Here is a 144,179-nt window from a genome sequence, read left to right as displayed (position 1 = left end):
GTAATACCATAAATACCGGGGTAGGCAGTCGTTGTTCTTAAACTGACTTGCCTAGTTAAAGAAAAAAGGTTAAATACATTCAAAGTAAAATAACCTTTGAGTAGCAGACTTCCTGTGAGATCATAGCTAGTTTAACCCCTTCCTGCCCTGGGCCTAACCTACCTACAACCCCCCCAACCTTGACCCCAGACCCAACCTGTAACCTAGGCCGGCCCTTCAGACCAACCACTGAGGGGGAGTCAGGGAGGCACAGACGGACAGGCAGGCACCATTCAACAGTATGTGTCGATACAACCAGGGTGAGTAGTACAGACAACATGGTTGAGTTATTATGGGGTGTTACTGCAACAACCAGGCTCATGGGGGTTGTAGTGTGGTATGGATAGAGGGGCATGGGGAGGGGTTAGTAGTGGACTACAGGGTGAGATGAGATGCAACAAAGACAGTCAGATGATTATGACTGGGATGTGGGCACACACAAACACACACACAACCTACCTCATCAGGAATCAGCCGTTTGAGTTTCTGTACAGAGAGGGGAGGGGGAGGAGTGGAGGGGGTTGAGAGAACGAGTGAAAGAAAGAAATGGGGAGATTGAACAGGGGAAGAGGGAGACAATGAGGGATACGGGGAGATCGAGGGAGGAATTAAGGGACAGACAGAAGGAGAGAAAGAGAGGGAGTGGGGGAGAGAGGAAAGGATCAATTAGGATCAGACAGGGAACGTCTCTACAAAGGTCATCATTAATCATTGCGGACAGAGGGGAATAGGCTACAGGTAGATCAATATCACAATAACAGACTACTTCATTAAACACAGTTACACATTACACACTGGATCAATCAAGAACATACACACTTAGATTAGCTCACTAATTCTTCTTGTACGACGTTATGGATCATCTGAACAATTCCACATGTAGGGATTGATCCATTTTATTTTGCGATTAGGTGATTTCAGATTTTTTTTGACAGGTAGAATGACAGTACAATTGCACTAGCAAATCCTTGGCACAAGGTGTCAGGCTACACCAATGAATAGCTTAGTGAAGGCAGGGTCTCAATTGATAATTGGCCAACACCAGGTGGCGCTGAAGATCACACACAAATCGAAACAACTATGGAAAGCTTATGGGGCAAGTTCCTCACTTCCTATGTTTGCATTCTACATAACTGCAAAAGATAAGCCAGAAATAAGATGCATGATCTCTGTAACGGTGCTTCCAAAAATGGCCTATAATGACTGTCCCACATGCCAGCATCTGGAGCCAATCAGCAGCCACCCAGAGGGTCACAGGCCACAGAACACACACTGAACAACAACCTAGGCTCAACATGTTCAACGGCTTTATAAAGTCAACCTTCAGGGGAAGACAAACAGAGGAACACACACCTCTCATCTCTCTCTGAGCCAGCCTTCCTAGGTTTTATGTCGGATATAGGCTATAAATATTAGGTAAGAAGTCTAATTAGAAGGCTCTTTATCAAAGTGATTTGATTTGTCAACTGTGCCTTTTCTCACTGTAAAAAAAAAAAAAGGTAAAAAAATTATTTGATCCAAATGTTGAATAGGCAGATAAAGACATGTTTATGCAGGGGGGGGATAATAGCCTACTACGTTGGAGATCATAAAAACAAATTAAATAAATGACGTTACTTGGCTGGTCACTGATCGGCTCTCTTTAGCAATTCATTCTATGCAGGTGGGTCGGGTTGAAGAGAAAAATCTGTCCATACGCCGGATATCGGACGGGGCTCAGAATATAAGTGGCCGGCGAGGAGCAGGTTCGGCTCCAAATACACATTTTAAAAAAGACCAGTGCAGGACTCTACTTGAGTGATCAGCTTTCTCGACAACAGAGAAAGGTTCAATTGGCCTATGCTGACTTGCATTCTCCCGCTCTCTCGCCTCCCTCCTCTCTCAAAAAGGCATGCGGACAAAGGCGGACTGACACGCATACGCGTGCGTACACACAGCTACATGGAAAACAGTGCAAACAAGGGACTGGTGTAAGGGGCTGTTGGGACTATAATATGGATTCTACACAAATTCAATTTAAGAGAGCTGCTAATTAGCCATTAGCTAATAACACAAAGAAAAACAATTTGCTAAGTCACAGCATGGAGATCGTCATTACTGCACACCATCTCCACACTTCTCTCTCTCCATCTCTTGTTCTCTTTCCATCCCTCCTCTCTCTCCATCCCTCCTGAGGTAGCCAGCTGATTGGATCTGGGCCTGAGAGAATGACAGAGGGTGTTAGGTCCCTAGTGCCATTTGCTTCTATTTGATTACTCTATCTCAAATTTCATCTCTCGTTACCTTCTAGAGGTATCCAGATTATCAAACCGACCTTGTGCCATACCGGGATATTAAGTAATACCGGCACTGAACACAAGGGGCACTGTTTTCACACCCCACAGATACTCTGTAATCCGAAGGTTAGCAAATGCTAACAAGTACATGTAAAATCCAATAGAGAATGCGAACTAAATTCACTTTTTAGATGACCAATATATACAGTCAATATATATACTGCACGCACAAAACAAGTAATTAGCCAGCAATGCTCTTGATCCAAGAGGGGATTCTCTGCTGATACTAAGCGAATGCTTGATTTTGAAAGAAGCTAACCACACTTAGCTAGATAGCTAACTAGCTACTAAATTAGCAGACCAAATTCACAACTGCAGAGCATTTAGCACATTTTAGACAGTTAACTAAATAGTTACAAGATATCTAGCTGTCAAACATTTAGTTGTAAATTCCATACTGTAATTTCCATACGGTGACTCACAAGGCTCCGGTCTCTTGTCATTGTGTGCTTGTAAACAATCACCACGTGACTGGGGACAACCAGTAAGCTTCATAATGAAAAATGATGTGACAGGTGAAATAAAGTACACAGTCTTCTTTATCGCCTAACGTATTGCACACGTTGACTACAAGTATTTACTTAAAAAGTAGCTACAAATATTCACATTTAAAAAACAAAACAAATTCAACTTCAAATAAATAGTTTCAACGGTATTGAAAAAAACCATCCCGTGACTTTTTCCAAATACCCGGTATACGGTATACCGCCCAAGCCTATATTACCTTCTGGTAACTTTCACACAAGTACTTTGGGAACACATTCAGATTGATGTCTGCCATCCCAGTCCCAGCCATTATGACCCTCATCAAAGAACTATTAGGTCTGCAGCTAGACTGAATAGGAGTCGTGATGTGTTGGCCGTCTGCTCCATTCTATTTCTATGGTTTTGGGCTGACATTAACTGCTACCCTTTAAGAAATACCAGACATGGTATGAGGAACTTGTGGCTCACAAATGTCAGAGGAATGGAGCGGGAGACAACCTACCTCCCTCAAAACACACACACACACTTTGTTATGTTTTAATATGCAGCACCCCAGTTATCCAACCTCTATAGGTTAACAATACGCGTGATCTCACGAGGGCTCAACCGTTAAACTGATGTGTATTCAAACACACTCATGGGCACATACACAAACAAAAAGGCAGACACTGCACATTGTTGTTAACATGATAGATGTTATCACACGGGGTGCTATTTGGGAAGCAGCCAAAGAGCTGGTAATGGAGACTAGCTGTGTGGTGCTGTTCTTCTATAGTACACGATGTGAATATCCTCTAATGACGGAAACAAACATTATGTGGCCACATAAATGCATTTTCAAAGCTACAGCACACAAGGGACCAAAGCATATGGTCTGTTTCGTGCTTTCATTTTTGGCAAGGAATAAAAAAAATACTGCGATACTGGTATCGACCTGGGCCTAATTCTGATACAGGTCAGTGTGATGACCAACTGGTGTCTCCTACAGTGAACACGGATCCTGATCCCCTCTACAGGGAGGTTTCCGCTTAGGCTACATGGACGACAACAAGTGCGGGTGCAAACACGCAGCTCAGCGTTTCCGTCAGAAATGGAGCCAGACAGCGTAACCGGAACGATATGAATTTACCGGACATCCATATGCATTGGGTGCGTAACGTAATAGGGCGTCCACCCACGGTGCTCAAAATCCCCTCTATAGATGATCGTAATTCATTTGAACAGAATAGAAAACAGCCTGTAAAGTTGTCAGAAAATAAAGTAGTACGATGTTCTTATACCAACATGAAAGGTTTTATTGAAAAGCAAAACATTACTCTAGGTGGCCACAAAAATGAAGAAATTGTAAAAGTGATGTTGGACAATGAAATTCGATATGTAAATTAACATGTGTTAATGCTGGGTCGTTAAGAGAAAGCTTATTTTACACTGCTCTTGTGAAACGAGACCCGAGCCATGCATTTATGAAAGCACTTGTTACCCTGACGCAGCCATTCTAAAAACAGCCGATGCCATGATGGTGCCATTTAACCCACAAGGCCTGAACGTGAGAATACAGACACAAAGAACTCTGGGTAATCACACAGGAAACAGAGTGTGTATATGAGAGAGAGATAGGAGAAAATGTCCAAAGTTATATTCCCCCCCCCCCACCACACATAGCCTTCACCACTGTCAGGTCAGGCCACCAGCTTAACTCGGAGTAATTAGAAAGAGATGAGAACAGGCTGCTTTCCTTGTGAGAATTTCACAATGAGGATCACCACACACACACACACACACACACACACACACAGTGTAATTATCCTTCTAAAAAGTACCCTGGTTTACAGGCACTTGCCGGGAAAACCACAGAGAGTTCCCAAAGGACCATCATTAAACAAAGACAAAAAGAAGCACAGAACCAAAAGAGCAGAAGAAATGTATTTGGTTCTTGTGGTTCCTAGGAAACGTAGTGGAAGTCAGCATTTAAGCGCTTGGCTTGTGACAAGAACATAATGAGCCAGTCAGCCTCTCTTCACAGCACTGTCACTACTAATGTACAGCTCCCACCCAGAACCATAAGACAGCGCTCTGTGTGTGTGTGTGTGTGTGTGTGTGTGTGTGTGAGAGAGAGAGAGAAAGAGACAGCTATGCTGAGCGAGAGGGACAAAGAAAGCAGGTTGAGAAATCGAAGAGAAAGAAAGAGCCAGAGTTGAGATGTGTTATTACACACACTTGAACCATTACTCACTTCCCTTTAGAGTCAAGCAGAGGTCAGAGTAATGTCACAGTAACTTAACTGACCAACTGAATGATTAAGGAATAACCCCTTTATTGCACCTGTGATCTCTCACACACACACACACAGTGTTTCTTTCTGAAAAACAAAGTCCACTATAGACCAGTGATGTCACAGTTTAAACTACTGCTAGTTACATACCTATTAAGGAGAAAATGACTATTTTGGAGAGGGATGGATAGAGGGAGATTGTGCATGTTGTTATCTCCACTGTGGCTGTTGATGTGAGTGTTTGCAGCATTGCCATGGCTCCCTGGTAGCGGCTGTGCTCCGCTGAGCAGTGAGGGATGTCGTCACCGGGAGGGGTTCTCTAGCAGGCGACACGCCCGTACACAAGTGACACAACACTTCCTGTTCACAGGAAGTCAGTAACATAGTGAAACCTGACTCACTATCAGTCCCGAGGGGAGATCTAGGAAATCACATCCTCCTTTATTCCAACATGGTGTATTGGTCTTGTCACGATACCAGGTTTAGTATCACGATACGCGATACCGTCATGACACTCGATTCCAAAACGACACCAACACAATACAGCGAGACAACAGCAAAAAGTCAGAATGGCACTTTATCCAGAAAAACTCAGCTACTGCTCTGTTCATTGTTGAGCATCTTGAATTCAATTATCATTCATTATATTTTAACATTTATGTGAACTAAATTTAAAAAACACTGTTTGGTGACAAACAGCATATTTTGCTTTTACGGTTTGCATATTATCACAAACAACAAAGTACCAGGGTAGAGTGAACTGATGTTGTTGCTTCAGCTGGAAGCTGGCAGGGAAATGTATCCTGCAATTAAAAAGGTGGAAGCTACCGGTGTCTTGCTTTGTAAAAGTGTTCTAGCCTGTATGGACATTGTTCTGCGACAACAGTAATGAACAGTTTCAACACTTCTACATACCGTCGTTCCATTATTCCAGTGTGTTAACGTCCGCGCAGCATCAGTGGGGAGATAACAACGCAACCCAGAAAGCTCTAGCGATGATTGAACAAGTGGAGTGGGCACTTTTCTCTACAAAGGGGCTGCACGGATAGACCGACTTGAGCCTCTCATTCACCTTAGACATTTGACAGAAGTACTGAACGTAAAAAAATTAGAGTATCGAGCAGTTTCATTCTTTAACTTTTTAAATTTATTTTAAATACAGAGGTTTCGATACGCCGTGCAACACTAGTGCGCGTGTTACATGCTGAACACACCGCTTGCGTTACTTGCGTTTGCGTTGCGAAATAAATGTACACATGCATGTTATTCAACCATTCCATCCAAACTGGTCGTGCGCAGACTCACGCGTGTCCGGTGTCGTCAGGATGCTGCTGTGTGCCTTAAGGCAGGCAGTCACTGGTTAGGCCTAGGTGTGTTACACATTGCGTACTTTGTCCCTGAGGAACACTTGACTGTTTACACATGATCAAACACTCATTGAGAGATAAACAACTTGACAGAGAGAGAGAAGAGAGACAAGCATACACACAACTAACACATGACGAACACAGAATGGTAATGATCATTCACAACAACAGAAGAACAGAAGAAGAAAAGAAGAGGCAAAAACAAAACACTGAACAAACACAAAAATCACAATCAACACCACCTGGGTGGACGACTGGTTTGGTTGCTACAACCCATCACATTGTTCTCAGCACTTTACTCATCAGCTTTACTTCCCCTTGCAATGGCGTGGCACTAATCCTGGTAAATCAACTGAGACATTAACATAACACCAGCAGTCACTTTTACATGACATGGAATGGTTTGCTTTCCTTAAAACCACCAAAGCTAACATACTCAGTCAACACAGAAACACAACAAAACTCACGACCAACAAGCCACGCACCAGCAGCACACTCTAAGCCAGGGATCTAGATTAAGCCACGGGCTGTTTTTTTCCCCTCTTGAGCAGACGGTCATGTGACCAAACAGAAGCCCAAAACATAATAATTTCCAACCTTGCTTACATTCGTATGAGACCACATTATCCCTCGATTACACGTGGGAATACTTTGGAACAGATTTCACAAATTAAAACCATTTGTATCGAATTCGCTTTTTTTCAGTTAGGTCTATATTTGACAAAAATCTGTGACAGCTTCATCATACCCCTTTTCCACCCATGCCACCCCCGTCAGTGTGTATATAAAGTAACCAGGAAGTCCTTGGTTATATTAGGCTCCTTCCTTTTTTATTATTTCACATCAGACTGTCTCCCTGGTTCACTGTGGCTGGCCCTGTTCACTTACGCCTGACCGACCCCTGCTCCCTGTGTGTGTGTGTGTGTGTGTGTGTGTGGTGCATAGCCTCCATGCAAGTCTTCATGAGTGTGTCCAAGTGGGGCATTTTTTTCCGCATGACTGCGCCATCCTTGAAGGGCCGTCCCTAATGATAGAACAAAAAAAACTAGCCCAGAACAACAAGAGAGGCTAACGTGATCCGGCCATGTCTGTACTGCTGCATGACGGCCTGTAAGTATTTCCGCTGGCAGATAAGTGAGAGAGTCATTAAAGAATGTAGAGCGCATTCCCACTGAAACCATGTCTGTCTGGTGGTATTACACACAGGCTGGCGGACATATTATGTAGGATCATTTAGAAATGTTAGGGGAATCGTCAACAACCTGCTTAATGTTGCATGCCCCACCTGAATAGAATACTAATGAGGCTATGTACGAAATGTGTGATTTGCATGTACTGTAAAAGCAACATGCCAAAATGAGTTCAACTCTGAACAGAAAAGGTTTCCATTCATAACGTGCAGGCATCAAAAGACGCTGCTGAATGTAAAATCAAATCAAATTTTGATTTGTCACATGCGGCAAATACAACAGATTTAGACATTACCGGGAAATGCTTACTTACGAGCCCTTAACCAACATGCTGAGTTAAAAAGAAAAGTTAAATAACGAGGATATAAACAGTGCCTTCGGAAAGTATTCAGACCCCTCAACTCTTTCCACATTTTGTTACATTACAGCCTTATTCTAAAAACGGATTCAATGAAAAAATGCTCAGCAATCTACACACAATCCCCATAATGACCAAGTGAACACAGGTTTAGACATTGTTGCAAATATGAAACAAAGATTGAACTCTTTGGCCTGAATGCCAAGCTTCACGTCTGGAGGAAACCTGGCACCATCCCTACGGTGAAGCATGGTGGGGATATTTTTCAGCAGAAGGGACTTTGGGACGAGTCAGGATCGAGGCAAAGATGAACGGCGCAAAGTACAAAGAGATCCTTGATAAAAATATGCCTCAGAGCTCTCAGGTCCTCAAAATAGGGCGACGGTTCCCCTTCCAACAAGACAACAACCCTAAGCACACAGCCAAGACAAAGCAGGAGTGGCTTCGGGACAAGTCTCTGAATGTCTTTGGGTGGCCCAGTCAGAGCCCGGACTTAATCCTGATTGAACATCTCTGGAGAGACCTAAAAATAGCCTTGCAGCAACGCTCCCAATCCAACCTGACAGAGCTTGAGAGGATCTACAGAGAAGAATGGGAGAAACTCCTCAAATACAGGTGTCAAACTTGTAGTGTAATACCCAAGAAGACTGTAATCATTGCCAAAGGTGCTACAACAAAGTACTGAGTAAAGGGTCTGAATACTTAAGTAAATGTAATAAGATTTTTCATAAAATTAACAAAAGTTAATAAATAAATAAACAGTTTCTGCTTTGTCATTGTGGAGTAGTGTGTGTAGATTGATGAGGGGGGAAAACAATTTAATACATTGTAGAATAAAGCTGTAACATAATAAAATGTGGAAAAGGTACAGGGGTCTGAATACTTTCAGAAGGCACTGTACAAGGGGTACAGGATAAAGTGACTATGCATAGATATTAAACAGAGTAGCAGCAGAGTGTGTGGTGTGTGCAGTATGTGAGTGTGTGGTTAGAGTCCAGTGAATGTACAGTACCAGTCAAAAGTTGACACACCTACTCCTTCAAGGGTTTTTCTTTATTTTTACTATTTTCTACATTGTCAAACAATAGTGAAGACATCAAAACTATGAAATAACACATATGGAATAATGTAGTAACCAAGTGTTAAAGAAACCAAAATATATTGTAGATTCTTCAGTGTAGCCATCCTTTGCTTTGATGACAGCTTTGATCACTCTTGGCATTCTCTCAACCAGCTTCACCTGGAATGCTTTTCCAATAGTATTCAAGTAATTCCCAAATACGCTGAGCACTTGTTGGCTGCTTTTTCTTCATTCTGCAGAGTCCTTAGTGATGTGGACACCAAGGAACTTGAAGCTCTCGACCCGCTATGGTGGCAAGGTGGAACACACAACTCATTTAGAACAGCAGTGTTGGCCTACAAGAGGGAGCGGTTAAGAACGGACAGCTTATTGGGGATTGTTGCCGATGCAGATGTCCAAGGCACTGCATCTCAATGCAAGAGGCATCACTACAGTCCCTGGTTTGAATACAGGCTGTTTCACATCTGGCCGTGACTAGGGCGCCGCACAATTGGCACAGCGTTGTCCGGGTTTGGCGGGGGAAGGTCGTCATTGTAAATAATAATTTGTTCTTAACTGACTTGCCTAATTAAATTTAAATAATATATATATATATATATATTTTCACGAATTAAGTATATATATGTGCCATTGCTAAAGCAACTACAATTGTCTTAATTTTCCTCTCTTTGTAGCTGTTTTTATTTGTCAAGCCACAACTGATTGAGCCAAATAAAACATTTTGGTTGTACTAGACCCTCTTTTTTCTTTTTGTGCCATTTTAAAGGAATGATTTTGACCACATATGGCTAATTAGGGGGCATTTCTAAATGCAAATAGACAAGGTTGTGCATGAGTACTGAGGCTGAGAACTTATTTATCACTGGTTCTATCTTACCGGTGTGTGTATGATGCTAGCAGAATTATTTGATAAATGACACCTTTTTCTATGCGTAGGAACAGTCGTGTTTTAGAATAGTTTCTACACAATATTGATAAATGAGGCCCCTGGAGAAGCTATGCCTTTTCCTACCTTATGTGCCCACAAACTAGAGGTCGACCGATTAATCGGAATGGCCGATTTCAAGTTTTCATAACAAATCGGAAATCAGGATTTTTTTTTTTTTTTTTTTACACCTTTATTGAATCTTTATTTAACTAGACAAGTCAGTTAAGAACACATTCTTATTTTCAATGACCGCCTAGGAACGGTGGGTTAACTGCCTCGTTCAGGGGCAGAACGACAAATTTTCACCTTGTCAGCTCGGGGATTCAATCTTGCAACCCTACCGTTAACTAGTCCAACGCTATAACGACCTGCCACTCTCTCGTTGCACTCCACAAGGAGACTGCCTGTTACGTGAATGCAGTAAGCCAAGGTAAGTTGCTAGCTAGCATTAAACTTATCTTATAAAAACAATCAATCATAATCACTAGTTAACTACACATGGTTGATGTTTTACTAGATATTATCTAGCGTGTCCTGCGTTGCATATAATCTGACTGAGCATACAAGTATACAAGTATCTAAGTATCTGACTGAGCGGTGGTAGGCAGAAGCAGGCGAGTAAATATTAATTCAAACAGCACTTTCTTTGCGTTTTGCCAGCAGCTCTTCGTTGTGCGTCAAGCATTGCGCTGTTTATGACTTCAAGCCTATCAACTCCCGAGATGATGCTGGTGTAACCGAAGTGAAATGGCTGGCTAGTTAGCGCACGCTAATGGCATTTCAAACGTCACTCGCTGAGCCTTGGAGTGGTTGTTTCCCTTGCTCTGCATGGGTAACGCTGCTTCGAGGGTGGCTGTTGTCATTGTGTTCCTGGTTCGAGCCCAGGGAGGAGTGAGGAGAGGGACGGAAGCCATACCGTTACACTGGCAATACTAAAGTGCCTATAAGAACATCCAATAGTCAAAGGTTGATGAAATACAAATGGTATAGAGGGAAATAGTCCTATAATAACTACAACCTAAAACTTCTTACCTGGGAATATTGAAGACTCATGTTAAAAGGAAATACCAGCTTTCATATGTTCTCATGTTCTCAGCAAGGAACTTAAACGTTAGCTTTCTTACATGGCACATATTGCATTTTTACTTTCTTCTCCAACACTTTGTTTTTGTATTATTTCAACCAAATTGAACATGTTTCATTATTTATTTGAGGCTAAATTGATTTTATTGATGTATTATATTAAGTTAAAATAAGTGTTCATTCAGTATTGTTGTAATTGTCATTATCACAAATAAAATAATAAAAATCAGCCGATTAAATCGGCACCAGTTTTTTGGGTCCTCCAATAATCGGTATCGGCGTTGAAAAATCATAATCGGTCGACCTCTACCACAAACGTTTGGATATACTGGTAAATTTACCACGTTGTTAGCTAGCAAGCTAATGGAGGTAACAAACATGCCTGAACATTGTGCAAAACAAATGGGTAACGGTCCAAGTGGAGTTTTAGAATGGCCCGTGACATGAATGTAAAATATGGCCCCCCCAATATGTGACAGGAAGAAAGAAACATTGCACTGGTATTGTGGATTAGATCTTTTGAACTGTTTGGGCTAGAATCAATCCGTGTTCGCTGTAGTAATGTTGCAAGAATAACACTTACAAATCTGCACTCGTGAAACAATGCAACAGTGAAGCCTTATCATTATAATAATTATTCGATCTTTTTAAAAAAAAATTATCTAAAATGAAATATTGGACATTTTTTCTAGCACTGGTGCTCCCAATTTAAAAATGTCAGGACACACAGAAAAATATTTTGAAGCACTTTAGAGCTCTGGTTAAGGGCTCTTTCTGCCCCCTGGGTGAGAGCCCTTTATGGAGCAGGAAGCTGTGACGAAGGCCTCACAGCCTGGAGCAATTATGGCACTGTGAGTCCTGAGAAGCAAGATCTGCTGAAACAGACGCACTGAATTGATTACAGACAGAGGCAGCCTGTGGGATAAATGTTACAGAGCCGGCAAATCGATCACTCACTGTCAGTCACTCACAGCACCTCGGACAGAAGACCTCGAACCGATGCTCACACACAGAGACACGCAGTGGTAAAAACAGTGTCTTACACACATGTATTCTTTAAAAAACACACACAGGAATAGAATCAGACATAGGGAGGAATCCCCAGACAGCAGCTTAGAATAACTATCTCCATCTCAATCTCCCTGCCTTCAACAAGTCCATTCACTGTTCCTCCTTCACTTACCCAGTACACACACAGTCCCTATAGCCCCCACCAACACACAAACACGGCCCTTATGCCAACAAGCAGCACAGCACCCAGCATTCCTGTCGCAACATCAGCTCTGCGGTGAAGTCCTCTCTCAGCAAGATTCACCATATGTCCCCTTGTAAGCCTAGGCCTTTGCCCTTGGCAGATGCTCCGATATACTATCAAACACTTATTCTGAGCATGTATATAGTTACTGAACCCACAGCCTTGGTGTACTCAGGAGCATGCTCTGACTGTCAGACCCCTGATCCACACATCCCACAAAGTATTGCTCAGTACGGACTCTCCAGGAGCTGCTCAGATGTATACCAAGCACCTGCTGGGTACTTGCACTGGGAGACAGCCTTTCACAGCTGTTCCAGGAGAATGAGGAGATAGTGTAGAGGGGTGCAGGGAGGAAGTGCACATTTCAATAACGTGTCAAACACAAAGCCCGTGTCTCAGTAATGATGAGGCTGCAGAGAGCAGTTTTTCACACTGCGTACCCACACCCAGGGCATGCATCACCAGACTGTCAAACAGTCACAGTTAATATTTGATAACGCCTTCTCTATAGAAACAGACAGTGTGTCAGTGTTCCTAGAGGCACACATACAAAAGCTTGTTATTTTGCCTACTTGATATAATACAGCACTGGTCATTCATAATTTTAGACTTCAGAGCGAGAGAGACAGAGAGCGAAAGAGAGAGCACTAGCGAAACTCAGACCCCTGAATATTCAGAGGTCAACAGCGACTCCATCACAGACTTCAGTGCAGCTTTTGACATTATCAATCATAGTCTACTGCTGGAAAAACTTGTGTGTTGGCTTTACACCCCCTGCTATAATGTGGATAAAGAGTTAGACAAGTAACAGAACACAGAGGGTGTTCTTTAAATGGAAGCCTCTCAAATGTAATCCAGTTAGAATCAGGAATTCCCCAGGTAACTGTTTAGGCCCTTTGCTTTTTTCAATTTTGACTAACGACATGCCACTGACTGAGTAAAGCCAGAGTGTCTATGTATGCGAATGACTCACCGCTATACACGTCAGCTACTACAGCGACTGAAATGACTGCAGCGCTCAACAAAGAGCTGCAGTTAGTTTCAGAGAGGGTGGCAAGGAATAAGTTAGACCTTGATATTTCTAAAACTAAAAGCATTGTATTTGGAACAAAACTTCAACTAAATATTGTAATAAATAATGTGGAAATTGAGCAGGTTGAACTGCTAAACTGCTTGGAGTATCCCTAGATTGTAAACTGTGATGGTCAAAACATATTGATGCAGTAGTAGCTAAGATGGGGAGAGGTCTGTCTATAATAAAGTGATGCTCTGCCTTAACATCACTATAAACCAGGCAGGTCCTACAGGCCCTAGTTTTGTTTCACCTTGACTACTGATGCAAGCAGTAAAATTAGAATTAAAAATATATATTAAAAAACACCTTATGGAACAGCGGGGACTTTGAAGCAACAAACATTGCGACACACGCACGCACACACTTAGTACTGTAGAGGAGGTCGCCCGATTATTATTTTTCAACGCCGATACAGATTATTGGAGGACCAAAAAAAGCAGATTTATATTTATATATGTAATGATGACAATTACAACAATACTGCTCTATCAAATCATAAACTTAATTATAATAAACACAGAAATACAAGCCTTTGGTCATTAATATGGTTAAATCCGGAAACTATTATTTCGAAAACAAAACGTTTATTCTTTCGGTGAAATAGGGAACCGTTACGTATTTTATCGAATGGGTGGCGACCCTAAGTCTAAATATTGCTGTTATATTGCACAACCTTCAATGTTATATCATAATTATGTAAAAATTCTGGCAAATTAGTTCGCAACGAGCCAGGCTGCCCAAACTGTTGCATATACCGACTCTGCTTGCTTAACGCAAGAGAAGTAACACAATTTCCCTAGTTAATATTGCCTGCAAACATGCATTTATTTTAACTAAATATGCAGGTTTAAAAATATATACTTCCGTGTATTGATTTTAAGAAAGGCATTGATGTTTATGGTTAGGTACATTTGTGCAAATGCGCTTATGTTAAATCGTCACCCCTTCGGCGAAGTTGAAGTAGACTGTGATTCAATAAATTAACAGCCACCGCATTGATTATATGCAATGCAGGACAAGCTAGTAAACCTAGTAATATCGTCAACCATGTGTGGTTAACTAGTGATTATGTTAAGATTGATTGTTTTTTATAAGATAAGTTTAATGCTAACTTACCTCTTTGCTGCACTCGTGTAACAGGTGGTCAGCCTGCCAAGCAGTTTCCTCGTGGAGTGCAATGTAACCGGCATCCAAAAATGCAGATTACCGATTGTTATGAAAACTTGAAATTGGTTCTAAATAAAAATTGGTCATGCCGATTAATTGGTTGACATCTACTGTAGATATGTGGTACTGGTGGAGTAGGGGAGCACACAGTGTGTTCTGAAATGTAAATGTTTTGTAATGTTTTTAAAATTGTATAAACTGCCTTAATTTTGCTGGACCCCAGGAAGAGTATGGGAATCCATAATAAATACAAATACGGCATGCGGGCAAGTTCATTCAATCCAATTTGTGGGGGAGATAATTATTTGGGATTTTTTTTTAAACTCAATTATTCATTCCCCTCTAATTTTTGTAAAATTTTTAAAGTTACAACCTTATTCTAAAATGTATTGAATTATTTTTTTCAATCAATCTACACACAATACCCCATCATGACACACCGAAAACATGTTTAGACATTTTTGCCACTTAGACAAAAACAGAAATACCTTATTTACATAAGCATTCAGACCATTTGGTGAGACTCGAAATTGAGCTCATGTTTCCATTGATCATCCTTGAGATGTTTCTACAACTTGGAGTCCCACCTGTGGTAAATTCAATTGATTGGATATGATTTAGAAAGGCACACACCTGTCTATATAAGGTCCCACAGTTGAGAGTGCATGTCAGATTTAAAACAAAGCCCTGAGGTCAAAGGAACTCCAAGACAGGATTGTGCCGAGGCACAGATCTGGGGAAGGGTATCAAAAAATGTCTGCAGCATTTAAGGTCCCCAAGAACACAGTGGACTCCATCATTCTTAAATGGAAGAAGTGTGGAACCACCAACACTCTTAATGAGCTGGCTGCCCAGCCAAACTGAGCAGAGTCTTGGTCAGGGAGTTGAAGAAGAACCATAGGATCACCCTGACAGAGTTTCAGAGATCCTCTGTGGAGATGGGAGAACCTTCCAGAAGTACAACCATCTCTGCCAAATCGGGCTTTTATGGTAGAGTGGCCAGACGGAAGCCACTCCTCAGTAAAAGGTACATGACAACCCGCTTGGAGTTTGTCAAAAGGACTCTCAGACCATGAGAAACAAGATTCTCTGGCCTGAAAGCCAAGTGTCACATCTGGAGAAAACCTGGCACCATCCCTACGGTTAAGCATGACCGTGGCAGAATCATGCTATGGGGATGTTTTTCAGCGGCAGGGACTGGGAGACCAGTCAGGATCGAGGAAAAGATGAATGAAACAAAGTACAGAGAGATCCTTGATAACCTACTACAGAGCGCTCAGTACCTCAGACTGGGGCAACGACCCTAAGCACACAGCCAAGACAACGCAGGAGTGGCTTTGGGACGAGTCTCTAAATGTCCTCGAGTGGCCCAGCCAGAGCCCGGACATGAACATATCTGATGAGACCTGAAAATAGCTGTGCAGCGACGCTTCCCATCCAACCTGAGAGCTTGAGAGGATCTGCAGAAAAGAATGGGAGAAACTCCCCAAATACAGGTATATCAAGCTTGTAGCTTCATACCCAAGAAGACTTGAGGCTGCAATAGCTGCCAAAGGTGCTTCAACAAAGTCCTGAGTAAAGGGTCTGAATACCTGCGCAAAAGTCTAAAAAACAGTTTTTGCTTTGTCATTATGGGGTTATTGTGTGTAGATTGATGAGGGGGAAAAACTATTTAATACTTATTAGAATAAGGCTGTAATGTAATAAAATGTGGAAAAGGTTAAGGGGTCTGAATACTTTCCAAAGGCAATTTATTTGAAAATACAGTACATTTTTCTGGCCTGCAAATGAATTTTGACAAAAATTGCTCCCCAAAAATGTTTGCGGCCCTCCGTTGAATTTAGAAATGCCAAAGCGGCCCTCAAGCCAAAACGTTTGCCTACCGCTGCACTAGTAGGTACTAGCTAGATAACTAAGGCATGGAACAGACAAATGAGTTCAAAGCAGTTTCTTGGTTTCTGAATCGGCTATTTTGGTTTATGGCCTTGGTGGCCTGGCAAATTGGGCCCCACCTTAAGGCCAAGTGGCCTTACCCCTAAAATCACAATTATAGGTCTGCCCAGCATACCTCGTTGGTGGTGATAAAACAGTGTCAAAGTTCAAATAGTAACATTAATTTTCAAAAGGTTTTCAGCTAAGTGTACGCATGAAACATGCCTCCAGTCCACTCCACTGAAGAGTGATATTTCTCAGGTTCCCACTTCCTGCCTACCTCGCTACTAGCTCTGTCTCTCTTCACCCACCCTCCCCATCTCTTCCTTTCATACTTATATGACACCTGATCAGCAGAAAGCCCGACCTACATCCCATCCTGTCACATCAGATTAGAGTGATTAATGTGTTAATGACGGATTGCAGGTTAAGCTCTGTTTCCTACACTCACTGCCAACACCAGCCTCTCTTCACTTTTGCGTGCGCCATGCATGACCATTCATCTCACTGGTATAAATGATGTGTTGGCTGTGTGTGTGTATGAGGTATCGGAGCTGGGACTGTCATTCCCGTGTCTCCAACATTTTAAACACATCTTAATAGAGAAATAGAGGGAGAGCGAGAGAGTGTGCGAGTGAAAAAGTCCAAACCCTTCCAAAGGCACAGATTCTTTCAGTGTGCTTATTCAAACTGACAGGGACAATTTACTCCAACACCCCACACACACTGACAAAAAAAAACTCACTTACTCTATGAATGACACAAGGTTCCACTGTGCTGTGTGCTTGTTTACCTGTGCTGTCTAGGGTGTAACAGGACAGCCTCAGACTAGCAGTAATCTGTCAGTTAGAATGGGAGTCGCACTCCAATCCCTACTAATCCCACACAGAACACCGATAACGACATCATCATACACAAAGACAATGTTTATCGGACTGTTTATCTACATGGTCATCGGAGTCTGTCTGTCTATCTGTGTACTGCAGAAGCACGTAGCGACAGGCAAGAGAGAAAATCAGCAGCAGTTTTCAATGAAAATAGAAATGGACTAGGCTTGGGCGATATACCGTTTATTTATCTGTTATTTTACCAGGTAAGTACCGTATACTGGGGTGTGTTTCGAAATACCGACAAAATGATTTTCAATACCGTTTAAAAATATATTTATTTTCAGTTGGGGGGAGGGGGCAGTGTGCTATGGCACAGCTTATAAATTACCACTGGCTGAATCTATTCCATCTGACTGCGCAATCCACTGTCTCATCAACCCAGCCAGGCAATTGATCTCCACTATAAAAAGACTAACATTTAGTTTCCAACAGCAGAGATTTGTACATTTGAAGTCAGAAGTTGACATACACCTTAGCCAAATACATTCAAACTCAGCTTCAAAATTCCTGACATTTAATCCTAGTAAAAATTCAGTTAGGATCACCACTTTAAGAATGTGAAATATCAGAATAATAGTAGAGATAATTACTTATTTCAGCTTTTATTTCATTCACATTCCCAGTGGGTTAGAAGTAAACATACATTTAATTAATATTTGGTAGCATTGCCTTTAAAATTGTTTAACTTGGGTCAAAGGTTTTAGGTAGCCTTCCACAAGCTGGGTGAATTTTTGCCCATTCCTCCTGACAGAGCTGGTGTAACTGAGTCACGTTTGTAGGCCTCCTTTCTCGCAAACGCTTTTTCAGTTCTGCCCACAAATTTTCTATGGGATTGAGGTCAGGGCTTTGCGATGGCCACTCCAATACCTTGACTTTGTTGTCCTTAAGCCATTTTGCCACAACTTTGGAAGTATGCTTGGTGTCATTGATCATTTGGAAAGACCCATTTGCGACCAAGCTTTAACTTCCTAACGGATGTCTTGAGATGTTGCTTCAATATATCCACATTATTTTCCTCCTCATGATATCTATTTTGTGATGTGAACCAGTCACCCCGGCAGCAAAGCACCCCCACAACATGCTTCTGCCACCCCCTTGCTTCACGGTTGGGATGGTGTTCTTCAGCTTGCAAGCCTCCCCCTTTTTCCTCAAAACATAACGATGGTCATTATTTCCAAACAGTTCTATTTTTGTCTCATCAGACCAGATGACATTTCTCCAAAAAGTATCATCTTTGTCCCCATGTGCAGTTGCAAACCGTAGTCTGGCTTTTTATGTCGGTTTTGGGGCAGTGGCTTCTTCCTTGCTGAGCGGCCTTTCAGGTTATGTAGAAATAGGACATGTTTTACTGTGGATAAAGATACTTTTGTACCAGTTTCCTCCAGCATCTTCACAAGGTCCGTTGCTGTTGTTCTGTGATATATTTGTACTTTTCACACCAAAGTACGTTCATCTCTAGGAGACAGAACGAGTCTCCTTCCTGAGCGGTATGACGGCTGCGTGTTCCCATGGTGTTTATACTTGCGTACGACGTGGTACCTTCAGGCGTTTGGAAATTGCTCCCAAGGATGAACCAGACTTAGTGTATGTAAACTTCGGACCCGCTGGAATTGCGATACAGTGAATTATAAGTGTAATAATCTGTCTGTAAACAATTGTTGGAAAAATTACTTGTGTCATGCACAAAGTAGATGTCCTAAGCGACTTGCCAAAACGATAGTTTGTTAACAAGAAATTTGAGGAGTGGTCGAAAAACGAGTTAATGACTCCAACCTAAGTGTATGTGAACTTCTGACTTCAGCTGTATAAACCTTGCTCTCGGTCTCTCCAACATTTGCAACATTGTTTCAATATTCAAATTTGATCTCCAGCTGTCCCATAGAAATGAACGTGTCGGGATGAAACACACAGTCAGCGCTTCTCAGCCAGTCGAAATCATGAATCAGCTGTCATAATTTTATGGATATATACAACATTTAAAAAAAATACATTTAAAAAAAAAAAAAGGTCAAACAAAACGTCTGGCAATCGAACCGATAGAACGACCGACCAGCTGGCTTGGGAGGCAACCCTAGATGTGTGTCGGGGCTATATCTTGCGGAAGGATGAAATAATATTTAGAAATTCATCAAAATAATGTTAGAAAATGTAAATCATTATTTGAATATGTTGGTAACCCGTTGTATAAAAAAAAAGGATAATGCCCTTGAAGCCAGTGTTCTGGAGGATATATTAGCACGGTTTCCCGGCCCTCAACTTTGTCTCGGCCCTAACACCCGTACGAATATATCCTCCAAACACCGGCTTCTCGGCATTATCACTTAAATGGAACTATCCCTTTTTTTCTCCACAGAACTTGTTGGTATCTGGTTGCTAAGCAACAATTTTTCGTTTGACAGACTGGTTACCTCTGGACAAAGGTTGCTAGCTCATAACTAAATTCTCAAACTAGCTACATACTGCAATTCCAACCACAACCTCTTTGCTTTGATTTTAAGCCTGAAAATACAACTTGCCTAGCTAAGAGCTCAATATTTGTTTTTGACTTTATAATTCTATTTGAGGCTCCGCATGTCATGGAAAATATTATTTCCAACAACTAATGAGAAACTCCTCCATAATTGCATAACTCCAGCTGCATATTGAACACTGAGATTGCCGAAAGGTCGTCATTGTCTCTTTGGCAATGACAATGAGTGGAACGTTAGCTAAAGACTGGTACACAGACTAGAGACATTCAATCCTTTCCTGGATCAAGATCCCTGTTGCCTAAATAGTTTTGTGCACCCCAATGTTTTAAAACAAAAATAGCACACCTTGTGTGTACTTCCAGTAATACCGTATTCCCCGTTATGGTACAGTATGAAAAACAGGATACCGCCCAAACCTAACACAGACATAATGAATAGAGAAAAGAGAGAGTGACTTCAGTGAGAAAGCCAGAGGCAGAACAGATGTGACAGAATGACCCTGAATGACCCCTTTCTTCTTTATCCCAAAGACAGAGCTCTACCTTCCTGAACTGTAACTAAGGGGAGAAGGGGCTTACTGAATCTGTTACTTGGCTCAGGCTCCTTAATGCATTGTGCAGGTTAAGTGTCATGAGGCTATAGGGCGTTCACTCACCGCTCTAGAATGTAGTGAAATACAGGTCAAATACAAGCAAATTCAAATTGCTACTAAATTAAATGTCAAAATGTAGTTCTTTGCCAAATGTCACTATTACTCACACACAATTAATCATTATTGTTCTCTACAATATTTTAACATTCATATGCTTGTACTTAAGTGTTGATTAAGTAAGAATGTTTGTTGTGACCGTTGCTAGTTTAGACCACCTCGCTCTTAGTTTATTCTCTTCCAATTGTCGGCATTGGGGATGGTAAACACGCGTTGGACCAATCAATTGATACCCTCGCCATTTTCATTACCAGACCTGTGGCTTTCTATTCCTCTAACCCCGTTGAGGGGCCATTTCTATGGTTTTAAAGGGAACGACTCAGAAATATACCAGGAAGCCTGGAACGTATTGTTTTCAGGGAGGGTAGATTCAAATTCAGTCTGTTAGCTTTGTAAATTAATATACAGTCAGGTCCATAATTATTGCCAACCTTGATAAAGATAGGCAAAAAAAAAGAAGAGTAAAATAAACAAATACTAAGTTATATTGTATGCTCAAACAAAATGGGGAAATTATATGCTATACTAATACAACTGCTCAGAGAAAGAGATTTGGTTTAACAAGAAATCAAATAAATGTCAAAAAGATAGGGGTCAGATTACATAAAAATAGAGCTATTTGGCAATGCACAACAGTGGTGGATTTGGGATTGAAAAACAGAAGAATATGCCTTTTACCGACGCTAAAATCTGGCGGTGCATCTTTGATGTATTGGGGCTATTTTGCTTCCACTAGTCCTGTGGCCCTTGTTAAAGGTCAACGGCATCATGAACTATCAGGTACCAGGGCATTTCAACCAAAAACATGCTTGCCTCTGCCAGGAGGCTGACACTTGGTCAAAAGTGGATCTTCCAGCAAGACAATAACCCCAAGCACACATCAAAGAAACAGTTCATTGACCACAAAAAAAAATCTACATTTAGCAATGGCCATCTCAGTCTCTATAATTGAACCCCATTGAAAACCTGTGGTTTGAGTTGAAAGGGCAGTCCATTATGCACAGACGAAGGATATCAAGGATCTGGAAAGATTCTGTATGGAGGACTGGTCTAAGACCCCCCCCCAATCTCATAAAACATTTTAGGATAAGGCTCAGTGTCGTTATCCTCGACACGGGAGGGTGCTGGAGTACTGAAAACAAGGGGTACCAATAATTTAGATTTTTTTTAATTTGCATTATAAAATATAATTTCCCCCCCAAAATTGCATGCAATATAGCTCAGTATTTGTATTATTTATTTTATATAAACCCATTTTTCCCCCCATATTCCACTGATTTAGAAAAAGCCCATGTTATCACACACAAACCTGCAGCCATAAGCTCTCTCTCTCTCTGTGTGTGTGTGTGTGTGTGTGTACGTACATAAGAAAGTGTCTGAGTGAGCATGTAGACACAGGTAGGTAAGTCACTGGTCCTCTGTAATCCTCCTGTGAGTCACTGTAAGAAGCAGATCCTCATCGTGCAACGTCCCTGGCCGTCAGTTACACATGCACACACACACACACACACACAACTCCCCGCTCCAGGGCTAAACAGTGGCAACGATTATCAATAACACGATTCGCAAACTTCACCGTGACTTAATAAAAGGAAAGGTTCCCCCATTTTGAATGTCACATTGTTTTTGTGCATCTCTGGGTGATGCTCTATCAATTCCCTGGGTCATTTCATATTTTCATGGGAGTTATTGGCGTTCAAGCAGGCAGAAATCCGTCCGGTACGACGTAACACCATGATAAAGTCGCTCACTACACTGGAAATTAATAGGAATGAGACTTTTAAAATTGCGAAAACATCCATCATACATGTCCGATTTCAATACTGGCCGATGTCAGAAGTCGAGTGGATGTCTTTGGTCATATTATAGCGATATTCCTACCTGGAGAAATGTGTAATTTAACGAAGGGTCTAGCACATTTGTCCTATTTGTCTGCCTCCTCAGCCCGGGGTGCATTGCATGGTGCCATTGCCAGAGATATTACAGAAAGTAGATGGGAATCCAATTAATAAAGGAACGCGTAACACCCCACCCAGCAGACTGTCGACCAATCGATTACATTGTCATGCTGCATCACGCGGTTGCTAAGCTAATCGCCACGCGATCCCTTCTCAAAGTAAGTGTATATGTCGAGAAACGTGACTATTTTCATCAAAAGTACGTGATGTCACAATTCCAACACTATACACCATACTACGTATAGCAAGTTAATTACAATGCAGTTGGAAAGTGTTTACACCACTTGACTTATCCCACATTTTAACGTTACAACCGTATTCTAAAATGGATTAGATTGTTTCCTCAATCTACACATAATAACAAAGCAAAAACAAGTTCAGATTTTTTTTGCAAATGTATTGAACATTAAACTGAAATATCAAATTTACATAAGTATTCAGACCCTTTACTCACTACTTTGCTGAAGCACCTTTGGCAGCGATTACAGCCTCAAGTCTTCTTGGGTATGACACTACAAGCTTGGCACACCTGTATTTAGGGAGTTTCATTCTTCGCTGCAGATCCTCTTAAGCTCTCAGGTTGGATAGGGAGCTTCGCTGCACAGCTATTTTCAGGTCTCTCCAGCGATGTTTGATCGGGTTGAAATCCGGGACATTCAGAGACTTGTCCGGAAGCCACTCCCGCGCATGGTGGCTGTGTGCCTAGGGTCGTTGTCCTGTTGGAAGGTGAACCTTGACCCCAGTCTGAGGTCCTGAGCGCTCATCATAAAGGATATCGCTATACTTTGCTCCATTCATCTTTGCCTCAATCCTGACTAGTCTCCCAGTCTCTGCCGCTGAAAAACACCCCCACAGCATGATGATGCCTTCACCGTATTTTAAAAAATTTAACCAGACAAGTCAGTTAAGAACAAATTATTATTTACAATGCCAAACCAGAACCAAGATGACACTGGGCCAATTGTGCACCGCCCTATTGGACTCCCAATCACGTCCGGTTGTGAAACCGCCTGGAATTGAACCAGGGTCTATAGTGACGGCTCTAGCAGTGCCTTAGACCGCTGCGCCACTTGGGGGCCTGGCACCACCGTAGAGATGGAGCCAGATTTCCTCCAGACATGACGATTGGCATTCAGGCCAAAGAGTTCAATCTTAGTTTCATCAGACCAGAGAATCTTGTTTCTCATGGCCTGAGCGTCCTTTAGGTGCCTTTTGGCAAACCCCAAGTGGGCTGTCATGTGCCTTTTACTGAGGAGTGGCTTCCATCTGGCCACTCTACAATAAAGGCCTGATAGGTGGCGTGGTGCAGAGATGGTTGTCCTTCTGGAAGGTTCTCCCATCTCCACAGAGGATCTCTGGAGCTCTGTTAGAGTTACCATTGGATTCTTGGTTTCCTCCCTGACCAAGGCCCATCTCCCCGGATTGCTCAATTTGGCCGAACGGCCAGCTCTAGGAGTCTTGGTGGTTCCAAACAAGAATGATGGAGAGCACTGTGTTCTTGGGGAACTTCAATGCTGCAGAAAGTTTTTCGTACCCTTCCCCAGATCTGTGCCTTCACACAGTCCTGTCTCTGAGCTCTACGGACAACTCCTTCGACCTCATGCCTTGGTTTTTACTCTGTCATGCACTGTTAACTGAGGGACCTTTATATAGACAGGTGTGTGCCTTTCCAATTATGTCCAATCAATTGAATTTACCACAGGTGAACTCCAATCAAGTTGTAGAAACATCCAGGAAAAGCAATGGGAAACAGGATGCACCTGAGCTCAATTGAGTCTCATAGCAAATGGTCTGAATACTTATGTAAATAAGGTATTTCTAAAAAAAACAGTTTTTCACTTTGTCATTATGGGGCATTGTGTGTAGATTGATGAGGGAAAAAAACAATTTAATCAATTTTAGAATAAGGCTGTAACGTAACAAAATGTGTTAAAAGTCAAGGGGTCTGAATACTTTCCAAGTGCACTGTATCTCACATCTCGGAAAAGATTTGTAATGTTGTACTTCTTGTTGACAAAATTCATGCCAATGTTTTTTTTTGTTAGCGCCCAATAGACTTATTCACTCCTTAAGGAGAGCACTCCTTGTCCGAGAATCGCCCAAAATGCACTGCACGGCCCATTGAGGTAGCATTGGGCAATTTTTCCCATCTCCTCAAAAGTATAGCTGTCGTTGCGAATGATATACTCCACTGAGGCATATCAATCTGCAGGTTGAACATGGTAAGATTGTCTACTCCTAAATTGATAGCTGTAAAATCACCTCAACAAACTGCACTAAACTAGCTTACATTACATGCGGAAATTGTCATTGGTATTATTGTGTGTAGCTACATTTGCATTGTGGATTTTGTAGCAACAGATTTCCACAACGATTTTTCATGTTTCCACCAACTTTATTATAACGCCAAAATGAAACATGTTCACAAAAAATATTGTTCTCACAGTGTTATTGAACACCGTAATTTAAAATGAATGAGCAGCTTTTTTTCCTTTCATTGATACCAGTATGGTCCCTCACTCAATTGATACAATTCAATATTACAAGCTGTGCACAATACTTTAAAATGGGCAATTTCAAGTTAATTTGCAGAAGCCAAAATGGATTTGACCCTACGATATCCTCATGTTTAGTGTGGCTGAAGTAATGTGGATTAGTTTGGCTGAGGAGAGACACCTCAGTAAGTTGTGCAGCACTCTGATTGGACCGCTCAAAAATCAGGAAGTGTGTTACTATGGTGATATAAAGTGCTGCAGAACCTACAGGCTGCAAAGCCACAGCAGGAAATATGTGACAAAAAAATAATAATAAAAAGGTTGGAATGGATAATGGCTGTCAGTGATCAGTCAAACATTCACGCCTCCATAGAGATCCTGTCAGTATTCTAATACGATGAACTCCTCCCTGGCTTTTTCCATTCGCTGTCATGTCAAATACTGTATTCAAAGTGCCCACTATTACATTCTAGAATTAGAATAATCATTCTACTTCCATGATACCAACAGTAAGCCCAAATGTTTTGACTTGTGCTCTTAAATTAATTGCAATATTTGGTTAAAAAAAACAAGGCCTAGATGCCCATATCGTGCAGTCCTATGTGGCAGTGTGGAAATTCTCAAACGAGATCAACTTTTGATGGAAGTTGGACTTTGAACAGTATAAAACAAAATCAGAATGGAGAAAGCTCCGTTGAAATAAATCACGTTGAGTGTTTGTGTTGCCACCCTAGGGTAATGCACCACTCAAAGCAAATGTAGAGTTTTTATTATTCAAAAACCTCAAAAATGGCCATATCGCCCAGCCCAAGTGAGTGTGTATGTAAGATAAACAGGGCAGGTTAAACAGGTTGCCAGTTGAGTTATGCCTTTCCCCGATTCATCTCCCTGTGTATTTACTACCCATTTGTCCATTAGCGCTCACTAATAAGAGTAAGGCCCTGCATGCTTTAACCATGAGGTAGCCTAGTACTCCTCCTCAGAGTGAGAGTATGGTTAAAAATGTAAATAGTGAATTTGAGTTGTGTGAACGTATTTACTACCCACGCTGGTGCCTTTGAGTCCTGCAACAATGGATGGAGAGGAGGGGTGTAGTGTTATAATGGGCAATGGTGAAGAAAAAGATAACTTCCTGTTTTGGATTTTTGCACAACTTCCTGCAACAATATAGGCCAAAGAGTCAAAACTCTTGTGTCTATGTACACGCACAATTACGAACTCAAATTGGCATCGTAACAACTTGAAACTTAGTAATGGAACATTGATAGTAAAATCAGGTAAATACTGTAACCCAACTGCTTCCTAAAATGAAGGGGGAAACGAAAACGAAGAAAAACAAAAAGGGTGTGGGAAAACAAAAAGCAGAAATGACTCACACTCTTTCAATACAACTGAAGAGTTGAAAGGTTAGCCTACTTCTCAGCTAGGGCTGTGAACATCATGGAATTTTGGATGGGTAACACCTTACTTGACAGGCAGCGTCATGTACCAGCCATAAAACAACAGGTCTAAATATATGTGTCATGACAGTGTTATTACCATATTACGGTATGACATGTTATATGTCATGACAGTGTTATTACCATATTACGGTATGACATGTTATATGTCATGACAGTGTTATTACCATATTACGGTATGACATGTTATGTCATAACACTTACTACCATATTACAGTATGACATAAGTGTCATGACAGTGTTATTACCATATTACAGTATGACATGTTATGTGTCATGACACTGTTACTACCATATTACGGTATGACATGTTATGTGTCATGGCAGTGTTATTACCATATTACAGTATGACATGTTATGTGTCATGACACTGTTACTACCATATTACGGTATGACATGTTATGTGTCATGGCAGTGTTATTACCATATTACAGTATGACATGTTATGTGTCATGACACTGTTACTACCATATTACGGTATGACATGTTATGTGTCATGGCAGTGTTATTACCATATTACAGTATGACATGTTATGTGTCATGACACTGTTAATACCATATTACGGTATGACATGTCATGTGTCATAACGTGTTATGACGCTGGGTGTCAGGTACAGGGTTACCTTTGGATGATGGTTAATGATCAGTCAAATGACCAGTCACCGTAATAACCCTTCGAATAGTCTTTTTTTGTTGTTGTGAAGATGCACATTTTCTCCTCTCTTCCGAGCCTGACTGCATGTGCTGCGGGGATGGGGGGCGTTGCCTAGGCAACCGAAGGCTCGTTTGCTACACTGCCTTGCTTGTTTCAGCAAGGAGCAAACAAGGTTTCATAACGTTGTGGAGGCCCATGTTACAGCAGATGCTGACTCAACCGCATGAATGCCCAGCCGTCCCGTCCCGTCTTCAGCCAGATGTTCGTTTCACACCAAAAATAAATACAAAATGTAAAACGGTTATTTTATTGCCATGACTGTCTTCATCCATAACTGTCGGTTAGGCCTACAAGGTTACAGTGTAATTGTGCCAGCTCTAGTCTCAAGAGCAGCTCAGCGACAAAACACAGCAGAGAGTGGCCTAATTCAATATTGGGATTAAATGTCTTATTCCCCCTATGGCTATGAGCCCTGCGAGGCAATGAAGGGAAGAGGCATGAGTTTGTAGAATGTGTCAAAAAGGAATTGGCAGAATTTACCAGTGATAAAACCGAGAGGAGAAATATCCAGAATAAAGCATATGCATAGCCTAGCTGTTGGTTCACTCAAGCCAACCGTGCAAAAGAGCAACCTGTCACCATCAAAGCAGGTGGAACCAACAGCAGCACAGCTGAATGTGTGGAATATTCAATAAAACCATGCAGTGGGCCCCATGCACACACACAGGCACTTGTTCAAAGTCCTTGAGAGAAGAATGGGAAAATTTACTAACGTAAGTTCATTCTCTAACAAGTGAATGAAGTCAGCAGTGTTCTGTTCTATGCCGCCCTCTCACACACATTCCTCAACAAATAAGCACGCACAATTATAAAGGCAGAATGCACACCAACACACACTGCCACGGTTCTAGACACAGCTCTTTAGCCCTGACGTTTGAAGAGTAGAGGTTGTCACAGCACCTGTGTCCCTTCTGGCTGTGTCCAGTTCTGTTAGTGCCGTGTCGGTGGCGCTCATCTGACTGACTTGACACTGGGAGAAATACCACAGCAGTCACCCATTTCAATGACTCAACACATAGTCAACACATGCAATCATCTAGTGCTGGGAGACCACATCAGTAGTAGGGCTAGGATTTTTAAATGTATTTATTTAACAAGGCAAGTCAGTTAAGAACAAATTCTTACTTACAATGACGGCCTATACCTGCCAAACCCGGACGACGCTGGGCCAATTGTGCGCCTCCCTATGGGACTCCCAATCACGGCCGGATGTGACGCATCCTGGATTCGAACCAGGGACTGCAGTGATGCCTCTTGTACTGAGATGCAGTGCATTGGACCGCTACCGCCCTCGGGATCCCCAGGAATTGCCAGGGACATCACGATACTCAGGTGGCAATATGTATCGCGAACCAGCAATTCTATATGTATTCCCATTTTATACTGAGATTTTATTGCAATGTTCCAAAAATATTGCTAACTACACACTTGTATTAGGTACACCACCCCTTCAAGAAAATGGTTAGATCCTACAGACAGTGAGTCACGTGGCCGTGGCCTGCTATATAAAGCAGGCAGACAAGGCATGGAGTTACTGTTCGATTGAAAGTTAGAAAGGGGAAAAACCAGTGACCTAAGCGACTTTGAGCATGGTATGGTCATCGATGCCAGGCGCACTGGTTCTAGTATCTCAGAAATGGCCGGCCTCCTGGCCTTTTCACGCACAACAGTGTCTAGGGTTTACAGAGAAGGGTGAGACAAACAAAAAAACATCCAGTCAGCGCCATTCCTGTGGGGAAAACTGCTCGTTGAGAGGTCAAAGGAGAATGGCAAGAATCATGCTAACTGACGGGCCACAAACAGGCAGATAAAGACACAGTACAACAGTGGTGTGCAGAACCGTATCTCCGAACGCACAAGTCGTCGGTCCTCGTCAAGGATGGGCTATTGCAGCCGACGACCACACACGGTTCCACTACTATTCAGCTAAAAACAAGAAGAAGTGGCTCCAGTGATCACCAGCACTGGACAACTGAGAAGTGGAAAATTCAGGCTGTTGTGGCAAAGCTGGGTCCAACCCAGTACTAGGTGGGTGTACCTAATAAAAACTGTCTGCTGCAGAGTGACAGAGATCATGAGAAAATGTATTTTAAAATCAGTCATGGAAATAAGTGCTGAAAACATGCTGGCTCACTATTTTTAAAAGAGATTATGTAGATGTAATTCCTGCTGTGAGCGAGCACATTCATCTGCCTGCTTTTCCTGAAAAATGTGAAGACTTTTTACACAACTCACTTATTCAGAACAAGGACAGATGGAGCACACTCTTTAGGCTACAGACTCTGGACCTGTAGGGTTTACCCTCCCCCTCAGAACAGCCTCAATTCGTTGGGGCATGGACTCCACACTGTATCAAAAGCGTTCCACAGGGATGCTGGCCCATGTTGACTCCAATGCTTCTCACAGTTGTGTCAAGTTGGCTGGATGTCCCTTGCGTGGTGGAAAAGTCTTGATTCACAGGGAAAAATATTTAGTGTGAAAAACCCAGCAGTGTTGCAGTTCTTGACACAAACCAGTGCGCCTGGCACCACCTACTACCATACCCCATTCAAAGAAACGTATATATTTTGTCTTACCCATTTACCCTCTGAATAGCAAAACATACACATTCCATTTCTCAATTGTCTCAAGGATTAACAATCAATAAGGGATCATAGCTTTCCCCAGGAATCACCTGGTCAGCCTATGCCATGGAATGAGCAGGTGTTCTTAATGTTTTGTACACTTTGTATATGGTGTAGTAAGGCATATATAGTTAGGCCTATATGTCTGTTTATGTGGTAATGCTCTGTCTCAGACTATCAGCTAAATGTGTCAAGCATACTCAACAATACGCTCTCAGTTCAGAGAGGGGTGTACAACTCCAGTTGTCAAGGGCCACAGTGTAGGTCTATAGGCTTGCTATAATAATAATAAATATATAGAATGCTTTTCCTACTTGTCAGCAGGACGGTGCCCCTTAGGAACTAGAGTAGTGCACCCTTGGATTGGAGAGTGCACTTGACCAAGGATCCCATTCAAAGAGAATACATAGAGCTGAGGTAGCCTATAGCCTAAGCCATTTTATTATCTTCGAGACATTTTACCCCCCTTTCTGAGCAAAAAAATACATAAGACTAAAAACACCATTAAATCAGATCCAAGTAATTTTAATGTTGCAATGTCATCTCTGACTAATACCCCTCTGCTTAATCCACAGTGGAATCTCTACTAGGCTCATTTCCATCCCATTGCATGCTCCTACCTCCCCCAGTGCTCCCTACACCTCTCACCCTGTGTCTCCTTCCCTCCGCCTCACTCACATTCACCTCAGAGCTAAGAGGCTCCTTCGGTGCTCCCTACACCTCTCACCCTGTGTCCCCTTCCCTCCGCCTCACTCACATTCACCTCAGAGCTAAGAGGCTCCTCCGGTGCTCCCTACACCTCTCACCCTGTGTTCCCTTCCCTCCGCCTCACTCACATTCACCTCAGAGCTAAGAGGCTCCTCCGGTGCTCCCTACACCTCTCACCCTGTGTTCCCTTCCCTCCGCCTCACTCACATTCACCTCAGAGCTAAGAGTGCATTAACCACTCCAGTGTCACATGAGCTCTCATTGTCTGAGCTACAATATGCTCTTATCCAGAGCGCGAAAGAAAGAGAGAGAGAGCAGGGCTGCACAGTCAGGTGCACTTTTCTGCACAGCTAATGAGAGACTGAACAACTCTACTGATAGATATTAAGGGAATGGTAAATCCTGTTGAATTCAATCCCTTTTTTGACAGCACCCCTTTTTGATTTGAACGAAACCTTCCACACATATTGCTCAGAGAGTGACTTTTGGACCTGAATGCCAAAACATTCAAGAGATAAAAGGTGTTCAAAGTTGACCTGTTTTGCAGTATTTCAAAATCAAATTCAATGGTGTACCAGCTAAAATTGCACAGGGCTCTCAGCTGACATTTTTTACAAAGAGCACATAAGTTGAAATATTTAGAAGCACACAATGAAATTCAGGAGCACAATGATAAGAAATGACTAAAAGTTTGTGAATAAAACATTGTTTGAGTGTTCCATGCTAAATCAAGCACAATGAACCCTAAAATATGAGTCACTTAGGTGAGACTAAAATATTCAGCTGCCCTTTAAGGTGGGGGCCGTTAAAGTTGTGGGACTCACATGTCTGAGATCTGAGATTCTCCGACATCTCTTCCCTAGCAGTTGAGCCAGCTCAAACTAACATTAAAAAAAACAACCTAGCGTGTGAAAATGTAAATAGCCAAAAAAAAAAAAAGGTGAGGACAATGTTACATTTAGTAGATTTTAGTGTAAATTCTACCAACTTCTATGCCTGTGCGCTTCTAAAAATGTATCTTTCAGCCCCTTACTCTCAGTGCACATAGCACCCCAGGCACTGTTACTGCACAAAGGTGGTATATATATATATATATATATATATATATGGGACTAGTTCTTTGTGTGACTAGCTACCAGCTATGAAACAAAACAGAAATACTTTGAAAATAGCTACGGCAGCATTTTGTTTTGCTTTGAATCACAACTCGCACACGCGCTCATACTTTACTTTTTCAGTTGGCGCACATCTATTCTTTGGCGCAATGTTTTTGGAGCATTGTAGAGCCATGTTGCAGTGCTTTGAAGACATAGATGCATTCTATGAGTTCAATTTCTTTGACTGAAATGATAACTACCCTGTATTTAAGAGCATATAGGGGACACAACACAAAGACCTCAGATGTAAAGCAGGGTCTAAGCTACAACATATGGAAATATGAAAAAATGTCCAAATAGTCACTTTCTGACCACTTCTTCCATGGGCAAACATGTATAGAAATGTGTTGAAAAATCGAAAGGAACGCTGTCAGAGGATTCAGGATTAATGTCAGAGGGTTCATCAGCCAAAATCAGTGGCATCCGTCTGGTGGGGTGGGCAGCAGGTGGGAGGCAGTGGTGCATGCTGGAAAAGGCTATTTCTGCTGGAGGAGTGTCTAGGCAGGGTTGATCTAATGACCTCTGTGCCCAAGGCTGTCCCATCAGAGACCACACAGCACAGCAAAGTGCAGAGCGGTGTGGAGTAAAGGTCTAAGAGCCGAGGCAGCGTGATTGCATCGTCCTTAAGCTAATTGCTGCATGCTAAAGGAGAGCAATACCCCAGTCTCTTTTCAACTACACTAAAACAAATCTCTATAACCTGGTTTCTACTCAAAAATAACGCAGTGACACTCCGAACAGCCAGCAAGCGCTCTCGTCACGCAAGTCTGAGAAAAGGAAAGGGGAAACCTAGTCAGTTGCACAAATGAACACATTCCACCAAATTGTGTCTTCCGCATTTAACCCAACCCCTCTGAATCAGAGGTGCAGGGGTGCTGCCTTAAAAAACAAAAATGGACGTCCACGTCGTCGGTGCCCGGGGAGCAGTTGCTGTTAGGGGTTAACTGCCTTTCTCAAGTTAGCTGTAACAGTGGGTCATAACATAAATATAGGTCTGTTACACTCAAAACACAATGACTGACTGAAGAACAGCAATAATAAGCAAAAGAAGTCGAATTGGGGGCTTAGATCAGCAGTTGGAGGGTTGACGTCATTGCCCAATCAGACAGTGTTTTCACGTAAGCTTGATATGGGGTCACAATGCAAAACACTACCCATCCAAGATAGTGTAGGGACAAAGTGTGTCATCATTGTCAACAACACCATCATGTCTGAGAATGAAACACAGGTAGAACGATCATTGGGAGCAATTACGTAACAGATAAGGGACACCTGATATGGCGGATCCACCCAACAGAGCTTTATCATCACATCTCTCTGAACTCTGACCTCAAATTTCCTGTGACAACAAAAGGCAACGTAATTGCAATGACGTCAACCCTCCAACTGCTGATCTAAGCCCCCAATTCGACTTATTTTGCTTATTATTGCTGTTCTTCACACATTGTGTGTGTGTGTGTGTGTGTGTGTGTGTGTGTGAGAGAGGGATGTGCACAGTTATTCGAATACTTGTGTGAGTATTCATTTTAGCGAGAGAGAAAAAAGTACAGCCTAATATAGGCCTATTTTAACCAGATTTTCACACAGAAAGGCTTTTTCTAAATTAAATAAAAAATATCCACGTAACATTGCAACACAGGGTTCACGTTAATTTAGGATTCCGCGGTTTTTATGCAGAGAAATACTATAAAACACATAAGAAATATCTTGCTGCGTCTTGTAAAAATAGATCTAAAATGCTTCTGTCATTTCTGCTCGGCATCAGACTCATTTTGTGCTTCAGTTGCACTTCTCCACTTGGATGAGAATTCACAAACAGGTATTCTATCAGCAGACAGAGCTGACTGATGTGCAGCTACTTTTCTCCTGTAAAATGCAAGATTAACTTCAAGGAAAACGTCAGAAAATGTAGATGGCTACATTCCTATCAAAAACATTAGAAATACGCTTTTTCATTGTAAGCTCGATTTACTTGTGTGGCTGCTAGCAAAACAGCATTGCACTTCTGAAAATGTAGCCATTTTCAGCCAAATGTGTTGCACTAATGTATTTTCTGTGAAGGAAAAAAAAACCTGATCACTCTATTGAAGCAAAATAACACTTAGCTTTCAATATAAAAAAAACAGGTGAAATGGTTTAAAAATTCTGATTGATGTTCAGACTTTTCAATGTAGTTATGACATGCACAGTGCACCCCATGAAAAAGGTTGGTAAGCCAAGTTCCATGAAAGATAACATTGTGGCTGCTACAAGTAAGCTAATCCTGGCTGTAGCAGAGTTTCCTTGGTGTCTCTCTCCCCCTCAGTCTACCCACTACCCCATATAACCTCCGCGGGCCGCTGCAGCAATAGAGCCAGCCTCTCCCTCGCACAGCAGTACGCGGGTTAAAAACATACATACATAAATGTTACATACACACACAAAAAACACATGTATTTCAAGTATCTGACAAAAATGAATGATACTATTTGAATAGTGAAATCATTTCAAACCCCCATCCCTACTGTGTGTGTTTGTTTTGCATAATACAAATTCTGTTGGGGTGAGTTCAAATCCCAGATCATTCCAGCCAAAGCCAAATCACTGATACTCACACATAAACACACTGTGCAGACTGCAGTACGCATGTACCGTACTTCATTAAAGCCCAATGTTGACCTATTCTTGAACTGTGTGCATCTCTCTCCCACATATATGAACAATTCTGGAATTTATTAAAAACTTTTTTACATTTTTTTTAATTAGGTAAACAGCCTAAATTCTTTTTTTTTAACTATTTAAAAAAGGTTACATTTCAAATCAAGTGCAAAAATGGGTCTAAACAGACCTGATGCTCAATTAAGTTCTGGGTCCATACACATTAAGGATAAGAGCGAGAACAATATTAGTTAAATTATTGAAATACTTTCAACAAGTGTTTGCACCTTTGTGGATTTCAGTGTCATTTATAAAAAATAAAACACTTGATTAACAATGGACCCACAGATTTATTTGTAAAGAATCTTGTAAGAGTCTGGCTGACTTAAAAGAGGCTTCAAGATTCCTTTTAAGAGGCATTTTCTCAGCTATCTGCAATACAAGTATGACTGAAGAATGAAGCTGGTGTTAATCATGGGCTTTGCTAAACACAGAAAGCAGCAGTTGACTATTTTATGCAGTTGACTACTCCATTGTCAACACTAATTAAACCACTAGACCTACAGAGCTCGACATTAACACTTGTCCGGGGCAAGTAAAGTCCTCCGGATGCAATGTGTTACGCAGTTACCTCCTAATCTCTGCATTTCAATCATGCAGTCGCTAGACACGTTTTTGAGATCAAATTGATCTTAGCTGCGTGTGTATATTTTGTATATTTAGTGAGTTACAGTGCAATCTGAAAGTATTCAGACCCCTTGACTATAAAAAAAATATATTTACATTAAAACCTTGAGCGTATTAAAACATATTAAATATTTTTCCCCCTTCAATCTACACAAAATACCACACAACGAGAAAGCGAAACCAGGTTTTTCGAAATTTTGGCAAATTTGTTTAAAAAAAAATTAAAACAGAAATAACTTATTTACATAAGCATTCAGACCCTATGCTATGAGACTCGAAATTGAGCTCAGGTGCATCCAGTTTCCATTAATCATCATTGACATGTATCTACAACTTGATTGGAGTCCACCTGTGATAAACTCATTTGATTGGACAGGATTTGGAAAGGCACACACACCTGTCTATATAAAAAGCTCCTGCAGTTGACAGTGCATGTCAGAGCAAAAACCAAGCCATGAGGTCAAAAAAACATTGTCTGTAGAGGCCCGAAACGGGATTGTGTCGAGGCACAGATCTGGGGAAGGGTACCAAAACATTTCTGCAGCATTGAAGGTTGCCAAGAACACAGTGGCCTCCATCATTCTTAAATGGAAGAAGTTTGGAACCACCAAGAATCTTCCTAGAGCTGGTCGCCGGGCCAAAGTGAGCAATCTGGGGAGAAGGGTCTTGGTCAGGGAGATAACCAAGAACCCGATGGTCACTGACAGAGCTCCAGAGTTCCTTTGTATTTATTATGGATACCCATTAGCTGCAGCCAAAGTAGCAGCTTCTCTTCCTGGAGCTCTGCAAAATTAAGGCAGTTTATACAATTTTACAAACATTACAATACATTCACAACACACTGTGTGCCCTCAGGCCCCTACTCCACCACATCTCTACAGTACTAAATCCATCTGTATGTATGTATAGTGTGTATGTATAGTGTGTATGCTATCGAGAGTGTGTGTATATGCATGTTTGTGTTTCCAATGTTTGTGTTGCTTCACAGTCCCCGCTGTTCCATAAGGTGTTTTTAGATCTGTTTTTTCAATCTAATTTTACTGCTGGTATGAGTTACTTGATGTGGAATAGAGTTCCATGCAGTCATAGCTCTATGTAGTACTAACGGAGTACTGTGTGCCTCCCATAGTCTGTTCTGGACTTGGGGACTGTGAAGAGACCTCGTGGCATGTCTTGTCGGGTATGCATGGTTGCCCGAGCTGTGTGCCAATAGTTTAGACAGACAGCTCGGTGCATTCAACATGTCGATACCTCTCACAAACAAATGTAGTGATGAAGGCAATCTCCCCTCCACTTTCAGCCAGGAGAGATTGACATACAGTGGGGCAAAAAAGTATTTAGTCAGCTGTTGCTGGGCAACACAGACTTTCAACTCCCTCCAAAGATTTTCTATGGGGTTGAGATCTGGAGACTGGCTAGGCCACACCAGGACCTTGAAATGCTTCTTACAAAACCACTCCTTCGATGCCCGGGAGGTGTGTTTGGGATCATTGTCATGCTGAAAGACCCAGCCACGTTTCATCTTCAATGCCTTTGCTGATGGAAGGAGGTTTTCACTCAAAATCTCACGATACATGGCCCCATTCATTCTTTTCTTTACACGGATTAGTCGTCCTGGTCCCTTTGCAGAAAAACAGCCCCAAAAGCATGATGTTTCCACCCCCATGCTTCACAGTAGGTATGGTGTTCTTTGGATGCAACTCAGTATTCTTTGCCCTCCAAACACGACGAGTTGAGTTTTTACCAAAACGTTCTATTTTGGTTTCATCTGACCATATGACATTCTCCCAATCTTCTTCTGGATCATCCAAATGCTCTCTAGCAAATTTCAGACGGGCCTGGACATGTACTGGCTTAAGCAGGGGGACATGTCTGGCACTGAAGGATTTGAGTCCCTGGCGGCGTAGTGTGTTACTGATGGTAGGCTTTGTTACTTTGGTCCCAGCTCTCTGCAGGTCATTCACTAGGTCCCCCCGTGTGGTTCTAGGATTTTTGCTCACCGTTCTTGTGATCATTTTGACCCCACGGGGTGAGATCTTGCGTGGGAGCCCCAGATCGAGGGAGATTATCAGTGGTCTTGTATGTCTTCCATTTCCTAATAATTGCTCCCACAGTTGATTTCTTCCCAGCCTGGTGCAGGTCTACAATTTTGTTTCTGGTGTCCTTTGATAGCTCTTTGGTCTTGGCCATAGTGGAGTTTGGAGTGTGACTGTTTGAGGTTGTGGACAGGTATCTTTTATACTGATAAGTTCAAACAGGTGCCATTAATACAGGTAACGAGTGGAGGACAGAGGAACCTCTTAAAGAAGAAGTTACAGGTCTGTGAGAGCCAGAAATCTTGCTTGTTTGTAGGTGACCAAATACTTATTTTCCACCATAATTTGCAAATAAATTCATTAAAAAATCCTACAATGAGATTTTCTGGATTTTTTTCTCTCATTTTGTCTGTCATAGTTGAAGTGTACCTATGATGAAAATTACAGGCCTTTCTCATCTTTTTAAGTTGGAGAACTTGCACAATTGGTGGCTGACTAAATACTTTTTTGCACCACTGTACATGTTATTAATATTAGCTCTCTGTGTACATCCAAGGGTCAGCCATGCTGCCTTGTTCTGAGCCAATTGCAACTTTCCTAAGTCCTTTTTTGTGGCACACAACCGAACAGTAGTCAAGGTGAAACAAATCTAGGGCCTGTATTATTAGACATACCTCTCCCCATCTTAGCTACTACTGCATCAATATGTTTTGACCATCACAGTTTACAATCTAGGGTTACTCCAAGCAGTTTAGTCATCTCAACTTGCTCAATTTCCACATTATTTATTACAATATTTAGTTGAAGTTTTGTTCCAAATACAATGCTTTTAGTTTTAGAAATATCAAGGTCTAACTTATTCCTTGCCACCCTCTCTGAAACTAACTGCAGCTCTTTGTTGAGCGCTGCAGTCATTTCAGTCGCTGTAGTAGCTGACGTGTATAGCGTTGAGTCATTCGCATACATAGACACTCTGGCTTTACTCAGTCAGTGGCATGTCGTTAGTCAAAATTGAAAAAAGCAAAGGGCCTAAACAGTTACCTGGGGAATTCCTGATTCTAACTGGATTACATTTGAGAGGCTTCCATTAAAGAACACCCTCTGTGTTCTGTTACTTGTCTAACTCTTTATCCACATTATAGCAGGGGGTGTAAAACCATAACACACAAGTTTTTCCAGCAGCAGACTATGATCGATAATGTCAAAAGCTACACTGAAGTCTAACAAGACAGCCCTCACAAATCATTTTATCAATTTCTCTCAGCCAATCATCAGTCATTTGTGTAAGTGCTGTGCTTGTTGAGTGTCCTTCACTATAAGCATGCTGAAATTCTGTTGTCAATTTGTTCCCTGTGAAATAGCATTGTATCTGGTCAAACAACATTTTTTCCAAAAGTTTACTAAGGGTAACAGGCTGTTTGGTTGGCTATTTGAGCCAGTAAAAGGGGCTTTACTATTCTTGGGTAGCGGAATGACTTTAGCTTCCCTCCAGGCCTGAGGGCACACATTCTCTAGTAGGCTTAAATTGAAGATGTGGCAAATAGGAGTGGCAATATCATCTGCTATTATCCTCAGTAATTGTCCATCCAGATTGTCAGACACCGGTGGCTTGTAATTGTTGATAGACAATCCTTTTTACACCTCTTCCATGCTGACTTTACGGAATACAAAAGTACAATTGTTGTCTTTCATAATTTGGTCCAATACACTTGGATGTGGTGTCAGCATTTGTTGCTGGCATGTCATCCCTAAGTTTGCTTATCTTGCCAATGAAAAAGTCATTAAAGTAGTTTGCAATATCAGTGGGCTTTGTGATGGATGAGCCATCTGACTCAATTTTTTTCCAAAAATTTAATTGAAGGTGCCTCAAAGCTTTTTACTGTCATTCTTTATATAATTTATCTTTGTTTCATAGTGTAGTTTTTTTTTCTTTAGTTTAGTCACATGATTTCTTCATTTGTGGTATGTTTGCCAATCAGTTCGGCTGCCAGACTTAATTGCCATACCTTTCGCCTCATCCCTCTCAACCATACAATTTTTAAATTCCTCATCAATTTAAGTCTTTATAATAATGTTCTTAAAATCGGTGCGTGCTTATTAGTAACTGGAATAAGTAGTTTCATAAATGCGTCAAGTGCAGCATATGGTTGCTCCTCATTACACACCATAGACCAGCAAATATTCGTTACATCACCAACATACGAATCACACAACAAAAAAAAACGTATTGTATGACCTCTTATACACTATATTAGGCCCAGCCTTCGGAACTTTGGTTTTCCTAGATATGGTTATTATATTGTGATCACTACATCCTATGGATTTGGACACTGTTTTAAAGCAAATATCTGCAGCGTTAGTAAAGATGTGATCAATACATGTTGAGTATTTAATTCCTGTGCTGTTTGTAACTACCTTAGTAGGTTGACTGACAACCTGATCCAGGTTGCAGCCACTGGTTACAGTTTGAAGTTTTTTCCTGAGTGGGCAGCTTGATGATAGCCAGCCAATATTTAAAATCACCCGGAAAATATACTTCTCTGTTGATATCACATACATTATCAAGCATTTCACACATATTAGCCAGATACTGCCTATTAGCACTTGGTAGTCTATAGCAGCTTCCCACAAGAATGGGCTTTAGGTGAGGCAGATGAACCTGTAGCCATATTACTTCAACAGTATTTAACATTAGATCGTCTCTAACCTTTACAGGAATGTGGTTCTGAATATAGACTGCAACACCGCCTCCGTTGGCATTTCTGTCTTTTCGGTAGATGTTATAACCATGTATTAATGCTAAAATCAGTTCTTTAAAATCAAATTTTAAATGTTCTGAGCTAGCCCTCATTTGACCCCACATGGACTACGACAGTGTTAGCTCCCAGCATCTGTGGTAGAACAGTCGGAAGCAGCCTTGTTATGTCCTGTACTCGTGCTCCTTGGTAGCACAGGGTTTTTGCCTTGGGGATCAAGATGTTTCTCATCATAGAGCTGCCTATGATGACAGCTGATGATGTTGAATGGGCCGGTCTCTCAGGCTCAGGCAGCCTCACAGTCTGGTGAGGCTGGGAGCTCAGAGGATTTTAACCCGAGGTAGAAGCCACCGGAGCGGGAGACAGAGCCGAGGACGAAGACGCAGGTACCTCCGGATCCGATCTTGATTGGGAAGCCACCAAGGACAAAGGTGCCGGAACCTCTGGATCCAGGGCGGCAAAGCTGTTTCTGGTCTGTGTCAGCTCTGGGCTCAACATCTCCATGGAGACCCCCGACACGGCAGCAAAACTTCCACCAGACCAGAGCGCCATCCGGCTACTGGGGTGGAAGAAAAATAAAACAAAGGTGGGCGTGGGTTCCTTTGTGGAGATGAGAGAACCTTCCAGAAGGACAACCATCTCTGTAGCACTCCACCAATCAGGCACTTATGGTAGAGTGGCCAGATGGAAGCCACTCCTCAATAAAAAGGCATGACAGCCCTTTTGGAGTTTGCCAAAAGGCACCTAAAGGACTCTCAGACCATGAGAAACTAGATTCCTTGGTCTGATGAAACTATGATTTTACTCATTGTCCTGAATGCCTTAGTGTAACATTTGGAGGAAACCTGGCACCATCCCTACGATGAAGCATGGTGGTGGAACATCATGCTGTGGGATGTTTTTCAGAGGCATGGACTGGGAAACTAGTCAGGATCGAAGGAAAGATGAACGAAACAAAGTACAAAGAGATCCTTGATCAAAACCTGCTCCAGAGTGCTCAGGACCTCAGACTGGGGCGAAGGTTCACCTTTCAATAGGACAACAACGCTAAGCACACAGCCAACATGTCCCAAAGCCACTTTTGGTTAAGTCTAAAAATGTCCTTCAGTGGCCAAGCCAGAGTCCGAACTTGAACCCGCTCGAACATCTCTGGAGAGACCTGAAAATAGCTGTGCAGCAACGCTCCCCATCCAACCTGACAGAGCTTAAGAGGATCTGCAGAGAAGAATGGGAGAAACTCCCCAAATACAGGTGTGCCAAGCTAGTAGCGTCATACCCAAGAAGACGAAGCTGTAATCGCTGCCAAATGTGCTTCAAAAGTACTGGGTAAAGGGTCTGAATAGGTATGTAAATGTAATTTTTTTTAAATTCAGATATGCATAAACATTTTTAAAAACTGTTTCTTTGTCATTGAGTATTGTGTGTAGATTGAGGCAAAAAAAAAAGTTATCAATTTCAGAAAACACTAATGTAAAGAAATGTGGAAAAAGTCAAGGGGTCTGAATAATTTCTGAACGCACTCTATTTGCCCAGTTATAGCTCATTTTTGGTCAGCAATGAAAATCCTGGAAAAGTCATGGTGTGTGCCATTGTGCCGTTGCCAGAAGAGAGAGAGCTAGAGACATTGTATAATGTATAACATTATATAATAATGATATAGCATAAAACAGACGAAATAGAGAACCATCCTCAGCCCTGACAGAACCTCACATTGTAAAAAAAAAAGAAAGAAAAAAAGAATCTGACTTGTGTGTTTGGGCAGGGTTGGATCAAAAGCCTGCACACCAAGTAGCTCTCCAGATGGGAGAGGTTGACAGACCAGGTGACCGTCCTATCAATAGATAGTTACTTCCTCCTTTTTTCTGAATTGAGAATGGTAAAAAATTTAATTAAATAAAAAGTAGCCTAGTTAATTCAAGTGGAAAAAGTACCTGGCTGAAAGGGTAGTGTGTAACCAGCTCTATAGCTGACGCTAGTGGAAAACACTAATCGCCAATGGTGATATAGCCTAGGCCTAAATCGCCAATGGTGATATAGCCTAGACCTATATCAAGATAATGCAAACCAGATCACATAGCCTACACATAGAACTTGGCCAAATCATTCAAGTTGCAAACATCTGCTCTAGCGAGCATGGCAGGACGCCTGGGCTGAGCACATCTGTCACTGGCACCTTCAGAACGGGGACAGTGAAAGGCTTTCTAGAGAGGGTGGAGGGGGGTTGGGGTCTTACAAAAGCATGTGATAGGGTGGGGAGCTGTGCTCGTTGACCAGGTGTGTATTTGGCCCTCTATGGTTACCATTTGTCTGTCGAATATCAGTTTCCAACTGTTGCTAGACTAGCCAGGGGTTAAATGACACGTTACTCTCCATGATGACCAACAATTACGGGTGACTCCCCGTGCTCTCTCTTCTAGATATCACACTGAATCACCCATTCTTGCCATGGGTACTAAATGCTATGACGTCATTATCGCCATCCACGCGACTACTTCAAATCAGTGTGATGTACCACATGTCAGTGTTTTACTCTACGATGCAAAGTTGCATATTATTTAAATCCATTTCCCATTCATATAAGTTTATTTCGACATTGATGTGTAAATGACATTTCTGAATACTAGCCCGCAAGGTAAGATCATGCAAATTGTTTGCCTACGTGGGAAAGTGGAGAAAGGCATGTATTCCATGTGTACTGTACTTCAAACTATAACTTTACCCAAGTTCAATCCTAAAACAACAACCTGTGAAAAAGCCGAATCATCTCCAAAAGTAGCTTGCTAACTTGCTACAGTTACTGTTTCCAAACCGCGAGTCAAGCCGTTTGCTACATTGTCAAGCTCGTTGCAACACTTCAGAGTTTTAACATGAGGATAGCTAATGTTAGCTAGTTACTTCCTCATTTTTTCACAAACCACGTAACGTTAACACGATTGACATTAGCCTTGCCGATTTCAGAGTAGTCCGAAAACACACTGAATGTTGTGAAATAACTGGCTGCAAATGAAATAAACGAACAGGGTTGTTAGGTAGAGATCTAAGTGGTAACGTTCTGACAACTTCTGCCACTTGTTCTACCAAAAACAGTAGCAACTCAAGAGTTCCTAAGTAACATTGAACAGGAGTGCATTATTAGTTAACTCACAATCAGTGAAATATGTAATAAATACGTACAAATTTCTTTTTGCCGTCTCCATCTTCATAGTTTTTCTTTTCTTTCTTGTCCTTCTTGCTTTTGGGAGCAGAGGCAGAGGCAGAATTCCCAGAATTAGGATCCATTTGTGTAGAGATAGTTTCCTCAAAGGGAGAACAAAAATAAATCCACAAACACACCCGGTGATTTCCCGACTTTGCCTCGATACAAAGTTATCAAAAGTTGTCCTTTCCGAAGGGAAGAACAAAAAGTATAGCTAAGTACCCTTGAGAACTGACTACAACTATTAGCAAATGGCTAGTTAACTGGTGCTAGACAACAACCCCAAACCCCTTTTCATCTGCCTGGGATTGAAAAAGGAGGGAAATTCAAAGTACCCCCAAACAGTGGAAAGAAAACGTATTGTAGCTACTCTTGACGACTCTGTTGATGGAACAAACAAAACTTTACGATTACAACAAATGTTGTGCAATTTTAGTCGCAAGGAGAGTCGTCCGTAATCCCCTCCCCAAAAAACATTGAGTGCCTCCCTGAGTGTCTGTGCGGTAGTGACTGATGGCTAATGTAATGCTAGCTAGCTAGGCTAAAACTCGGTAAAAAAAAAGATACGGTTCTTCCTACTTCCAAAATATTTTTCTATACAACAAGTTGTTCTTTGTTATATCGCTGTAGACTCCAATATTGCAGTCATCTCAAATTCGTTTCCATTACTGGAACAAGTTAACTTTCCCGACTGACAACGTTCAAACCCTTCCACGGTAGGCTTCTTCCTGCCATAACAAGTTGGAACGGGTGGGGGAGGACCATGCGCACTAGAACTATTACCTGAGAGATATGACAGATGGATGGGTAGAAGGGCCTTAAGTCATTCTTGTAAATTTGATAAATGTGAACCACAATCACGTGTGAAGTAGAATGATGCAAAGTAAATGAATAATCTCTTGCTTAAAAAAAAGAGAAAAACATGAAGTGATTGATATGAAGACTTGAGAAAAGTAGCCTATAATTTCAGAATACCCCCTCCGCTATATTTTTGGGGTCATATTTTACTCGATCCAGCACAACTCCAGCTCAGCTCCAAAATCATTCACTATGACAAGATCCCTTTAGAACCCAACTAGACACAACCACAGAACAAATCTACAAATTAATTTCACTGTGAGATGGTAAATACATTTCTCCTTATAAACTTGCTGATTTGATTCAGGTTATAATTATTTTCACATTTTACTTAGATTTCAAGGAGAAAGACTGATCACCGGTGTTAGGCTACCCCTTAGTGGTTAATAAACGAATAACAGACTCGGGGGAGGATGAGAACAATCCACACCTTTGTTGAATGTTGGTTGAATCTTTTATTTCATTTTTTAAATTCGGATTTCAATCTTTAATAGCTGATGGAACGCTTGGTTTAAGAGCTTTTGAAGAATCAATGGTGAAATAATTGTTAAATCCCCTTCAATCAGTGTATATGAAGTGGAGGAGACAAGTTAAATAAGGATTGCTAAGCATTGAGACAATTGAGACATGGATTGTGTATGTGTGCCATTCAGAGGGTGAAATGGGCAGGACAGAATATTTAAGTTCCTTTGAACAGGGTATGGTAGTAGGTGTCAGGCGCACCAGTTTGTCTGTCAAGAACTGCAACGCTGCTGTATTTATTTATGCTAAACATTTTCCCCGGGTGTATCCCGGTTGAATCTTAATTCGCCCCTACGAATTGAGGCTGTTCTGAGGGCAAAAGGGGGGTGTAACTCAATACTAGGAAGGTGTTCTTAATGTTTCATATACTCAGTGTATCTTTTTTATAGTGATGGAACGTTTGGCTTAAGAGCTATTAAATAAGATATGAATTTTCTCATAAATTGAAAAATGTTAAGATGTGGATTGTTCTCCATCCTCCCCTGATTGAGAATATATCCTTTCCATAGTGGTGGTAGGCTTAGTTTATGAGTTATTGAAATCAGAATAATAAAAAATAAAAATAAAGGTGTAGATTCAGAATATATCATGTTCATGGCATTGCTTTGAATAAGAGATATTGAAGATTGAAATCCGAATCTATTTTTCTTTTCTCACAAATTCCAGACCAAAAAGGTCTCCCCTGATTTAAAATCTACAATTGTCAGTCCAGTTCCATGCTTGGAAAACCAAATATCCAATATAAAACACATTTTACCTCGGTGTAAAACCAAAAGATAACCAATTTGGCTTGGGCGATTTATATCAGCGTTAAACCATTCATTCCGCGAGAAATTACGCTGGTGTATTGTGAGTGAAGGCTAAATTACAAAAAACCCAAAGGAAGCACGTGATCCGCAAGGATTGCAGTCATGAAACCTCGCTTTGTCTCTGGGACATTCAACTATCAATCCGTTTCATCCCATCACATTATCATCATCACCATATGTTGTTCATATATTTATCATATAGATTTAATCATGGTTTTACACAGGACAAGGAATGAAACTTTAAGCGGCAGAATTACACAACAGGCCTACATAATAGCGCAAATTCATTACAGTGCAGTTATACAAAATGTTGTATATACACAAACAAACAAACATTTATATGCACATAATGACATTAGTCCAGTTTGGAACATGGTGCGTAATAGGCCTCTATCTCATTGTGCCAAATTAACACTTAACGGTTACGCACAGCGTTTGGACCATGCAGTTGGCAAAAATCGTAAATTCCTCCATGACTACATTCGATAACACAAGTTACCCAGTCCTGGTACAAACGTTACCACCCGATGGGGTAACGGGTTCTACTTGTAGGATGTCCGGGCCTCTCTGAGAGACCTATCGTAGGGCATGGAGGCGAAAAAGGAGGTCCTCAGCTGACAGTTGATGAAGAAGACGATGAGCAGCACGAGCAGAAACAGAACCAGACAGATCACCACGTAGGTTGCCAGGTCTGGTTTGTTCAGCTCTCCGCCCTCCCGCAGTCCTCCCCTGTTATCCGTGGGCCTGAGCAGGCCCGCCATGCTCACCGAGCCGTTAGATGCGTTCACGGACCCAGACGCGTGCGTCTGATGGGCCAACCCTAAGTCGAAGTCCGGTGCGTTGGTGGAATTCAGCAGGATTTGCCTCAACATGACCGCTTGCGTCACCCGGTCAACGTTCAACTGGGAGGGGGAGTAAAATACCAGATTTTAATCACAGACCAATGTAACGATAGGCTACCATAACGTTCAATCATGCAAATGTAGACTAAGTGAACGGTTCGCAAACGATCATGAGAACAACGCAATTTAGCTACAGACCCGTGTGAAAGACAATGACGCACAAGGAAGACATGGAGTGTGTCAAGAAGGCAAAGATAAAAGTGAGTGTTGAGTCAATAATACCCATACGAGTCCGCTACTTACTTTGGTGTGTGCAGCGGAGAGTCTCCGCAGGTGAGGTGGAGATCCAGGGAAACAGTGCCCGCATTCCTCAGACTCTGACCGCTCTATCCAATCTCTCCCGGGGAGAACGCGCTCTGGAGAGGCAGTGTTGTTTTGGCACTAAATCCCCTGCGCCTACAGACCATATGTCCTTGAGTCACTAATTTAGCCGCAGAACTGAATTCGTATATCCTGATATGTCGAAGTCACTAAAAATCACCAGAGGTTGTCTAGACTCGTTACCAGTGACGTAAACCGCCAGGAGCTTTCTCCGGCTGTATAATGTCGAGATCATGAGGACGGAACTAGCGATTTGAATACTCGGATTTCTTCGTTGAGATTTCTTACCGTAAACACCTGGCCTATCTGGACTGTAAAGTTCACGTAATGTCGCTAAATGGTGCTACTTGGTATAGCCTAGATGGTAAAGTTTCATAAGACTATCCTTACAAGCACGCAATTTATCTCGTCTGGCTGGTCCAAGTGGGTTCTTAAAGCGCGCTGTAACAAGTGGATTTATCGGGTAGAGCGCGGGCCGAGAAAGGGTAGCCAAGGGTACACTGGTTCACCGCCGGTTCCTCCTCGCGCACGTTCTTATATCCAGGAAAGGTCGACAAGTATCGGTTTTGAGTGCCTTCAACTCCAACCGATCCCCCGACGGGAATATCGATCCAGACCCGAAGCGTGGGGTGGGAGAGAGAGAAAATTGATAAAAGGTTCAGAGATCCGTCTCCTCTCCGGTAGCGCTATCTCTTTCTCTCCAGGTCGTAGGCTATACAGCTTCCTCCCTGCCTCGGTTTGTGTTTTGTGGGGAGAGGATAGATTGGTTACCAAGAGAGGGAGAGGGCGAACGCTGGACGGGCTCGGGGTTGGTTAAGAGATGCCATTGGACAGGGACGAGTTAAAGTCAAGCGTGTCATGTGACGTCTTGTTCCCCTCACTCTTTCCTTCTCTCGTGTTTTTCTCCCAACATGTCCTTCTTCATTTGTGAGAAGGTGAGTGAAACAATTGTTATGTCAGTGCGGAATCTCTCAGGGTGATTAAAACTAAGCAGGTTGTGAGGAGGTGAGTGGTGGGTGGGAGGGGGTGAACATTTGAAGGAACAGCCCCAAACCAGATGGTGAGACTTTATGGATCATAATAGCTGAATGCATGTACAAGCACCCCTATATAAGCCTACAAATCTGAAAGCTTCTTGCCAAAAGTGAGTGGATTGACACATGGTTTCTGAATTCCCAAAGTGCAAATAGAGCTCAGTATGTATTAAAATTGCTACATTGTCATAATAGCCTTGTGTGCCACGCTCATAGTTGTCACGCAGCTGGTAAATTACACCAGTATGATATTATTGTGTTTGGCTGCAGAGAATAACCATTCTCTATAACAACTGTGACAGCCTCCATCACTAACCCTCCCTAATACAAGGAGACTAATGGTTCTCTCTGTCTCTGTCTCTGTCTCTGTCTCTGTCTCTGTCTCTCTCTGTCTTGTCTCTGCCTGACTGTCACAATGGAAATCACACTCACCTGCTGTCAGTTTGGAGAATATGACAGAATGGGCATGAATACAGCACAGCCCCTGAAGAGAAACCACAAAGACCACAGCAAAACATTAGGCATCAGTCTATTCTCTATTTTAGAATGAAAGGATATGATGACATTTGTCATGAATATTCAGGTGAAGGTGACCATTGGGCCCATCATTATTATTATTATAGTAGGAATTTGGGTATGATTAATACACCACTGCCTTAAAAGGTTGGCTGGCTGGTTCATATTCATGAGCACCTGTCGTGGTCGCAACAGGACGTGTTGGCAAGGCAAGGACAGACTGACATGGTCCACTGATGGACACATGCACACACGCACCTCATAAATATCTGCCAAGCGAGGAAAGATTAAAAAACATTCACCATTGCAGAACAGGAGTTTGATTTCATGTGCAATATCAAATATGATATCTTACAGTACTATCATAACAATATGATACAACAGAATCTAAACAACTAGAAAATAGTACAAATAAAAACACTGTAATGAGTAGGTGTATCAACTTTTGACTAGTACTGTATGTATGTATGTATGTATGTATGTATGTATGTATGTATGTATGTATGTATGTATGTATGTACAGTGCCTTGCGAAAGTATTCGGCCCCCTTGAACTTTGCGACCTTTTGCCACATTTCAGGCTTCAAACAAAAAGATATAAAACTGTATTTTTTTGTGAAGAATCAACAACAAGTGGGACACAATCATGAAGTGGAACGACATTTATTGGATATTTCAAACTTTTTTAACAAATCAAAAACTGAAAAATTGGGCGTGCAAAATTATTCAGACCCTTTACTTTCAGTGCAGCAAACTCTCTCCAGAAGTTCAGTGAGGATCTCTGAATGATCCAATGTTGACCTAAATGACTAATGATGATAAATACAATCCACCTGTGTGTAATCAAGTCTCCGTATAAATGCACCTGCACTGTGACGTTAAAAGCGCAGAGAGCATCATGAAGAGCAAGGAACACACCAGGCAGGGCCGAGATACTGTTGTGAAGAAGTTGAAAGCCGGATTTGGATACAAAAAGATTTCCCAAGCTTTAAACATCCTAAGGAGCACTATGCAAGCAATAATATTGAAATGGAAGGAGTATCAGACCACTGCAAATCTACCAAGACCTGGCCGTCCCTCTAAACTTTCAGCTCATACAAGGAGAAGACTGATCAGAGATGCAGCCAAGAGGCCCATGATCACTCTGGATGAACTGCAGAGATCTACAGCTGAGGTGGGAGACTCTGTCCATAGGACAACAATCAGTCGTATATTGCACAAATCTGGCCTTTATGGAAGAGTGGCAAGAAGAAAGCCATTTCTTAAAGATATCCATAAAAAGTGTCGTTTAAAGTTTGCCACAAGCCACCTGGGAGACACACCAAACATGTGGAAGAAGGTGCTCTGGTCAGATGAAACCAAAATTGAACTTTTTGGCAACAATGCAAAACATTATGTTTGGCGTAAAAGCAACACAGCTCATCACTCTGAACACACCATCCCCACTGTCAAACATGGTGGTGGCAGCATCATGGTTTGGGCCTGCTTTTCTTCAGCAGGGACAGGGAAGATGGTTAACATTGATGGGAAGATGGATGGAGCCAAATACAGGACCATTCTGGAAGAAAACCTGATGGAGTCTGCAAAAGACCTGAGACTGGGGCGGAGATTTGTCTTCCAACAAGACAATGATCCAAAACATAAAGCAAAATCTACAATGGAATGGTTCAAAAATAAACATATCCAGGTGTTAGAATGGCCAAGTCAAAGTCCAGACCTGAATCCAATCGAGAATCTGTGGAAAGAACTGAAAACTGCTGCTCACAAATGCTCTCCATCCAACCTCACTGAGCTCGAGCTGTTTTGCAAGGAGGAATGGGAAAAAAATTCAGTCTCTCGATGTGCAAAACTGATAGAGACATACCCCAAGCGACTTACAGCTGTAATCGCAGCAAAAGGTGGCGCTACAAAGTATTAACTTAAGGGGGCTGAATAATTTTGCACGCCCAATTTTTCAGTTTTTGATTTGTTAAAAAAGTTTGAAATATCCAATAAATGTCGTTCCACTTCATGATTGTGTCCCACTTGTTGTTGATTCTTCACAAAAAAAATACAGTTTTATATCTTTATGTTTGAAGCCTGAAATGTGGCAAAAGGTCGCAAAGTTCAAGGGGGCCGAATACTTTCGCAAGGCACTGTATGTACAGTTGAAGTCAGAAGTTTACATACACTTAGATTGAAGTCATTGAAGCTAATTTTTCAACCACTCCACACATTCCACACTCCACCCTGTCTGCGCATTATGCCCTGAATATATTCTACCATGCCCAGAAACCTGCTCCTCTTATTCTCTGTCCCCAACGCTCTAGGCGACCAGTTTTGATAGCCTTTAGCCGCACCCTCATACTACTCCTTCTCTGTTCCGCGGGTGATGTGGAGGTAAACCCAGGCCCTGCATGTCCCCAGGCTCCCACATTTGTTGACTTCTGTGATCGTAAAAGCCTTGGTTTCATGCATGTCAACATCAGAAGCCTCCTCCCTAAGTTTGTTTTACTCACTGCTCTAGCACACTCTGCTAACCCTGATGTCCTTGCTGTGTCTGAATCCTGGCTCAGGAAGGCCACCAAAAATTCAGAGATTTCCATACCCAACTATAACATCTTCCGTCAAGATAGATCTGCCAAAGGGGGAGGAGTTGCAGTCTACTGCAGAGATAGCCTGCAAAGTAATGTCATACTTTCCAGGTCCATACCCAAACAGTTCGAACTACTAATTTTGAAAATTACTCTCTCCAGAAATAAGTCTCTCACTGTTGCCGCCTGCTACCGACCCCCTCAGCTCCCAGCTGTGCCCTGGACACCATTTGTGAATTGATCGCCCCCATCTAGCCTCAGAGTTTGTTCTGTTAGGTGACCTAAACTGGGATATGCTTAACACCCCGCCAGTCCTACAATCTAAGCTAGATGCCCTCAATCTCACACAAATCATCAAGGAACCCACCAGGTACAACCCTAACTCTGTAAACAAGGGCACCCTCATAGACGTCATCCTGACCAACTGGCCCTCCAAATACACCTCTGCTGTCTTCAACCAGGATCTCAGCGATCACTGCCTCATTGCCTGTATCCACTACGGAGCCGCAGTCAAACGACCACCCCTCATCACGGTCAAACGCTCCCTAAAACACTTCTGTGAGCAGGCCTTTCTAATCGACCTGGCCCGGGTATCCTGGAAGGACATCGACCTCATCCCGTCAGTTGAGGATGCCTGGTCATTCTTTAAAAGTAACTTCCTCACCATTTTAGATAAGCATGCTCCGTTCAAAAAATGCAGAACTAAGAACAGATACAGTCCTTGGTTCACCCCAGACCTGACTGCCCTCGACCAGCACAAAAACATCCTGTGGCGGACTGCAATAGCATCGAATAGTCCCTGTGATATGCAACTGTTCAGGGAAGTCCGGAACCAATACACGCAGTCAGTCAGGAAAGCTAAGGCCAGCTTCTTCAGGCAGAAGTTTGCATCCTGTAGCTCCAACTCCAAAAAGTTCTGGGACACTGTGAAGTCCATGGAGAACAAGAGCACCTCCTCCCAGCTGCCCACTGCACTGAGGCTAGGTAACACGGTCACCACCGATAAATCCATGATTATCGAAAACTTCAATAAGCATTTCTCAACGGCTGGCCATGCCTTCCGCCTGGCTACTCCAACCTCGGCCAACAGCTCCTCCCCCGGCAGCTCCTCGCCCAAGCCTCTCCAAGTTCTCCTTTACCCAAATCCAGATAGCAGATGTTCTGAAAGAGCTGCAAAACCTGGACCCGTACAAATCAGCTGGGCTTGACAATCTGGACCCCTATTTCTGAAACTGTCCGCCGCCATTGTCGCAACCCCTGTTACCAGCCTGTTCAACCTCTCTTTCATATCGTCTGAGATCCCCAAGGATTGGAAAGCTGCCGCAGTCATCCCCCTCTTCAAAGGGGGAGACACCCTGGACCCAAACTGTTACAGACCTATATCCATCCTGCCCTGCCTATCTAAGGTCTTCGAAAGCCAAGTCAACAAACAGGTCACTGACCATCTCGAATCCCACCGTACCTTCTCCGCTGTGCAATCTCGGTCTTCCGACCCGGTCACGGGTGCACCTCAGCCACACTCAAGGTACTAAACGATATCATAACCGCCATCGATAAAAGACAGTACTGTGCAGCCGTCTTCATCGACCTTGCCAAGGCTTTCGACTCTGTCAATCACCATATTCTCATCGGCAGACTCAGTAGCCTCGGTTTTTCGGATGACTGCCTTGCCTGGTTCACCAATTACTTTGCAGACAGAGTTCAGTGTGTCAAATCGGAGGGCATGCTGTCCGGTCCTCTGGCAGTCTCTATGGGGGTACCACAGGGTTCAATTCTCGGGCCGACTCTTTTCTCTGTGTATATCAATGATGTTGCTCTTGCTGCGGGCGATTCCCTGATCCACCTCTACGCAGACGACACCATTCTATATACTTTCGGCCCGTCATTGGACACTGTGCTATCTAACCTCCAAACAAGCTTCAATGCCATACAACACTCCTTCCGTGGCCTCCAACTGCTCTTAAACGCTAGTAAAACCAAATGCATGCTTTTCAACCGATCGCTGCCTGCACCCGCATGCCCGACTAGCATCACCACCCTGGATGGTTCCGACCTTGAATATGTGGACATCTATAAGTACCTAGGTGTCTGGCTAGACTGCAAACTCTCCTTCCAGACTCATATCAAACATCTCCAATCAAAAATCAAATCAAGAGTCGGCTTTCTATTCCGCAACAAAGCCTCCTTCACTCACGCCGCCAAGCTTACCCTAGTAAAACTGACTATCCTACCAATCCTCGACTTCGGCGATGTCATCTACAAAATGGCTTCCAACACTCTACTCAGCAAACTGGATGCAGTATATCACAGTGCCATCCGTTTTGTCACTAAAGCACCTTATACCACCCACCACTGCGACTTGTATGCTCTAGTCGGCTGGCCCTCGCTACATATTCGTCGCCAGACCCACTGGCTCCAGGTCATCTACAAGTCCATGCTAGGTAAAGCTCTGCCTTATCTCAGTTCACTGGTCACGATGGCAACACCCATCCGTAGCACGCGCTCCAGCAGGTGTATCTCACTGATCATCCCTAAAGCCAACACCTCATTTGGCCGCCTTTCGTTCCAGTACTCTGCTGCCTGTGACTGGAACGAATTGCAAAAATCGCTGAAGTTGGAGACTTTCATCTCCCTCACCAACTTCAAACATCAGCTATCTGAGCAGCTAACCGATCGCTGCAGCTGTACATAGTCTATTGGTAAATAGCCCACCCATTTTCACCTACCTCATCCCCATACTGTTTTTATTTATTTACTTTTCTGCTCTTTTGCACACCAATATCTCTACCTGTACATGACCATCTGATCATATATCACTCCAGTGTTAATCTGCAAAATTGTAACTATTCGTCTACCTCCTCATGCCTTTTGCACACATTGTACATTGTATATAGACTCCCCCTTTGTTTTCTACTGTGTTATTGACTTGTTAATTTGTTTATTCCATGTGTAACTCTGTGTTGTCTGCTCACACTGCTATGCTTTATCTTGGCCAGGTCGCAGTTGTAAATGAGAACTTGTTCTCAACTAGCCTACCTGGTTAAATAAAGGTGAAATAAAAAATAAAAATAAATTTTTTTTCTTGTTAACACACTATAGTTTTGGCAAGTCTGTTAGGAAATCTACTTTGTGCATGACACAAGTATTTTTTCCAACAATTGTTTCCAGACAGATTATTTCACTTATAATTCACTGTATCACAATTCCAGTGGGTGAGAAGTTTACATACACTAAATTGACTGTGCTTTTAAACACCTTGGAAAATTCCAGAAAATTATGTCATGGCTTTAAATGCTTCTGATAGGCTAATTGGCATCATTTGAGTCAATTGAAGGTGTACCTGTGGATGTATTTCAAGGCCTACCTTCAAACTGACATCATGGGGAAATCAGAAGAAAGCCAAGTCCTCAGAAAAAAAATTGTAGACCTCCACAAGTCTGGTTAATCCTTGGGAGCAATTTCCAAACCCCTGAAGGTAAAAACAATAGTACGCAAGTATAAAAAACATGGGACCACGCAGCCGTCATTCAGCCCAGGAAGGAGACGCGTTCTGTCTCCTAGAGATTAACGTACATTGGTGCGAAAAGTGCAAATAAATCTCAGAACAACCGCAAAGGACCTTGTGAAGATGCTGGAGGAAATAGGTACAAATATATCTATATCCACAGTAAAATTAGTCGTATTTCGACATAACCTGAAAGGCCGCTCAGCAAGGGAGAAGCCACTGCTCCAAAACCGCCATAAAAAAGCCAGACTATGATTTGCAACTGCACATGGGGACAAAGATCATACTTTTTGGAGAATTGTCCTCTGGTCTGATGAAACAAAAATAGAACTGTTTGGCCATAATGACCATTGTTATGTTTGAAGGAAAAAGGGGGAGGCTTGCAAGCTGAAAAACACCATCCCAACTGTGAAGCACGGGGGTGGCAGCATCATGTTGTGGGGGTGCTTTTCTGCAGGAGGGACTGGTGCACTTCACAAACTAGATGGCATCACAAGGTAGGGAAAATTATGTGGATATATTGAAGCAATGTCTCAAGATATCAGTTAGGAAGTTTTTTTTGTTTGTTTTTTTATTTTACCAGGCAAGTCAGTTAAGAACAAATTCTTATTTTCAATGATGGCCTAGGAACAGTGGGTTAACTGCCTGTTCAGGGGCAGAACAACAGATTTGTACCTTGTCAGCTCGGGGATTTGAACTTGCAACCTTCTGGCTACTAGCCCAACGCTCTAACCACTAGGCTACACTGCCGCCCCATTTGCTTGGTCGCAAATGGGTCTTCCAAATGAACATTGACCCCAAGCATACCAAAATTGTGGCAAAATGGCTTAAGGACAACAAAGTAAAGGTATTGGCCATCACAAAGCCCTGACCTCAAGCCTATAGAAAATGTGTGGGCAGAACTGACAAAGCGTATGCGAGCAAGGAGGCCTACAAACCTGACTCAGTTACACCAGCTCTGTCAGGAGGAATTGGCCAAAAATTCACCCAACTTATTTTGGGAAGCTTGTGGAAGGCTACCCCGAAATGTTTGACCCAAGTTACACTCAATTAGTATGTGGTTAAATTGTTTATGTAAACTTCTGACCCACTGGGAATGTGATGAAATAAATAAAACCTGAAATAAATCCTTCTCTCTACTATTATTCTGACATTTCACATTCTTAAAATAAAGTGGTGATCCTACCTGACCTAAGACCGGGATTTTTTACTCGGATTAACTGTCAGGAATTGTGAAAAACTGAGTTTAAATTTATTTGGTTAAGGTGCATGTAAACGTCCAAGTTCAACTGTAGATGTATTATATGTATGTATATACAGTACCAGTCAAAAGTTTGGACACACCTACTCATTCAAGGGTTTTCTTTATTTTTACTATTTTCTACATCGTAGAATTAGACATCAAAACTATGAATTAGCAAATTTGGAATCATGCAGTAACCAAAAAAGTGTTAAAACCTCTACAGCACCGATGGGAAATTCCAGTCCTCCAGGGCCTAGTTGATGTCACTGATTTTGCCCCAGCTAACACACCTGACTCCAATCACCTAATCATGATCTTCAGTTTATAATGCAATTTGATTAATGAGCTGTGTCTGCTAGGGATGGAGAAACAGTGTGACACCAATCAGACCCTCGAGGACTGGAGTTGCCCACCCCTGCTCTATGGGATCGGTGGGTCCCCCGCGGGACGGTTGAGCGAACGTAGGCTAATGTTATTAGCACGAGGTTGTAAGCTACAAGAAAATTTCCCAGGATATAGACATATCTGATATTGGCAGAAAGCTTAAATTCTTGTTAATCTAACTGCACTGTCCAATTTACAGTAGCTATTACAATGAAATAATACCATGATATTGTTTAAGGAGAGTGTACAGTCATGAACCAATTAGACACATTTGGGCAGTCTTGATACATAATTTTGAACAGAAATGCAATGATTAATTTGATCAGTGTTTTTTCTTTGTATTATCTTTTGACATATCTAATTCTCCTACATTAATTAACATTTCCACAAACTTCAAAGTGTTTCTTTTCAAATGGTATGAAGAATATGCATATCCTTAGCTACAGGCAGTAAGATTTGGGTATGTCATTTATGCAAACACTGAAGAAAAGGGGATGATCCTTTTTAAACAAATCAAAACATATTTTAGATTCTTCAAAGTAGCCACCCTTTGCTTTGATGACAGCTTTGCACACTCTTGGCATTCTCTTAACTAGCTTCATGAAGAATGCTTTTCCAACAGTCTTGAAGGAGTTTCCACATATGCTGAGCACTCGTTGGCTGCCTTTCCTTCAATCTGCAGTCCAACTCATCCCAAACCATCTCAGTTGGGTTGAACTATGTGAAACATGATCACCTTGTTATGCACTGCACTGCTATGCAACAGAAACCAACACATATGAAATGCTAAGAGGCGTTAAGACCCCAGTACTTGGTAAAATCTCCTCGTCGCAGCTGTACACAAATATAGCCGTGAGTCATGTTTACATATAGGGAAGGGAAAACATCCAAGTAATTGTGACGAGTAAAGAGATTATAATAGCTTTTCTTGAGTGACACTCTTTCTCTGTAGGCCAACTCTGCTACAGACTCACCACACAGTCTTCCACCCCCCCTCTCCTCAGCACCCAATGAGAATGACCCACTTTCCCAGTGCTCCGCTGCCCAACTCAATCTCTTTACATTCTGCTGGGTGACAGTCTCACCCGTATTTGCGAAATTCCGATCCCGTCTCCTGACATGAGGGCGACAAGCGGCTTGCGTGGACACAGAGAGGGGCTACCTACTCTGGCGGAGAGGGGCAACCATGAGAGAACTAAATATATATATAAATATATAGGTGTTCAAAGATTCCTTGCTCCGTAGATAATTGTGTTCATTATACAGCTCTGCTCATTAGCTGGTAACCTCTGACAATGCAATTTTGAATCAACACTGCATTAGAATTCTCACCCAGCAGTACTGAAGTAGGCTTCATTAGGGACCGTGCCAATCTGAGTGATTCTCTCTCTTTCTTCTCTCTCTCTCTCTCTCTCTCTCTCTCTCTGACACACTCGGCTCTCTCATTGTCTCTCTCTCTTTCTATGGCTTTTTCTTATTAACACACACATCCAAGAAAGAAAGAAAGCAAGACAAACGTCAATTGATGGATCAGCAAGGGATCATGTTCACAATAAATATGAAAAATGTTTTTGTATTTGTCTTGTGAAATATTTTACAAGGGAAAAGAGAGGTTATTGAGACAGTCCTGAGAGAGAGAGAGAGAGAGAGAGAGGCCAGTGCGATTGTTCAGGAGTGCTTTTTGCGATGAGACATAATCGTCCCCAGCGGGGGCTGAGGACGAGTCGACAGGGATTACGTACGCAGCACACACATCCACCCCCTTCCCGTCGCTGGGTGCCGCTCACTGGAGCGCTGCAGTGCCATGCAGTGTGTTTGGAAGGAAGGTCGACTTTGACTCTGTGATATAATCCCTCATGTGCCTCATTCAATGTTTTGACTTTCCTCAAATACTGTAACGTTCTCCCACCAAAACTGGATTCGGGCGTTTTTGTGTCGCAGTAGATACACTTCTCCTAAATGTGTGTGATCTCAACCTAAATATCACACTACTTTCAATAGCAATTTCCCCCAAATGAAATAATACCACTGGAGCCAGAGGATATGTCTGAGAGATATGAGTGCCTCTGTATGTTTCTATAATTGGATGGGTATTACATCTTGGGAGGGCAGCAACATCATTTCAAGACCCACATTCAGCTCACTACAGTCATTTAATAGAGGCGAGAGGGAATGTCTTCTCATAGCCCTATTACTGTGCTACAGACAGGCCAGAGACAAAGCTGACAGGCCAGGGACAGAGGTGCGTGTGTGGGGGACATGCTGTAAAGCAATGGTTCCCAAACTGTGGGTCGCGGCATGGGTCCAGGTGGATTGCGGGATGACATTTTTATCTATTTAAATTTGGAATGGAAAAAACTCTTTCAATGTAAACTTCAACAACTTAAACCAAATTAAAAGTATTTTAAAAAGATAATGGACCTACATATATTTTTTAAATAATAGCGTAAAGTCTTTGAGAACTTACAATCAACTAAATTAAAGCTAGACAATCAGGCCCCCAATGATTTTGTTAGAATGTTTAGAGTATAAGCATTAGCCATGTCAATATGCATAGAATTGCAGAAAATTTGCTTAAAAACGGAACATTCTTCTCTCAGCTCCATGGCAAAATGTATTGAATTGCAGAAAAAAGTGCAACATTTATTTGAGCTCCATGACAAAATGTATAGAATTAGCTTGAAAGGGGCAATCTGTAGTAGCTACATACAATGTTTGGACTTATAAAGTAATGATGTGCACCCATTGATTCTTAAAGAATAACACCTAGAAATGCATCATGAGCTAAGTTCAACTGATGTACCCCGATGTTTGTAAACAATGTCAATCTAAACAAACACTATATAGATGAAAAAAGTTTCAGTCCTTGCCTTCATTGCGCTGTATGTGAAATTGAGAGTGGTTACATTTCTCCAGCCCCATCCCTCAGCTTTTTACATAAACAGGTAGCAGAGAAAACACTTAGTTATTGTTTCAACTGCTGACTGTCGCTTTAAAATGGAAAAATTCTCTCTCCACTGCCAAGATTCGATATTTTACTTATGCTTTGGTCTGTGTACGTTTTTTTCACCGTTCAACCCTTATCGTGGGTCGTGACGCAAAAGACACCTCAATTGATGTAGAGGTGATGTAGAGTATGCATGATCAGGCCTCTCTCAATGTGTGCTGTATACACAAAGCCCTTACTTCCCTTCAGCCGCAATACAGCTTACCTCCATCAGAACTGAGTGTCCCTGCTGCCAACCTAGAGCACACAGACCAGACCCAAAACACAACGGCTGATAACAGCCAGATACAGACAGACACTGCTGCTTTGATAAAATACTTGACACACACATGACCCTCATTCTTCATTTGCTGAGTTTTAATAGATTCACACACTTAACATTGTTTCATTGGCAACCTAAGTTCAAACTCACCTTTTCCCATTAAAAGATGGATGTTAGTGTTGACTTGCTCTGTCTGTAATATCTGGGAACTGATTTTGAATGCCTAGTCTGATAGCAGGGGTAATGTAGGGTAATATGGCAGGTCCTCTGTTAGTGGTTACATGGCTTCAAACATGCTGCATTTGGGCTCCTATTCTTCTCTGATGATTCTTGTCTGACTGCAGTCAAGATACACGCAAACAACGATTACGGTATCCCCCTCTCAATTTTCATCATTATCTTCCTTTCTTTCCTCTGCCTCCTCTTTTCACCTCTGCTGGAAATGACTGGGCAAATGATGATTTTCCTTCAATGTATTGTACATCAAAAGCCCTGGCTGAATGGGGGCTCTGTACAATTAGTCACTTCACTATCCTCTCAGAAATATGAAATACTGTTTTATTTTCCTCTGTTACAGAGCCAGAGCCATTCAAATCCACAACAATCAGACAAGGAACACATCTCCAAATGAAAAGACTCCGGGAACATGACACTTGAAAAAACAAAAACGTTTCTGTTTCTATGAGAGACATGTTTTTTTTTACCACAGTGCTCTTATGGAAATCACATCCACTCCAGAATATTTGGTTCTAAGGCTCAGATGTATTATTGAATGCATATAAATGTTCCTGTCCCACTTTGACATGATTGGTAAAAGCAGAGTGGATTGTGCTCTTTTCTTTCTTCAGAAATATGTTTTGCTGAGTCAAGGCATACAAGAAGCCAGCCATCTCCCATAAGGGCTGATCTCAGGTCAGCTCTCCTTGCTCTCACCCTTTCCATTAACCTCCTAACATCAACACTGACCATGGACCAGTTTGTTTACAGCGCAAAATCAATACAACAAGGACCCTGTGTCTTATAGGATATTCTGCTTAGGATGCCATTTTGGCTTCCTAAAACTGCTGCGATCAGGATGGGACGGGACGGGACGGGGACGGGGGGATGCACAGGTGTTCGCTCCAGTGAGCCATGAGGCAGAGGGACCAGAGCTGCCTTGTTAGCATGTACCCCACAGCACCACATGGCCTTCTCTTTAAAGATCACAAACAAGTAGCAGAGGTGAATAACAGAGCATGGTAAGTGTCTGCTCTGTGCCTGTTGTTGATTAGAGGGTGGTTTTGGCTGGGTCACTAGTAGGCTGTAGGTGGCCTGGGGACCAAGCAGGAAGAGAAGAGATAAGCACACAGCTAATTACACACTGCTAAACTGCTTCCAGTGTCACCTGGTCACACACACACACACACACACACACACACACACACACACACACACACACACACATAGAAGGAGAGAAAGACAATGCAACAAATACCTGAGAGGGGGGGAGGAGGTTTTCACAATTCCTGATATTTAATCCTAGTAAAATTTCCCTGTCTTAGGTTAGTTAGGATCACCACTTTATTTTAAGAATGTGAAATGTCAGAATAATAGTAGAGAGAAGGATTTATTTCAGCTTTTATTTCTTTCATCACGTTCCCAGTGGGTCAGAAGTTTAAATACACTCAAATAGTATTTGGTGGAATTGACTTTAAATGGTTTCAATTGGGGCAAATTTCGGGTAGCCTTCCACAAGCTTCCCACAATAAGTTGGGTGAATTTTGGCCCATTCCTCCTGACAGAGCTGGTGTAACTGAGTCAGGTTTGTAGGCCTCATTGCTCACACATGTTTTTCAGTTCTGCCCACACATTTTCTATAGTATTGAGGTCAGGGCTTTGTGATGTCCACTCCAATACCTTTACTTTGTTGTCTTTAAACCATTTACCACAACTTTGGAAGTATGCTTGGGGTCATTGTCCATTTGGAAGAGCCATTTGTGACCGAGCTTTAACTTCCTGACTGATGTCTTGAGATGTTGCTTCAATATATCCACATAATTTTCCTCCCTCATGATGCCATATATTTTGAGAAGTGCACCAGTCCCTCCTGCAGCAAAGCACCCCCACAACATGATGCTGCCACCCCCATGCTTCACGGTTGGGATGGTGTTCTTCGGCTTGCAAGCCTCCCCCTTTTTCCTTCAAACATAACGATGGTCATTATGGGCAAACAGTTCTATTTTTGTTTCATCAGACCAGAGGATATTTCTCCAAAAAGTACGATCTTTGTCCCCATGTGCAGTTGCAAACCATAGTCTGTCTTTTTTATGTCTGTTTTGGAGCAGTGGCTTCTACCTTGCTGAGCGGCCTTTCGGGTTATGTCGAAATAGGACTCGTTTTACTGTGGATATAGATACATTTGTACCTGTTTCCTCCAGCATCTTCACCAGGGCCTTTGCTGTTCTGGGATTTATTTGCACTTTTCGCACCAATGTACGTTCATCTCTAGGAGACAGAACACGTCTCCTTCCTGAGCGGTATGATGGCTGCGTGGTCCCATGGTGATTATACTTGCGTACTATTACTTGTACTAATGAACGTGGCATCTTCAGGCGTTTGGAAATTGCTCCCAAGGATGAACCAGACTTGTGGAGGTCTATCATTTTTTTTCTGAGTTCTTGGCTGATTTTTTTGATTCTCCCATGATGTCAAGCAAAGAGGCACTGAGTTTGAAGGCAGGCCTTGAAATACATCCACAGGTACAATTCCAATTGACTCAAATGATGTCAATTAGCCTATCAGAAGCATCTAAAGCCATGACATCATTTTCTGGAATTTTCCAAGCTGTTTAAAGGCACAGTCAACAGGAAGTCAAATCCTTCTGTTCACCTGATTTAGAATTCCTCACAATCAAATGTCGACCGCATTATCTACCAAGAGAATTCTCTTCGATTATAATCACAGCCGTATATATTCCCCCCCAAGCAGACACATCGATGGCTCTGAACAAACTTTATTTGACTCTTTGCAAACTGGAATCTCTACATCCTGAGGCTGCATTCATTGTAGCTGGGGATTTTAACAAGGCTAATCTGAAAACAAGACTCCCTAAATTGTATCAGCATATCGATTGCGCAACTAGGGCTGAAAAAACCTTGGATCATTGTTACTCTAACTTCCGCGACGCATATAAGGCCCTGCCCCGCCCTCCTTTCGGAAAAGCTGACCACGACTCCATTTTGCTGATCCCTGCCTACAGACAGAAACTAAAACAAGAAGCTCCCACGCTGAGGTCTGTCCAACGCTGGTCCGACCAAGCTGATTCCACACTCCAAGACTGCTTCCTTCACGTGGACTGGGATATGTTTCGTATTGCGTCAGATAACAACATTGACGAATACGCTGATTCGGTGTGCGAGTTCATTAGAACGTGCGTTGAAGATGTCGTTCCCATAGCAACGATTAAAACATTCCATAACCAGAAACCGTGGATTGATGGCAGCATTCGAATGAAAATGAAAGCGCGAACCACTGCTTTTAATCAGGGCAAGGTGACTGGTAACATGACCGAATACAAACAGTGCAGCTATTCCCTCCGCAAGGCTATCAAACAAGCTAAGCGTCAGTATAGAGACAAAGTAGAATCTCAATTCAACGGCTCAGACGCAAGAGGTATGTGGCAGGGTCTACAGTCAATCACGGACTACAAGAAGAAAACCAGCCCAGTCACGGACCAGGATGTCTTGCTCCCAGGCAGACGAAATAACTTTTTTGCCCGCTTTGAGGACAATACAGTGCCACTGACACGGCCTGCAACGAAAACATGCGAACTCTCCTTCACTGCAGCCGAGGTGAGTAAAACATTTAAATGTGTTAACCCTGGACTTCCTGACGGGCCGCCCCCAGGTGGTGAGGGTAGGCAACAACATCTCCACCCCGCTGATCCTCAACACTGGGGCCCCACAAGGGTGCGTTCTGAGCCCTCTCCTGTACTCCCTGTTCACCCACGACTGCGTGGCCACGCTCGCCTCCAACCCAATCATCAAGTTTGCGGACGACATAACAGTGGTAGGCTTGATTACCAACAACGACGAGACGGCCTACAGGGAGGAGGTGAGGGCCCTCGGAGTGTGGTGTCAGGAAAATAACCTCACACTCAACGTCAACAAAACTAAGGAGATGATTGTGGACTTCAGGAAACAGCAGAGGGAACACCCCCCTATCCACATCGATGGAACAGTAGTGGAGAGGGTAGTAAGTTTTAAGTTCCTCGGCATACACATCACAGACAAACTGAATTGGTCCACCCACACAGACAGCATCGTGAAGAAGGCGCAGCAGCGTCTCTTCAACCTCAGGAGGCTAAAGAAATTCGGCTTGTCACCAAAAGCACTCACAAACTTCTACAGATGCACAATGGAGAGCATCCTGGCGGGCTGTATCACCGCCTGGTACGGCAGCTGCTCCGCCCACAACCGTAAGGCTCTCCAGAGGGTAGTGAGGTCTGCACAACGCATCACCGGGGGCAAACTACCTGCCCTCGAGGACACCTACACCACCCGATGTTACAGGAAGGCCATAAAGATCATCAAGGACAACAACCACCCGAGCCACTGCCTGTTCACCCCGCTATCATCCAGAAGGCGAGGTCAGTACAGGTGCATCAAAGCTGGGACCAAGAGACTGAAAAACAGCTTCTATCTCAAGGCCATCAGACTGTTAAACAGCCACCACTAACATTGAGTGGCTGCTGCCAACACACTGACTCAACTCCAGCCACTTTAATAATGGGAATTGATGGAAAATGATGGGAAATATATCACTAGCCACTTTAAACAATGCTACCTAATATAATGTTTACGTACCCTACATTATTCATCTCAAATGTATACGTATATACTGTACTCTATATCATCTACTGCATCCTTATGTAATACATGTATCACTAGCCACTTTAACTATGCCACTTTGTTTACATACTCATCTCATATGTATATACTGTACTCGATACCATCTACTGTATCTTGCCTATGCTGCTCTGTACCATCACTCATTCATATCCTTATGTACATATTCTTTATCCCCTTACACTGTGTATAAGACAGTAGTTTTGGAATTGTTAGTTAGATTACTTGTTGGTTATTACTGCATTGTCGGAACTAGAAGCACAAGCATTTCGCTACACTCGCATTAACATCTGCTAACCATGTGTATGTGACAAATAAAATTTGATTTGATTTGAGTTGATTTGAACTTTGTGTATGTAAACTTCTGACCCATTGGAATTGTGATACAGTGAATTATAAGTGAAATAATCTGTCTGTAAACAATTGTTGGAAAAATGACTTGTGTCATGCACAAAGTAGATGCCCTAACCGACATGCCAAAACGATAGTCTGTTAACAAGAAATGTGTGGAGTGGTTGAAAAATGAGTTTTAATGACTCCAACCTTAGTGTATGTAAACGTCTGACTTCAACTGTATCTCATTTCTCGAAAAGTATTTGTTGATTGAGTGTCTATAGCAGCTTCCCACAATAATGGGCTTTAGGTGAGGCAGATGGAACCTGTAGCCATATTACTTCAGCAGTATTTAACATGAGATCCTCTCTAAGCTTTACAGGAATGTGGTTCTTAATATAGACCTTGACACCTCCCCCATTGGCATTTTTTTATTTTTAATGTTACCCCTTTTTCTCCCCAATTTTCGTGGTATCCAATTGTTTTAGTAGCTACTATCTTGTCTCATCGCTACAACTCCCGTACCGGCTCGGGAGAGACGAAGGTTGAAAGTCATGCGTCCTCCGACACACAACCCAACCAAGCCGCACTGCTTCTTAACACAGCGCGCATCCAACCCGGAAGCCAGCCGCACCAATGTGTCGGAGGAAACGCTGTGCACCTGGCAACCTTTGTTAGCGCGCACTGCGCCCGGCCCGCCACAGGAGTCGCTGGTGCACGATGAGACAAGGATATCCCTACCGGCCAAACCCTCCCTAACCCGGACGACGCTAGGCCAATTGTGCGTCGCCCCACGGACCTCCCGGTCGCGGCCATTGGCATTTCTGTATTTTATGTAGATGTTATAACCTTGTATTGCTACCACTGTATCATCAAAGGTATTATCCAAGTGAGTTTCAGAGATAGTTAGAATATGAATGTCATCTGTTAACTAACAAGTTATTGACTTCTTGAACCTTGTTTCTTAGGCTACATATGTGAACGTGGGCTATTTTTAGCACTTTTCTGGGATGCTTGATTGTTTTCGTTGCTTTACCGGGAAGCTTATCAGAAGTAGACATGCTGGTGTTCTTTATGTTAGTGCAGGGTGAGCTGGTTCATAGGCACATTATTACTGCATACAATAGCTGTGGGATCAGCAGAGGCATTCATGGCAGTTAGAGGGACATAAATTAGGTTACTTACATTGTGTCTTCCAACGCCCCTGGGATAATGTACAGTTGCTGTAGCATTATGACAACTCAGCAACACAATGGTAGAGATTAAATGATCTGGGCTTGGGTCATTGATAATTCATTGTCCCAAAGTAGCCTTCTAATTCTGTGAAAGAATCCAGGAACCCAAATGATTTGGGTGGATCCCATCCTCCTTATAAAATGAGCTTTGTTTCCAGAAGGTATAATAATTGTCAATAAATGTTACACCCACAGAGCTGCGATAGTTTCATAGCCAGTTACGGAGGGATACAAGTCTGCTGAACCGTTCAATGCCATGATTTAGGGAGGGCAGAGGGCCAGATATTATGGGGTGTTTGTTGGTGTCAAGCAGTGACGCAATCAGTTCTTAAAATCCATCTTCAGCTGTTCTGGGCTGTCCTTCATAATGTCATTGAATCACACATGAACTATGATCAACTCAATTTCCTAATACTGGTTTCAAATGTATGGGAGCAGCTTATCGATGTCTTGTACTTGTGCTCCTGGACAGCACAACGTTTTTGCCACAGGGACTGAGACATTTCTCACCGTTGAAGTGCCCAATACAATGGCTGGAGAAAGGAATGGAGAAATCCGCCCATTCCTACCCCTTACACAATTTGTTGAATCTTTCACGGGCCAACGTAAAGCAGGATAGCATACGCCCACTGCTCCCGGCGATATGTTTAGACCTCCCACAGCAGTCAGTACCCTGTCAGATCCAGGGAGAGGGATAAGAGACGAACTCCATGACGAAGCCGTTGCTGGAGTCAACGTAGTTGGAGTCGGCGTAGTTGGAGTCGGCGTAGTTGGAGTCGGCGTAGTTGGAGTCGGCGTAGCTGGAGTCGGCGTAGCTGGAGTCGGCGTAGCTGGAGTCTGCACCGCCGTTGCAGACACAGGAAATCCCAGCGATAGAGGTGCAGGTAGATCAGGCACCAGTGCAGTAAAGCTATTCCTTATGTCAATCTGCTCCAAACCTCTCACAGTCACTCCCTTCCACTTAGCAGCAAGCCGCTGCCTTTGGTTTCCGCGACTTGTGTCATGGGACCAGAGCTAATTGGAGCAACCTTCCTGCTGTTCTCCGTCTACTTCACTACAAGATGGAGAAAGAGAAGCAGATGGAGACAACCTCCTGGGCAGGCAAGATCCAGGAAGCACAGGGCATTCAGATAGCAAGAGATGACAAGGCAGGGAAACAGGCCCGAGCAGGATCCAGCCATAGGAGTAAAGAATGAGAAAGTTCCAATTTGCGTTTTCCCCATAAGTTTGCGCAGACGTGAGCTTTGTTTGCTAAGCATAGACACTTCTGTACTCCTCCTCTAGCAAACAATTGCCGCATTGGAACTCATTGGACAAGAGCATAATAAACAGCTTCTACAGTGCTGGAAACATTGGTTCGCTATTCCAGGCGAAGCGGGCTCCATTGCAACCGAGCTAGCTAGCTGGCTAGTTGGTAGCAGGTGTTGACACAAACACTTAAGAAATAAATATTTAAAAAATAAAAATAAAACAAAGTAAAACTTCGGAAACAACAGGCCGAGGCGCAGGAGGTATACGAGTTCTTGACAGGAAATGACACTCATCGACAACTCATGGGGGACAATCCAGACTACACCAGAGAGAGGGTGTCAGGTTTACTGTCACACACACAAGGTATAATTGGGCAAGACCCTTGGAGGTCAGACAAATAGAGGGAAAGTTGAATAAGAGCACTGAATATATAAAATAAATAGTATTTCTGTGTTCTGGGAAAAGCACACTCGAGACAACCTTAGTTGCCATGGAAATAGGACTGTTCAGCTTTGGGTTGGAGAGCTGTGTTTATGTGTGTTTGTGCATGTGGTTTTCCCCCCGTTGTGCATCTTTGTGACTGAATACCACATAAGGCCGGAAGATTAACTTATAAAGCTGCAATATGTAACTTTTTGGGCGACCCGACAAAATTCACATAGAAATGTGAGTTATAGATCTGTCTGTCACACCCTGATCTGTTTCACCTTGTGATTGTCTCCACCCCCTCCAGGTGTCGCTTATTATTCCTGTGTTTCCTGTCTCTCTGTGCTAGTTCGTCTTGCATGTTTTTCAAGTCAACCAGCGTTTTTCCCGTACTCCTGCTTCTATTCTCTTTTGCTAGTCCTCCCGGTTTTTGACCCTTGCCTGTTTTCTGGACTTTGTACCCGCCTACCTGACCATTCTGCCTGCCCTGACCTCGAGCCTGCCTGCCACTCTGTACCCCCAGAACTCTGAACTGGTTTTGACCTTTTGCCTGTCCACGACCTGCCCCTTTTGGATTGTTTAATAAATATCAAGAATCCATCTGCCTCCCGTGTCTGCATCTGGGTCTCGCCGTGCCCATACACTGTCATTCTCATTGAAAGCAAGTCTAAGAAGAAGTAGATCGCTTCCATGTGGACTATTTCTATGCTCCCAGTTTTTAATTTTCAGTTTTGTACACCAGCTTCGAACACCTTTAAAATACTATATTTTTGTTTATGGAAACTATATTTCACAGCAGTTTAGATGGTACAATTTAATATGTACACAATATTTGCTTGTTTTGCCACATAAATTGAAATTAGGCACACTATTAGCATTTTAGCAACCAGGAAATGGCAGAACGATTTCTGTATAGTGCATCTATAAAGCTGACTTTTACAGGAGTTCCCGCCCCCATCCTGTTTGCCTACAGACTATACAGTGAGGTATATACAGTGCCTTCGGAAAGTCTTCAGATCCCTTGACTTTTTCCACACTTTGTTACATTACAGCCTTCTTCTAAAATTGATAAAATAATGTTGTTCCTCATCAATAGCCCATAATGACAAAGCAAAAACTGAAACATACCATTTACATAAGTATTCAGACCATTTACTCAGTACTTTGTTGAAATACTTTTGGCAGCGATTACAGCCTCAAGTCTTCTTGGGTATGATGATACAAGCTTGGCACACCTGTATTTGGGGAGTTTCTCCCATTCTTTTCAGCAGATCCTCTCAAGCTCTGTCAGGTTGGATGGGGAGTGTCGCTGCACAGCTATTTTCAGGTCTCTCCAGAGATGTTCGATCGGGTTTAAGTCTGGGCCCTGGCTGGGCCACTCAAGGACATTCAGAGACTTGTCCCAAAACTTCTGCATTGTCGTGGCTGTGTGCTTAGTCGTTGTCCTGTCGGAAGGTGAACCTTCTCCCCAGTCTGAGGTCCTGAGTGCTCTGGAGCAGGTTTTCCTCAAGGATCTATCTGTACTTTGCTCCGTTCAACTTTCCCTCGATCCTGTATCCCAGTCCCTGCCGCTGAAAAAAGTCCCCACAGCATGATGCTGCCGCCATCATGCTTCACCGTAGGGATGGTGCCAGGTTTCCTCCAGACGTGACTCTTGGCATTCAGGCCAAAGTGTTCAATCTTGGTTTCATCAGACCAGAGAATCTTGTTTCTCATAGTCTGAGAGTAATTTAGGTGCCTTTTGGCAAACTCCAAGTGGGCTGTCATGTGCCTTTTACTGAGGAGTGGCTTCTGTCTGGCTACTCTACCATAAAGGCCTGATTGGTGGAGTGCAGCAGAGATGGTTGTCCATTTGGAAGGTTCTCCCATCTTCACAGAGGAACTCTGGAGCTCTGTCAGAGTGACTATTGGGTCCTTGGTCACCTCCCTGACCAAGGCCCTTCTCCCCCGATTGCTCAGTTTGACCGGGCGTCCAGCTCTAGGAAAACTCTTTGTGGGTTCCAAACGTCTTCCATTTAAGAATGATTGAGGCCACAATGTTCTTGGGGACCTTCAATGCTGCATAAAGATGTTCGTACCCTTCCCCAGATCTGTGCCTCGACACAATCCTGTCTCTGAGCTCTACAGACAATTCCTTCGACCTCATGGCTTGGTTTTTGCTCTGACATGCACTGTCAACTGTGGGACCTTTATATAGACAGATGTGTGCCTTTCCAAATCATATCCAATCAATTGAATTTACCACAGGTGGACTCCAATCAAGTTGTAGAAACATCTCAAGGATAATCAATGGAAACAGGATGCCCCTGAGCTCAGTTAGGGTCTGGAAACTTATGTATAACATTTTTTCATAGATTTGCAAAAATGTCTCAACTGTGTTCGCTTTGCCATTATGGGGTATATTGTGTGTAGATTGATGAGGGATTTTTTTTTAGAATAAGGCTGTAACGTAAAAGTCATGGGGTCTGAATTCTTTACGAATGCACCGTAGTGTGCTTTTAGACTTTAACTCAAGTAGTGTTTTACTGGGTGACTTTCAATTTTACTTGAGTCATTTTCTATTAAGGTATCTTTACTCTTACTCACGCATGACAATTGGGTACTTTTTCCACCACTGGGCTTACCCGTGCTAAACTGTTTTTTTTTTAATATGACTTAGAATGCGTCTCAACCAATCACAATGCTTGTTTTGACCAACTCATTGTAGAACAATCACATTGTGACAATGTTCCCATAAGGTCATGTGTGTAGTCTTTAGTTTTCATACATATACACGTAGAGTACACACTCGCACGAATAGACAAACACACACACTGAACAAGGTCTGAATGCACAGATTTTGGGGGAATTCTGAACAGTTTTTGCAGGATGTTTCGGTTGCGTAGGTAGGGTTGCTAGCTGCCATTTGTTTAATTGAGTGGAATGGAGGAATTATAAATGACTGATACATGCTTGTGTGTGTGCATTGTGCTTGTCTGTGTCATCAGTGGATGACTGTCAGAATGTGTGTACAGTAGGCCTACACAATATCTATCGGCCCACATTTGCCCAAAGGGGTATACTACAAAGCAGGATTAATCAGTTAGCCGACTAACTTTGATAAGCAACCAGAAAAAAACCACGTTGATTTTATGGTAAATTAAAAAAGCTAATCTTATATCTTTTTTGTTTTTTAAAATCAATTAGACCATGCCCATTTCAAGCTTATATTTCTACAAAACAAAAATGTATCAGAATGTTTTGACAAGTTAGCTGGCTGACTCTATAATTCTGTTTTCCATTGTAATCCTCAGGTTGTGTGTGTGTGTGTCTCCACAGTATATTTTCACAATGTATAAGCAGACTGTTTGCGCAGTGTGTGGCGGTGCCCTTGCCAGTGCGTACGGACACAGAATGACGTTGTCGCCAGATGTTCGGTCTTGCTTGGGTGCGTGTCATTGAGTTAACAACGGAACAATCATATTTGATCATCTCAATAAAATCACATGGTCCAGACTGATTAACAAAACAGAATGAATCAAACACAATATCCAGTTTATTCCTTTTAATTCAAGATCAAAATATACAATCTTTTTTTAATCAATATTTTCCCCATACAAGTGAAAAATACAGTATCTTGAGTCTCTATTCTGTTTTGTCGTCTGTGAATGAAAATGTTAAGCGTTTTTTTTTTTTAACAATGATGAACTCTTTCAATTGACACACAGAGTGGCAAGAAAAAGTAAGTGAACCCTTTCGATTTACCTGGATTTCTGCATAAATATGTCATAAATTTGATCTGATCTTCATCTAAGTCACAACAACAGACAAACAGAGTCTGCTTAAACTAATAACACACAAACATCTATACGTTTTCATGTCTTCATTGAACACACCGTGTCAACATTCACAGTGCAGGGTGGGAAAAGTATGTGAACATTTGGATTTAATAACTGGTTGACCCTCCTTTTTGCAGCAATAACCTCAACCAAACGTTTTCTGTAGTTGCGGATCAGACCTGCACAACGGTCAGGAGGAATTTTGGACCATTCCTCTTTACAAAACTGTATCAGTTCAGCAATATTCTTGGGATTTCTGGTGTGAACTGCTCTCTTGAGGTCATGCCACTTGTCGTTGTCCTGTTGCATCATTCATTCTGTTGAGCTTCAATTGGCAGACAGATAGCTTTACATTCTCCTGCAAAATGTCTTGATAAACTTGGGAATTCATTTTTCCGTCAATGATAGCAAGATGTCCAGGACCTGAAGCAGCAAAGCAGCCCCAAACCACGATGCTCCCTCCACCATACTTTACAGTGGGGATGTGGTTTTGATGTTGGTGGGCTGTGCCTTTTTTTCTCTCCAAACAGTGTTGTGTTCCTTCCAAACAACTCAACTTTAATTTCATCTGTCCACAGAATATTTTGCCAGTAGCGCTGTGGAATATCCAGGTGCTCTTTTGTGAACCTTAGACGTGCAGCAATGTTTTTTTGACAGCAGTGGCTTCTTCCGTGGAGTCCTCCCATGAACATCATTCTTGTTTAGTGTTTTACATATCGTAGACTCGTCAACAGAGATGTTAGCACGTTCCAGAGATGTCTTTAGCTGACACTCTAGGATTCTTCTTAACCTCATTGACCATTCTGCACTGTGCTCTTGCAGTTATCTTTGCAGGACGGTCACTCCTAGCAAGTGTAGCAACAGTGCTGAACTTTCTCCATTCATAGACAATTTGTCTTACCATGGACTATTGAACATCAAGGCTTTTAGAGATACTTTTGTAACCATTTCCAGCTTTATGCAAGTCAACAATTCTTAATTTATAGGGCAGAGCAGCTCTAACCAACATCTCCAATCTCGTCTCATTGATTGGACTCAAGGTTACCTGACTCCAATTAGCTTTTGGAGAAGTCATTAGCCTAGGGGTTCACATACTTTTTCCAACCTACACTGGGTAAGTTTAAATGATGTATTCAATATAGGCAAGAAAAATACAATAATTTGTGTGTAATTTATGCACACTGTGCTTGTCTATTGTTGTGACTTAGAAGAAGATCAGATCACATTTTATGATACATACTTTTTCTTGCCACTGTATAGATAGACAGTGTCGCTCTCTCTTCTCTCTCACACACACACACACACAAAACAAAGATACAGTTTGAAGCTGAGATCTGCATTTGGTGAAATGGCGCCACTGGTAGCCCCAGGCGCTTTCCTTATTGTTTTGTTTTTGTTTTGGCAGAGGAGCATTCTGCATTGTGTTTTTTTTTTAAAAGAAGACATTCTGCACTTCTATCGTGCTTGCAATGATGTCCGAGGGGTTCTTTGTTTGAGGTAATGTCTTTATTGTTGTAATATCGTAAACGGACTTGACAGTTTCACCGCTACAGATTCCGACTTCAGAGTTTCAAATGCTATTTCAATGAACTCAAAAATCTTGTGCAACCTCCACTGGGTGTCTGGAAACAAATGAATAATTCAGTATGTGTGTGTGTGAACTCATTCCGTATATGTGTGAATATATGGCCATTGGCCAATGTGTTAATTAGATTGCCTGCTCTATAAAAAAGGGTCATTATATTTATCTTCCTGAAACAGTGGACTGCTATATGGCACAATACTTCAGGTAAAGACACCCTGGGCTAGTTGTCTGCAGTTACAGAAAACCATTCAACTTTCTCTCTCTCTCTCTCTGTGTGTTTCTCTCTCTCTCTCTCTGTGTTTCTCTCTCTCTCTCTGTGTGTTTCTCTCTCTGTGTGTTTCTCTCTCTCTCTCTGTGTGTTTCTCTCTCTCTCTCTGTGTTTCTCTCTCTCTCTCTGTGTTTCTCTCTCTCTCTCTGTGTTTCTCTCTCTCTCTGTGTTTCTCTCTCTCTGTGTTTCTCTCTCTCTCTCTCTCTCTGTGTTTCTCTCTGTCTCTCTGTTTCTCTCTCTCTCTCGTTGAGCTGATGTAGTTTGGCTGTGTGGGTCGTCTTTCGTTGCTGCCTCGGAATTCTACTCTAAACAATCCCCTATATTCCCCTCGCGCTGTTCAGAGCCTCCTCCTTCTGTCACTTTTCCTCTCTCCTGCCTCCTCTCTTCTCCCTCCATCCCACTGATCTCCTCCCTTTCTCTCCTCTCCTCCTGTCCTATCTCACTCTCCTCCCTCCACTAATTAGATCAGGGCATCTACTCCCCAGAAAGCCACTCTTTCAACTCTCATTCCTGACCACCTTTTCATCCACTCTCTCCATCACTCTCTCGCTCTTTCTCTGTAATTCTCTATCTGTCCACCAGTTCTCTTCCCCTCCCCCTTTCTCTTCTCCCCTCTTTCCCCCCACCTCTCACTCTCCCTCTATTTTCATGCCTCCCCCACGCCTCTCTCCTACCCCTTCTCCCCTCTCTCTTAGGTTTTTTTTGGTGGCGTTCTTGACAAATGTGTCACTGAGTTGTGTGATGAGGTCAGCCAGTTCTCCGGTGGCCTGAGACTTCTCCTCCAGGAGCTCATAGCGCAGGCTGGAGATGTCCTGCTTGATCTCCTTCAGTTCCCCTAAAACACACAGATACACGCAGAGTCACACACACACACACACACACACGAATGAGTGAAACACACACAAACACACATACGCACATGAACACAGACACACACACACACACACACACACACAATGCTGCTGTTCTATTACATGCTGTTAAGAATGAACTAACATTGAGGAGAGAGGATCAGACTGTGATCCTTTAAGTTACTCTGCAGGATACATTACATACAGTCGCACAGACAATACCCATCCAGGCAGGTAGCATCTGCTGAGGTACATAAAGGCGACATTAAAGGAGATTCGATTTTCACCTTCATTGACTTCATCGTTCTCCCTGTCAACCTGAGCTTTCAGAACATAGCGCTTAATGAGACGCTTCATGATCTTCTGCAGTACGACAGAGAAGAGAGTGGGAGGAGGGGAGGAGAGGTGAGAAAAATATGAAGGGGAGAGAAGTGGAGAAGAGTTGGTTATGAAAGCTGACCATAAGCTTTATTAAACACACACACAGACCCCCCCCACACACACACACACACAGGCGTGTATCCAGACCCCCCACCCACACACACACACACACACACACACTGTGTCTCACTGATCAGCTCCGAATGGTAAGTATTGATCTTAAGCCTATAGAGACTACACACGTAGCTCTCTCTAAGACCCACTCAGTCAGTCCATGCACTGAAATGCTCTAGGAACCGGTCCATAAATACAGTGCCTTGCGAAAGTATTCGGCCCCCTTGAACTTTGCGACCTTTTGCCACATTTCAGGCTTCAAACATAAAGATATACAACTGTATTTTTTTGTGAAGAATCAACAACAAGTGGGACACAATCATGAAGTGGAACGACATTTATTGGATATTTCAAACTTTTTTAACAAATCAAAAACTGAAAAATTGTGCGTGCAAAATTATTCAGCCCCTTTACTTTCAGTGCAGCAAACTCTCTCCAGAAATTCAGTGAGGATCTCTGAATGATCCAATGTTGACCTAAATGACTAATGATGATAAATTCAATCCACCTGTGTGTAATCAAGTCTCCGTATAAATGCACCAGCACTGTGATAGTCTCAGAGGTCCGTTAAAAGCGCAGAGAGCATCATGAAGAACAAGGAACACACCAGGTAGGTCCGAGATACTGTTGTGAAGAAGTTTAAAGCCGGATTTGGATACAAAAAGATTTCCCAAGCTTTAAACATCCCAAGGAGCACTGTGCAAGCGATAATATTGAAATGGAAGGAGTATCAGACCACTGCAAATCTACCAAGACCTGGCCATCCCTCTAAACTTTCAGCTCATACAAGGAGAAGACTGATCAGAGATGCAGCCAAGAGGCCCATGATCACTCTGGATGAACTGCAGAGAGCTACAGCTGAGGTGGGAGACTCTGTCCATAGGACAACAATCAGTCGTATATTGCACAAATCTGGCCTTTATGGAAGAGTTGCAAGAAGAAAGCCATTTCTTAAAGATATCCATAAAAAGTGTCGTTTAAAGTTTGCCACAAGCCACCTGGGAGACACACCAAACATGTGAAAGAAGGTGCTCTGGTCAGATGAAACCAAAATTGAACTTTTTGGCAACAATGCAAAATGTTATGTTTGGCGTAAAAGCAACACAGCTCATCACCCTGAACACACCATCCCCACTGTCAAACATGGTGGTGGCAGCATCATGGTTTGGGCCTGCTTTTCTTCAGCAGGGACAGGGAAGATGGTTAAAATTGATGGGAAGATGGATGGAGCCAAATACAGGACCATTCTGGAAGAAAACCTGATGGAGTCTGCAAAAGACCTGAGTCTGGGATGGAGATTTGTCTTCCAACAAGACAATGATCCAAAACATAAAGCAAAATCTACAATGGAATGGTTCAAAAATAAACATATCCAGGTGTTAGAATGGCCAAGTCAAAGTCCAGACCTGAATCCAATCGAGAATCTGTGGAAAGAACTGAAAACTGCTGTTCACAAATGCTCTCCATCCAACCTCACTGAGCTCGAGCTGTTTTGCAAGGAGGAATGGGAAAACATTTCAGTCTCTCGATGTGCAAAACTGATAGAGACATACCCCAAGCGACTTACAGCTGTAATCGCAGCAAAAGGTGGCGCTACAAAGTATTAACTTAAAACCTCTTAAGGAGGCTGCGAATTTTCGCAGCTTTTTGTTAAAAATCACGCAACATTTCAGAGTCCTGCTACTCATGCCAGGAATATAGTATATGCATATGATAAGTGTGTGTGTATAGAAAACACCCTGAAGTCTCTAAAACTGGTTAAATCGTGTCTGTGGCTAGAACATAACGTGTTTAGGAGTCAAAATCCTTCGAAAAACTGCTCACCCAAAACAAAAATAATATCCATCCGCCAGTCAATGTATTGTCTAAGGCTGAAGAAAATCCATGTCAAGCCCCTGTAAACGCCTACAGCTTCCACACGATGTCGCCAATGCTGTCATTTAGGGGCTGGTTTATCCTTGGTTTGGAAACGTGACGCATTTCCTTTCTTTGGGCTCACCACAGGATGTTTTGAAAGTGAAAACATGGACGATGATTTCAAGACTTGCTGCTATCGAATACAGATCGCCCTGTGATCAATTTAATAGACTATTAACGTTTATTAATACCTAAAGTTGGTTTAGAAAAGTCATTTGAAGTGATTTGTAAAAGTATATAGGTAACTTTTGTAATTTTAAAAAGTGACGTTGCGTCATGTAAAGGGGCATTTTTCTGGATCAGACCGGTCTTCAGCAAATCACATTTTGGGTATACAATGACGGATTTAATCGGGAAAAAGACCCAATTGTGATGTTTATGTGACATATAGGAGTGCCAAGAAAGAAGCTCGTCAAAGGAAATGAATGTTTTATATTTTATTTCTGCGTTTTGGGTAGTGCCGGCTACCGCTAAATCTGTTGTTTTGTTGACGGTCTGGTATTATGGGGGGTGCATGCTATCAGATAATAGCTTCTCATGCTTTCGCCGAAAAGCATTTTACAAATCTGACTTGGTGGCTAGATTCACAACGAGTGTAGCTTTAATTCACTACCTTGCATTTGTGTTTTAATGAAAGTTTGAGTTTTATCGAAAACAATAGGTTGCGCTCTAAAATATCCGCTGATTTGATCCCGCCACAGGAACATCCTCCCTAACAAGTTTTAAGGGGGCTGAATAATTTTGCACGCCCAATTTTTCAGTTTTTGATTTGTTAAAAAGTTTGAAATATCCAATAAATGTCGTTCCACTTCATGATTGTGTCCCACTTGTTGTTGATTCTTCACAAAAAAATAGTTTTATATCAGTTTTATATCTTTACCTTGCTCAAGGGCAAATCAACAGATATTTCACCCTGACAGCTCGGGGTTTCGAACCAGCGACATTTCAACTACTGACCTAATGCTTTAACTGCTAGGCTACCTGCCATCCTGTGTGCACTACATACGCAGTCACTGTGAGAAGCTGACCTGACATACCAAAATAAATTGTGTGTGTCAGGAGAAAGGCTTTTAGAGAGAAGCATAATGGTCTGTGAGAGGCACAATAGAATGACCTCATGACAGAGGAAGAGAGAAGATTTCCCACAGGGCAAAGGTGGACAGAAAGACCTTTCCTCATTCCATCCCTCTATCCATTTTCCCCATTCAGTCAATCACTCCACACTCCTGCTCATTTATTCAGCCATTACCTGCTCCCACTAAATCCATTTCTCGATACCTCATTAAACCTTTGTCGCCTCGTTTTCTTTCCTTCTTCGCCCACTCATTCCCCTCTGATATTTCTCACATATTACCTCTACCTTCCCCTCTTTCTTTCTTGCTTACTTTCTATATATCTCTCGTACCTGGTATCTGGTGGGATGTTTGATGGGTTTTCTGAGAGTGGACTCCTCTCGTGGGCGACCGTGGGCTCTGTAGCGTTTGCCCTGCAACAACACAACATGAGTTCATATATATTAGTAGGTTTTCACTCCAAACATAAACTAGCAAACCTGATTTAAAATAATTAGCTGCTTGATAAGCTGAGTCAGGTTTGTTACAACTAGGGCTGGAGTGAAAACCTACAGGAAGCTAGTTCTCTGCGAACGCAGATTGACATTAAAGTGTAGTCAACTTTGTTCTAAGAGCAAAAATAATCTGATAGGATTTGTTCTGCCCTAAACCAACCAACCTGTTTGTAAAAGATTCTCTGTTCAAACCTCCGCCATGTTTTCAAAAGTTGTGCATCTGTTAAACTCCGCCCATTGACCTTTTCGAAACCCAATCGGATTTGTTCTGCCCTAAATCAGTCAGCTATTTCCTGCCCTTAGAACAAAGTTGACTACACTTTATGTCAGTCTGCTCCAGGAACAGGGATGGAGAGCTCTGGTCTAAATCCAGGTGCTGGTATTGGCAGGATCAACTAGCATTCAGTATGCAGGAACAACTAGAGAAGACAGACGACCAACCTTGACTTAAGTTACATTTTGTTGTTGCAGTGCATCAATAACATAAGTTATATATGAGGACGAGTTAGACACAACAACACAAAATGAGACGCTAGAGAGGAGGTTAGAGAGCATGACAGCCATATGAGTCACTGCAAATCTAGGTAAAATCAAATCAATGTTTATTGGTTGCATACACAGACTTGCAGGGGAAACAAAATGCTTGTGTTTCTAGCTCCAACAGTGCAGTAAAATGCTTGTGTTTCTAGCTCCAACAGTGCAGTAAAATGCTTATGTTTCTAGCTCCAACAGTGCAGTAAAATGCTTGTGTTTCTAGCTCCAACAGTGCAGTAAAAAGCTTGTGTTTTTAGCTCCAACAGTGCAGTAAAAAGCTTGTGTTTCTAGCTCCAACAGTGCAGTAAAAGCTGGCAATACAAAATAATACAATACAACATAACCCAAAAATAAAAAATATAGAAATGAAGAAATATCAGAACAAGCAATGTCAGAGTCCGGAATAAAAATATATAGTATTCAAAACATTAGGAACACCTGCTCTTTCCTGACCAGGTGAATCCAGGTCAAAGCTATGATCCCTTACCGGGTCACTTGCTAAAATCATTTCAATCAGTTTAGTTGAAAGGGAAGAAACTGGTTAAAGGACTTTTAAACCTTGAGACATGGATTGTGTATGTGTGCTCTTCAGAAGGTGAATGAGCAAGAAAAATATTGAAGTGCCTTTGAATGGGGTATGGTAGTAGGTGCCAGGTGCACTGGTTTGGGTGTGTCAAGAACTGCAATGCTTCTGGGTTTTTCACACTCAACAGTTTCCCGTGTGTATCATAAATGGTCCACCACCCAAAGGACATCCAGCCATACAACTGTGGGAAGCATTGGAGTCAACATGGGCCAACATCCTATTGGAACACTTTTGACACATTGTAGAGTCCATGCACTGACGAATTGAGACTGATCCGATGGCAAAAGGGGGTGCAATGAAATATTAGGAAGGTGTTCCTAATGTTGTGTACACTCATACACTACCATTCAAAAGTTTGGGGTCACTTAGAAATGTCCTTGTTTTTGAGAGAAAAGCACATTTCTTGCCCATTAAAATAACATGAAATTGATCAGAAATACAGTGTAGACATTGTTAACGTTGTAAATGACTATTGTAGCTAAGGCTAATTGATTATTAGAAAATCCCTTTTGCAATTATGTTAGCACAGCTGCAAACTGTTGTCCTGATTAAAGAAGCAAAAATAACTGGCCTTCTTTAGACTAGTTGAGTATCTGGAGCATCAGCATTCTATCAGTCTATTCTTGTTCTGAGAAATGAAGGTTATTCCATGCGAGAAATTGCCAAGAAACTGAAAATCTCGTAAAACTCTGTGTACTACTCCCTTCACAGAACAGCGCAAACTGGCCCTAACCAGAATAGAACGAGGAGTGGGAGGCCCTGGTGCACAACTGAGCAAGAGGACAAGTACATTAGAGTGTCTAGTTTGAGAAACAGGCGCCTCACAAGTCCTCAACTGGCCGCTTCATTAAACAGTACCCGCAAAACACCAGTCTCAGCGTCAACAGTGAAGAGGCGACTCCGGGATGCTGGCCTTCTAGGCAGAGTTGCAAAGAAAAAGCCATATCTCAGACTGGCCAATATAAATAAAATATTAAGATGGGCAAAAGAACACAGACACTGGACAGAAGAACTCTGCCTAGAAGGCCAGCATCTCGGAGTCGTCTCTTCACTGTTGACGTTGAGACTGGTGTTTTGCGGGTACTATTTACACATGTGGTAGCCATGCTGGTTACAAACTATAATTTGTTGTTCAACAGGACAATGACCCAACACACCTCCAGGCTGTGTAAGGGCTATTTGACCAAGAAAAAGAGTGACGGAGTGCTGCATCAAATAACCTGGCCTCCACAATCACCCGACCTCAACGCAAATGAGATGGTTTGGGATGAGTTAGACTGCAGAGTGAAGGAAAAGCAGCCAACAAGTGCTCAGCATATGTGGGAACTCCTTCAAGACTATTGGAAAATCATTCCTCATGAAGCTGTTTGAGAGAATGCAAAGCTGTCATCAAAGCAAAGGGTGGCTACTTTGAAGAATCTAAAATCTAAAATCAATTTTGTTTTGTTTGACCCTTTTTTGGTTACTACATGATTCCATATGTGTTATTTCATAGTTTTGATGTCTACAGTATTAATCCACAATGTAGAAAATAGTAAAAATAAAGAAACTGTGTATATAAATAGATAGAAAATAATACTGTATTATATGTTATATTTATTTCTGTGCTGCAAACATGATTCCTATTACCTTGGAATAATGTGTATTATGTCACTGGGTGTTGATGTATCTGCTCTCTGCTCTGCTAAATATCAATGACCTAGTTTTAATGTCCTCTTCTAGATTTACTTAGTGTCCTACGAGTCCTTATTTTCATTTTGGCAGGAGATACGCTCAAACACACACACACACACGCACGCACATGCACATAGATATTCACACACAGATCTGGGGCTCGAAAGGCTGCTAAGCTTGACATCATCAGTGTCATGGCAAACTGCAATGGGCCTTGAAACTAGTCCTGTATACTAACACACACACACACACACACACACACACACACACACACGCTCAATAACAAACAGTTACAAACACAATGTACACGACGTACGCAAACACTCTAAAAGTGAAGCAAGTTGCCGTATACATGCATATCTCCTTCAGGAAGAGAGAAACCGCTGCAGTTCGCTCCAACAAACTCACTTTACATTTTGTCCCGTCTTCCTAAGGTCTAGTGTGAGTCTGCGTATCGATTGCTCACCTGATGCTCTGCTCAGTTGTGTTTCATAGCCAAGCCATCAGCTCTCTGTCTACCCACAGAGGGAGTTCTATAAAAACCGATCCTGCCTCTACAAACCAGGTTAAGCATTAGGTAGGAGCGGGCATATCCAACAGTTCCTATAATACATCCTGAAGCCTTTGAAATACATCCAATAGTCTCCACAACACATCCACCACCAAAATAACCCAAGCGGCTTTTGCAACAGCTTTGGCAAAACATTGTGCAGTGCCATTTAGATTTGGCACCATGCCTCCCTGGATGTTCAGCTATGCCTTGGCAAGACCGATTTTTAAAAATATATTGTTTTTATTTCACCTTTATTTAACCAGGTAGGTCAGTGGTGAACACGTTCTCATTTACAACTGCGACCTGGCCAAGATGGAGCAAAGCAGTGCGACAGAAACAACACAGAGTTACACATGGGATAAACACACGTATAGTCAATAACACAATAGAAAAGTCTATATACAGTGTGTGCAAATGTAGTAAGATTTACCAAGGATCTGCTTAGCACCATTCACAGCAAATTCTCACCTGGTATTCCAATAAGCTAAACAAACAAAATACATTTAAAATTGTATTTTAAAAATGTTCTTATCTTATTACACTGAAAATAGCTTGGTATAAGATCAAACACTTACTAGCATCTACAGTATGTATTGATACATTTAGGGTTTGACTTTTGACCTTTGCCCTCTCCCCTCTGACCTTGAGTCGTGGGTTAAGCATGCCCATCTCTAGCTCGTTGTCGTGGCGACGCCCCTTGGCCTTGCAGAGGTGAACGATGCAGGCCTTGGTGCGGAGGACCAGGTAGTACCAGGATTTGGGAGAAGGCACCATGTTGAAAGGAGCGGGCAGAGTGCGACCCTCGTCAAAGTAGGACATCCACAGCTTGGCACGGGCAAACTTCCACTCTACATCTGCATCTGTCTGGAGGGGACACACACACATGGACATACAGACACAAACAAATAAATGCATGCGCACACCGCACACATAAACACACACATTGGTACAGTCATGTGGGATTAACAATATTTCACACTGAATATTTGTTTCTTTGACTAAACATTATCATAACACGACCATTGTATGATTATAAATGTAAGATTGGATAATTCCTAATGAATGCATTATTAATAGGACTGACCTCTATAGGAATGACTTATTAATAGGAATGACCTCTATGTGAATGAGTTATTAATAGAACTGACTCCTATATGAATGACTTATTAATAGGGCTGGCCTCTATAGGAATGAGTTATTAATAGGACTGACCTCTATAGGAATGACTTATTAATAGGACTGACCTCTATAGGAATGACTTATTAATAGGACTGACCTCTATAGGAATGAGTTATTAATAGGAATGACCTCTATGTGAATGAGTTATTAATAGAACTGACTCCTATATGAATGACTTATTAATAGGGCTGGCCTCTATAGGAATGAGTTATTAATAGGACTGACCTCTATAGGAATGACTTATTAATAGGACTGACCTCTATAGGAATGAGTTATTAATAGGAATGACCTCTATGTGAATGAGTTATTCATAGAACTGACCTCTATGTGAATGAGTTATTAATAAAACTGACTCCTATATGAATGAGTTATTAATAGGACTGACCTCTATAGGAATGACTTATTAATAGGACTGGCCTCTATAGGAATGAGTTATTAATAGGACTGACCTCTATAGGAATGACTTATTAATAGGACTGACCTCTATAGGAATGAGTTATTAATAGGACTGACTTCTTTATGAATGAGTTATTAATAGGACTGCCCTCTATATGAATGAGTTATTAATAGGACTGACCTCTATATGAATGAGTTATTAATAGGACTGACTTCTTTATGAATGAGTTATTAATAGGACTGACCTCTATATGAATAAGTAATTAATAGGACTGCCCTCTATATGAATGAGTTATTAATAGAACTGACCTCTATCTCTTGGTAGGAGCTATTGATCATAGCGATGAGCATGTTGAGTAGAACCACCACCATAGTGACGTTATAGACCCCAAACAGCACATAGCCAATATTCTCTATGAACTTATGGTCATACTTCAGGACCACGGAGATCACCTCCGACAGACCGAAGATGGACCAGAACAGAGTCTTAAAGCTCTCCTCCACCCTGGGGAAACACACACGGATGCACACGCAAGCATGAGTCTGTAAACCAGAGTATAGTGTTCTTTTAGTAGAGTTTATGAGCTGGCACTGATGAAATAGCTGATGAGTCATGTCCAATTCCAACACATTATCCCCCCACCAGGAAAGCTCAATCGAAGAGGCAAGTTCTCCTGTTCCACTTTGGAACAGCCCAGGGCTTTTGTCTGTGATTTGGTTGTGCATGGAATGGAACAGGTTGAAAACGTCTGGTCCAGTCTAGTCTAGTCCAGTCCAGTCCATTTGGTTCTGCTTTTAGTCTCAGTGCTCAGTACAAGTTGGTCGAATGAGGTGACATTGCTCTAGCTAGCGCTGTCAGACACCCAAGCTCTGAGGGGGTTTGGAGTGAGCTAAACATACACTTTGCCAAATAAACATTCAATGAATGGCAAAGCAAGAGGGAGGGGTGAAGGGGAAGAGAGATGTCGGCTACAGGCCTGTGTGTGCACTTCAATAATAAACCTCTCCTCTTTCAGTGCTTAGAGCCACACACACTTCATCTTTCTAGGAAGAGTGGAAAACGCTGCTTAACCTACAACTCGCTCTCTATGTCTTGTTCTCTGTCTCTCTGTCTTCTCACAGACTCACAAAATCTTAGAACTCGGATAACTCTGTAGTAACTCGCTAAAATAACTAACAATATGTCATCTGTCAGCTCGATGTGCTGCAAGGCCCAGTATGTACAGTAACATGCATGTGGTACCATGGCTGAATAAACCTAAATCCTCTCTCTATTGGACAATGTTCTCATGTGGAACGGTATTCAGACCCCCATATGATAGTCCATCCACTTGATCCTTGCTGATGTTTATTGACTTCCCTTTCATCTGACCTGGAGCTCACGTGACAAACTAACGTCAATATGCAAGACTCTTTACATGTATTTAGAAATGAATGTACATGTTATTAGGCAGGGAAAAGGAGAGGTTTCTAATAGAAGCTTATGACATACACGGACATCCCCACTTGTCTGCAGAGATACAGTAGTCCTTTCTATACGTGAACAATTCTATCAGTCGCCGGCTACCACTACCCCTCCTATTCACACAGAGAGCAGACCAGCGGATATTGATGCCGGCTGCTGAGCCGTCATTAAACGCTTCTGTCTAGTTCCCTAACAGCTGGTCACAGCGGGTGCCTTCAGAGACACAGTCAGCCTTAACCCTCAGGAGAGCACCTCACTGACAGGAGAGAGGGAGGCAGTACAAGGCACCACACACACACACACACACACACACACACACACACACACACACTCCCTACGAGGGAGAATGGCGGCAACTCACCTCTAGTCTGTGTGTGTGTGTAATCCAAACCCAATTACTGCTCATCTACTTCCTCAGGAGACTGATATGAACACACAGTAGGTCCCTCTCGCTCGCTCTCCCTCTCTCTCTCTCTCTCCCTCTCTCTCTCTCTCTCGCTCGCTCTCTCTAACTTTATTTTCCATTATTCCTTTTCTCGATCTTTCTTCAGTGCCACTCTCTCCCTCACTTCCACTCTGTCTCTCTCTCTAACTATCTTTCTCTTTAGCTCACTCTCTCTCTATAATCAGGGAAATCAATGCTGCAGATCATTAAATTACCGACTTTAAAAAAAAATTAAAAAGAATTCTCTCGCTCTAGCTCATCATTCCGATATTAAAATCCTCTCCCTCCCTCTCTATCCCTCCCTTATAGCATTTCTATATGAACTTCCCTCCCTCCTTTACTCTCCTCCCTCACCGCCTCCCTCGCTCCATCTAGCAGTGCTATCTCTCAGGAGAGTGGTGCAGACAGACATCTTCAAGTATTAAACTCAGATCAACTTTCCTCGATCACGCCGCTGAGCCGTATCCATGGTGACAGACGGGTAAGCACCTCTGGTCTTAATCAATGTGATTTGTTTGAGTGGGTGTATGTGTAGTGTGTGTGTCTTCTCTGGTCATATGTATTGAATAGGGAATTGAACAGTGCGAGACAAGCAATTAGGAGCTTCATGACAACACGAGTGTCCATCACGCTCTATAAATTCTCTCTCTCTCTCGGCACATCCCGACTTGCATATCCCCTGGAAATAAAAGAAAAGAGATCATCCGTTCACCTACTCTGCATCTCACAAAGACACGGCGGTTGGACTCATCAGACCAAAGGACAGATTTCCACCGGTCTAATGTTCATTGCTCGTGTTTCTTGGCCCAAGCAAGTCTCTTCTTCTTATTGGTGTCCTTTAGTAGTGGTTTCTTTGCAGAAATTCGACCATGAAGGCCTGATTCACGCAGTCTCCTCTGAACAGTTGATGTTGAGATGTACCTGTTACTTGAACTCTGAAGCATTTATTTGGGCTACAATCTGAGGTGCAGTTAACTCTAATTAACTTATCCTCTGCAGCAGAGGTAACTCTGGGTCTTCTTTTCCTGTGGCAGTCCTCATGAGAGCCAGTTTCATTATAGTGCTTGATGGTTTTTGCAACTGCACTTGAAGAAACTTTAAAAGTTCTTGAAATTACTGACCTTCATGTCTTAGAGTAATGATGGGCTGTATTTTCTCTTTGCTTATTTGAGCTGTTCTTGACCTAATATGGACTTGGTCTTTTACCAAATAGGGCAATCTTCTGAATACCACCCCTACCTTCTCACAACACAACTCATTGGCTCAAACGCATTGAGAAGGAAAGAAATTCCCCAAATGAACTTTTAACAAGGCACACCTGTTAAGTGAATGCATTCCAGGTGACGACCTCATGAAGCTGGTTGAGAGAATGCCAAGAGTGTGCAAAGCTGTCATCAAGGCAAAGGATGGCTACTTTGAAGAATCTCAAATATAAACTCTTTTGGTTACTGCATGATTCCATATGTGTTATTTCATAGTTTTGATGTCTTCACTACTGTTCTATGATGTAGAAAATAGTAAAAACAAAGAAAAACCCTGGAATGAGAAGGTGTGTGCAAACTTTTAACTGGTACTGTACATATGTTCCTTTTTTACCCCCACGCTAAACTGTCATGCCATACCACCAGGCCTCTCTCTCTCTCTCTCTCTACTCTTCAGCTCTCACAAAATATATCTCACTCTCTTTGGTTTTGCCCTCTCCCTCCTCAGCTTGTTCTCCATGTCTGTGTGTCTTCTTCAGCTTATCCCTCTGATTCTCTCTCTCCTGTCTGTGCCAGTGGCCTGTTTCCCTTATTGTGCCCACACAAACAGGCCAGCCAAGAATCCTCCTCTGCTTCTCTCCATCCCCCTCTAGTCTCTCCTTCCCCCTCTAGTCTCTCCATCCCCCTCTAGTCTCTCCTTCCCCCTCTAGTCTCTCCTTCCCCCTCTAGACTCTCCATCCCCCTCTAGTCTCTCCATCCCCCTCTAGTCTCTCCATCCCCCTCTAGTCTCTCCATCCACCTCTAGTCTCTCCTTCCCCCTCTAGTCTCTCCTTCCCCCTCTAGACTCTCCTTCCCCCTCTAGACTCTCCATCCCCCTCTAGTCTCTCCATCCCCCTCTAGTCTCTCCATCCCCCTCTAGTCTCTCCTTCCCCCTCTAGTCTCTCCTTCCCCCTCTAGACTCTCCTTCCCCCTCTAGACTCTCCATCCCCCTCTAGTCTCTCCATCCCCCTCTAGTCTCTCCATCCCCTCTAGTCTCTCCTTCCCCCTCTAGTCTCTCCATCCCCTCTAGTCTCTCCATCCCCTCTAGTCTCTCCATCCCCCTCTAGTCTCTCCATCCCCCTCTAGTCTCTCCATCCCCCTCTAGTCTCTCCATCCACCTCTAGTCTCTCCATCCCCCTCTAGTTTCTCCTTCCCCCTCTAGTCTCTCCATCCACCTCTAGTCTCTCCTTCCCCCTCTAGTCTCTCCTTCCCCTCTAGTCTCTCCTTCCCCCTCTAGTCTCTCCATCCCCCTCTAGTCTCTCCATCCCCCTCTAGTCTCTCCATCCCCCCAGTCTCTCCATCCCCCTCTAGTCTCTCCATCCACCTCTAGTCTCTCCATCCCCCTCTAGTCTCTCCTTCCCCCTCTAGTCTCTCCATCCACCTCTAGTCTCTCCTTCCCCCTCTAGTCTCTCCTTCCCCCTCTAGTCTCTCCATCCCCCTCTAGTCTCTCCATCCCCCTCTAGTCTCTCCATCCACCTCTAGTCTCTCCATCCCCCTCTAGTCTCTCCATCCCCCTCTAGTCTCTCCATCCCCCTCTAGTCTCTCCATCCCCCTCTAGTCTCTCCATCCCCCTCTCTCTCTCCATCCCCCTCTAGTCTCTCCATCCCCCTCTAGTCTCTCCTTCCCCCTCTAGTCTCTCCTTCCCCCTCTAGACTCTCCATCCCCCTCTAGTTTCTCCCCCCTAGTCTCTCCATCCCCCTCTAGTCTCTCCATCCACCTCTAGTCTCTCCTTCCCCCTCTAGTCTCTCCTTCCCCCTCTAGACTCTCCTTCCCCCTCTAGTCTCTCCATCCCCCTCTAGTCTCTCCATCCCCCTCTAGTCTCTCCATCCCCTCTAGTCTCTCCATCCCCCTCTAGTCTCTCCATCCACCTCTAGTCTCTCCATCCCCCTCTAGTCTCTCCTTCCCCCTCTAGTTTCTCCATCCACCTCTAGTCTCTCCTTCCCCCTCTAGTCTCTCCTTCCCCCTCTAGTCTCTCCATCCCCCTCTAGTCTCTCCATCCCCCTCTAGTCTCTCCATCCACCTCTAGTCTCTCCTTCCCCTCTAGTCTCTCCATCCACCTCTAGTCTCTCCTTCCCCCTCTAGTCTCTCCTCCCCCTCTAGTCTCTCCATCCCCCTCTCGTCTCTCCATCCCCCTCTAGTCTCTCCATCCACCTCTAGTCTCTCCTTCCCCCTCTAGTCTCTCCTTCCCCCTCTAGACTCTCCATCCCCCTCTAGTTTCTCCATCCCCCTCTAGTCTCTCCATCCCCCTCTAGTCTCTCCATCCACCTCTAGTCTCTCCTTCCCCCTCTAGTCTCTCCTTCCCCCTCTAGACTCTCCATCCCCCTCTAGTCTCTCCTTCCCCCTCTAGTCTCTCCATCCACCTCTAGTCTCTCCTTCCCCCTCTAGTCTCTCCTTCCCCCTCTAGACTCTCCATCCCCCTCTAGTCTCTCCATCCCCCTCTAGTCTCTCCATCCCCCTCTAGTCTCTCCATCCACCTCTAGTCTCTCCCCCTCTAGTCTCTCCTTCCCCTCTAGACTCTCTCCCCCCCTAGACTCTCCATCCCCCTCTAGTCTCTCCATCCCCCTCTAGTCTCTCCATCCCCCTCTAGTCTCTCCTTCCCCCTCTAGTCTCTCCTTCCCCCTCTAGACTCTCCTTCCCCCTCTAGACTCTCCATCCCCCTCTAGTCTCTCCATCCCCCTCTAGTCTCTCCATCCACCTCTAGTCTCTCCTTCCCCCTCTAGTCTCTCCATCCCCCTCTAGTCTCTCCATCCCCCTCTAGTCTCTCCATCCACCTCTAGTCTCTCCTTCCCCCTCTAGTCTCTCCATCCCCCTCTAGTCTCTCCATCCCCCTCTAGTCTCTCCATCCCCCTCTAGTCTCTCCATCCCCCTCTAGTCTCTCCATCCCCCTCTAGTCTCTCCATCCACCTCTAGTCTCTCCATCCCCCTCTAGTTTCTCCTTCCCCCTCTAGTCTCTCCATCCACCTCTAGTCTCTCCTTCCCCCTCTAGTCTCTCCTTCCCCCTCTAGTCTCTCCTTCCCCCTCTAGTCTCTCCATCCCCCTCTAGTCTCTCCATCCCCCTCTAGTCTCTCCATCCCCCTCTAGTCTCTCCATCCCCCTCTAGTCTCTCCATCCACCTCTAGTCTCTCCATCCCCCTCTAGTCTCTCCTTCCCCCTCTAGTCTCTCCATCCACCTCTAGTCTCTCCCCCCCTCTAGTCTCTCCTTCCCCCTCTAGTCTCTCCATCCACCTCTAGTCTCTCCTTCCCCCTCTAGTCTCTCCTTCCCCCTCTAGACTCTCCCCCTCTAGTCTCTCCTTCCCCCTCTAGTCTCTCCTTCCCCCTCTAGACTCTCCTTCCCCCTCTAGACTCTCCATCCCCCTCTAGTCTCTCCATCCCCCTCTAGTCTCTCCATCCCCCTCTAGTCTCTCCTTCCCCCTCTAGTCTCTCCTTCCCCCTCTAGACTCTCCTTCCCCCTCTAGACTCTCCATCCCCTCTAGTCTCTCCATCCCCCTCTAGTCTCCATCCACCTCTAGTCTCTCCTTCCCCCTCTAGTCTCTCCATCCTAGTCTCTCCATCCCCCTCTAGTCTCTCCATCCACCTCTAGTCTCTCCTTCCCCCTCTAGTCTCTCCATCCCCCTCTAGTCTCTCCATCCCCCTCTAGTCTCTCCATCCCCCTCTAGTCTCTCCATCCCCCTCTAGTCTCTCCATCCCCCTCTAGTCTCTCCATCCACCTCTAGTCTCTCCATCCCCCTCTAGTTTCTCCTTCCCCTCTAGTCTCTCCATCCACCTCTAGTCTCCTCCCCCTCTAGTCTCTCCTTCCCCCTCTAGTCTCTCCTTCCCCCTCTAGTCTCTCCATCCCCCTCTAGTCTCTCCATCCCCTCTAGTCTCTCCATCCCCCTCTAGTCTCTCCATCCCCTCTAGTCTCTCCATCCACCTCTAGTCTCTCCATCCCCCTCTAGTCTCTCCTTCCCCCTCTAGTCTCTCCATCCACCTCTAGTCCTCCTTCCCCCTCTAGTCTCTCCTTCCTAGTCTCTCCATCCCCCTCTAGTCTCTCCATCCCCCTCTAGTCTCTCCATCCACCTCTAGTCTCTCCATCCCCCTCTAGTCTCTCCATCCCCCTCTAGTCTCTCCATCCCCCTCTAGTCTCTCCATCCCCCTCTAGTCTCTCCATCCCCCTCTAGTCTCTCCATCCACCTCTAGTCTCTCCATCCCCCTCTAGTCTCTCCTTCCCCCTCTAGTCTCTCCATCCACCTCTAGTCTCTCCTTCCCCCTCTAGTCTCTCCTTCCCCCTCTAGACTCTCCATCCCCCTCTAGTCTCTCCATCCCCTCTAGTCTCTCCATCCCCTCTAGTCTCTCCTTCCCCCTCTAGTCTCTCCATCCCCCTCTAGTCTCTCCTTCCCCCTCTAGTCTCTCCATCCATCCCCCTCTAGACTCTCCATCCCCCTCTAGTCTCTCCATCCCCCTCTAGTCTCTCCATCCCCCTCTAGTCTCTCCATCCCCCTCTAGTCTCTCCATCCACCTCTAGTCTCTCCTTCCCCCTCTAGTCTCTCCATCCCCCTCTAGTCTCTCCTTCCCCCTCTAGTCTCTCCATCCACCTCTAGTCTCTCCTTCCCCCTCTAGACTCTCCATCCCCCTCTAGTCTCTCCATCCCCCTCTAGTCTCTCCATCCCCCTCTAGTCTCTCCATCCCCCTCTAGTCTCTCCATCCACCTCTAGTCTCTCCATCCCCCTTCTAGTCTCTCCATCCCCCTCTAGTCTCTCCATCCCCCTCTAGTCTCTCCATCCCCCTCTAGTCTCTCCATCCCCCTCTAGTCTCTCCATCCCCCTCCAGTCTCCCATCCCCTCTAGTCTCTCCATCCCCCTCTAGTCTCTCCATCCACCTCTAGTCTCTCCATCCCCCTCTAGTCTCTCCCCCCTCTAGTCTCTCCATCCCCCTCTAGTCTCTCCATCCCCCTCTAGTCTCTCCATCCACCTCTAGTCTCTCCATCCCCTCTAGTCTCTCCTTCCCCCTCTAGTCTCTCCATCCACCTCTAGTCTCTCCTTCCCCCTCTAGTCTCTCCTTCCCCCTCTAGTCTCTCCTTCCCCTCTAGTCTCTCCATCCCCCTCTAGTCTCTCCTTCCCCCTCTAGTCTCTCCATCCCCTCTAGTCTCTCCATCCACCTCTAGTCTCTCCATCCCCCTCTAGTCTCTCCATCCCCCTCTAGTCTCTCCATCCCCCTCTAGTCTCTCCATCCCCCTCTAGTCTCTCCATCCCCCTCTAGTCTCTCCTTCCCCTCTAGTCTCTCCATCCCCCTCTAGTCTCTCCATCCCCCTCTAGTCTCTCCATCCACCTCTAGTCTCTCCATCCCCCTCTAGTCTCTCCATCCCCCTCTAGTCTCTCCATCCCCCTCTAGTCTCTCCATCCCCCTCTAGTCTCTCCATCCCCCTCTAGTCTCTCCATCCACCTCTAGTCTCTCCTTCCCCCTCTAGTCTCTCCATCCCCCTCTAGTCTCTCCATCCCCCTCTAGTCTCTCCATCCCCCCAGTCTCTCCATCCACCTCTAGTCTCTCCATCCCCCTCTAGTCTCTCCTTCCCCCTCTAGTCTCTCCATCCACCTCTAGTCTCTCCTTCCCCCTCTAGTCTCCTTCCCCCTCTAGACTCTCCATCCCCCTCTAGTCTCTCCATCCCCCTCTAGTCTCTCCTTCCCCTCTAGTCTCTCCATCCCCTCTAGTCTCTCCTTCCCCCTCTAGTCTCTCCATCCCCTCTAGTCTCTCCTTCCCCCTCTAGTCTCTCCATCCCCCTCTAGTCTCTCCATCCACCTCTAGTCTCTCCATCCCCCCTAGTCTCTCTTTCCCCCTCTAGTCTCTCCATCCACCTCTAGTCTCTCCTTCCCCCTCTAGTCTCTCCTTCCCCCTCTAGACTCTCCATCCCCCTCTAGTCTCTCCATCCCCTCTAGTCTCTCCTTCCCCCTCTAGTCTCTCCTTCCCCCTCTAGACTCTCCATCCCCCTCTAGTCTCTCCATCCCCCTCTAGACTCTCCATCCCCCTCTAGTCTCTCCATCCACCTCTAGTCTCTCCATCCACCTCTAGTCTCTCCATCCACCTCTAGTCTCTCCATCCCCCTCTAGACTCTCCATCCCCTCTAGTCTCTCCATCCACCTCTAGTCTCTCCATCCCCCTCTAGACTCTCCATCCCCCTCTAGACTCTCCATCCCCTCTAGTCTCTCCATCCCCCTCTAGTCTCTCCTTCCCCCTCTAGACTCTCCATCCCCCTCTAGTCTCTCCATCCCCCTCTAGTCTCTCCATCCCCCCTAGACTCTCCATCCACCTCTAGACTCTCCATCCCCCTCTAGACTCTCCTTCCCCCTCTAGTCTCTCCATCCCCCTCTAGTCTCTCCATCCCCCTCTAGTCTCTCCTTCCCCCTCTAGTCTCTCCATCCCCCTCTAGTCTCTCCTTCCCCTCTAGTCTCTCCATCCCCCTCTAGTCTCTCCTTCCCCCTCTAGACTCTCCATCCCCCTCTAGTCTCTCCATCCCCCTCTAGACTCTCCATCCCCCTCTAGTCTCTCCATCCCCCTCTAGACTCTCCATCCCCCTCTAGACTCTCCATCCCCCTCTAGTCTCTCCATCCCCCTCTAGTCTCTCCTTCCCCCTCTAGACTCTCCATCCCCCTCTAGTCTCTCCTTCCCCCTCTAGTCTCTCCATCCCCCTCTAGTCTCTCCTTCCCCCTCTAGTCTCTCCATCCCCCTCTAGTTTCTCCTTCCCCCTCTAGTCTCTCCATCCCCCTCTAGTCTCTCCTTCCCCTCTAGTCTCTCCATCCCCCTCTAGACTCTCCATCCCCCTCTAGACTCTCCTTCCCCCTCTAGTCTCTCCATCCCCCTCTAGACTCTCCATCCCCCTCTAGTCTCTCCTTCCCCCTCTAGTCTCTCCATCCCCCTCTAGTCTCTCCATCCCCCTCTAGTCTCTCCATCCCCCTCTAGTCTCTCCATCCCCCTCTCTTCACTCATACTCATTCCTCCTTTCCTCTTGCTTTTATCTCATTTGTTTATCTTCCTCCTCTGTCAAATTTGCCCTCCTCTATTTTCTCCTCTACTCGCTGACGCTTTCTATTTTCCTCAAATAGACTCCGTCCTCCCTCTATCTTCTACTTCCTGACTCCACCCCTCCCCCTTTCCTGTATCTCTCCATTACTCTCCTCTCGTCTGGCAGTCAGGTCTGTACAGCAGTGTACTAATGCATGGCTGACTAGAACATAGAGACAGGCCTACTGCTTCTCCAGAGGTGCCTAGCTGAGAATCCTAATAACCTGCCGTGTGTGTGTGTGTGTGTGTGTGTGTGTGTGTGTGTGTGTGTGTGTGTGTGTGTGTGTGTGTGTGTGTGTGTGTGTGTGTGTGTGTGTGTGTGTGTGTGTGTGTGAGAAATAATATGTGTGCTTTTGTGTGTGAGTGAGTAGGTCAGTGTGTTGGGTTCTGGAGGCCAGAATAGTAGCCATTAGGGCATACAGTCTTCATTAGGCCTACTCCAGCTGTACCTTCACTGCCTGAACCCTCCAGCCATCCTCCAAAGAACCGCCTTCACCCTCTCCACAGCCCCCACTCAGAGTGCTTCCTCCTGGGGTATCGTTATCACCACCACCTGCCTCCCTCAATCAGCACCGGAGCCATCAAACCTGCCCTCACTACCATCCTCCATCAGAAGCTGCCATGTCTGTTATACTCAAGAACACAGAGAGATAGCAGATACATGCACGTACGTACACACACACACACACACACACACACACACACACACACACACACACGTCTAAACCAACTGTTCTGAAGCATCATGCAAATTCAACCAACTTTCCAATTATCCTCTCTCTGGACTTCCCCCTTTCCTGCCAACTCACCACACCTGAAATCACTCTGCTAATCAACATTCCGCTCCCATTCCTCTGGTATAAAGCAGCGTGTGTTTTCCTTAGTGTTTGGTGAATAGGGCAGCCCCAGTGTTTTCCCTTTCCTGTCCATGGCTGAGTTTAGACAGGCAGCCTAATTCTGATCATTTTTTATCAGTCATATCAGATCTTTTCAAACCAATTAGTGAAAAAATATCAGAATTGGGCTGCCTGTCTAAACGCAGTCCATGTTGTGCATACCTGAGTTTAAGTAAGTGCCTTTTCATGTTTGGAGACTGTATAATGATAACTTCCTAGCCTGTATATATACACATAGACACATATATATATATATATATATATATATACAGTACTAGTCAACATTTTGGACACACCTACTCATTTTTTTTCATTTACTATTTTCTACATTATAGAATAATAGTGAAGACATCAAAACTATGAAATAACATGTATGGAATCACGTAGTAACCAAAAAAGTGTGAAACAAATCCAAATATATTTTCAATTTGAGATTATTCAAAGTAGCCACCCTTTGCCTTGATGACAGCTTTGCACACTCTTGACATTCTCTCATGCAAAGCATCCCTAAAGATTCACTATACCACCGTTGGTACAAGGTTCTTACCGTGGAATGCAGTGTTTGGTTTTCACCAGGCATAATGGGGCCCATGTCATCCAAAAAGTTATACTTTTGACTCATCTGTCCATAGAACATTCTTCCAAGAGTCTTGATGATCTTCCAGGTGCTTTTTGGCAGACTTGAATCAACTTTTTCGAGGAGATGGGTCCCATTATGTCTGGCGAAAACCAAACACTATATTCCACCTCATACCAACGGTTAAGCATGGTGGTGGTAGTGTGATGGTTTGGGGAATTCTTTAGTTACCAGTGATGTCCTTTGTTCCTGTGTGTTATACTTTTCTACATTCTCCTATTAGTTATGACACTTCGTATATATGCTAATATATCCTCTCTTTTGTATCCTCCAGAACTGAAGACCCATTCAATATCTCAATTCCCCCCCGGGACCCCACGGGCTCTTGTGTCCTTGTGCTGGGCCTTCGTTAGTTAGTTAATAAATGAATACCCTGCACTGGAAACCTTGTCCTACACCAACATTCCTGTATTCTGACCTGCAATATCACTCCTCAACCTAGCCTAAGATACAGTCCAACCCACTCCTTTTCTTTACCAGGTAAATGATTGATGTAAATTCCACCTGGAAAACGTGACTTCTGTTATGGTCTTTTCTGACTCCATTAGTAATTGGAGTCATAGTGACCCCTTGTGGTACCAGTAAGAACTTGTGAATGGTAGAATTCATACAGAACAGCTCACTGGTTGATAGGTTACTATGAATTCAAGTGGAATTATATATCAGCTGGATTCCTCAAAACTGACATCGGAAACAAATCCCAACTGTGTTTCAAGGTAAAGTCAACACAGGCTACGTTTCGATTGGTCTTCTGACCAATTAGATCAGCTTCCCAAAAAAAGAGCTGATGTTAAAAGATCTGATGTGATTGGTCAAAAAGACCAATTAGTGGAAAAAAGTTGAGTGTGCTGTGTGAACGCAGCCCTTGAGGGTACCATTCAGGTCTTAGAGTCCAAGACAGAGGCCTAAAACTGAATATCCGCTGTAGGGAGTAGAAGTGATGAGTCCGACGTTTGTACCGGTACCGCCTCAGCAGACTGGTGGTTCTATGTGATCAGCCAAGCAGAACCCATCCCAGACTCCACCGTTCTCTGTGGTTCTACTTCACTACACACAGATGGAACAGAGGAGTTCTCAAACTCATAAAAAAGGACTGACTGACTGACTGACTGACTGACTGACTGACTGAGACAGACGGACAGGCTGGACCCAAAATCCATTAGCAAAGTGACTGAGATGATTGAGTGGGAAGTTTCAGTTTCAGAAAGAGTGATAGAATGATCAAATGATAATGTGTCTCTAGTTTAAAGTGGTAAAAGTACATTCTGAGAGGAGAGGAGGGAAGAGGACTGTGTCTGAATGAGTGTGTGTCTTCTTTCTCTGAGATAAATGTTGACAAATGGTTCTTAAACGAGCCTGCCACAGGATAAAGACTGATCACTTTGCGACGTTGCTATAAAATCCACAGGCGGACATTAAATAAAAGTAAATGTGCCTGTCATCACTGATGTGAAAGGACCAGCTGGTTCCAGAAAACATCATAGTGGATTTCCACTGATAAACTGGACAGAGATGTAGCCAGACACTACTTCCACCTGTCCTGTCAGAAAAGAGCTTTGAAAGAAAGGTGACCTTGTGGGATTCCACCAGTATCTTTCCTAAATAACATGTCACTTGACCCCCCCCCCCCCTCTCCCTCCAAATATGTGTTTCACTCATCTCACTAATCTTCCATTTGTGTGTGTTTCAGTGTGTGTGTGTGCAGGATGTGTATTGTATTTTCTCACTCACGTGGTGAAGGCAGGGTTGTACTTGGCTCCTAGGTAATACGAGTAGAGGTTGAACATGCCGATCATGAAGGCCACAAACACCATAATGAAGATGACCATGAACTTGAAGATGTCCTTCACCGTCCGGCCCAGGGAGATCTGGAGGGGGCCGAAGCTCTCGTTGGCTGGCAGGATGTAGGCGATGCGGGAGAAACTCAGCACCACAGCAATGGCATACAGACCTTCTGAGATGATCTGGGGGTCCGATGGACGCCACTTATTCCTGGCTGAGACAAACCGTAGGGAGAGAATGTGAAAAAGAGAAGAGTGTGTGGAAAAGAGAAGAGTAACCAAATTAAGAAAGCAGCCAGGTCACCCCATGATAAGTCAGTATTTGACGTCCATCCATGTCTGAGGATGTCGGGAGATGATATGAAAACCGGCCACAAGGGGCAAATTGTGCGCTGCTAGGGCGTTGTGGGCAGGGATGGCAGATAAATGTAGGCACCTGCCTCTGATTCCAAAGGTTACAAGTTCAAATCCAGTGATAGAATGTTGTTTTTGTGACTTTTGTTTTAAGCCTATCCCATACCTTGACCTTTACCTTAACAATTCAGAGTTAATGCCTAACATTAAAGTGGAACAGACAGCATTTTAGCAACATGAAATCTCATGTACACCCAGTTTAATGTAGCAAAACTTGAAATGTTATATTTTTATTTTTTACATTGGATAAAAGTAGAGACACAGAGCTAGAAAAGGGTACGTCACACACAACAGTTGAGGAACAGTGGGAGGTAATTCTGCTTTGAAAGTTGATAAACTTGTAACCCCACTTTTGAGAAAATGGCCTTTGAATATTATAGGACACCTACTGGAGACCTCTTCTTTGTCTACATCCAGTCAGCATCGTTCACACCCTCTTAAGCTTTAGCCCCGCCCATCTCTAAGGAGTGTTCAGAGAACACACTGGACGTTCTGGTTGAGTAGGGTTGATCAAAGCCTTCTGTCTTAACAACAGCAGTCAAGCACCCAAGCTAACTGGCTAACGTTGGCTAGCTTGCTAGCTACTTCCAGACACAAATGAGAGAACAGCTCACTCTGACCATTTTACTTGCCCTAGCAGAGCTGGTTAGGCTGTTTTTATGTTGGTGACTGCAACTGTGCTGCTGGCAACAATTTAATTATGCTGTTTTGCCAACGTTGAATGACACTGGCCATATTCAACGGGTGTTGAGTGTTGAATAGTTATTCTGTGCTCAACAGTGAAGAGGCGACTCTGGGATGCTGGCCTTCTAGGCAGAGTTCCTCTGTGTTCTTTTGCCCATCATAATCTTTTCTTTTTATTGGCCAGTCAGATATGGCTTTTTCTTTGCAACTCTGCCTAGAAAGCCAGAATCCAAGAGTCGCCTCTTCACTGTTGACGTTGAGACTGGTGTTTTGCTGGTACTATTTAATGAGATGCCAGTTGAGGACTTGTGAGGCGTCTGTTTCTCAAACTAGACACAATGTACTTGTCCTCTTGCTGTTGTGCACCGGGGTCTCCCACTCCTCTTTCTATTCTGGTTAGAGCCAGTTCACGCTGTTCTGTGAAGGGAGTAGTACACAGCGTTGTACGAGATCTTCAGTTTCTTAGCAATTTCTCGCATGGAATAGCCTTCATTTCTCAGGACAAGAATAGACTGACAAGTTTCAGAAGAAAGTTATTTTTTTCTGGCCATTTTGAGCCTATAATCGAACCCACAAATACTGATGCTCCAGATACTCAACTAGTCTACAGAAGGCCAGTTTTATTGCATCTTTCATCAGCATAACAGTTTTCAGCTGTACTAACATAATTGCAGAAGGGTTTTCCAATGATCAATTAGCCTTTTAAAATTATGAACTTGGATTAGCTAACACAACGTGCCATTGGAACACAAGAGTGATGGCTGCTGACAATGGGCCTATGTACGCCTATGTAGATATTCCATTAAAAATCAGCTGTTTCCAGCTACAATAGTCATTTATAACATTAGGTCTACACTGCATTTCTGATCAATTTGATGTATTTCTGATCAATTTTATGTTATTTTAATGGACAAAAATGTTGCTTTTCTGACAAAAACAAGGAAATGTCTAAGTGACCCCAAACTTTTGAATGGTAATGTAACCGTTTATTTAAAAAAGTAGCCCTTTTTCCATGATTAAGATCTTGTCTCATCATTGCAACTCCCCAACGGGCTCAGGAGAGGCGAAGGCCGAGTCAGGCGTCCTCCGAAATTTGACCCGCCAAACCGCTCTTCTTAACACCCGCTCGCTTAACCAGGAAGCCAGCTTCACCAATGTGTCGGAGGAAACACTGTTCAACTGATGATGGAAGTCAGCCTGCAGTCGCCTGACCCGCCACAAGGAGTCCCTAGAGCGTGATGAGCCAAGTAAAGTCCCCCAGCTAAAACCTCCCAACGCTGGGCCAATTGTGCACCGCCCTATGGGACTCCCGGTCATGGCCGGTAATGACATAGCCTGGGATCTAACCCGATGCTGTAGTGACACCGCAACACTGCGATGCAGTGCCTTAGAGCACTGCGCCACTAGGCAGAAAATATAACCGATTTTTAAAACCTCTTATGAAGTTGGTTTTGTAGCATAAATTGGGAATTATATATTTTTTGACTGATATTATGATTGTCTGTTTGTTTCATATCTGCAAAGTAGGTAAAACGCTGTCAGTTCCAGTTTAAGATTTATGAATGAATACCTAAACTTAACCCTAAACATTTGGAGTTAATACCTAAAGGGAACCTTAAACACTTTGCAATTTGAAGTTTGAGAAACATGGATGAACATCTAATTCTGGTGTGAGACTGTGAGAGCTAGTTGAAAGAAAGATTTTAAACAGAGAAAGTTTGTTTCCCAGTGGCTTGTAGTGTATATGAACTGTGACTATCTGTTAAGACAAAGGAAGCAGCGCTGAGCTTCGTCTTCTCATTAGTACTTGTTTGATGATAGGGGAGAGCAAACTCTTAAGTGAATATTGGACAACTTGGAGTGAATATTGGACAACTTGGAGCGAGTATTGGACAACTTGGAGCGAGTATTGGACAACTTGCCTGCGTAGTGCAATACAAAGACAAGGTGTAACACTTAGAAATCCAAACTGGATGGTATTTAGAGATAGATGGGAGGGGTTGAGTGGAGCTGAAGGGTGGGATGAAAAATAACAAGAACTAAATGTAAAATATACTGTTTCCATAAAATGTGCATTCGGAAAGTTTTCAGACCCCTTACTTTTTCCACATTTGGTGACGGTACAGCCTTATTCTAAAATTGATTAAATTATTTTCCCCCCCCTTATCAATCTACACACAATACCCTATAATTACAAAGCAAAAAACAGGTTCTTAGACATTTTTAAAAATGTGTTACAAATAACACACAAAAATATTACATTTACATAAGTATTCAGACCCTTTAGTCAGTGTGTTGAAGCATATTTGCTATGTGTTGTCAGTGTGTTGAAGCACATTTGGCCGCGATTACAGGCTTAGGTATGAAGCTACAAGCTTGGCACACCTGTATTTGGGAAGTTTCTCCCATTGTTCTCTGCAGATCCTCTCACGCTCTGTCAGGGTGGATGAGGAACATCGCTGCACAGCTATTTTCAGATATCTCCAGAGATGTTTGATCAGGTTAAAGTACGGGCTCTGGCTTGTCCACTCAAGGACATTCAGAAACTTGTCCCGAAGCTACTCCTGCGTTGTCTTGGCTGTGTGCTTAGGGTCGTTGTCCTATTGGATGGTGAACCTTCGCCCCAGTCTGAGGTCCTGAGCACTCTGGAAGAGGTTTTCATCAAGGATCTCGCTGTACTTTGCTTGGTTCATCTTTCCCTCGATCCTGACTAGTCTCCCAGTCCCTGCCGCTGAAAAACATCTCCACAGCATGATGTTGCCACCACCATGCTTCACCGTAGGGATGGTGCCAGGTTTCCTCCAGACGTGATGCTTGGCATTCAGGCCAAATAGTTCAATCTTGGTTTCATCAGACCAGAGAATCTTGTATCTCATGGTCTGAGAGTCCTTTAGGTGCATTTTGACAAATTCCAAGCGGGCTGTCATGTGCCTTTTACTGAGAAGTGGCTTCCATCTGGCCACTCTACCATAAAGGCCTGATCGGTGTAGTGCTGCAGAGATGGTTGTCCTTCTGGAAGGTTCTCCCATCTCCACAGAGGAACTCTGGAGCTCTGTCAGAGTTACCATCGGGTTCTTGGTCACCTCCCTGACCAAGGCCCTTCTTCCACGATTGCTCAGTTTGGCCGGGTAGCCAGATCTAGGAGGAGTCTTGGTGGTTCCAAACTTCTTCCATTTAAGAATGATTGTGGCCACTGTGTTCTTGGGGACCTTCAATGCTGCAGAAATGTTTTGGTACCCTTTCCAAAATCTGTGCCTTGACACAATCCTGTCTCGGGGGCTCTACGGACAATTCCTTCGACCTAATGGCTTGGTATGTGCTCTGACATGCACTCTCAACTGTGGGAACTTATATTGACAGATGTGTGCCTTTCTAAAAAAAATGTAAATTTTATTTAACTAGGAAAGTCAGTCACAAATTCTTATTTACAAGGACAGCCTAGGAACTGTGGGTTAACTGCCTTGTTCAGGTGCAGAACAACAGATTTTTACCTTGTCAGCTTGGGAATTTGATCTAGCAACCTTTCGGTTACTGGCCCAATGCTCTAACCACTAGGCTACCTGCCACCCCAAATCATGTCCAATCAATTGAATTTACCACAGGTGGACTCCAGTCAAGTTGTAGAAACATCTGAAGAATGATCAATGGGAACAGGATGCACCTGAGCTCAATTTCGAGTCTCATAGCAAAGAGTCTGAATACTTCTGTAAATAAATGATTTCTGTTTTTATTGTGTGTAGATTGATGAGAAGAAAATATGTTTAATCCATTTTAGAATTATGAGTTACGTTACATTTTAGAATGTAGAAAAAGGGAAGGGGTCGGAATACTTGCCGAATGCACTGTAGGTTCAGAACCTTTGTTAAACAGCACAGTTGAAAAACTGACTTGTCTAGTTAAAGAAAGGTTAAACATGAGTATTTTTTTGTTATACAAAAAATATATGGGAAACAGAAATCAAAACTGCATATTCAGAGATTGATGGGAGAGGTTGAGGGTAGTTGAAGGATGGGACTAAAAACAAACAAAATATAACTATTGTAAAATATTCTCCCTGTAAAATGTATGTAATATGTATAAGCTGGAAGTAGAAGCCTAAGTGATGTTGTCCATTAGTTTACTCCATTTAGGGGAGGGATGGTAGGATTAGTTAAAAATAATAAATAATAAATAAATAAATAAATAAATAAATTATAAATAAATTATATATATATATATATATATATATATACACCACTATATAGACCACTGCGCCACTCGGGAGGCCCTATATATATTATTTATATGTACATTTACAAAATATATATATGGGGGATTGTAAATGATGCAGACAATTACATTGATGGAAGCCACAATCTATCTGCAATATTAAAGCTGATCTACACCCTATTCTTTGAATACACACCAGGGGAACACCAGAACACCTCTGGAAAGCACAGAAACGAGAGGACCAACACACACACACACAGACACACACAGACACACACAGACACACACACACAGACACACACACACACACACACACACACACACACACACACACACACACACACACACACACACAGACACACACACACACACACACACACACACACACACACACACACACACACACACACACACACACACACACACACACACACACACACACACACACACACACACACACACACACAGACACACACACAGACACAGACACAGACAATTGCAACAGCTTTGGGGTATGTGACCGAGTGCGTCATCGCGTGTGTTGGATGTTTCAGTACTAATGTTTAAACAGTGGGGAGGCTATCATATGCATGTGCATGCAGACCGTAGCTTACTGTAAACAGCCATGTCATAACAGCCTTACACCACAAGATGACAGCAGTGATTAGAGAGTGCGAGCAGTGTACTGGGAAGGGTAGGGCACCGGTCCACAGTCGTTAATGTAGGCCCTTGCAGAAGGGTAGAAAATGAGAATGCCAACGGTATATTTCTACGAACCATAGGTGTAGTAAGCTACCTCTGTAGGTAGTGATGCGTTGCGGATGTCTTCGTCGGTGACAAACTGGTCGACGTACAGCTGGGCCTTCGAGGCCTTGAGGAAGGCCATGAACCGAGCGGTGAACGAAGCCACAAAGATAGACAACATGCCGAAGTCTAACACATTCCACAAGTGCATCACATACTCTCTAGGACCGTCCACCCAGATCTCCTTGACCTCCGACCAGATCATACCTGAGGGAGAGAGAGATGTGTGTATGTATGTGTGATGTCTACTGTTAATTTTTATTGTTTATTTCACTTTATATATTATCTACCTCACTTGCTTTGGCAATGTTAACACATGTTTCCCATGCCAATAAAGCCCTTGAATTGAATTGAATTGAGAGAGAGCACACATTAACACAACACATACTTCCAAGAGATCAGCCCCTTTAATAATGGGAATTGATGGGAAATGATGTAAATATATCACTAGCCACTTTAAACAATGCTACCTTATATAATGTTACTTACCCTACATTATTCATCTCATATGCATACGTATATACTGTACTCTATATCACCGACTGCATCCTTATGTAATACATGTATCACTAGCCACTTTAACTATGCCACTTTGTTTACATACTCATCTCATATGTATATACTGTACTCGATATCATCTACTGTATCTTGCCTATGCTGCTCTGTACCATCACTCATTCATATCCTTATGTACATATTCTTTATCCCCTTACACTGTGTATAAGACAGTAGTTTTGGAATTGTTAGTTAGATTACTTGTTGGTTATTACTGCATTGTCGGAACTAGAAGCACAAGCATTTCGCTACACTCGCATTAACATCTGCTAACCATGTGTATGTGACAAATAAAATTTGATTTGATTTGATATTCATATCGGGTGGGTTTTAAATCTACACTATCGTTCAAACGTTTGGGGTCACTTAAAAATGTCTTATTTTTGAAAGAAAAGCAATTTTTCTGCCCGTTAAAATAACATCAAATTGATCAGAAATACAGTGTAGACATTGTTAATTGTGTAAATGACTATTGTAGCTGGAAACGGCAGATTTTTTAATGAAATATCTACATAGGCCCACTATCAGCAACCATCACTCCTGTGTTCCAATGGCACGTTGTCACGCCCTGACCTTAGTTATCTTTGTTTTCTTTATTATTTTGGTTAGGTCAGGGTGTGACTAGGGTGGGTATGTTAGTTTTTGCCTTGTCTAGGGTTCTTTGTATATCTAAGGGTTTTGTAAGTCTAGGGATATGTATTTTTATGGTGGCCTGAATTGGTTCCCAATCAGAGGCAGCTGTTTATCGTTGTCTCTGATTGGGGACCATATTTAGGTATCCATTTCCATAGGGTATTTGTGGGTTCTTATGTCTATGTGTAGTTGCCTGTCAGCACTCGTTTATATAGCTTCACGGTCGTTTTGTTAGTTTGTTCAGTGTTCTTTCTTTAATAAAATAAGTATGAGCGCTTACCACGTTGCGGCTTGGTCTCCTCCATACAACAAACGTGACACACATTTTGTTAGATAATCGAAGTTTATCATTTTAAAAGACTAATTGATCATTATTATACCCTTTTGCAATAATGTTAGCACAGCTGAAAACTGTTATGCTGATTAAAGAAGCAATAAAACCAGCCTTTAGACTAGTTGAGTATCTGGCGCATCAGCATTTGTGGGTGCGATTACAGGCTCAAAATGGCCAAAAACAAATAACTTTCTTCTGAAACTCATCAGTCTATTCTTGTTCTGAGAAATGAAGGCTATTCCATGCGAGAAATTGCCAAGAAACTGAAGATGTCGTACAACGCTGTGTACTACTCCTTTCACAGAACAGCACAACCAGAATAGAAAGAGGAGTGGGAGGCCCTAGTGCACAACTGGGCAAGAGGACAAGTACATTAGAGTGTCTAGTTTGAGAAACAGGCACCTCACAAGTCCTCAACTGGCCGCTTCATTAAATAGTACCCGCAAAACACCAGTCTCAACGTCAACAGTGAAGAGGCGACTCCGGGATGCTGGCCTTCTAGGCAGAGTGTCTGTGTTCCTTTGCCCATCTTAATCTTTAATTTTTATTGGCCAGTCTGAGATATAGCTTTATCTTTGCAACTCTGCCTAGAAGGCCAGCATCCCGGAGTCGCCTCTTCTTTAGGCCTCTGTACGCCTATGTAGATATTCCATTAAAAATCAGCCGTTTCCAGCTACAACAGTCATTTACAACATTATCAATGTCTACACTGTATTTCTGATCAATTTGATGTTATTTTAACAGGCAATTATTTTTTTGTGCTTTTTCGTTCAAAAACAAGGACATTTCTAAGTGACCCCAAACTTTTGAACGGTAGTGTACATTTGGAGATCAACAAATACATAACCACCACTACAGTATCACATGCACACAGATACATACACCTGTGTATCTCCGCAGCCAAAACATGGAGAAAATGGCTTATTAAAAAGAATGCCCACAGAATTAAAATGACCAATGTCTCCCTCAGGTGGCACACCTCTCACACACTCTAAGCAGCTCACACACACTCTAAGCAGCTCACACACACTCTAAGCACCTCTCACACACTCTAAGCAGCTCATACACACTCTAAGCAGCTCATACACACTCTAAGCAGCTCATACACACTCTAAGCAGCTCATACACACTCTAAGCAGCTCACGCACACTCTAAGCAGCTCATACACATCTAAGCAGCTCACTCTAAGCAGCTCATACACACTCTAAGCAGCTCATACACACTCTAAGCAGCTCATGCACACTCTAAGCAGCTCATACACACTCTAAGCAGCACTCTAAGCAGCTCATACACACTCTAAGCAGCTCATACACACTCTAAGCAGCTCATACACACTCTAAGCAGCTCATACACACTCTAAGCAGCTCATACACACTCTAAGCAGCTCATACACACACTAAGCAGCTCATACACACTCTAAGCAGCTCATACACACACTAAGCAGCTCATACACACTCTAAGCAGCTCACACACACTCTAAGCAGCTCATACACACACTAAGCAGCTCATACACACTCTAAGCAGCTCATACACACTCTAAGCAGCTCACACACACTCTAAGCAGCTCACACACACTCTAAGCAGCTCACACTAAGCACACACACACCCTAAGCAGCTCACACACACTCTAAGCAGCTCATACACACTCTAAGCAGGCTCATACACACTCTAAGCAGCTCACACACACTCTAAGCAGCTCACTCTAAGCACATACACTCTAAGCAGCAGCTCACACACACTCTAAGCAGCTCACACACACTCTAAGCAGCTCACACACACTCTAAGCAGCTCATACACACTCTAAGCAGCTCATACACACTCTAAGCAGGCTCATACACACTCTAAGCAGCTCACACACTCTAAGCAGCTCATACACACTCTAAGCAGCTCATACACACTCTAAGCAGCTCACACACACTCTAAGCAGCTCATACACACTCTAAGCAGCTCATACACACTCTAAGCAGCTCATACACACTCTAAGCAGCTCACACACACTCTAAGCAGCTCATACACACTCTAAGCAACTCACACACACTCTAAGCAGCTCACACACACACACGCACTCCCCATCCCTACTGGAAACACACACACTAATGATATTGCTACGTTAAGAGGTACGAGAGAAAGCGTGAGGAGGCGGAGAAACCAGCTGATGTTTTTATTGTGATTGATCTCATGGCTCGAAGGGTATACAGTTGAAGTCGGAAGTTTACGTACTGTACACTTAAGTTGGAGTCATTAAAACTCATTTTTCAACCACTCCACACATTTCTTGTTAACAAACTATAGTTTTGGCAAGTCGGTTATGACATCTACTTTGTGCATGACACAAGTCATTTTTCCAACAATTGTTTACAGACAGATTATTTGACTTATGATTCACTGTATCACAATTCCAGTGGGTCAGAAGTTTACATACACTAAGTTGACTGTGCCTTTAAACCGCTTGGAAATTTCCAGAAAATGATGTCATGGCTATAGAAGCTTCTGATAGGCTAATTGACATCATTTCAGTCAATGGGAGGAGTACCTGTGTATGTATTTCAAGGCCTACCTTCAAACTCACTGCCTCTTTGCTTGACATCATGGGAAAATCAAAAGAAATCAGCCAAGACCTCAGAAAAAAAATTGTAGACCTCCACAGGTATGGTTCATCCTTGGGAGCAATTTCCAAAAGCCTGAATGTACCATGTTCATCTGTACAAACAATAGTACGCAAGTATAAATACCATGGGACCAAGCAGACATCATACCGCTCAGGACGGAGACCCGTTCTGTCTCCTAGAGATGAACGTACTTTGGAGCGAAAAGTGCAAATCAATCCCAGAACAACAGCAAAGGACCTTGTGAAGATGCTTGAGGAAATAAGTACAAAAGTATCTATATCCACAGTAAAACGAGTCCTATATCGACATAACCTGAAAGGCTGCTCAGCAAAGAAGAAGCCACTGCTCCAAAACCGCAATAAAAAAGCCAGACTACGGTTTACAACTGCACATGGGGACAAAGATCGTACTTTTTGGAGAAATGTCTTCTGGTCTGATGAAACAAAAATAGAACTGTTTGGCCATAATGACCATCGTTATGTTTGGAGGGAAAAGGTGGAGGCTTGCAAGCCGAAGAACACCATCCCAACCGTGAAGCAAGGGGGTGGCAGCATCATGTTGTGGGGGTGCTTTACTTCAGGAGGGACTGGTGCACTTCACAAAACTAGATGGCATCATGAGGGAGGAAAATGATGTGGATATATTGAAGCAACATCTCAAAACATCAGTCAGGAAGTTAAAGATTGGTCGCAAACCGGTCTTCCAAATGGACAATGACCCCAAGCATACCTCCAAAGTTGTGAAAAAATGTCTTACGGACAACAAAGTCAAGGTATTGAAGTGGCCATCACAAAGCCTTGACTTCAATCCTATAGAAAATGTGTGGGCAGAACTGAAAAAGTGTGTGCAAGCATGGAGGCCTACAAACCTGACTCAGTTTACACCAACACTGACAGGAAGAATTGGCCAAAAATTCACCCAACTTATTGTGGGAAGCTTGTGGAAGACTACCTGAAACGTTTGACCCAAGTTAAACAATTTAAAGGCAACGCTACCAAATACTAATTGAGTGTTTGTAAACTTCTGACCCACTGGGAATGTGATGAAAGAAATAAAAGCTGAAATAATTCATTCTCTCTACTATTATTCTGACATTTCACATTCTTAAAATAAATTGGTGACTTTTTGCTAGGATTAAATGTCAGGAATTGTGAAAAACTGAGTTTAAATGGATTAGTCTAAGGTGTATGTAAACTTCCGACATCAACTCTATGTTTGCCATTAATCGCCCCCTCCACCAGCTCTTTTTATTTTTCTATTTCAACCTTCCTTGTTCCTTTCTTTCTCTCTTAATCCATCCCTTTCATTCTTCATCAAATCAAATTTTATCGGTCACATACACATATTTAGCAGATGTTATTGCAGGTGTAGCGAAATGCTTGTGTTCCTAACTCCAACAGTGCAGTAATATCTAACAATACACAACAGTACACACAAATCTAAAAGTAAAACAATAGAATTCTCATTCTGTCCTTCTTTCAACCTCTTTCTCCCTCTCTCTCCATTCATCGGTCTTTCCCTTCCTCCCATCTCTCTCTCTCTCTCCCTCTCCCACTCCCCTCCCCTTCTCCCTCTCTCCTACTCACCCAGCACGCATTTCATGATGAGCATCTCGGTCCAGGAGAACTGAGTGGTCTTGACCCGGAACACCTGGCGAGGGTGGTCAGTGATGGTCTCGTTGGGCAGGTTCCTGACCCCCTCGAAACGGTCCGAGGCGTTGATGACCAGCAGGCCCAGGAAGAGGGTGAAGGACACTGCGTGAGCCACAAACTTCATGAAGGGACTTCTCAGGATCTGACCCAGCTGGACAAAGACAAAAAACACCCTGCCTGGTTACTTGCACCAACAATTGCCCTTCTCTTTTCTTACTAGCACTTCGCCTTCGGTGATTGAGGAGAGGTTTAACGTGTTATGAATGTGATATGTGGTTGACTTACCTAGCAAATATAAGATGATTGGTCTGGATAAGAGCATCTGCTAAATGACTCAAATGTAAATGTAGTACCATGGTAAACGTGTACATGGTATAGAAACTACATAGAGGAGTAATAAACTAGATGGAACAGGGGAACACGGAACTGGTCTACCCTATGGTCAAGAACCAGAGGCATTAATAGAGACGAAGCAAGACATACACAAAGCAATCGTTTTACTTCATACAGTAACTATCAGCTAGCTATTTGTAAATCATAATAATGTAGCTAACCAGATAGTTTAACAGGCAAAAGTGACCTAAAACTAATATTATGCAAGATAGATGTCAATTCTTCGTGGGTAGCAAACTAACAATTCTTTGTGGCTATCTGGCTAGCTAACAGTACTAGTAGCTAGCCAGTTAGCTCTATTGACTTATTTTTGGTTTCCGATCTACAGTACGTACAGTTGAAGTCGGAAGTTTACATACACCTTAGCCAAATACATTTAAACTCAGTTTTCCACAATTCCTGACATTTAATCCTAGTAAAAATTCCCTGTCTTAGGTCAGTTAGGATCATGTCAGAATAATAGTAGAGTGAATGATTTATTTCAGCTTTTATTTCTTTCATCACATTCCCAGTGGGTCAGAAGTTTAAATACACTCAATTAGTATTTTGTAGCATTGCCTTTAAATTGTTTAACTTGGGTCAAACATGTCAGGTAGCCTTCCACAAGCTTCCCACAATAAGTTGGGTGAATTTTGGCCCATTCCTCCTGACAGAGCTGGTGTAACTGAGTCAGGTTTGTAGGCCTCCTTGCTCACACACGCTTTTTCAGTTCTGCCCACACATTTTCTATAAGATTGAGGTCAGGGCTTTGTGATGGCCACTCCAATACATTGACTTTGTTGTCTTTAAGCCATTTTGCCACAACTTTGGAGGTATGCTTGGGGTCATTGTCCATTTGGAAGACACATTTGTGACCAAGCTTTAACTTCCTGACTGATGTCTTGAGATGTTGATATGATATCCACATCATTTTCCTCCTCATGATGCCATCTATTTTGTGAAGTGCACCAGTCCCTCCTGCAGCAAAGCACCCCCACAACATGATTCTGCCACCCCTGTGCTTCACGGTTGGGATGGTGTTCTTCGGCTTGCAAGCCTCCACCTTTTTCTCCAAACATAACAATGGTCATTATGGCCAAACAGTTCCTTTTTTTACATCAGACCAGAGGACATTTCTCCAAAAAGTGCAATCTTTGTCCCCATGTGCAGTTGCAAACCGTAGTCTGGCTTTTTTATGGCGGTTTTGGAGCAGTGGCTTCTTCCTTGCTGAGCGGCCTTTCAGGTTATGTCGATTTTGGACTCGTTTTACTGTGGATATAGATACTTTTGTACATGTTTCCTCCAGCATCTTCACAAGGTCATTTGCTGTTGTTCTGGGATTGATTTGCACTTTTCGCACCAAAGTACGTTCATCTCTAGGAGACAGAACGCATCTCCTTCCTGAGCGATATGACGGCTGCGTGGTCCCATGGTGTTTATACTTGCGTACTATTGTTTGTAAAGATGAATGTTGTACCTTCAGGCGTTTGGAAATTGCTCCCAATGATAAACCAGACTCGTGGAGGTCTACAATTATTTTTCCGAGGTCCTAGCTGATTTCTGTTGATTTTCCCATGATGTCATGCAAAGAGGCACTGAGTTTGAAAGTAGGCCTTGAAATACATCCACAGGTACTCCTCCAATTGACTCAAATTATGTCAAATTAGCCTATCAGTAGCATCTGTAGCCATGACATAATTTTCTGGAATTTTCCAAGCTGTGTAATGTAAACTTCTGACCCGCTGGAATTGTGATACAGTGAATTATAAGTGAAATAATCTGTCTGTAAACAATTGTTGGAAAAATTACTTGTGTCATGCACAAAGTAGATGTCCTAACAAACTTGACAAAACTATAGTTAACAAGAAATGTGTGGAGTGGTTGAAAAACAAGTTTTAATGGCTCCAACCTAAGTGTATGTTAACTTCCGACTTCAACTTTAGGCAGGTAAACATGCCAAAATGAACACAGCATGTTTTTATTAACGTATCAAGATCGAATATTGTAGTCAGGCAATATATGAGATGTGACTAGGCAACATTTAATTACGAAGTTGGGGTTAATTTTCTCTCGCTTCAGCTGAAAAAATGGCCAAAATATATATATTTTTTTACATGGTTGCGTCACATTTCTTTGCATACTTTCCGTTGAAGCTTGCAATGATGCACGAAACAAAATATGTACTAACGGACTACTCTTTCGAGGAGTGCCCGCCGCGCTCCGTTTCGCATACTTTGATTTGGGCTCATACTCCGACCCTCCCGTGCTCGGAGCACGGTAGTGTGCCTTTTGAGAAACACTTCGGGTTCATCCAGGGGTCAGTTCAGTCGGACATTGAGTCAGACTCAATACTCCTGTCAATTAAATAGAACATTTCTCATATTGGGAGTGTAGACAACATAAAAATGTCTTATTGACAATTCAGTGAACAATGTCCAGACATCAAAGTGTGTTACTATGTGTGAAGAACATTCAGTGTCAGTTTCACACACATTATTTATCTCCCCTGCATCAGAAGCAGTGACGAGAGACTCAGTAAATGAGACAGGGAGAAATAAGAGAGAGAGAGATGTGAATTTCACAGGGCCTTGTTGTGTATTCTATTTGTCAATACTAACCCTGGAGGATCCAGCTATGTCCCACCGGGATGGGAGAGCTAGGGAGGAGACACACCTTCACAAAACACATGCAGATCGACACACTGAAAATGTGCATTCAACATGCACTCAAAACGCAGGCACACGTGTTTGTGAATGTGAACCCTTCACACAAGTACAACCATTGACACAAACACCCACAACAATACGTAGGAAGGCTGAGAAGGAGGGGGATGAAACAGTATTGGCCAGGTTGTTCATTTAACAACACACAGCCATCACATCCATTGTGCTGTGTGTGTGCATGTGTGTCTGCCCCTCTGTTTTTAATCAAGGCCATTAGCCAATACAGGTCATTAAAATCAGTCCGATATCAACCAACCGATAGATCAAGGTTGTTGTTCGCCACACACGTACACCGCCATCTAATCCTAATCATTCAGGTGTGTGTGTTTTTCCTATTTGTTTTCTTTGGACAAGGACTGGCTACGTCCCATTTGCACCTTGTTCCCTATATAATGTAGTTCACTACTTTTGATCAGGGCTCACATGGCTCTGGTGAAATGTAGTGCACTATATAGGGAATAGTGTGCCATTTGGGATTCATCCACTGTTTTTCTCAGTAGTTTCAGGGGGGAGAGATACCACTCCCTCCATCCCTCTGTCTGTCCCCCTGTTCGACTACCCCAGTCTCCCCACGTGTATCTCTCTCTCTCTCTCTCTCTCTCTCTCTCTCTCTCATATCTATCCTTTAATTTCTGTCACCATTCCTCTCCCTCCCCACTTATCTCTTCCTCTTGGCCTGCTCTCTTTAGCTCTTTATTTTCTTTCTCTTTCCCTTCATTTCTCTTTCCTTTCTGTCTCTTCAGAGGACTTGCATATGTCAGAGGGGAAGCTGAGATGGGCCTGCCAGTGGAGGTTAAGGTAAGTGTGACCTCTACTGTATCTGCAAGCTGTGGGGGTTAAGGTTAGTGTGACCTCTACAGTATCTGCATGCTGTGGGGGTTAAGGTTAGTGTGACCTCTACAGTATCTGCATGCTGTGGGGGTTAAGGTAAGTGTGACCTCTACTGTATCTGCAAGCTGTGGGGGTTAAGGTTAGTGTGACCTCTACAGTATCTGCATGCTGTGGGGGTTAAGGTTAGTGTGACCTCTACAGTATCTGCATGCTGTGGGGGTTAAGGTTAGTGTGACCTCTACAGTATCTGCATGCTGTGGGGGTTAAGGTTAGTGTGACCTCTACAGTATCTGCATGCTGTGGGGGTTAAGGTTAGTGTGACCTCTACAGTATCTGCATGCTGTGGGGGTTAAGGTTAGTGTGACCTCTACAGTCTCTGCATGCTGTGGGGGTTAAGGTTAGTGTGACCTCTACAGTATCTGCATGCTGTGGGGGTTAAGGTTAGTGTGACCTCTACAGTATCTGCATGCTGTGGGGGTTAAGGTTAGTGTGACCTCTACAGTATCTGCAAGCTGTTCAGGCATTTATTCAGAATGCGGGCAACCTAATCACATTATGATCCCTTAGGGCAGTGGTTCCCAAACATTTTATAGTCCCGTACCCCTTAAAATATTCAACATCCAGCAGTGTACCCCCTCTAGCATCAGGTTCAGCACACTCTCAAATGTTGTTTTTTGCCATCATTGTAAACCAGCCACACACAAACTATACAATAAATGTATTAAACATAAGAATGAGTGTGAGTTTTTGTCACAACCCGGCTCATGGGAAGTGACAGAGCTCTTGTAGGACCAGAGCATAAATAATAATATAATAATAATAATCAATAATTTTGCTCTTTATTTAGCCATCTTACATTTAAAACTTTATTTGTTCATCAAAAATTGTGAATAACTCACCACAGGTTACTGAGAAGGATGTGCTTGAAAGGATGCTTGAAAGGTTGGTTGCATTGGAGAGTCTCAGTCTTAAATCATTTTCCACACACAGTCTGTGCCTGTATTTAGTTTTCATGCTCGTGAGGGCAGAGAATCCACTCTCACATAAGCACGTAGTTGCAAAGGGCATCAGTGTCTTAACAGCACCAGGAGAGAAAAACATCTCCCATATAGGCCAGTCGTCTGAGAAATTTGTCATCATGCAAGCGGTCAGACAAGTGAAAACGACGGCCAGTAAGGAAAACTTTTAGCTCGTCTCTCAACTTTACAAAAAAACGTGTCAATACTTTGCCCCTTGATAACCAGCGCACTTCTGTATGTTGTAAAAGCGTTACATGGTCGCTGCCCATATCATTGCATACTGCTGAAAATAAACAAAGGTTCAGTAGCCTTGCTTTAACAAAGTTAAACATTTTCATTGTACAGTCGTGGCCAAAAGTTTTGAGAATGACACAATTTTCACAAAGTTTGCTGCTTCAGTGCTTTTAGATATTTTTGTCAGATCTTACTATGGAATACTGAAGTATAATTACAAGCATTTCATAAGTGCCAAAGGCTTTTATTGACAATTACATGAAGTTGATGCAAAGAGTCAATATTTGCAGTGTTGACCCTTCTTTTTCAAGACCTCTGCAATCTGCCCTGGCATGCTGTCAATTAACTTCTGGGCCACATCCTGACTGATGGCAGCCCATTCTTGCATAATCAATGCTTGGAGTTTGTCAGAATTTGTGGGTTTTTGTTTGTCCACCCGCCTCTTGAGGATTGACCGCAAGTTCTCAATGGGATTAAGGTCTGGGGAGTTTCCTGGCCATGGACCCAAAATATCGATGTTTTGTTCCCAGAGCCACGTAGTTATCACTTTTGCCTTATGGCAAGGTGCTCCATCATGCTGGAAAAGGCATTGTTCATCACCAAACTGTTCCTGGATGGTTGGGAGAAGTTGCTCTCGGAGGATGTGTTGGTACCATTCTTTATTCATGGCTGTGTTCTTAGGCAAAATTGTGAGTGAGCCCACTCCCTTGGCTGAGTAGCAAGCCCACACATGAATGTTCTCAGGATGCATTACTGTTGGCATGACACAGGACCGATGGTAGCGCTCACCTTGTCTTTTCCGGACAAGCTTTTTTCCAGCTGCACCAAACAATCGGAAAGGGGATTCATTAGAAAATGACTTTACCCCAGTCCTCAGCAGTCCAATCCCTGTACCTTTTGCATAATATCAGTCTGTCCCTGATGTTTTTCCAGGAGAGAAGTGGCTTCTTTGCTGCCCTTCTTGACACCATTAATTGCAATTTATCTGATCACTCTTCATAACATTCTGGAGTATATGCAAATTGCCATCATACAAATTGAGGCAGCAGACTTTGTGAAAATTAATATTTGTGTCATTCTCAAAACTTTTGGACACGACGGTAGTGTCCAAAATGTCTTTCAAGCTGCCAGGCATTCCTTTGGCAGTAAGAGCCTCTCAGTGGCATCGGGAGGAACCGCTTGCACGTGCGTTACCACTCCACTATGTCTCCCTGTCATGGCTTTTGCTCCATCAGTACAGATACCAACACATCTTGACCACCGAAGTCCATTTGATGTCACAAAGCTGTCCAGTACCTTAAAAATATCCTTTTCTGTTGTCCAGATTTCCAGTGATTTGCAGAAGAGGATGTCTTCCTTAATTGACCCCCCATAAACGTAACAGACATAAACCAGGAGCTGAGCCAGGCCCGCCACATCTGTTGACTCATCCAGCTGTAACGCATAGAATTCTCTGGCTTGTATGCGAAGCAGTAATTGTTTCAAAACATCTCCTGCCATTTCACTGAAGCACCGTGAAACAGTGTTGTTTGTTGAAGACATTGTCTATAGTTTTTTGGGCCTTTTCCCCCAGCATTGTCCCAGCCATATCCGCGGCAGCAGGAATAATTAAGTCCTCCACAATAGTATGAGGCTTGCCTGTCCTAGCCACTCGGTAGCCCATATAAGACTCTTCTAGCCCTGCCTTATTAATGCTATCTGTTGATTTTATACATGTCTTACTACTCGAAAGTCGTCTTAATCCTCACTCAAAAAACTCCTGTGGCTTATTTTTCAAATTGGCATGTTTTGTTACTAAATGTCTGCGCGAGAGTGAAGGTTTCATCAAGTTGTGAGATAGTACTTTTGCACAAAAACACACTGTGGCTGAGGAAAGGCACTACTCCCAATATAAGTGAACCCCAAATCAATGTAGTTCGCATCATATTTGCGTCTCTTCGAGGGTCCAGCGTCCCTGTCTGTTGTTCGGTGCTTTCCCGGGTAAGGGGGCAGTAGCTCTTCGGCTGCATCAGATTCACAACTGTCAGTGTCCATGTTAGCTGGGCTAACAACATGTAGATTTACTGATGCTAGCATTGGATGTGCTCGTGGAAGCAGAACAACTTGTGTCGTCGACAGGTGCAGGTGTCGTACTGCTGGTCTGGTAGTACTACCAGTAGAGATGGTATGTGTCTCTATGGACGCGGGCCTTACTTTTTTTTTTTTTACATTTATCAATTTCCGAGCAAACGGAATGAGCAGCAGCTACGTTTGTCTACATACGGACCGTTAGTGGAATTCCCACCAGAGAGTACTGGATGTTAATTATTTGCCTATGCTGCCTGTATTTGACATTGTGTTGTTATTTCGCTGAACACTAGATTGTTTCATTTAATAAAAAAATTAAACTGACCCAAATGTATAGCCCAGTTGGAAAATATAAATGGATTGTTTGAAAATGTGATTATTTATTTATTTAAAAAAAAATTTGAATCACAATTTTATTTGGCTTACCCCCGACATTGCACGTACCCGTACCCCAGTTTGGGAATACCTGCCTTAGAGGATCTGTAGTGTGTGGGTGCGTCAGTGGAGGCTGCTGAGGGGAGGATGGCTCATAATAATGTCTGGAATGGAGTCAATGGAATGGTACTAACTGTCACGCCTTGATCTGTTTCTTGTGATTGTCTCCATCCCCTCCAGGTGTCGCTTATTATCCCCAGTGTATTTATCCCTGTGTTTCCTGTCTCTCTGTGCCAGTTCGTCTTGTATGTTTTCAAGTCAACCAGCGTTTTTCCTGTGCTGCTTTCTATTTCTTTTTTGCTAGTCCTCCCGGTTTTGACCCTTACCTGTTTTCTGGACTCCGTACCCGCCTGCCTGACCATTCTGCCTGCCCTGACCTCGAGCCTGCCTGCCACACTGTACCCCCAGAACTCTGAACTGGTTTTGACCTTTTGCCTGTCCATGACCATTCTCTTGCCATTCTCTTGCAAAGACTCAAACCATCTGACCCCTGTGTCTGCATCTGGGTCTCGCCTTGTGCCTCGATACTAACGTGGTTTCCACGTTGTTGATATCATTCTATTGACTCCATTCCAGGTATTACTATGAGCTGCCCTCCCCTCAGCAGCCTCCACTGGTGTGTGCGTGTGCATGTACATGCGGCATGCATGTGTGTGTACCTGCAGTGCATAGCTGCATTACCTTGCTGCAGGGCATGATCCAGTAGGCAATAGCCAGGAAGGGCAGTCCCACGGTGACCCCTAGCACGGTGCAACACTTGACCCCGATGGACTGCTGCCTCAGACCTGACAGGTTCTCATACCAGATAGTCAGCAGCTGCTGCTGGCAGTTAGGGTGCGCCACAAACTATACGCACAGACAGACAGAGAGAGAGAGAGAGAGAGAGAGAGAGAGAGGGAGACAGAGAGAGAGAGAGGGAGAGAGAGAGACAGAGAGCGAGATGAAAACACTTACAAACCGGTTACAGGTTACAGCAGTGTACAAAAGCACTGTAAAAAAACTCTTCTGGAAGTGCTCTCTAAATGGACCCGCTCTCCCTGTCAGCTATTCTCCCTCTGTCTCATCGAGGAACAGTCTGTATTTAAATAGAGGTTGTCTTCAGTCTCAATCCACTGTGGACAGACTGAAAAATAGAGGGAGAGGGACAAAGTGAGGGAATGAGATTTGTGAGTGATATCCATTTGTTTGTGTGTGTTATGGGTTTATGTGTGTGTCCATCTAAAAGCCAACAGGATCACGTGTGTCTGTGATTCTCAGATTTTCACTGCGTGTGCGACGTGCGTGTGTGTGTGCATGTGTGCAATTAAACAATGAATAATCATTTGGAGGGTGCTTGTATTTGTCCTGTTACACACCTGTGGATGGACACTTGTACAAGTGTGTAATGGAAATGTATTTCTTGCATATCCCAACTCCCCCTGAGACACCCGTAGATAACGGGGTCCCCATTGTCCAGCGTCCACCCCCCGGTCTGTGCATGTGTGTGTGATTTCCAGATTTCCAGTGTTTGTGTGTGTGTGTGTGTGTGTGTGTTCCCTCAACAGATCACTCAATCAGCACAGACCATCTACTGGCATTCAAGGATCATTCATGACTATGACACACACATACATACAAAAACACAAACACGAGCTCCATATGCTTGGAAGCGCAAGCACATGCACACACACCCAAACACAAACTCAGACCTACACTACGACTTCAACCCAGCAACAAACAATTCAAATGAAACAGTGTCCCTCGTTCCTCCACCCCCTTGGTGATTGCAATAATCTTCATTGACACATCATGGGAACCCTGTCACTAGTTTGTATGTCAATATGTCTAAGTCTTTGTGCATCTGTCTGAGAGTGCCCATGCTGTGTGTGTGTGTGTGTGTGTGTGTGTGTGTGTGTGTGTGTGTGTGTGTGTGTGTGTGTGTGTGAGTGTCGTGCGCGCGTGCGTGGGTGGGTGCCTGCCTAAGCGAACGTGCGTGCGCGTGTGTATGTTTCCCCCACTGAGTTTACCCAATAGCATTCAAGGCCACCTGGTTGTCATAGCAACCCATCCTCCCCCCTCATCTGGCAGGTTGATTAACACACTCAGCTGTGGTCACGCTCCCTGGTTTGGGAAAACATCCCAGGCACTACACTTTACCGTTTCCCTGGAAGCTCACAAGCAGGATGGACGTTTCACTATTTAGTTATAGCTCTGAACTAGCTCACCTGGCTCACCTAGTCAGAGGCGGGATGATTAGTTGACAAGTTGAATGAGGTGTGTTGGCGCTGGAATAGAACAGCGGGGGGTCCCCGAGGACCGGAGTTGTGAACCACTGCCTTAGATGATATGCGGGGTAGTATGAACCGTATGGTACTATGTCTCACAATGTTTACATATAGGATGTACAACCACAAGGTCAGAGAAACCTGTTTACCTTTTTTGTTGTGCCTGTGTGTCTCTGTGTGTCTCTGTGAGTCTCTGTGAGTCTCTGTGAGTCTCTGTGAGTCCCGGGTGATGTAGGGAGAGGGGACTTGGTTTGACATTTAGCTGAAACACCTCTGCTATTCTGACACAGAGACTTGTCTGATATTTACAAATGCTACCAGGTATCGGGGACACACGCGCACAGAAATGTGTATCACTGCATCGCCACTACAATACTGCATCACTGATCCAATGTTTTCCCTGTGAGATGTTCCAGGTTGAACATAAATCAACATTTCCCACTCCGAATACACCTGTTAACAAACACACTCATGGGGTCAAATGCTACATGAACAATCAAAGATATCAGAAAGAAATGATGACATGTAAACTAAACCATAAAAAACATGAACATACTGTATATATATATATATATATATATATATATATATATATATATATATATGGTCATTTACAGCAGTGTCAAGTAATGCGATCAGGTTGTGGTCCTGGTTTGGGGGTCTCACCTTCTTGACCTCGTATTTGATGGCCAGTTTGACGCGTTCGAGGCAGGGGCGGTTGTTGTCACTGGGCGGGGCATTGTCCACGTCTCCGTTCAAGATGGCCTCCACCTCCTCTGTGTCTCTGCACTGGTCCAACACCCCCACTACAAAGTCCTTACACTGCATGGACAACTTCCTGTAGTCATTCTATGGAGAGAGAGAGAGAGAGAGAGAGAGAGAGAGAGAGAGAGAGAGAGAGAGAGAGAGAGCAAGGAGACAGTGAATGAGAAAGAGAGCCAGAGAAAAATGGGAGAGATAAGGAGAGGGTGAAGGAGAGGAGGACATAGAAGAGGAAGATGTGAGGAAGAAAAGGTGGGAAAAGAGAGAGAGGAGGATGGTAGAATGTTCCTGTGCAGCTAGTGTTTGTATAATGACTTGATTAGGCGAATTGTTGGAAGCTCCCCACTGCCGTCAGTTCAACGTCTAATCCACGTTGGTTCAACGTAATTGAATTGATGTGAAAACAATATCGATTCCTCCAGTGTGTGTCCAATGGGACAGGGGCAGCTCTGGAGCCAAATTCACACAGCTTTCATCTTCGACACCACACTCCCCCTCTCTCATCTCTTTATTCACACTTTTCTCTACCTCCTTCATCCATTCACCCCTCCCTTCTCCTTCTCCCATCCTTCCACACTCCCCCTCTCTCATCTCTTTATTCACACTCTCCCTCGCTCAAACCTGCATTTCTTCCTTTCTCATTCTTCCCTTTCTCTACCTCCTTCATCCATTCACCCCTCCCTTCTCCTTCTCCCATCCTTCCATACTCCCTCCTCCATCTCTGCTCAACCATAGGTCTTCAGGCCAGTGCCCGAGGCCCCTCAGATGCAGTTACACACACACAAACACTCATTAACAAACAAACGACCACACACACAAGCACACGCGTAACACACAAGCAGAGATCCCTCATTGTCTTTCATACTTTCGCGCATGAGCATACAAAATCTGCCAACCCATCCCTCCTGGACCAGTCAGAGTGGTTTGTAGAGCCAATTGTCCACAGAGACTAAAGTCAAATTGTTTATGGATAGCTGCACAGTGTTCAAACAAACGAGTACAGCTCAGTGATAACATGCTTTCTGGGACAGTTTCCCTCAGCCCTTGCAGTTATAAGATGTCCCCGACAGGCTTCCTCTGCTACGTGATCACCACTTCATACCAAGCGCGTTAGTATTAGCTCCCTCTTCCCTTGCTTCTCTTCAGGACAAAAACACTCCATGGTTCCATTTTTCTTTGTTCACTTCTATGCCACCCTTAAAGGGGTCAGTAGTTGCTACAGTAACTAGTTACAATCAGTTACAATCAGTAGTTGCTACATTCCTTTTTTGGACTTAATTAATGAATGATATGTACCCGTTGATTCTTGAACTTGTCGTACCCCGTCAGAAGCCAAAATATGAGTTTGTTTAACTCCAATGTTTGTAAACAATGAACATGTAAACAAACACTATATAGCCTCAAAATATGGTTAAAATGTTGATGTCATGGACAGTCAATCCTTGCATCCATAGCTCTGTGTATGAATTTGAGAGTGATTGAATTTCTCCAGCCCCATCAATCAGGTTTTTACTGAACCAGGGGGGGCTTTCTTACTCTTGCTACTGCTGATTGCCGCTCTAAGGAATTTTGGTTGCCTCGAACATAACTATTTCCTTTAACTCAGGGATCGTTATTCTATGATGCGTGGCTAGCCGTGTATGAATACAGAACATTGTAATGAGGTTCTAGAGGACACATGATAATTATTCCACCCTGCAGGCATTATTCACATGCTGATGATACCACCGTACTAAGTGATGGAAATTCCACCATTATACAGAGCCACACTAATGACTGACAGCGAGAGGGGAGGGGGTGAGACAAAGAGGAAGAAGAGATGGTACATTCATACTTTCTGAAGTGACATTTTGCAATGTGCCAATGAGAATGACTGATCACTCACTCTGGGCCAATGGAATTGAGAGTATTTAGGCCCTCAGGGGACAATAAGACAAAGGTAGGTGTTTGGAATCCATGAATGAGCGCACACACACACACACACACACACACACACACACACAGGTATACTTAATGAAAGAGGCAGAAGAAAAGATGAAGAGGTAGGGAAAAAGTTGTTGAGAAAGGGTGGACAGAAAGAAACCCGAAAAGGAGAGCTGGAAGGAGATGGAAGGAGATGGAAAATGCTGAAAGATTTAGAGAGAAGAAATGGAAGAACTAGTGAGGCGAAAAGAGAGAGGAAGAGAAAGAGATGAAGAGAGAGATGGGTGAGGAGAGATGTGGAGAGAGAGAGAGAGAGGGAGAGAGAGAGAGATGGATGAGGAGAGATGCGGAGAGAGAGAGAGAGGGAGAGAGAGAGAGATGGGAGAGAGAGAGAGAGAGAGACAGAGAGAGAGAGAGATGGGTGAGGAGAGATGTGGAGAGAGAGAGAGAGAGAGAGAGAGAGAGAGATGGGTGAGGAGAGATGTGGAGAGAGAGAGAGAGAGAGAGGGGGATATCTTGTGACCCTGCTCTGCTGATTGTGACTCTGTGGGCGCTTCCCTCTCCAGCTGTGATTAGACACAGGTGCTCCTCACCAGCCAATTTCACACCTCTGAGCAGTTGTGTGTTTGGACGTGTTTAACTATTCTTGTGGGGACCAGAAGTCAGGACATTTTGTTAGTCCCCACGAGGTCAAATGGTATTTCTAGGGGGTTTAGGGTTAAGGTTAGAATTCATGTTCGAATTACGTTAAGGGTTAGGGTTAGGAGCTAGGGTTAGTTTTAGGGTTAAGAGCTAGGGTTAGTTTTAGGGTTAGGTTTCGGGTTAGGGATAAGATTAGAGATATGGAAAATAGGATTTTGAACAAGACTGAATTGTGTGTCCCCACAAAGTTAGTTTTGCAAGACTGTGAGACAGAGAGAGAGAGAGAGAGAAAGAAAGAGAGAGAGTCCGTGTGTGTGTGCATGCGTGCATGTGTGTATGGGTGTGTGTGTGTTACTGTACATTAAGGAAGTATTTGGAGTTCCTCTGTCGGTCAGTAAGTTAGTCCATTGGCTCCCATAACAATTCTTAGATGTTAACTATAGCCTCTCTGTCACGAGTCCGACCGAGGGTGGCTCCCCTTCCCGGTCGGGTGGCGCTCGGCGGTCGTCGTCACCGGCCTATTAGCTGCCACTGATTGTCTTTCCTCCCCCTCCTTGTATGTTTATTGGTAGCACCTGTTAGTGAGTCATTAGTTGGGCTTTATTAGACAGCCGGCCCGCCTGTTTCTTTGTGCGGGATTAATTATTGTTACCTTCGGTTAGGTAGTAGAGGAACGTGTTTGTTCCTGGTCGTGTATTCGGCTGTACTGTTTTCGTCCCCCGTGTTTGGGGCATTTGGTTTTGAGCACCCTGTGGCGTTTGTGCATTAAAGAGCACAGTATTGCACTCTCTGTTTCCTGCGTCTGACTCCACACCCACGACACCCGGAGCGTTACACTCTCCACCAATGGATGGACACTGAGTGTATAAAACAGTAAGAACACCTGCTCATTCCATGACATAGACTGACCAGGTGAATCCAGGTGAAAGCTATGATCCTTTATTGATGTCATTTGTTAAAATCCACTTCAATCAGTGTAGATGAAGAGGAGAAAAGGTTAAACATTGTACATTTTTTTCTAATATTTCGTTGCACCCGCTTTTTGCTCTCAGATCAGCCTCAATTCGCTGGGGCATGGACTCCACAAGGTGTCAAAAGCGTTCCACAGGGATGCTGGCCCATGATGACTCCAATGCTTTTCACAGTTGTGTCAAGTTGGCTGGATGTTCATTGGGGCGGTGGACCATTCTTGATTCACGCGGGAAAGTGTTGAGCGTGACAAATCCAACAGCGTTGCAGTTCTTGGCACAAACCGGTGCGCCTGGCACCTACTACCATACCCCGCTCAAAACCACTTAAATATCTTATCTTACCCATTCACCCTCTGAATGGCACACAGACACAATCCATGTTTCAATTGTCTCAAGGCTTAAAAATGTTCTTTAACCTGTCTCCTCCCCTTCATCTACACTGATTGAAGTGGATTTAAAAAAGTGACATCAATGAGGGATCATAGCTTTCACCTGGATTAACCTGGTCAGTCTACAGTGCCTTGCAAAATTATTCACGCCCCTTGGCATTTCCCCTCTTTCGTTGCATTACAACCTGTCATTTAAATGGATTTTTATTTGGATTTCATGTCATGGACATCCACGAAATAGTCCAAATTGTTGAAGTGAAACAAAAAAAATTGCCTGTTTAAAAAAATTCAACAACAAAACAACGTAAAGTTGTGCGCCCATATGTATTCACCCCCTTTACATATGTATTCACCCCTTTACATATGTATTCACCCCTTTACATATGTATTCACCACCCCTTTACATATGTATTCACCCCCTTTACATATGTATTCACCCCCTTTACATATGTATTCACCCCTTTACATATGTATTCACCCCTTTACATATGTATTCACCCCTTTACATATGTATTCACCCCCTTTACATATGTATTCACCCCTTTACATATGTATTCACCCCCCTTTACATATGTATTCACCCCTTTACCCTTTACATATGTATTCACCCCCTTTACATATGTATTCACCCCCTTTACATATGTATTCACCCCTTTTTACATATGTATTCCCCCTTTACATATGTATTCACCCCCCCCTTTACATATGTATTCACCCCTTTACATATTACATATGTATTCACCCCCTTTACATATGTATTCACCCCTTTACATATGTATTCATCCCTTTACATATGTATTCACCCCTTTACATATGTATTCACCCCTTTACATATGTATTCACTCCCTTTACATATGTATTCACCGCTTTACATATGTATTCACCCCCTTTACATATGTATTCACCCCTTTACATATGTATTCATCCCTTTACATATGTATTCATCCCTTTACATATGTATTCACCCCTTTACATATGTATTCACCCCCTTTACATATGTATTCATTACATATGTATTCATCCCTTTACATATGTATTCATCCCTTTACATATGTATTCATCCCCTTTACATATGTATTCACCCCCTTTACATATGTATTCACCCCTTTTACATATGTATTCACCCCTTTACATATGTATTCACCCCCTTTACATATGTATTCACCCCCCTTTACATATGTATTCACCCCCCTTACATATGTATTCACCCCCTTTGCTATGAAGCCCCTAAATAAGATCTGGTGCAAACAATTACCTTCAGAAGTCACATAATGAGTTAAATAAAGTCCACCTCTGTGCAATCTAAGTGTCACGTGATCTGTCACCTGTTCTGAAAGGCCCGAGAGTCTGCAACACCACTAAGCAAGGGGCACCACCAAGCAAGTGGCACCATGAAGACCAAGGAGCTCTCCAAAGAGGTCAGGGACAAAGTTGTGGAGAAGTACAGATCAGGGTTGGGTTATAAAAAAATATCTGAAATTTTTAACATCCCACGGAGCACCATTAAATCCATTATCAAAAAATGGAAAGAATATGGCACCACAACAAACCTGCCAAGAGAGGGCCGCCCACCAAAACTCACGGACCAGGCAAGGAGGGCATTAATCAGAGAGGCAACAAAGAGACCAAAGATAACCTTGAATGAGCTGCACAGCGGAGATTGGAGTATCTGTCCACAGGACCACTTTAAGCCGTACACGCCACAGAGCAGGATTTTATGGAAGAGGGACCAGATAAAAGTCATTGCTTAAAGAAAAAATAAGCAAACACGTTTGGTGTTCGCCAAAAGGCATGTGGAAGACTCCCCAAACAAATGGAAGAAAGTACACTGGTCAGATGAGACTAAAATGTAGCTTTTTGGTCATCAAGAAAAACACTATGTCTGGTGCAAACCCAACACCTCACATCACCCCGAGAACACCATCCCCACAGTGAATCATGGTGGTGGCAGCATCATGCTGTGGGGATGTTTTAATTGGCAAGGAATGGGAAACTGGTCAGAATTTAAGGACTAATGGATGGCGCTAAATACAGGGAAATTCTTGAGGGAAACCGTCCCAGTCTCAAAGAGATTTGAGGTTCAACTTCCAGCAGGACAATGACCCTAAAGCACTGCTAAAGCAACACTAGATTGGTTTAAGGGCAAACATTTAAATGTCTTGGAAGGGCCTAGTCAAAGCCCAGACCTCAATCCAATTGAGAATCTGTGGTATGACTGAAAGATTGCAGTACACCAGCGGAACCCATCCAACTTGAAGGAGATGGAGCAGTTTTGCCTTGAAGAATGGGCAGAAATCCCAGTGGCTAGATGTGCCAAGCTTATAGAGGCATACCCCAAGAGACTTGCAACTGTAATTGCTACAAAAGGTGGCTCTACAAACAATTGACTTTGGGGGAGGGGGATAGTTATGCACGCTCAAGTTCTGTTTTTTTTCTTCTAATTTCTTGTTTGTTTTGCAATTAAAAAATATTTTGCATCTTCAAAGTGGTAGGCATGTTGTGTAAATCAAATGATACAACCCCCCCAAAAAATGTATTTTAATTACAGGTTATAAGGCAACAGAATAGGTTAAATGCCAAGGGGGTGAAGTCACTGTATGTCATGGCGTTCTTTATGTTTTGTACACTCAGTGTATATGTCAACGCTTAAAACTCGGAGCACACTGTGTGCTGTCCCCCATCACTTGAACCCACTGGGACAATAGTACATGTGGCACCGTGTCAACATAACCCTGGGCAACAGGTCTAATCCTGCACTTAACCATGTAAAGATTGCAGAGGGCAGCTTCATTAAAACAACAACAATACTGATAACGCCCACAGGGACTTTCTCCAATGAGATCAGCACGATCCTTCCTTTCAGATAAGTGGACTACATAAGGAAAGAGTGTTCAAGAACCGACTGCGTCTGAGCCAGTCAGAACATATGTATTCTTACCTCAGAGAGTGGAGAGAGAGGGAAAGAGATTGAAAGGGAGGGAGAGAGAGGGAAAGAGATTGAAAGGGACGGAGGGAGAGGGAAAGAGATTGAAAGGGAGGGAGAGAGAGGGAAAGAGATTGAAAGGGAGGGAGAGGGAGAGAGAGGGAAAAAGATTGAAAGGGAGGGAGAGAGAGGGGAAGAGATTGAAAGGGAGGGAGAGAGAGGGGAAGAGATTGAAAGGGAGGGAGGGAGAGGGAGAGATAGATAGAGGAGAGAGACATGGAAGGTGATAATGAGTGTGTAATGAAAGAGATGGAGGGTAATAGAACTAAGCCTCCCGGGCCACTACTTCTCATTTACACATCTAGGAAGCAGGCAGACAGACAAACACCTGAGCAGACACAGCTGCAGTCATGACAAATACCAACCCACACACCCTTCTGGACTGCACCCTTCCACTCACTTTACCCCGCCGTCTAAATGCCAAAGTGTTCCCCTTTGCCTTCCTTCCTTCCTAGTGCTCCTGGGCTTGAATTTGATTCCTGTCGTTGTGGCTGTATACCCCACACTGCAGCATGAAACTTCTACTTTCAACACACAGACCCAGCTGTGTGCTGTTAACACGTTAACGTGTGTATTAGTGTATGTGTGTATTTGTGCATTTGTGCATTTTGAATTTTTATTTAACCTTTGTTTAATTAGGCAAGTCAGTTAGGAACACATTCTTATTTACAATGACGTCCTACCCTGGCCAAACCCTAACCCGTGACGACGATGGGCCAATTATGCGTCGCCCTATGGGACTCCCGATCACGGCCGTTTGGGATACAGCCTGGAATCAAACCAGGGTCTGTAGTGACACCTCTAGCACTGAGATGCAGTGCCTTAGACTGCTGCACCACTCGGGAGCCCATGTACAGTAGTATGTGTGTATAGCACGTGTAGGACTAGTGAGACAGCAAAGTAGAGAGAGCAGCCTCAGTCCTGAGCCAAAGCTGCTACGACTCCTAGCAGAAACGTATCAAACATAGCAGATGAGGGAGCAGAAAATCCTCATTTGCAAATTCATGGATTCTCTCTCTCTCTCTTCCTCTCTCTCTCTGTCCTGAGGCTTCGTTGGGTTGGTAGTGGTTAGAACTGAGCCTCTGGACCTCAGTAGACTCTTTTCTGTGGTCACCTTTTGGCATTTGAGGGCTTTGGAATGGGAGGAGTGGGGGTAACTTGTTTCTAAATTATCATGCAATTTGGTGGCTCTTTTTTGGATATTAATCAAAAGAGGGAATTGGTCTAATTCTGCTCTGCTTGCGTTGTTTGGAGTTTTTATCTGTACTCTGATGATGCTCTTGGTCTCTCTCTCGGTCTCTCAATCTCTCTCGGTCTCATACTCTCTCTCGGTCTCACACTCTGTCTCGGTCTCCCATTCTCGGTATCTCACTCTCGGTCTCTCGGCCAGTTAAACTCACCTCAAACTCAGTCTCTATGATAGCCAGTCTGGCCAGTTAAACTCACCTTCAACTCAGTCTCTATGTTAACCAGTCTGGCCAGTTAAGCTCACCTTAAATTTACTATGTACTGTATAGGTAACTGACAAAATAATGGAAACACTTTAGTAAATACAAAGTGTATTGAAAGCAGGTGCTCCTACACAGGTGTGATTTCTGAGTTAATTAAGCAATTAACATCCCATCATGCTTTGAGTCATGTATAAAAATGCTGGACAGGCCATTATTTTGGCTACCATGGCTATGACTCCATAGGATGTTAATGCCGCCATCCACAGAGCACGAGTGGTCACTGAATGGTATGCTGAGCATGAAAATGATGTAAACCATACGCCATGGCTGTCTCAGTCACCAGATTTGAACCCAAATTAACAGTTATGGGATATTCGGGAGCGTAATCTGAGACAGCTTTTTCCACCACCATCAACAAAACATCAATTGATGCAATTCCTTGTTGAAGAATGGTGTCGCATCCCTCCAATAGAGTTCCAGACACTAGTAGAATGATGTCACATCCCTCCAATAGAGTTCCAGACACTTGTAGAATCTATGACAAGGTGCATTGAAGCTGTTCAGACTAGTGGCGGCCCAACACCCTATTAAGACACTTTATGTTGGTGTTTCCATTATTTTGGCTGTTACCTGGATGTTAGCCAGTCTGGCCAGTTAAACTCACCTTAAACTCCGTCTCTATGTTAGCCAGTCTGGCCAGTTCGTTGCTGAGCTCCAGGGCGGTGAGAACAGGGTCTTCACTGCTCAGGGACAGGTAGGCAGCACTGGCCAGCCCTTTATAAGCGTTCATCCTGGAGCGGGAGTGGCTGAACGAGTCTCTCTTCTGTTTCTCTACACACTCATTGCACTTACAGAAGTAGTCATGAGGCCTCTCGATGCGGGCCCCCTTGGTGAGCAGAATATGCACAATCTCATACTCCTGACAGTGTGCTGCTAGGATGACTGGGGTGACGTCGTGGGAAAAGCGTGTCCCGTCTTCATCGTAAGCGTAAAAATCATCATCCCGTAGCTCCTGTTCGAGGGGACTCTGGGTGAGCCGCAGCCCTTGGCTGAACGCCGGGTTCGCCAATATGGCTTCCACGATACGCACATACCCTTTAGAGATAGCCAATAAGAGCCCGTCGCCCACTCTGGCTAGCCCATCCATCTTTAGCAACAGCTCAGTCACTTCCAGGTGTTCATTGCCCACCGCCAGCTGCAATGCATTCTGGCCCATGTAGTCCACACAGTTGAAGTTGAGGGTCTTGGACTCCTCCAGCATCTTACGGACCACGGGGATGTTGCCGTACTCGGCAGCGTCAAGGAAACCCTCTTCCTCTGGCGTCAGGGCCGAGCCACGCTCGTTAAACATGTAGGCTGGGCCTCGCACAGCCTGGCGACGCCCCTTCTCCCTCAGCGTGGTGTGTCTCCGCTGCATTGCTTCCACTCTAGAAGAGGGGGAGAGGGAGGGAGAGGGAGGGTGACAGGGAGAGAGAAAACGGTTATTAAGAAAGGGTTAAACCAATGTAAAATGACACACACACACACACACATACAAACACTCAAATAATGCGGCACTGAATCACACAATCCCAAATACTGCATGACAACTAGCTGTCTCTTACACCATCAGTTCATATTTTTTTCCCATAACTGTGTATTGACAGTATATCTGCCCTGAGCTGTAAATGTACACATTGCTTTTGCCTCTCAGAGGAACTGAATGGGTCAATTGGAATCTCTTGAAACCAACACAGTGTGCGGCAGGCGCCTCAGACAAAAGCCTCCAATATCTGGTTACCTCAAAAACAAACTGTTCAGCTCCTCAAATCACATGTTATACACAGAAAGAGCACCCGAACGCTGAAGCAAAACACTCAGTGCTCAACTGCTCTCCGTGTGGAGGAAAATCTATAGACACGTTCATTTTCAAATGAATGGAAAAGAGAAACCATTCGAGAGGTAGAAAAGAGGGAGGGAGCCAGAGAGAGGGAGGGGGATGGAGCAAGAGAAAGAGAGAGATAGGAGGGAGAAGAGGCGGTAAAGTTTCTGCAGTGAAAAGGATGAAATGTACAACTGCATACAATATGCCATCAACAACTAGGGTAACAGGCTTACTCTTTTAGCATTTTGTCCAAGAATTGAGTCTTCATTAAAGGGCTAGATCAAAACTTTGTTTGAGAAATAGAGGTGGTTCCAAAACACAGTCCACTAACCCCTAGTGTAGATGTTTGCATCGGTGCGTAAGAACCGTTTCATCATTATTTTAATTGCGGTTTTATTCATCAAAAATCTGTCTGATTTAAGCTAGAGACTTCCTGGTTTTTGCAAGGGCTGTTCTAAGTCCACGCTATCGGCCTTCCGCATCTGTGATGGAAGGCGGCTGAGGTACAGTGTTGTCTATCAGACCAGGAGTAATCCTGAAAACTGTCCTTCTCACAAAAACGTCTGCAAAGTCTGAATGGTTTGAGCTACACAACTAATATGATCCCACTATGGAAAGTTGAGCCTCTCACCAACAAGAAAGTGTCCATTTTGCTCTACGAAGCTTCACAGAACCAGGGTTACACATGTAACTGTTTTGTTTTTGTCCCTGATGCTTTCCTATATCTCTCAGATGCATTACAGACACCTAAAACCATATTTCCTTTTGATTTATTTTTTGACTTTTTTTTGCCATGTATGAATGTATTATTCAATGCGTTGCTATGGGGCTAATAACAGTAAGGACAAATTTAATGTTTCATCAGATAATAATCTGTTTATTTTTTGGGATACCTACAGGGGTCCTAAAACTCTAAATTAAAATAGCTAAATGGTCCATCTTATGGCCATATTAAAACAATTCCATTTGTTAGCTCAGTATATATTGCCATCTACAGGCTTTGATTTTTAGGGGCTAAACAAAGCCATCACAGGATCAAAACGGAGGAGTGTCGGGAGAATTGGAGAACAGGTGAAAATGGGAACCTATTCACGTGGGACTGAGAAGATGAAGAGAGCTCACTCATACAACGCTGTGTGTGTGAGTGAGTAAGTCTTCATTTGGGTACTCTTTTTTCTCCGATTTTGTCTAGTCTTAGTCATTTTGACTAAAATATCATTAAGTCTTAGTCACAGTTTTGTCTTTTGAATAATGATTTAGTCTTGTCAAAATGACAAAAACAGTGGGCCATTTTAGTCACATTACATTTCTATCATTAACCCATAGTAAACATAAATCACTGACTTCCATGTGCACAAACATACAAAGCCTTGTCCTACCAACATGTTTTTCTGCTTAACATCCAGTTTCTCTTCCCAACAGCAGAGAAATGACAAACGTATAAGAATATATAACACTTTTCCGGCAATGTAAATTCCTAATTCAGCCTATATCGATATTGCACATTACAGAACAAACAGACACACACAAGCAGAGAGAGAGAGAGAGTAGCACAAACACCAGATAGTGCTGCAAAGTTTTGACCAAGCATAATGGGTTGCACCTCCGCCACTTGGTTGCATCACTGCCATTGTTCAATGGTCCCCTGACGGCGCAGCCAAATTGGTGCACAAACGTACAAGGGGAGCTAATGACTGTTTCGCCCAGTGTTATAGTCGAGTCAATAAACCGGAAGTTCAAATCGAGTCCCAAGTCCCTTGTGCTCAAGTCTGAGCCACTGGGTGCACGTTTACTCAAAAAGACAGTTATTGACCCAGTCAGATATAGGGTAGTGGCAAGAGCCATTTTGTCAATAAATTGTTTGCTATCCATTTTCCTTTCTTTATATGCAACCAAATACTTGCATATAGGCTACTGGTTATGTTACCAGGGCTGCACTCAGTTGCAAAACGAGCATTGCAGGTAGAAATTCAATGAATTTATCAAGGGTTGAGTGAGACTACAAATTCAAAAAGTTTCTGTACTCAAGGGAGAAGAAAACATAGCTAGACTGTTGTTTTACTATTAAACGTAATGCTGCTATTGTTTTACATTTTGGTAAAGCAGCCTGTGTTTCTTAACCAGGCAAACGGTATCTACTGTAACTAGAAGGCTGGGTTAGTTTCAGTGTGTATAAATCCGAGGCAGAGCCGGAGCATTGCTTGCTCGCCCGGGGCTCCTGTGCCGGGTGTGGTGTACCATTCCCGTTGCTGAACAGAACTGCGCATCTGTGCCGCTATTGTGCTTATCACTGACATTTTTTTCTGGGTCTATTTAGTCCGTTACAGTCTCGTAAATTGTCAATGAAAAAGTTGTACGAATATTTTTGTCACTATTATTGTTGATGAAATGAACAAGGGTTTGTGTTTGTGCATGTTTATTGTGTTTGTGTGTGATTTTATGGTCCCAAAGCACAGTAGTTTATGGGTATCGACTTAAATTTACAGTTGATCAGAGCTATGTGTGGTAGACTGGAAATCAATGGAATATAGCCAAAAAAGAGAACCGAGCAAAAGCCCTTATGACACAAACCTGAGCTTCAGCACAATGTCAACACGTTAGAATTACAATTGATAGAACTGACATTCTCATTCAAATCAATGTTCTATTCTAATTATATGGCAGGCGCTGCCCCTGCTCAGTCGACCGTCCAGGTAAATAGGACTTTCAGATCACTTCAAAACCGGCCACTAGGGGCAACGGTGAGCGCTATTACCATCAAGTAGTCGTGGGGTTTGCTAGGGTGTGGACGGGGATGGCGGATGGGCGTAAACCACGGGCTCCGGCTCTGAGGGTCGAATGTTTAATCCCAGTGCTAGGTACTTGTTGTTAATTGTTTTGTTTAAAAACTATTGTTTTGTTCTAAACTATAAAAACTAACCATTCATAATTAATGTCTAAACTTAACCATAGAATTGTTTTTGTTTTACCCTATGCCAAACCTTACCCCTTAACTTAACCAATGAATGCCTAAAGTGAACCTTCTGTAGTGAGACTGTGAGAGCTTATTGCAGAGCGATTCAATGAGTAAGCTGTGAAGAAGGTCGATGGGAGATGCCCTGATTGTTTTTTTAAAGGATTCCTAGTCCTCTCTCTGCTGTGGTGGCACACACACACACACACACACACACACACACACACACACACACACACACACACACATAATTGCCAGCAGCTACCATCATGGGCTGTGAGAGCCACTTAGATCAGTAAACACGGTGTATTTTTATGTCTGTCATGTCCCTCAGCTCAGGGTGGAACAGAGAAACCATTAACTTCACAACCACTGAGACTAAATAGTCCCACAAACACACACCCAAAATTGATTTCCATTCAAAATCCTATTTTCCCTAACCCCTTATGCTAGTCCTTACCGTAACCCTAACCCTAACTCCCAAACCTAATTCTAACCCTAACCAAAATTGGAACACTAAACCTACCCCTAAGGTTAAAATAGCTTTTGTCCTCGTTGGGACATGGGAAATGTCCCCACGAGGGAGAATTTTACTTGTTTTACTGTCCTTGTGGGGACTTTTGTAATTTCCAGTACCCCCCTTAATTAAACTCACAGGAACAACTATGGCTACTACTACTACCACCAGGGTTGGGTAGGTTACTTTCTGAATGTCATCTTTTACAGTTACTAATTACCTGTCCACAAGTCCACAGGTGTGTGCCCTCCCAATTTTTGTAAAAATGTTTAAAAATATATATATATTTAACTAGGCAAGTCAGTTCTGAACAAATTATTATTTACAATAACAGCCTACCGGGGAATAGTGGGTTAACTGCCTTGTTCAGGGGCAGAATGACAGATTTTTACCTTGTCAGCACTGGGATTCAATCCAGCAACCTTTCGGTTACTGGCCCAATGCTCTAACCACTAGGCTACTAGGCTACCAAATCATGTCCAATCAATTGAATTTACCACAGGTGGACTCCAATCAAGTTGTAGAAACATCTCAAGAATGAGCAATGGAAACGGAAACAGAATGCACCTGAGCTCATTTTCATGTCTCATATGAAAGGGTCTGACTACTTATGAAAATAGGATTGTTCTGGTTTTTTAAATTATTATTTTTAATACTGTTTTCACTTTGTCATTATGGGGTATTGTGTGTAGACTGATGAGGGGAAAACATATATTTAATACATTTGAGAATAAGGCTGTAACGTAACACAATGTGGATAAAGGGAAGGGGTCTGAATACTTTCTGAATGTACTGTATGTTGCTCTGGTTGTCTTTGTTCAATAACATCTGTCAATATTTTAAATAGACGCTCAAGAACCTATGGAATGATATTCATAGTCATCTTATTTTTCTGTTGTTCAATGCTCAAACTCCCATGATTCTATTTGTCAAAACCACTATCACCTACAGGAATTGCTGCTCTGGCAGCCATCATGTGCCCTTTCCAAATAGCATATATTTTTTGTTATTACTTATAAACTTGATACTTTTTATTAGTTCCAATAGGCCTCAAGTGTTGTTGGATGGTTACTTGGACAGGCTGTATTTGTCTGTTATCGTTGAAAACACGTAATTTCGTATGCAGCAGGTTTAGTTACTTATCTAGCTAGCATTGCTAATGTTAGCACCAAAGATACAGGCTGAGAGACAAGGATTATTTAATGATTTGTCTGTACATTTTGTAAGAAATGTTGTTCTTCTAACAGGCCTACTGTCACACCCTGACCTTAGCTATCTTTGTTTTCTTTAATATTTTGATTAGGTCAGGGTGTGACAAGGGTGGTTGGTTTCATTTTTGTATTGTCTAGGTGTTTTTGTCCTGTTTAGGGTTTTTGTATATCTATGGGTTTTTTGTATGTCTAGGTATATGTAGGTCTATGGTGGCCTGAATTGGTTACCAATCAGAGGCAGCTGTTTATCGTTGTCTCTGATTGGGGATCCTATTTAGGTTGCCATTTCCATTTTGGTTTTGTGGTTTATTGTCTATGTGTAGTTGCATGTCAGCACTCGTGGTTTTAGCGTCAAGTTCATTTTGTTAGTTTGGTTAAGTGTTCTTCGTTTTAATAAAAGAAGAATGTATTCATCTCATGCTGCGCCTTGGTCTCATCGTTATGACGAACGTGACACCTACATGTTGTTTGGACTTTTGTGTAAGACAGTCTCGAAGATGAAAGTCAGTTGTAATTGCTGTAAACATTTATTTTGGCTGTAGCAGTCGGGCTAGCTAGCATGCTAACTAAATACAGCAATTGTGTGTTATTGTTAGCGTAGCTAGTAAGCATCTAAATTCAAATGATTTGTTAGTGTATTGCAGTTGATTGGTGACAATCACGTGAACATAACTTATCACATGCTATTTGGACTGTTGTTTAAGACAGTTGCTTAGATGAAAGTTGGCTGTTATTGTAGCAAACCGTTCGGGCTAGCTACATACAGTAACTCTTATGTTTAGCATAGGTAGTGTAGTTAGCATCTAAATTCTAATACAATTTGAGTGTATTGCAGTTGGTGACAATGACATAAACATATATTCAGCTTAACAGTCATGCAATCATTATAATACATTTACAACCCAAATTTATGACATGAACAAACATATAAACGCAACATGCAATAATTTCAAGGGTTTTACTAAGTTAGTTTATTTAAGGAAATAAGTCAATTGAAATAAATTCATTATATCCTAATCTATGGATTTTACATGACTGGGAATAAAGATATGCATCTGTTGGTCACAGATACCTTTATTAATTAGGGCTGTGGATCAGAAAATCAGTCAGTATCTTGTGACCATCATTTGCCTCATGCAGTGGGTCATAGAGTTGATCAGGCTCTTGATTGTTGTCTGTGGAATGTTGTCCCACTCCACTTCAATGGCTGTGCGATGTTGCTGGATATTGGTGGGAACTGGAAAACGCTGTCATACACATTGATCCAGAGCATCCCAAACATGCTCAATGAGAGACGTCTGGTGAGTATGCAGGCCATGGAAAAACAGGGACATTTTCAGCTTTCAGGAATTGTGTACAGATCCTTAAGACATGCGGCCGTGCATTATCATGCTGAAACATAAGGTGAAGATGGCGGATGAATGGCATGACAATGGGCCTCTGGGTATCGTCACTGTATCTCTGTGCCTTCATATCGCCGTCGATAAAATGCAATTGTGTTCATTGTCCGTAGGTTATGGCTGCCCATACCATAACTCCACCGCTACCACGGAGCACTCTAATTCCCTAAAACGACGTTGGAGGTGGCTTATGGTAGAGAAATTAACAAAATTCTGACAACAGCTCTGGTGGACATTCCTGCAGTCAGCATGCCAATTGCACTCTCCCTCAAAACTTGATGCTTGCTTCTTCTCGTCAAAGACAAGGCTTTCAAGTTTAATGCTACTGTATCATAGAGCAGATAGAGACCAGAGTGTTCAAATACAGACACTGCAGGCCGTTTGGAATATATCCTATTATATTTCCAACTGTAATACCACTGGCTTAGAACATTTTCTAGAGGCTATATGTTCTACTTTGTTGTGGCAGCCTTTCTACCTGGGTAATACAGTGGATGACGTCACATGTCCACGTCTGTCCAATAGGCTTATTTGTCAAACTTCTCATTTGCATACGGAATATTGACTCAGCACGGCACGCACTGCCCTGCCTCGGTTCCTCTCGCCGCCATCCTTTAACTTATCGGTCTCTCCGGTGTCAATCAAGACTCTCTCAAATCAAGAACAAGCAGCACAAACACACTGCAACGTTAACCGCCAAGCGGTGTCATGGGCCCGAATTAGGGTGTGCATATTTTAGCTGAATCTGACTGATGGGTTGTATGTATTTTATTTATTTATTATTTATTTATTTCGGGTTTGGAGTAACACGAGACGAATTCCTTTAAATGAGGATGGAATCCCCCTACTCAGTCTTCAAAGACGAGACACACTCAACTATATTTCCACTGAGAATACAACATTACATTGAAAAACAGAAAGATAAAAGTAGCCTAATAGAATAACAGAAAAAATGTTCAGTTAAAGACAATGAACTAGAGAATGAAGCTATTATCTGACATCATCAGCCATATGGTCACTGTACCTGTTGAGGTCCAGCAGGAAACCCCATTAGCCCATACATCCCAATTGCGCGTGTACAGTATCTCTTGAGTAGAGTATTATGTCTGCGCACCCCAATATTTTATCAAACAATATGGCACATCTGTATCCACTCATTCATTGTATGGGATTCATATTTTGCGTAGCCTATGGGCTACATAGACTACACCACCCACATGATTAATTTTACTAAATTATTCTGTAACAACTAACTGTGTTTCCTCATATTTGAATAAGGTATTGCCTAACCGTGTCATAATTAATTAAAGGGTAGACTCACGGTGGCTGGGTTTCACTGCTGTCTCGCTGGGGCTCTAGGAGCTGATTAGTGCAGTGGTAATACTCTCGGTCCTGTCCGCGGGGGAGTGGCTGTCCAAGGTCCTGAAACGTTGCCGAGGTGGTGTCTCCGTCTCTGCGCTTTGGAGAGAGGGCATCGCGCCCGTTGTCCGCGGCAGCTGTTAAGCGCGCATTCTGTCTCTGGCGGAACTGAGAGCCCGTCTTCGTCAGTCGCTGGGTTAACTTTGGCAGGGTACAGCGCGGGGAGTCCCCGGGTTTGCAGCGCTCTGGAGACGGGCGGAGGCAGTCCTGGGGTAACGGGGCTGGGTCTCGAAGTACCGGGGGACTGGAGGAGAGGTCTGGCGGCAGTGAAGGAGAGGGGGTTCCGGGGGGCCCGGGTGGAGATGGGGAGGGAGAGCACCGGAGCTCTGCTAGCTCGGCGCTGTCGCTTCCTTCGTCAGACATCGGGAGAAATCGTGAGCAGCATAAGTTAGAGTTAATATTTAGCTATAGCGACAAAATACTGCATCTGAGATAATAAACAATATATATCACGTCAGGGCAGGTTCAGCAAGTTGAAGGCACAATTTTATATTTTTCACCAGCACGGGTCGGGACCGATGGCACCAGTGTTTCGAAAAGCAACTCTCACCCACACACAAGCCGGAAGCCTGGCACACACACACTCTGCGCACGCAACTATCCTATTTAACATGCTCGCTTGGAAAATAATTAAGCCCTCAGATCGATAAAGTCGTTAGTGCTTAGGTTGAAATAATAAAACCGACAAGCATACAACTAGGGAGCTCAGCTCTTGACTATAAACAGACCAAATACAATAGTTTACATACAATTCTATATTCCTAATTAAATTTAGACTGAATTAGAGCATAATCCTATAGGAGGTAATTTAAAGGTGAAGCATGCAGAATGCAATTCTAATTAGACAACTGGCTATCTATAGGCCTACCTTTGGGTAAGGTATCTTTGGTTATGTGAAGCTGTGATTTACATACTTAAATCGTTGGTGGTTTTGAAGTAAGATCTTGTCCAGTTAAGAACTGACAGAATGAAACGGTTGCCTTGCCTTTCATCGTCTGTTTGCTATGAAAAGAGATTCCCTTCTTTCACTGTGGGAAGCTCATGTGAACGAGGTCGGGGTCGCCCCTTTGTGAAGACCTACTTGAAATGTATTTTGTAAAGAGGGGTTGTATCACCTGTTATTAAATAAACGCACCTGCTGTTGTGGCTGTCTTATCCACTGGTAGACGTCACTCAGTTGTGTATGGGTCTACTTGAAATAGCGAATAGACAAATGCCCCCGTCATTCCCACAAAAACTAATTAAGTCATACATGAAGTTGTACACTAAGGTTTTATTACGGAAGTGTACCGAGGTCTCCCTGACCCCTGCCGACAGCACACACACTAACACTGATACACTCAGAGTTGGGTAGGTTACTTTCTAAATGTAATCCATTACAGTTACTAGTTATCTGTCAAATTGTAATCAGTAATGTAACTTTTGCATCTCAGTGCTAGAGGCGTCACTACAGACCCTGGTTCAATTCCAGGCTGTATTTCAACTGGCCGTGGTTGGGGAGTCCCATAGGGCGGAGCCTGCAGTGTTGCCAACTTAGCGATTTAAAAAAAAACGTCCCAAAGCACTCACAGGTGGCCCAGTCCTCGTGCAGCAGTCCCTCCCAGCTGCAGTCAGAGCAGGAGATGTTCACCCCTCAGCGTCCAGACTGCAAATGAATTGCGCATGCGGGAAGCCGCCACTGGTTGATCCCACTCTGGCTTACATTAAAAAAACACAATTAACCTGAATTAGGGCCAGACTAGTTACCATAATTTTCTCACATTGCCATTGACAGTTTTTCTATTGTCTCTTTTTGGTCCATTTAGATTGTTAATGTAGATTGTATACAATAAAATGTAAAAAATGTTAATGTTTTACTGTGACTTGTTGTAGTAGGTTCCTAAGTGGACCATAAGGTTAATAACCAAACCAAATTAAGAAAACTAAACTAAAAACCAGAAATAAAATATTTTAAAAACGAAGTAAGTTTACAGTCAGATCAAACAACCATGAACCATAGGCTCTCTCTCCCTCAGTTGCCTATGCACATCAACAACAAGATCAACAACTAATGTTAGCCAAAGCGAGATGAGTTAAAATGTAACGAGGGACCAGTATATAAACCCTCTCAAACTTTCTTAGCTTGTAGTTGGCCGTCAAAATTGCACTGATAAACGATAGGGAATAGTAGCCTGCTTGCCCTTCTGCAGCTTGCCTGCCAATGCACGTTTATCCCAAACCACGTTTTGACAACTGACTGAAAACTTGCCGGCCTGCCCTCCCATTTGATCGATGCCAAATACATTTGAGTGACAACGACGAGATATGCTAACTGTGGATAACAGTCGTTCAAGTTCAGCATAGCTAGCTAGCAAAGTGATTCACATCTCTTGCTAGCTAACCAAATTAGACCTGCATCCTAACTGTCGCCAACGAAAAGTTGGCCACTCACCCACTCGTCCAATGTCAATGACATCCCATTAGCTAACTAATGTTAGGTTCAAGTGTTTATAGCTTGCTAAATAAATAGCTACATAAAGACAAAAGCTATTAGCCACGTTATGACTGATTTATGGTAATTGCCCTTGCTAGTTTGATTGTATTGACATTCCCAGCCTTAGTTATATTTGTCAGTTTTTGTCCAAAATATTTGGTCATTAAAACTGAAACCGTACATCCCGAAGGGCTGGAGGCAGCATACAATGTACCAGGCCAGCTGTGATTTACACCTGATAGTAATATTTGTTGGACTACCAAGAAATGTATTGGTGAATTAGTCACTGAATTTTGAGTCAAATATAACCTATTTTAAAACCTTTGATGAAGTTGGTTTTGTAGCATAAACTGGGAATTTGATATGTTTTACTGATATCATGATTGTCTGTTTGTTTCATATCTACAAAGTAGTTAAAACGCTGTCAGTTCCACTTGAATTATTTAATGCGACTTACAGTAGTGAGTGTGTATACATTTTCATTTGTAATATTCCATAGGCTGGGATCTGCCCTAAGCAGCTGTTGCAAGAGCACATTTGTCACTGGCTGTCCACAGATTGCACAAATAATGACTGCTTGGCAACTTAACCTACACTTCAATTCATCCAATATTGGGGTAAAATACATCCATACATTTGGGAACAGCCATCCACAACAAACACAATCCATAAGCTGCAAATGATTGAGAGGGCAGCAGTGTGATTCACATAATTGCTATGTAGATATCAATAATAGACCTAAGTGACATCCGTATCACCTGTAGGCTAGCTAGTTTGGCACCGTGTTTGGTTATTTGGCTACATAAGCTAACGTTAGCTGGATAAAGTTGCACTGTATCTCACCGTGGTGTAGTCAGACATTCCTGACAGTCGTCAGACTTTTCCTACGAGTGAATGTGCCTAACGTTAGCGATTAGCACTAACTAGCTAACGTTAAATATACCTACCCTGGTGGACTAGCAGGCATGTCACCACACATGGGGTCAGGGGAATAGTCTGACTACACAAGCGTTGAGCTAATGTAACTAGCTAGCTAAACGTTAGTTAAATATCCCTGCCCTGGTGGGCTAACATCAGCTAGCATGTCACCGCGTGATAAAGTGTGACTACACAAACAGTGAGGTAACTTTAACTAGATGGCTAGCTAGCTAGCTCACAAAGGACTTATGGGCTCAATGTTTTCCCATACAAAACACAAACAGTTTTGTTCCACGAGTGCATCTGTTGTACATGTCTAATCAAATGACAAGTGAAGTCAGTTATCCATGTCAGCAGGGATGGAAATTAAGGCCAGTACTTTTCAGACTGGGCTAGTAGACAATATGCCAAACTAGCCTGACACAGCAAACATAGCATGTCACAGAATTAGGACCTGAACATTACCCAGGCTAATAGAAATTGTGGAGGAGGTGTGATGGTGTGGGGGTGTGCTTTGCTGGTGACACTGTCTGTGATTTATTTAGAATTCAAGGCACACTTAACCAGCATGATCACCACAGCATTCTGTAGCGATATGCCATCCCATCTGTTTTGTGCTTAGTGGGACTATCATTTGTTTTTCAACAGGACAATGACCCCAAAACACACCTCCAGGCTTTGTAAGTGCTATTTGATCAAGAAGGAGGGCGATGGAGTACTGCATCAGATGACCTGGCCTCCACAATCACCCTACCTCAACCCAACTGAGATGCTTTGGGATGAGTTGGACTGCAGATTGAAGGAAAGGCAGCCAACGAGTGCTCAGCATATGTGGAAACTCCTTCAAGACTGTTGGAAAAGCATTCCTCATGAAGCTAGTTAAGAGAATGCCAAGAGTGTGCAAAGCTGTCATCAAGGCAAAGGGGGGCTACTTTGAAGAATGTCAAATATAAAATATATTTTGATCTGTTGAATACTTTTTTGGTTACTACATGATTCCATATGTGTTATTTCACAGTTTTGATGTCTTCACTATTATTCTACAGATTCTGTAGAAAATTGTAAAAATAAAGAAAAACCCTTGGCATTGGCAATTTTCCTATTTTGTTGCCTTACAAACTGGAATTAAAATGGATTTTTTTGGTTGTTTGTATTATTTTGATTTACATAACATGCCTACCACTATGAAGATGCAAAATAGTTTTATTGTGAAACAAACAAGAAATAAGACAAAAAAACAGAACTTGAGCGTGCATAACCATTCACCCCAAAGTCAATACTTTGTAGAGCCACCTTTTGTAGCAATTACAGCTGCAAGTCTCTTGGGGTGTGTCTCTTTAAGCTTGGCACATCTAGCCACTGGGATTTCTGTACATTCTTCAAGGCAAAACTGCTCCAGCTCCTTCAAGATGGATGGGTTCCGCTGGTGTACAGCAATCTCAAATCAAATTTTATTGGTCACATACACATGGTTAGCAGATGTTAATGCAAGTGTAGCAAAATGCTTGTGCTTCTAGTTCCGATAGTGCAGTAATATCTAACAAGTAATCTAGCAATTCCCCAACATCTACTTAATACACACAAATCTAAAGGGGTGAATGATAATATGTACGTATAAGTATATGGATGAGCGATGGCCGAGTGGCATAGGCAAGGTGCAGTAGATGGTATAAAATACAGTAAATACATGTGATATGAGTAATGTAAGATATGTAAACATGATTAAAGTGGCATCGTTTAAAGTGACTAGTGATTGGGTCTCAATGTAGGCAGCAGCCTTTCTGAGTTAGTGATTGCTGTTTAGCAGTCTGATAGCCTTGAGATAGAAGCAGTTTTTCAATCTCTGTCACGAATACCACCGAAGGTGGCTCCCCTTCCTGTTCGGGTGGCGTTGTCGTCGTCGCCGGTCTACTATCTGCCACCGATCCCTTTTTCCTTTTCGTTAGTTTTTTGTCTAATTGTTTTCACCTGTTCCTTGTTGGGGTTTTGGGTTGGGTGTTATTTAAGTTTGTTTAGCCCGCTGGTGTTTGTGCGGGCTTGTGGTTATTTTACGTTAGTGATGTTTGTTGACTTTTGGGTTTTCGCTGTCCGGTATTTTTATAACAGTGGTTTTGGGTTTGTTGCGCCTGTGTTTTGGGCTTCACCCATGTTTGTACCTGTTACTGTGATTGAGGACATTAAAGCGTTTTTTCCCGTCTACCTTCTGCTCTCTGCGTCTGACTCCACACCCATCACTCTCCCAACGTTACAGAAGCCCGCACCACCATATGGAGTCAGCAGGAACAGAAACCACCCCTCTCCCCACGATGGAGGAGAGAGTCCTTCATTACAAGTCATTATAAGTTGTGAGAGGAGTGGTCTCCCTACTACCCCACCTACCCTCCCACCAGCAACTCTACCATCTCCTCCAGCGGGATCCGGTGCCAGCGCTCTGCGTATCACGCCTCCGAGGGAGTAAGATGGAGCGGCGGCGGGGTGCCAGGGATTCCTGTTACAACTAGAGCTCTACCTGGCCACCGTTCGGCCGGCTCCCTCGGACGAGGAGAGCGTGAGTGTCCTTGCCTCCTGCCTGACGGGTAGAGCCCTGGAGTGGGCCAATGCCGTCTGGAACGGGCCCGACTCAGCGAAGGGCCACTACATGGTGTTCATCCGCCGTTCCCGTTTCGATCATCCTCCGGAGGGCCAAGCGGCGGGTGAGAGGTTGTTCCATCTCCGGCAGGGGACGAGGAGCGTGCAGGACTTCGCGCTGGAATTCCGGACCTTGGCCGCTGGAGACAGGGCCCCGATAGACCATTACAGGTGTAGCCTAAGAGAGGACGTCTGCAGGGAGCTGGCTTGTCGGGACACTATGCTCAGCTTGGATGAGCTGATCGACATGTCAATCTGGCTAGACCATCTGCTGGCTGCTCGCGGACGTTCTGGAAGGGTCCTGTCAGTTCCACCTCCTGGCCCCCCCACTCCCATCCCGATGGAGCTAGGAGGGGCTGCATCTAGGGAGACCGGAGGAGGAGGCTCCTCCTGTACCCATTGTGGCCGGAGAGGGCACACTTCCGGTCGGTGCTGGAGGAGTCCATCTGGGAGTCAAGAGGGCAGGCAGAACAGTCCTCGATCACCCCAGGTGAGTCAGCACCACACTCTCCCAGAGCTTCCTGTTGGTCACATGTTTTTGTTAATTTGTTTCCTGAAGTTTTTCCCGTCTCTCCAGCATAAGGCGCTAGTCGATTCAGGCGCAGCAGGGAATTTTATAGATCGCGGACTCGCCCAGAGGTTGAGGATTCCGTTAGTTAAGGTAGACCACCCCTTCCCCGTGCACTCCTTATATAGTTGACCGTTAGGGTCAGGGCTGGTCAGGGAGGCCACGATTCCTCTGGAGATGATTACGCGGGGGAATCATAAGGAGCGGATTAGCCTGTTCCTTATCGATTCACCTGCGTTTCTTGTGGTGCTGGGGATTCCCTGGCTGGCTATTCACAATCCTAGGATTTCGTGGAGACAGGGAGCTCTCCAGGGAGCTTTCCAGGGGTGGTCTGATGAGTATTCAGGCAGGTGTTTAGGAGTTTCCATCTGTGCGACAACGGTGGAGAGTCCAGACCAGGTTTCCACCTTGCGCATTCCTGCTGAGTATGCCGATTTGGCTATTGCCTTCAGTAAGAAGAAGGCGACCCTATTACCACCCCATCGACAGGGGGATTGCGTGATAAACCTCCAGGTAAACGCCGCACTACCCAGGAGTCACGTGTATCCTTTGTCCCAAGAGGAGACGTTGGCTATGGAGACATATATCACGGAAGCCCTGGTACAGGGGTACATTCGGCCCTCCATGTCACCTGTCTTCTCAAGTTTATTTTTCGTGAAGAAAAAGGTTGGGTGGTTTGCGTCCGTGTATTGATTATCGAGGTATAAATTCCATCACTGTGGGTTTTAGTTACCCACTACCTCTCATCGCTACGGCGGTGGAATCATTTCACAGGGCGCGATTCTTCACGAAACTGGACCTCAGGAGCGCGTATAATCTGGTGCGTATTCAGGAGGGAGATGAGTGGAAAACCGTGTTTAGTACCACATCTGGCCATTATGAGTACCTCGTCATGCTGTACGGGTTAAAGAATGCTCCAGCCATCTTTCAATCCTTCGTTGATGAGATTCTCAGAGACCTGCACGGACAGGGTGTAGTGGTGTATATTGACGACATCTTGATCTACTCCACTACATGTGCTGCACATGTGTCTCTGGTGCGCAAGGTTCTTGGGCGACTGCTGGAGCATGACCTGTACGTGAAGGCGGAGAAATGTGAGTTTTCCAAACGAACCGTTTCCTTCCTGGGTTATCGCATCTCCACCTCGGGGGAGGTAATGGAGGGTGACCACGTCAAGGCAGTGTGTAATTGGCCGACTCCGACCACGGTGAAGG

General features: G+C 43.4%; 2 protein-coding genes and 1 long non-coding RNA gene across 3 annotated transcripts in view; all 3 read right to left on the bottom strand.

Annotated features, from left to right (window-relative positions):
- Window positions 1–43,825, bottom strand: part of LOC112235885 (protein diaphanous homolog 1-like) — a 142,336-nt gene extending 98,511 nt beyond the window's left edge. Inside the window, 2 exon segments of the mRNA XM_042302942.1 lie at window positions 499–525; window positions 43,047–43,825. Of these exon segments, the coding sequence (XP_042158876.1) occupies window positions 499–525; window positions 43,047–43,151 (132 nt within the window). The 5' untranslated portion in view covers window positions 43,152–43,825.
- Window positions 43,826–45,411: 1,586 nt separating this feature from the next.
- LOC112235886 lies at window positions 45,412–47,321 on the bottom strand. Its single transcript, XR_002951134.2, has 2 exons — window positions 46,403–47,321; window positions 45,412–46,159 (listed from the first exon to the last, which is right to left on the bottom strand). It is a non-coding gene; the product is annotated as an uncharacterized LOC112235886 (long non-coding RNA).
- An 18,812-nt stretch (window positions 47,322–66,133) lies between these two features.
- Window positions 66,134–128,435, bottom strand: LOC112235884 (short transient receptor potential channel 7-like). Its single transcript, XM_042302843.1, has 13 exons — window positions 127,679–128,435; window positions 118,560–118,742; window positions 116,311–116,475; window positions 107,883–108,099; window positions 102,139–102,372; window positions 96,005–96,269; window positions 82,867–83,062; window positions 81,625–81,846; window positions 77,474–77,554; window positions 73,944–74,019; window positions 73,439–73,640; window positions 66,486–66,511; window positions 66,134–66,294 (listed from the first exon to the last, which is right to left on the bottom strand). Exons 1-13 carry the CDS (start codon window positions 128,429–128,431, stop codon window positions 66,134–66,136), a joined length of 2,781 nt encoding a protein of 926 aa, XP_042158777.1. The 5' UTR covers window positions 128,432–128,435.
- Between the last annotated feature and the right edge of the window lie 15,744 nt (window positions 128,436–144,179).

The sequence above is a fragment of the Oncorhynchus tshawytscha genome, linkage group LG21, assembly GCF_018296145.1.
Source record: "Oncorhynchus tshawytscha isolate Ot180627B linkage group LG21, Otsh_v2.0, whole genome shotgun sequence".
NCBI classification, from domain to species: domain Eukaryota; kingdom Metazoa; phylum Chordata; class Actinopteri; order Salmoniformes; family Salmonidae; genus Oncorhynchus; species Oncorhynchus tshawytscha.
This window is presented reverse-complemented; position numbering and strand designations above follow the sequence as displayed.

Excerpts from the sequence above, each read along its gene's own strand:
- LOC112235884 (XM_042302843.1), bottom strand. The coding sequence starts at position 128,431 with ATGCAGCGGAGACACACCACGCTGAGGGAGAAGGGGCGTCGCCAGGCT. Across the intron at positions 118,743-127,678 it reads ACATAGAGACGGAGTTTAAG|AATGACTACAGGAAGTTGTC; the intron begins GTGAGTTTAACT and ends CTCTCTCCATAG. Across the intron at positions 66,295-66,485 it reads AGACGGAGAACAGCAGGAAG|ACTCCAGCTACGCCGACTCC; the intron begins GTTGCTCCAATT and ends ACGGCGGTGCAG.